Source organism: Achroia grisella, unplaced genomic scaffold (assembly GCF_030625045.1).
Source record: "Achroia grisella isolate CSIRO2021 unplaced genomic scaffold, CSIRO_AGI_Agris_v1 utg474, whole genome shotgun sequence".
Lineage (NCBI taxonomy): Eukaryota > Metazoa > Arthropoda > Insecta > Lepidoptera > Pyralidae > Achroia > Achroia grisella.
Window position 1 is genome coordinate 1,488,729 of NW_026712878.1, and position 144,179 is coordinate 1,632,907.

The window sequence follows — 144,179 nt, forward strand, 5'->3', positions numbered from 1 at the left end:
TATGAAAATATTATGTATACAAGGAAAAACTTAGATAGTTTCAAGAAACTAAAAGACTGTACAAGTTGAAACTTACGCAATAAAAATAAGTTAATTTTACCTAAATGCCGTCTACACAAAGTTAGTAATTCATTTTATGGTAATTGCGTAAGATTCTTAAACTGCCAGAATCTACGCTAAATCTAACAGAGAGGCAATTCAAACTTTATATTAAACAAATGTTATGTAAAAAAGCCTATTATAGGATAGATGAATTTATAGATGATAGCAATATATAGCAAGTATAAGTTTATTTGCGGACAACGTTATAATTTATTTTTCATACTGCTTTCTTGATATATGATAGCGTAGCGGCTTTTGTATTGATTGCCGCAAGCATCCTCATGTAAAGTGCGAATACTGTAACTACCATATAGTAATTTTTGTAGCTGTGACGTGGTCGAGTGGAATGAGTAGTCTTGCTCACTAAAATGTCCAGATGTGGCGGCGTGGTGGGCCGGGTCATTGGGCTCCCTAAAATATGGTCGAGCGCAGTGATGGCTGGCTCATCCGTCATACTCGTGAACGAGTGCTGCTTGTAGGGACTGGTCTGCTCTTATCACTACGACTGATTTAATCTTATTGTGTTTTTATATTTGAGCCTAAATAAATTAGTGCTGGTTGGTAGTTTGTATTCACACGTTTCGACTTGTAAAATGTGAACTTACAAGAATTGTTAAAATGAGCAACACACAAGTTTCTTTCTTATTCTTCTTGTGATGAGACAGCTATCCGAATAAGCGGTAGATTTAAAAACACATTGACTATTCAAAAGTGCTTAACTTAAGTTTATTTAAATATATGATTTTCTATTCTATTCTTTCTATTCGAATTGGTCATGATCAGAGTTCATTCCGATTGTATTTTGAAATAAAAAACATACAGACAACTAAAAACTTAGTATTTTTTGAGATCGGTAAATTTCTTTGCTTACCTAAGCAAAGTACGGTGCTGCATGATTATGTCCAATAATTCTTTTTCATGGTCAATTTGGTACTCATTTTCTCGTTGCACTTCATTTACCGGTTCAATCATATGTTCATTATTGATTGCTGCTTATTGAAATGAGAGTTAATATTGTAATTAATATATTAAAATAAATATACATATATAATATATATATACAAGGTGCTACTAAATTATAGCCTATACCTATTGAAGCTAAAAATACAAAACAATATAATCCCAATGTAAATAATAATATTAATAATAAACTTTGTGAATACTTAATATTTAACGTTTTCGTTTACATACTAAACTTTTTACACTATTCTTTTTTTATTTTGTCCAAAATTTTTTTTTATAACACAAACATAAAAGAGTTTCATGAATTCAATAGAGACAACAGACAACAACAACATAAATTCAACAACAACTATAGTAGTTAGTAATGGGCATTAGTGGCTACATTCCTAGAAATGTATCATGTCAGGTTGATCTCCACGCGGTCTTCTCTGGAAAAAATTGCAATTAATTATTGATGAATTCTTCATGATAGGCTGACTGATCTGACTTCATGCTCATCCTTCATTGGTGCCTAGTTAGCATATAACGTTAGTACCCGTGTGTGCCTCATTCCACCATCATCAATACAAAAAAGTAGGTACATACCATAAGAGCTAATCAGCTGATTATCCGTACTGATCGTAAAAAGTGTTTGAATTTTAAGCGACAGCAAGTCCAACTGTGTAGTGGTATGGCTTACATAAAAGAAGAATAGTAAATCTCCAGTAACAATAAACAAGATTGTCAGATAAGCTAGAAATAAATAAATAAATTTCTATACTATAATATAAATATATAATTTATATTATATTTACTTACAACTAATTACAAAATAAGGTTATGACCGAGGTAGACTACGTAAAACTTGTCGGTGTAGGTACCTAGTGCTAGGACCGCTGATATAAATACTTAAATATACATTTTTTTGTAAATACCTATATAAGATAAACACCCAGACCGATACAAATAATTACACTTATGAATACAAATGTATGTATGTACCGTGCGAGGAATCGAACCTGCTACCATTTGAAGTAAAGCTTTGTGCTAAACCACTGGACCACCGAGGCCGTCAATAGCACATTGGAGGCTTAATATCATAAGCAATTTTCTGCCAGTCAACTACGGGTGGTGCAGAAAATAATTGTTCACGGTGCAAATGTAATAAACTTAATAAGCACTTAGACCGTGTTCTAAACAAATTATAATTTTTGTTTATCTATAACCATCAACCTTCAAATACCAATGTTTTTTAATGTAGGCTGTCTTTTAACTCAAAAATAAACGGAATCACGGATAATAGTATGCAATAATATTAATATTGTAACGTTTATTATGATCCATTATATTACAGAGTATAGGTATAGTTACTCTATGACAAGCTAAAAATGAACATGCTATATTATTCTTAAATTACTAATAATAATAATTTTTTATAACTGTAACTCTATTATTGAACTACATATATGTAATAATAATAGTTCTTATAATACTTACTATGCCAACTTTGAATTAATAGCAACAATTCAAATACAACAGGTTGTAAGGGATCTATTGGGAACCAGTAAAAGAACGCTAGTCTCTTTGGCAAATTATGTCCAAGAATATTTCGTATTATTGTGATATAACATGGTACAAAGCAGCTAATGATCAAAACCCAGTTCGAATAATAATATCCTGAAATTAATATTTATTTTGTAAGAACCCTTTTCTCACCGACTGGTCTACCGTTCAATTAAAATTGGGATCGAATTATGACGAGCTGAGCCGAGATTCGAACCCCTAGTGCCATCAGACTAAAGACGTATTCGTCAGGCATGAGTTAGTCTTCGTAGAAAGCCTTCCATTTCTGCACTCGCCCCAAAAGTTCGGTAAAGCCATAAATGTCGGAAAAAAATGAAAAAGAAAATAGAAAATAGATAAGTGATGAAACTTCGTACCCGTCTAACATTCTGGTTTGTAAATCGTATGGAATAAAATAAAAAATATTTTTTTATTCATTTTGAATGAGTATGCAGTGATATAAAAAGTAATCAATAATCTTTAAATGCTGTTGTTACTAGAATAACGTACTTTTTATTTGATTTATCGAATGAAGAGTCTTAGAAGGAAGATCTCTGATTAAGCTCTGACTATTCTACTATCTCAGTTACTTAAAAATACACGAGTACACGTTGAGTTCACGTATCTAATTAATGTAATTGAAGTAATAATATAATAAAATACACATGAAATGAGTTTTAATAAATATCCAAAGTGTACGTATGTTTATTTTATTTTGTTGTATTAAAAAGAAAAGAACATAAACAAATACCTTTCGAACAAATTTCAATTGTTTAAGGGCTGTGCTAATAATGTAGTGTTCTTCTTCATTGACTGTACCCTGTGGCCACATGTTCCGTAATTCATCAATCAAATTCTCATATAGTGACATACAAGAAAGAAAAGAACAACTCTGAGGTAGACTTTGTGAAAAATTTTCTGTATTTGGGTACCTTTTTATCAACTAATTGAATCGCCAAGCAGCTTGTTTTGTAAAATGTGTTTCAGTTAAAGTGAGAGATATGGTATTGTAATTATATGATATGGAGGTAACATAACTTAGTCCTCAGTAATGGCTATGTATGAATAACATCACGCCGTCTTATAGCGTCACGTCATAACGTGCTGTTCATGTATACAGGCAACAGACCTTTGGCAATGGATCTTTACGAGTTAGTAGCAGGAGGACCATCGGTTTTTATGTTCTTTAATTTACATAAAAAAACTGAGCGAGACAGTCTGGGTACCACAGTCTCATCTATATCTGCCGCCAAGCAGTACAATTACTGAGCTTGGTGCGATAATATATATTATGGATAGAAATTAAGTACGTATAGATATTAACATACCCAACGTTGAACATCCCGCACATGGTATCATTCCGAGGCTTGCAATTTTTTCGTCAAATGTACCTTCATTACATAGTCGAATCATTTCTGCGACTTCCAGCGTGACGGCAATAGTAAGATTTAGACATTCAAACCAGAAAAATACGTTATACCAAAATCTGTAAACGTAGACTTTATACAATATCGCTTGAATTAGTAGGTCTATCTAGGAGTAGGAATCGGGCAATCTTGATAATGACTATGGTCATTGCCGGTTCGTTCATCTACGTGGTAATAATTGATGAATAAAGCAATTTAATTCCTATTGGCAAATAGCCCGACGGGGTGTACTACGCGCGTATGTCATATGATATAAGGCTGAGGTAATAACTAAAATATACAAGTTCAGTCGTTGCCACATATGTTAATTGTCTTATTCTTCTAATTGCATAAGCGGCACAACTGAGTCTACTGGCTAATTTTGAAATATGGGGATCCCATTGTAATTGTATTTGCCTCATATTAGGAAGCGTAAATTTAATAAAATTAGTTTTGTTGAGGTTTAATAATAGGTTATTACATGTGAACCAATTTAATATAGCAGAGTAAGCATGATTTACATTGTCTAATTGATTACTTTGGCGACCACTAATGAAGTATCATTCGCAAATATGGTTATCTCTGCAATTTTCTCTACCATGTAGGGAAGCTCATTTATATAAATTAAAAAGAGAAATGGGCCTAAGATTGAACCTTGAGGAACGCCCATTTTGATATTAGTTCCCCCAGACTTTATACCATCAATATCTATATTGTAAGATGTTGTGCTATTTTGGTTTTAATAATGAATATGACAGTAAAATTATAGGGTACAGAGGCATGGCACATAGACATCGCATGATGATGCTCTGTCCATGATGGTGTTAATGTATATAATCGATGACCACTTACCATCAGGTGAACCGTCAGCTAGTTTCGCCATTCCAATTACCTATATAAATAAATCAATGTGAGAATATTTAAACCTAATAATTAAACAAAGAAACCTGGCTTTAGGAGAGTCCTTCTTTGTTAGGCGCAGTCCTAATAATCGAAAAACCTTCTTCAGGGTCTCCATCGTGTCTTCGAAATCATCCAAACTATAAGTCTGTGAAAAAAAAAACATACATATAATTGATTTCTTTACCTTTGCCTGATATTGCCAAATACGCCTAAATTGATATCGGCACTTATTTAATTTTATCTTACCGTAAGTTTATAGTTTCAGTTAGGGCAGTAATATTCTATTGACCTGTCCAGTTTTAGAATAACAACTTTTGGGCACGTAACACAAACATTCCAAGAATCTGAGAGTAATATCCATCATTATTTCTACAAATGCAGGGTTCCCTCATACCGACTTTCAATTTGAATATCCAAGAGATTTGTCACCATAGTCTCACTTATTTTAGGCGCCAAGCAGCTTGCGTTGCAAACTTTATTGTAGTCATAGTGTGCGATTAAGTAGTGAAATAATAATAATATATTATTTCCAGTATTGTTAATATATAAAAGCAGCGATTAGTGCTTATTAATGAGTTAACCGTAAGCATGTATAATTTCAATGTCTTAAAATAAATCGAAATTCCTTTATAACTCATACTTTTGTCCCTACGTTTTCCTAACATTCAAGAAAACATTTAAAAAACGTTGATAGTATCCTGGTAAGATATAAAATTATAATTGATACTCTTAGTATATTATATATAAAAACGATTTTGCCGACTCCAAATGATTGTGGATAAAGACAGAAAAATAATGTCAACCTTACCGTATATTTTGTTACTGTCTACTGTTTAATAAATGTCTAATTTTTTACTTTTGCACGACTTAACGGCTGAACGGAAGTTAATAACACCTGAAGTGGTAATATATTTTGTTAGTTCGTAACATTATTTGCATGGTCTTTAGGTATATTTATTTCCCAGGCTACAATGAGCTCTACGAGTACTATATGTTTGCATTATATATATTTAAATTCAAATTCAAAAATCATTTCTTTATGTAGAACATTTTAGCCGCTCATGAAGATTAAGTTTTTTGTAATTAATACTTTTTTCCCTGCCTATAATAATATATGAAATCTCGGTTAAATGTATTTGGTGAAAAATTTATATTTTCTACATAATAATATACAAACTCGATTTTCAGTAGAATCTGCTTCCACGTCGACGGTTTCTTTTTTATTCAATATATATTTTCTTGTAGACATCATAACTTCTGTTACATTACCAACGTTCGAATGAAAAATGCTAGTAATGTACGAGTAAGTTGGATTTCACTTATATTTAAAGATGCTTCAGTGCATATAGCGCAGCAAATAATTATACATTTCTATAAATTAACAGTCTTTAAAACACAATGTAGCAGCTCGAGGTGATAATTAACAACACTATACGCATTAATAAACAGATGTAGATATTCCCTCATTATATATTTTTTGGGATTCGTAAACAAGTGTCGATGTGGGATTTCTTCTATTGTAGTAGTGTAGTAATCTATAAATTGAACGGTTTAAACAACTAGAGCTAGGATCTTGAAGTGTTGAATATTATAATTAAATACATAGAAGAAGGTTCGTAGCTAAACTGCAGCTAGGAACTTAAAAAAGTCTAATATTATATTATATTTATATAGAAGCAAGATTCCTTACCACATTTAGTAGTAAAAAATAACGTTCCAATATTTTTCTCTTCATAAGACGCAAGTATCGTAGCTATACACGTGCATACTGACTCAAATAACTTTAGTTTACTTAGTGGATTTTGTTAATGATAAACAAGCAAATATTAAACAGTACGTGTGCTTTATTATTATTTTATCATTATAAGGAAGGTAGGTACATTTCTATAAGATTTAAATATACAAATAACATATTCTTTGCTGCAATTAAATTGTAAGAAATATTGAACTACAAGTCTGCTAGCATTATGCAATTTGAATTCAACTACAAAATGAAATTACGAAATTTCGTAGACACTAATGGTACCTATGTAATATTATGTTACCTGTGCTAATAGTAAGTTTTGTCTCATTTTCTGTGTTATCGCAGATTTTTAAGCTTTGTGGCATATACCACACTTAGAGCCGGAAACCATATAAGTGCAGTGTGTTTGTGTGTGTATGTCAGTGTGAGTGTGTATTAATATATTATTATTATCCGTAAGAATCTTCTTCTAAATCTGTCGTTTGTAAGTATTCATTAGCAGAGTGAAGTACGACCACGATGTTTTGATGATCTGTAAGTATAAAAAACATTTATGATTATTATAAAGGAGGACTATATAAAATTGGTAACAAGAAGAAATTGGTAATAGGACAAGTTGGTAAAATTTATACATGTATTCTGTAAGAGCATAAAAAGAAGGTCGGTAAAAACCAATTATATAGTCTAATATATAATATTTTCGTGTCACAGAGTAAGTAGCAAAACTTCTCCGAAATGGCTGAACCAATTTTAATGAAATTTTATACGTATTCGCGATAGGTTTGGTAGGTAGATAGTTATCTATTTTTTATATATCTGGGTGGTCCAACCCATATTTTTTATAGTGATATTAGTACCTATTTATGGCAAAAAGATTAACTTTTTTTAATTAAGTATCTTTACAGGTAATAAAATATAAAAAGATGATTTAAAAACAGCTGTGCGCCCATAAACAGCTGTGCGGTACAATTTTTTTCCCTATCACCTTGAGATTAGCGAGACTATCAATTAGAATAGAACATCGAGTGCTGTTTTTCTATATTCTCTGAAATTGTTTGGATATGGTTATGGAGTTTATATTTATATATTAAAAGCATAGAGTTAAATAAAATCTCTTCATAAGACATCGATTTCAACGAGCGCAAAGGTTTCGATGTTCAAGTCTACCATTCTTCGAATTGTTACGAAATTGTGTTGGTATTCTTCACTTTATATATTATACTAGCTACTCGCTCCGGCTTCGCCCGGATGTACATATATTATATACACTAGATGAAAACCCGGCTTCGCCCGGGTAGATATTTCTGTAGTCATCGGTTCTCAAAGAATATTAAAGGTAAGCAAGGCATGGCATTCGTAAAGCTTCGTTCATTGTGTTTAATAAATACTATAGTAAATGATAAGTGCAAAAGTATTTCTACAAATAATTTTTATTTTAAATCGACATTCAAAATAAATTAACAAAACATATAACTTTTAAGGTTTATTCTCTGTTAACCTCTTTGTTTTAAGCACTCTCTACTTTGCCAGCTATTTAAAACAAATTGCTTCATCCAAACAGCTTCATCCCATTCTTGATCGTCATTTTCATTGTTTATTTTATTTAGTCCGCGCAACTCTCCGGGATTTGCCGAGTTCGTAGTCCGTCGTCGATCGTCACCCACCGTCCTTTTCCCCTTCTTCCTCTTTTTCCTATCCATTTCCTCTTCCTTTCAACCTTCCCTCTCACCCCGCGCCCCCATAAACATGCGGGGCTTGGGGCTACAGGGACACCAAGTAGCTTAGTAATTAATTTATAAGGGCCATACTTGGTTATAGTTTGTTTTTTAATCCGGGAGACTACATTGACAGGTTTAAATGTCAAATTTTCAAATAATGTTACCACCTCGGCTGTATGGGCGCAGTTCCCTTTGCCTTTCCGATTGAGGATAAACAAAACAAAAAAAAAGTTTTACCACCTGTATCGGGGTAGCCATACCGATTTGTTTAATCGGAAACTTTTATTCGAACAAATTCGTTTTAAAGTTTAATATGACGTTTCCATAACAGAATTTTATAATTTACGTAAATATATTAATGTTTCCACTATTGTCGTAGTGTTATACAGAATAAAAATATATTTTTGTCGTTTCCGTACAAATAGTAATTTTTACAGTATTAATTTACAAACCAACATTTTTTTCTTACAATCTGTTAAATAATATATGACACTATGAAAAGGTCATTTGTTTTATAAAAAAGGCAGTTGGTCTTTATTTTAGTGAAAAATAACAAAATTTATTTTGATACAACAACCATATATTTATTAATACCTACCTTTATTTCATTAATTTTGTGTTAATGCTTTTTAAATAAACACCCACACATTATTTCCGTATAACCTATAAAAATGGGTAAATAACATTAATTTCCAATAGTGCCTCAACCTTATTTAAAAAAATGCAAATACCTGGCAATATGTGTGTAATAATAAAATGTGAAGAAATTGTGAGTGTTATTAAGTTTTTTTTAATAAGTTCATCAGAAAAGAGAAACAACATTTGACATTGGACATTGACTTTAATTTTTGTAATTTATATTGTAAAACTTTAAGTTGGGCTAAAAAGAACTTGCATCCAGAGCCGTGAAACAAATTAATAAAAAATATTGTCAAATTTGTCTCGCAATTGGCCAATTTAAAGAAAAAACACATGACTGTTTTAAAGTGTTTTAAAGATTTAAGCATATTTAGTTGTTACGTACTACACATACGGTGTTTCTGTAATGCCAGAGATAAATTGACAAAAAGTTTTTTTTTGTTAGTCGGATAGAATTGAACTTATAACATACAAATCAAAAATAGTTTATTAATGTAGGATATTCTGTGATGTTCGTAGTGCTGTCTTATAGAAAATCCGGTGCGTAGTTTATATGTAAGAGGAGACACATATACCTATTCAATAAATATATATTTGTTCAATAGGTATATTTTTTCTCCACATAGGAGGAGACTCTAGGTCAAACTCAGATCAGACATTTCTCAATTTAAAAATTCTTAGCCTCTCCTCTCTATGACAGATTTTAATAGAAAAATAACCATATTCAGCTATTTAACATTTTATGCAGTTATTTTATATAAATAAATATGTCCTGTATAAAATTGTCAATAATTTCTGCAGTGTACGTTATATGGATATTTTTGGTATTTTTGGATTGGATTGCTTTATTTAAGTTTTCATAGGGATCCCTAATGTTATTGAAAATATTTTATTACCTATTTTCATCAGGAACAATGTTGAATTCAAATAGTAAAATTGTTTTTCATTCCATCAAATAACTTTATGATATTTAACATTATCGTTCTGCTTCAGTCGAAAAAATGATCTTAGTGACAAGTCCTGTATAGTATGTAATATTATGTTGTCTGTAGCAACTTTCTATAGACGTTCTGGATAATCTGGATATATCCTGAGACTTTGTATGTTACATAAATATTTAAGAACTTTATTATTGACGACCTCGGTGGTCTAGCGGTTTAACACACCGCCTTACTTCCGATGGTCGCGGGTTCGATTCCTCGCACGGGATAAACATTTGTATTTATAAGTATGATTGTATGTTTTCTATGTATAATGTGTATGTATTTACGAAAAAATGAAAATCTATGTATTTATATCGGTTGAATAGTACCCATAACACATAATTTACCTAGCTTAACTTGGGTCTAGATGGCGCTGTGTGAATTGTCCTGAGACTATTATTATTGTTATGTTTTGTTTTCACAGCTTATTATTATTATTACAAATATTATTCATTAGTAGGACCGCTTGTTTACAATTTCTAATATTTCCATATCTCTCGTCATTTTCAGATCCTGTAGGGTAAGCAGAGAGAACTAAATGCTATTGTATTAAATTCCTCAACATAACTGTGTTATAGTAGTAAATATTTACATTACCTACAAATTATGTATACGCGTAATACATAATAATATAAACATACATTACATGAATTAGAATGCTATCTTGATCCATAGACACAATCATAGACTATTTTAGAATAATAGGGTTGTCACTCTCTAGTTTAATTCAAATGTCTCAAAGCGGACGGCCACCTGGTGGTAAGTGGCATTCATTCACCTGCGTATATGAAGAGCACCACAGACCATCGTCTTCATATAACAACCATAATAACCCTCATGTTTTTATACTACAGTGGTGGCAAACAATCATACGGCCCTATGAACTATGATGGTTTGCCTCTATACCCTGTAGTTTTCCTGCCACATCTTAAACCAAAACTCTGCTTCGCCTATACAGCGAGCTATTTGGAAACTGAAATGAAACATACCTTCAGCTTACCTGGGTACCCACAAGGACGACTTTGATGATTTTTTAAAAATTATATTTAGTAATAAGTATTAGTAATACATTTTATAAAATTTTTACATATAAAAATGCGTTAATATTTTCATATAATATGAATTCTTTTATTAATTTACTATTTGAGTACAAGGATTATGTTAACCCTAGGAAATCCTCTCCATATTTATAATAGAGCAATGTAATGAAGTAATGAAGTAAATATAACAAAAGAGTATCGTATCCGATGCACTTGTAAGTTACTTCCTTTCTTACTGTTTTTATTTTCAGATCTGCCTATTTTATTTTTATAATAATCCATATTGAAACGTAAAAATTTACAATTTACAATTTGAAGAAACAATTAAACAACATTTTAAATGTTTTGTTCACTTTGTTACAGGTATATTTTAAATCAAAATACCAAAAAATCTTTAAATAAAACTCTATTTTTCATTTTATTTTAATATTTATTATATTCACCCTAATAATTTGTTAAGTACTGGTAACTGCATTCTTATGAGTTATTACATAATTAGTGTAAGTACATTTTTTAAGTAAAAGCAAAATAATCTAATTAACAACAATATTATGGTTATTTATAACATATAAGTTGATAATTATTACTTTTCATTTATTCTGATTAATTTTGTAAGCGTTAAATATTAAAGTGAAGTAGGACCAGGATGTTTTGATGATCTGAAAAGAAGTATTATATGTTGTTAAAAATAATATTCCATACTAGCTAATAGCCGCGACTTTGTCCGCGTGGTGCTGTTTATTCCTTCGATTAATATTTTTAACCTCCTTGCTGTAATGGACTCGACCGACACGATCATTAAATAAAAGAAAAAGGTTCAAACTTTGGATCTTTCTTGATACAATAATCAATGGAAGAAGAATGGTGGACGGTATCCGCAGAGTACCAGCGTCGTGGCACCCCGTCACGGCATATGCTGAGTGGAGATCTATTTGGTACCATCTAATTGGCATAATCCAATATGTAAATTAAAATTATATTTATTATTGTTATGTGTACCAAATAAAGTTATTTTCTTTCTTTCTTTTATAAATGTCTACATGATTTCGTCTTGTATATTTATATATCTAGGTCTATAACTGACTAGTTTTGCTTACACAAGCTGCTTTCCTGTAAGAATCTCAGTAATCCGGGTTTCAGATATTACCTACATAATAAAACTACTCTATATTTTTAAAATTAGTATGTTGAGTTTGGTAGCATCGAGGCCTACTGGTATACTAACGCTACTAAGACTAGACGACTGATTCTCCGGTAAAGGAAATAGCAATAACAAATCACCAAATTAATCTGGGAGAAAGCAGACGGTTCGCGTCCAACCACGTTGGATTAAAAACACTGAGTTAAATATAGGCACGTTAAGTATTACCTTTACCACAACGTTGATAGCTGACAGTGTCTCTATGTCAATATATTCATTATGTACTCCAGAACAGCAACACATGAGTAGTACCTATCACGAGCGTCACATGATGACGTGATATCCGTAGTGCTGTTCATGTTTATACCATCACACGGGCCATCAAATTTGTGGAAGATCAAAATTTGGTTTTCAGCCGCTCCATAGTCTTTTTGATGTTTGGAATGCCCTTTGTATATCCGTGCTGCTGTTTAGCCGTAGGTAACAGTTACCATTTACGATCAGATTAGCCATCAAATTTATGCACCAGGGAGGTTTGTTCTCAGGCACTAAAGTTGTAAAGGCCAAAAACATTAGTATAGGACGAAAAAATGTCGTAAATTTGTTTGTTATTCTAGTCAGACAATAGGATACTATTACCGTTGTGTAACTCTCTAAGCAGATCACTGCGAAGCCGTAGGTGGTCACACATAACTGTTGCTGCGCCCTGTAAGTGTTATTATTATATAATTCTAATTATGATTACGTACATTATGTTTTAAGATTTAAACGTGCCAAAATATTAGCTATAAGTTTGTACTGTATTCATTGAATAAAAAAATAAATCGTACATATAATAATTGCAGCCTTTGCAAAAAACGTATACCTTTATTACGTGTTATAAAAAATCCATACTAACCAACTAAAAATCTTTTGCAAGGAAACTTGCAGCTTTGTTTCAGCGATTCAAGAAAAGCAATTGGAGTATTTGTTTCAGAACTGTTTGTAATTTATTTTATTCAATTAATTCTGGTCTATATTATAGATACCTTATAGACTGATATACATATGAAATAATTTTAAAATATAAATATAAATTGTCGTCGTGGTCATGGAACTGATTACGGCAATCTGCCACGGTAGTGCAGATACACCACTCCTTTCGACCAGTGGACCTCTTCCATGAAGGTGTCAGCATTTATGTTAGTTGATTATAAGAATTGAATGATTCTCTTCTTACTATTAATACAGATCCTTCTGTATTAATAGTAAGAAGAGAATCATTAAATTTTCCGATGTTTCAGTTAAAAAGGTGTCGACTATTACAGTTATACATACCTCCGCATCATTATTTGTATATTCCTTTTGTTTTTATGAGAAGCACAATACCAGCCGCAGTTGTACAACGCAACTGATACTTTTTCACCCTGTTAATTAATTAATATTTCAATATTCATTTATAATCGAGATATAAGAATAATAATAACCTTAACAATACATAGTAATACTTAAATACATTTTTTTGTAAATACATAATATATATAGAAACAATCCCACTTATAAATACAAATGTTTACAACATGCGAGCAAATAAAAAAAATCGTAAAAGTTAAAATAATTAACTTACCGAATTAATCAACTTTTGCCCATACCAACATATAAGCCATGTTTGACATAGCGTAGTAACCACACACATCTTGTACATGAATTCGTACCATTTCTCAATCACCTAAAATTATACAAATACACTGATATAAAATATATTTTATATCATATCCGACACGAATTGAAAATAAGTTCAAAATCTTTCGACGACCTGATGATTGTATGTCTGCAGCCTTTATATGCCGGTTCGGAGGCTTAATTACCACCGTTACACACAAAATTATAAATATCTAATACAATAGAAGTTTAGAATTTTAGGTACTTACCACACAGCAGAAAGTACAAAAGCACAAGATGACGGAGCTATTCATGAAATTGAAAAGCAACGGGAAACCATACAGATTCTCAATGTTTGCAGATAATCTGTCAAAAAAATATGAAATTATTTACGAATACTATCTAAATAAAAACATTGAAATCAAATAATTCATAACGCTTATTACTTTATACATAATCCATCTCGGATTATGTATAAAGTAATATGCGTAATAACTCTGTCACACCTGTTTCTGCCAACAACTAAACTTAACACTTAACTTGCTTAATAAACTGTCTTTCAGTTTAGATAGGCAGATCTTAGAATACATTAGGGAGTAGCAATCATAATTAGAGTCCATCGGTGAAGGAGGGGATCGAAAACAATTGACCCACTAGCTTCATATTTGAATAGGAGAATATTTTGTATGTATGTTAAAAAAATTATATTAATTATACGATTGTTAAGAAATAAATATAAACAAAATTTGAATAGTATTGTTAATAATGCTGATTAGTCGCCTCATAGCAAGCAATGTAGAGCAAAGATTCAGGTCAACATCCACGCACTATACACTACGTACCGGATTTCAAGTGAATTAGAATTGTAATTTTATAGGTACACGAAGAAAAAGATTCTCATTTGATTTGACACAAAAAACATACAGACCTATTGTCAACTTTGAACTTTTTGAAGTCGGTCAAATAAGTACGCACCGCAATTATTTTTTCTTACCTAAGCAAAGTACGGTGATGTGCGATTACATCCAATAAATCTTTTTGATAGTCATCTTGGGATCCATTTTCTCGTTGCGCTTCATTCATATGTTCATTTTTATATTTTTCGTTATTGATTGCAGCTTATTGAAATGAAAGTGAATATTATAATCAATATATTAATTTAATAATAATATTAATAATAAACTCTCTGAATACTTATTATTTAACATTATCAGTATTTTTATGTTTTAAATATTTTGTATTATTTTTGTTTAGCCTAAAGAAGAAACATTTTTTTTTACATAACGAGTTTTACTAATTCAATAGAAACAACACAGGTAAAGCTACCGTAATCTGTGATAGACTTTAGTGGTCCCATGGCCCCACTGCTAATATGACCTCCACGGGAAATAATTGCAATTAATTTTGGATGAATTGTCCACGATAGGCTGACTGACTTCATTTGGTGCTTCACTGATGCCCCCGTCAGCGTACACTATTCTATCATCATCTATATAAAAAAAAGAAGGTACATACCAAAGGAATAAGAATTATTTAGCTGTTTATCCGTACTGACCGCAAAAAGTCTTTGAATTTTAAGCGACAGCAAGTCCAACTGTGTAGTGGTATGGCTTACGTAAAAGAAGAATAGTAAATCCCCGGTGACAATAAACAAGATTGTCAGATAAGCTAAAAATTAATGAATTAACTTATATAACTATATATATACATATAATTTATATTTACTTACAACTAAATATAAAAAACTATGGTCGACCTTAGTCTTAGTTCTAGGATACTAAATGGCTGATATAAAACACTTAAATATTTACTTGTAAATAAATACATAATATTCATAGAAAACACACAGACCGATACTTATTTATGAATATAAATGTTTGTATTGTGCTAGGAATCGAACCTACGACCATTGGAAGTAAAGTCGTCTGCTAAACCACTACTCTTAAATTAATTGCAACTTTTTATCATCAATAAAAATTAATTGTCCATTATATTTTTTTTAATGATGACTGTCTTTTATCTCAGAAACAAATGGAATCACGGGTAATTCGGGTAATAATTAGTATGTAATAATATTAATATCTTAACTATTATTAAGATATACAACGAGCTATTACGTTACAGAATATAATATACTCTACTACAAGCAAAAAATTAACATGGCATATTATTCTTTATTAATAAATTTTTATAACTATAACTCTATTATTAAACTACTAAACATAATAATTATAATACTTACTGTGCCATGTTTGAATTAATACTACCAATTCAAATACAATAGGTTGCAAAGGATCCATTGGGAACCAGTAAGAGAATGCTAATCTCTTTGGCAAATTTTGGCCAAAAAGATTTCGTATTATTGTAATATAACACGGCACAATGCAGCCAATGATTAAAACCCAGTTGGAAGTATAATATCCTGCAATGAATATTTATTTTATACTAGTTGAACACTTTTCCTTCTAGTCGATGTTTTGTTCAATTCAAAAGCGGATCGTATTACAACGGGCTGAGTTGAGGGTCGAATTTCAAGTGGTGTCATTAGATTAAAGTCGTATCCATCAGTTATCACGAGTTAGCTTTAAATTTTTGCACTCGCCCCATAGAGTCCGGTAAAGCCATACATGTCAGTGGTCAACATCATTAGAAAATTCCGTAAAAAAATTGATGATACCGCGATTTCTTACCAGTCTAACATTTTAGTTTGTATATCGTTTGACATAAAACAAAAACTAAATTTAAAATTTTGTTTATGAATGAGTATAGTAGTGGTAGAAAAGGTAATCATTAATCTTTAAACGCTATTATATCTAGAATAAGGAATATTATAGTAAGTTTTATTTGATTTATCGAATGAAGAGTCTGAGAACGAAGAGCTCTGACTAAGCTCTGACTATTCAGTCGAGTAGGTACACGTTGTTTCACGTATCTGATTATGACGTTAATGTAGTTCAAATAATAATAAAATACACATGGAATGAGTTTTTATATATAACCAAAGTAAAATAATATGCGTAAGTTTATTTTATTTCGTTGTATTAAAAAGAAAAAGCAAAAACAAATACCTTTCGTAACAAATTTCAGTTGTTTGAGAGCTGTGCTAATAATGTAGTGTTCGTCTTCATTGACTGTACCCTGTGGCCACAACCTCCGTAATTCATCAATCAAATTCTGATATAGTGTAAAACAAAACGGTAGATTGTAAAGCTTCATCATTGCTACAATCATAATTATTATATATAAATAGAAACCCTGACGATGCCCACGATGTGATATGGCAGTGAAAATAGTCCTCAAAAATGGCGACTCCGAGGTTGACTTTGTAATAAATCGTCTATATTTGGGTACCTTTTTCTTAAGATATGTTTCAGTTGAACGTTGAAATAAGGTTGTAAATATTTGATATGGAGGTAACATATCTAAGTCCTCAGCAATGCCAACGTATGAATAGTATTACAACGTCTTATAGCGTCACGTCATAACATGATGTCCTTGGTGCTGTTCATGTATATTATAAGCAACAGACCATTGGCAATGGATGCTTACGACTACTACGAGCCGAAGGATCGTAAGCTTCTTTGTTGTTTAAATTACAAAAAAAAATTGAGGGAAATTTTGTAGACCAATGTCGGTAAGTACTTTAGTCTCAGCTAGATCTGCCGCCAAGCTGTAAATTGGTATTACGTAATTTATGGATAGATATTAAGTATGTGTAGATATTAACATACCCAACATTGAACATCCCACACAGGGTATCATTCCAAGGCTTGCAATTTTTTCGTCAAACGTACCTCCATTACATTGTCGTATAATTTCTGCGATTTCCAGCGTGACGGCAATAATAAGATTTAAAAATTGAAACCAAAAAAATACGGTATACCAAAATCTGTAACATAGAATACCGAGGTAGACCGAGGAGTCATGCAATATCGCCAGAATAGGTAGGTCTAGAAGTAACTGACGGGCAACCTCCACGATGATTACGGACATTGCCATTTCGATTTATGATAATGGGTACGATCGCGGCGAATGACGTCAGTTCTGGAATATTCGAGGCTGGTGTATACTAGGTGATAGGTAATAATTGTTCAATAGAGCAATTATTTCCTGATGGTGAATAGCTCGATGGGGTGAACGGCGCAGGCCGGGACATGGATCCCCTTTTCTATGTGATACCCGCCTCGGCCATCAAGAGCCGCCATGGAGACTCGCTTTTGCTGTTACTCAATCTTTGTAGAGACAGGTGCGGACCGAGTGCAGCTCTGTGAATATCTGATTCAGGGGACTTTTTTCGTGTGGTGTATGTACCGGAGTATGGAATGTACCCTCTGTATTTTGATATGGAGGGTGCATTCCATATTCCTTATGCATCTCACACTGTGAGCGGAAGTGGAAGAACCAAGACTTCCTCCCCACATGATGGACGAGGACACACGCGGTCAACCGCCGATGAAATTGCGGTAGAATACTGCGGAGCTGAGGAATACTATAGGGTTTTTACCCCTGAAGCGAGCGGATCTTTCCTTTCCTCTCGTAAAGAATAAGTGTAGGATTACCTAGCTCTGTTTTACGTAATATATTGTTCTATTTTTTACTTTTAAACAGTATTGTAAGATTGCTTTTAATAATGAAATATGGCAATGAAACTTTTGGCTACAGCAGCATGGCATACAGTCGTCGAATGACGACGTACTGTCCATCATGGTGTTCATGTATACAGGCAACGGTTGCCATTTATTATCAAGTGAGCTGTCACGTAGTTAGCCATTCCCATCACCTGCATAAAAAATGTCAGGATACGTAAACCCAATAATTAATCAAAGAAACCTGGCATTAGGAGAGTCCTTCTTTGTTAGACGCAGTCCTAACAACAGAAAAATCTTCTTCAAGGTCACCAGTGTGTCATCGTAATCATCCAAACTGTAAGTCTGTGAAAAAAAAACATAAATATAGTTGATTTTTTGACCATAATCTGATATAGCCAATTATTTAATTTTATTTTACTGTAAGTTTATAGTTTCAGTAATATTTTAGTGTCCTGCCCAAAAGGAACATTCTAGAATGTTCCTTTTCATTATGTAACACATACCTTCAAAGTATCTATGAACATTCCACAACAACTAATGATGTCGGTAGTGTTGTTCATGTACCATATAAGCCATGATAACTGCTTACCTGGTGGTGACCTGACAGCTTGTTTATCATTCCAATTACATATAATATAGTATTATGTATGAAAACAAATTTTGCCGACACCAAATTATTATGAGGAAACTACAAGAAAATTATGACAATATAATTTTTTTACCATTTACTGTAGTTATAATTTCGTTACATCGTACCATAAATCCATACTAATCATCATCATTATTATTACATAATATATAACAAAGTCGCTGTTACTGTCTGTCTCTTTCTATGCTTAAATTTTTAAATTACGCAACGGATTTTGCTGGGGTTTTAAAACAGATAGAGTGATTCAAGAAGAAGTTTTATATGTATAATACATGTACACCCGTGCAAAGCCGGGGCGAGTAGCTAGTTATATATAAATGATGGTTACCTTACACGACTTAACCAGAACTTAAGTGAAGATAGATTTTGTCACTGCGGTGGACGTAACCTATATATATATAGTATAATATGTATACAAACATTTGTATATATGTGATTTATGATTTCACCATGTGAGAGTCGGGTCCATTGTGGGGTAGAGAGATAAACTTCATGAGATTTACAATACATACTTACCTTCACCGCTCGTGTTTCTCTCTCTGCCCAGTCAAATCTGGTATGCTTCTAGTGCAACTTTAAATACAGTTCTACTATAGAACTTACTGCAGTTCTAGACAGACCAAGATCTTTTAGAAAATTGTAGAGACATTTCGCTGGTAAACCTTTCGCTCTCACTTCGACTCCATATAAATTAACCACACAACTGTTTTTCATTAATTCTTTTATTAGTTCGTAATACATATTTATTTGCATAGTCTTTAAGTATATTTATTTCTCAAGGTACAGTGATCTCTACCAGTACTATATGTTTGCATTATATGTCAATAATTATATATATTCGAATTCCAATTAAAAAATTACTTATTCATGTACGACATTTTGGCCGCTTATGGACGTCAAGGTTTTTGTAATTAATATAATTTTCCCTGCTTATATATTATAAGCAGGGAAAATTATATTAATTACATAATTAATCTAGATTTCATATACTATTAGTATATGAAATCTAGATTAATTAGTATATGAAATCTAGATTAATTATGTATTTGATGTATGACGAAGGTATTATACTTAGGTGATTAGGTGGAAAATAGTTGGTGAAAAATGAATATTGTCTACATAATAATATACAAACTCGATTTTCAGTAGGCTCTGCTCCCACTTCAACAGTTTCTTTTTTATTCAATGAATATTTTTTTGTAGACATCATAAACTCTGTTACATTACATACGTTTGAATGAACAAAGGGAATAATGCTGGCATTCATTGGATTTCACTTGTATTTAAAGATGCTTAGGTGCAAGTAGTGCAGCAAATAATTATACATTCCCATAAATTAATAGTTTTTAGAACACAATGTAGCAGCTCGAAGTGATAATTAACAACTCCATACGCTATATATTTCATTCATAAACACATGCATATATTCCCTCATTATATATTTTTTGGGATTCGTAAAAAAATACAGATATGGGATAATATAAGGTATTGAATTTAAAAAATTGAATATAAATAGAAGGTATTGAAAAGTTACTTGTGCAGAATACTTCACAATATAGTATATAATAAAATCGCTGTCGCTGTATGTATTGACACCCCCCCCACGGTATGCTTGCTTGCTTAAATCTTAAAAACTACGCAACGGATTTTGAATCAGTTTTTTTAATAGATAGAGTGATTCTAGAGGAAGGTTTATATATATAATACATGTACACCCGGGCGAAGCCGAGCGAGTAGCTAGTGATCTATAAATGAATACTCAAACACCTGGAGCTAGGAACTTGAATGTTTAACATTATATTATAATTATATAGAAGGAAGATTTCTCAAGACATTTAGTATTCAAAATATAAAATTCTCTTCATAAGAGGCAAGTATCATATACATGAATATATTTACTCAAATAATTTTAGTTTCCTTGGTCGTTTTGGATAATAATAAACCAACAAATGTTAAGTATAAGTTCTTTATTGTAAGGTACATTACTCTAAGGTACAACAAGTAACATATAAATTGTATGCATGCAATGCATGCAATTTAAACTCAACTGTAAGATGAAATTATGAAATAAACATATAATATTATTATATACATAAGAATCTTGTTCTAAATCTACTGTTTGTAAGTATTCACTAGCAGAGTGAAGTACGACCAAGATGTTTTGATTATCTGTAAATATAAAAAAACATTTATGATCATTATAAAGAAGAACTGTACAAAATTGGTAAGGACAGGACGAGATAGTAAAAACATATATTCGGATAGAGCACAAGATGGAGATCGGGAAAAACAATTAATATATTATATTAACATGAACTAGTGTTCGACCCAGTGATCGAAATCGGCCATAATTAGTTATAATTATAGACAAATTATATTAAAGAATATTAATTTATTCTCAATTTGACTACAGACTTTAACAATACACTGTCTTCTGCACTTTTCATAAACTAAAAGTGTGCGAAACTTTATACTCCTCCATGCGTACAATTTTCGTATAAAGGGGCACGTTTTTGCTTCACGTAATATAGATATAATAAATATAATAATACTTATTGTTAAAAAAAAAGTTTCTTTACACATAATAAAATATTAAACAGAGTCTTTAAAAATTCTTATCCGCCCATGAACAGCTGTGCGTTGCATTTTTATTCCCTACCACCGTGAGTTTAGCGAGTACATCAATTACAATAGAACATCGACTACTATTTTTCTGTATTCTCGAAAATTGTTTGGATATGGTGATGGAGTTTAAGCATAGAATAAAAAAAATCACCATAAACCTTATTTATTTAGCAAAAAATTTGTTTAAGATACGATTAATAATGTTTTTTTTTAATGTAATGAGTATTATAAAAATAATTTGTATAAATATTTAGTTCCAAACTACTTATACTTATGAGTAATATATGTACAAGACCTCGGTAGACTAGCGGTTTAGCACACCGCGGTACTGACAAATAATTATACTTATGAATTTTGTATTCATGAGTATAATTATTGGTATCGGTCTGGGTCTGCGTATATTATATATGTATTTACAAAAAAAATATCTATATATTTATATTAGTTATTTGGTACTCATAACATAAACTCTGTTTTACTTTGGATTTGGATGTCATGAAATATTATTATTATTATAAACATTATTCCAGTTTCCGATAGTTACTTCATATAATACAATGAAAGTGTAAATGTAAATGGACATCGCCTTCAAATATTTTAGCAATATTTATAATTCTCCTACATCTTGAAGTATGTTCAGAAAAAATAACATGTGTGGTATTAATTTACAAAATTAAATTACCGCCGTGTAGCTGGCTAAACAGATTTTCGTGAATCCATACGTAGTCACACATACCTCTTTCTGTGACCTGTAATTAAAATAGTACATTGCTCATAAATAAGAGAAAGGTACCGGTTAGTATTCAAAATAATAATATAGTATTTATTTTCTCACTAATTACACTACATAGAGTATATACTTTTATTTTCCATTGCTAATACATTTGGTGAGAAATATCTTTACAAATACATAATAAAAAAAATACAAGTCATACAAGATCTCTCTCAAGATTTCTCTTTTTAGTGTTATAAACACTAAAAAGAGAAAGTATAAAAATTTGGATATTTTTTTTTAAGAAGGTCAATAGAAATAAGATAAGAGGTGGATTATACTATATTATTTTTCATTACAAATTATATTAATTGCTATATGATATATTAAATTATATTTATTAGTAATATTATAAACGCGAAAGTGTGTCTTTCTATTCATTTGATGCCGTTTCATAGTTACATATTATACGACTGTTATACCAGATTCGACAGGTGGTGAAAAATTGTCACCAATGGGCAGATGTGAATTCAATGCGGCCAAGCTCCACTTGCCAGATTTGGTCTGTAGAGACATTGGTGGTGAAAAATTATCACCACTGGATAAATTTGAATTCAATGCGGCAAGCGCCACTTACCAGATTTGGTCTGTAGAGACATTGGTGGTGAAAAATTATCACCACTGGATAAATTTGAATTCAATGCGGCAAGCGCCACTTACCAGATTTGGTCTGTAGAGACATTGGTGGTGAAAAATTATCACCACTGGATAAATTTGAATTCAATGCGGCAAGCGCCACTTACCAGATTTGGTCTGTAGAGACATTGGTGGTGAAAAATTATCACCACTAGACAAATTGGAATTCAATGCGCCCAAGCGCCACATGCCAGATTTGGTCTGTAGAGACATTGGTGGTGAAAAATTATCACCACTGGACAAATTGGAATTCAATGCGCCCAAGCGCCACATGCCAGATTTGGTCTGTAGAGACATTGGTGGTGAAAAATTATCACCACTAGACAAATTTGAATTCAATGCGGCAAGCGCCATTTACTAGATTTGGTCTGTAGAGACATTGGTGGTGAAAAATTATCACCACTGGATAAATTTGAATTCAATGCGGCAAGCGCCACTTACCAGATTTGGTCTGTAGAGACATTGGTGGTGAAAAATTATCACCACTGGATAAATTTGAATTCAATGCGGCAAGCGCCACTTACCAGATTTGGTCTGTAGAGACATTGGTGGTGAAAAATTATCACCACTGGACAAATTTGAAAACAACGTAGCAAGTGGCCAGCGTACAGCCATCTCCCAGATTAATTTACTTTGTTAATATTTTAGTTTAATTAGTGTTGCTGTAACCGGAGATTTAGTCAAAATTATAGATAGTCACAAAATTATTTCTTAGTGATTAAAGTTATGATTATAAATGTAAATGTAAGTTCGACTCTATTATCCACATTTAGTCTCTCATCTGGGCCGTTGTGCGAGACTATTAAAAACTTTATGCTCTCATAAATAAAAACAACTCAATATTTTTGAGAGCTATGAAGTCATTAATAGTTATTCTGCGGTACTATAATAATTAAATATTTACCTATGTATCATAATGTGAATAGTTCTCTTGATTTTCTGAGATGCCAAATACCAACCGCAGTTGTACAATGCTTGAGATAGTTTTTCACCCTGTTAATAAATTAACATACTATCATAATACAATTTAAACGTCTACATTGTTAGGTAGTTAAATATACAGTAAGTAATTCCAAAGAGAACTTTTGTGTGTTGTTGTGCATTTGGTGAGTATAATAGGATCTGAAACTACATATATCATCATCATTGCATTACATCCCATTACTTGGTGTCGGCGCAGGTTATTTGGTACAAAAAAAAAATTGGTAAAAAATTAAAATAACTTACCGAATCAAGCAACTTCTGTCCATACCAACATATAAGCCATGTTTGACATAGTGTAGTAATCAAGAACGATTTATACATAAATTCGTACCATTTTTCAATCACCTGAAATTAAATGTATGTTAATAGAAAATATTGTATAATAAGAATACAAAAACGTTTCGCTCGGGACGTTTTGAATCTAAGGCAAAGGGCGAGCTTACCACTGTCTTTCGGATTAATTATATGTATTGCCTTCACTGGAGATTTAGTCAGAAATATGAATAATAAAAAAAAATCGAGAAATACGAAGGTGAATTTATGTCGGTCATGTTTGAACTTACGATCTCTTGCGCATAATTCAGATATAGTAAGCCACTACACCACGACTATAAAAAATAAATTATTAGGTAATGTAAATAATTTCCTTCCTTGTTTAGTTTATTTAGGACACAACTTGAAGTTAGTTCAGGTACTATTACAGAAACATTACAACTGAAACATGTGAGCATGAATTTACAGAATTGCAGCAACTAAGCAGTTTGCTTTGTAAGTTGTGTTTCGGTTGAAGGGTCAGTTATTTCATTATTTTTTAGGGACATACCAAAAAAAATACAGTTTAAAATGGAGTTTTTAAACTCCTCTGTTTTTTTTCGTAGTCTGTTTAAAAATCTATACAAATATGTACTACTTACGACACAGCAAAAATTACTGAAGCATATAATAACGGAGCTATTCAAGAAACTGATGAGTAAAGAGAAACTGAATATACTCTCAACATCACCGCATAATCTGAAAAATATAAAAATATTAATATAAGAACTGAGCCTATGTCCAGCAGTGGACGTCGTCCGGGCTGCGATGATGATGATGAATATAAGAACACGAATAGCAAACCCGTACATATCATTACATAGCATAAAACAATGTCGCTGTCGCTGTCTGTCCGTTCCTATGTATGCTTAAATCTTTAAAACTACTCAACGGATTTTGAAGCAGTTTTTTTAATATATAGAGTGATTCAAGAGGAAGGTTTATATGTATAATACATGTACAAAGGGCGAAGTCGGGGCGAGTAGCTAGTTCATATTATAAATAAAAAAGTCTGTTACCTTTTCAAACGTTTAGTCATGCTAAACTTTTGAACGGGTCTTAATTAATTTTGATGTCAAGATAGATTATATTACAGAACATAGAACACATTTTGCCAAAAGATAATGAAATACTCGTAATAAAGTATACCTACGTAACCCTAAATAATAAATAAATAATTCAGTCCCACGGTAATCAGAGCTTGTATTATGTGTAATAGACAACTGCTATAAATATATAGATATTTTTCTTATTATATAGATATTTTTATTTAGAAGTTACTTTTAATTTGCCTAAAATTACAGGATAACTTTGGTCCTCAGTCTTTAGTCCGTATAGCAATGGATACGAGATACCATGGGTGTCAGTCATATTATGATATTATGTCTAATACTGCACAATTGCACATGTATATAGGTTTTAGACATAGACAATTTACATTAAGTGTCTATCCAGTTACGTTAAAATAATTAAAAAACTAAAATCGAATATTTCACTTTAACTTCAATTGATATTTCTTACCTTATCAAAGTGCGATGTCGTAGAATTATATTGAATATTTCTTTTTCATGAACAGCTGTGTTTATTTTCGTGTTTTGCACTTCAGCCACTTCCAGTAGAGTGTGGTCATTTTTGAATGTTTTATAATGTATTCCTAAGAGAATAAAAAATAAAGTTCGATTATTATAATGTTTACAAAACTGTGTGTCGCGAATTTTCGTTAAACAATCTAGTGACGGTAGATGAAGAAAAAACTGCTGTCACCTATCTACATTGACATCGCTGTTACTCCAGTCAGCTCGTGACCACGGCTAGTGCAACCTAGTCGAAACGTCGAGAGAGGTAAATACGTTTATTTACCATAAAATTATTCGTGTTAACATGTGTCAACTATGGCCTGGGTGACATAGGCCTATATAGGATATAGGCCAGTAGCCTCCTAATGGTGAATTTTTTTTCAAATCAGTCGGTTTCAAAAAATTTCGGAGCCTATTAATGTATCCAATTCAATACAAACAAACTTTTCCTATCTATAATATTAGTTTAGATATTAAAGTATCTGTCGTAGTACCAATATTAGGTATATAAAGTGTTACAAAAAACAGTACTTACCAAGAGGATAAGTGTTAATAAGTTGTTCATCCGTAGGAACCAATATAAATCTATTAATTCTAATCGATAACAAGTCAAACTGCGTTGTGATATGACTTATAAAAAAGAAGTATAGCAGATCTCCGCTTAATATAAACGACATTACCAAAATAGCTGAAAATAAATGAACATTTAATTCAAGTTCTTATTCATATTTAGTTATTTTTATTTATGCCAATTAAATACTTACTTACCATGCCAAGTTTGTATGAGTACAATAAGTTCAAATACAATATGTTGCAGAGGGTCGAAAGGTACCCACCAAAGGAACGGTAGAACTCCAGGCTCATTTTTACCAAAAATGTTTTTTATTATTGTGATGTAACATGGCGCAACGCAGCTGATGACTAAACCGTAGTTGCACCAGTAATATCCTGGAAAAAAAATAAAACCCTTTATATTGTTTTTAATGTAATTGGAATAGCTTACAGCCCGCCTGATAACCCTTAACTATATATATGAACAGCACTACGCATGTTATTATGTGATAATCGGGATGTTACTCATACGTTGCTATTCTAGAGGATGAAGATCACCTCTCATTCTGCCTATATATAATTTCACTGCCTAATCACTTCAGTTGTAATAATAAGTAATGACATATTGTAATTTAAATTAAATATTGTAATGGGTGAAAACTGTGATTGGTACAGTTTATGCTGTAAATAATATAAATGACGTAGTGGAGTAACTTGAAACAGTCATGCTTGCTATAAAGTTCAAACTTGTGGCGGCGTAGTCGGGTCGATATGATCCCTCTAATATGGTTGAGTGCAATGATGGCTGGCTCATCCGTCATACTTGTGAACGGGTGCTACTTGTGGGGACTGGTCTGTTCAGGTTGCGAACACTGATTAGATTTTTTGTTTTTGTTTTTTTTCAATAGCATACACTGGTGGTCACTTCCAAATTTGAATTTAAATGAATCTGTATTATTGTAAATATGTACAACATTTAAAAAAAATAAGAGCAGAGTTTCTTGTTAGTTCTTCTCATCTCGAAATCATTCCGAACTGACGATAGATTAGATATATCAAAAGAGTCTGTAATAGACCGACATGAATAGAGATATTTTGAAATTTGATATTTTTTTAATTTTGTAAGGTACAAACGAAATAAAGCTGCGACCCATGCAGATGACTTTTTACTGTTAACCTCTAGAAATAAATGCCAAAAATTATATCTTAGAAATTTGTATAATAGAATCTAATAAATCTACCATCAATTTCATTTTTAAACTAACTCGTCCTTTACTTTGCAAATCTTTTTACCTTTTAATTATGATATTAAACTCTCTAATACCTAATTATTAGATATTAGTTAAAATGGTTTTGTATGAAATTCAATTTTTGTAGCAAAATGACATCTCAATATTTCACTCTATTTAGAAAAAATATATTAGTTACAGAAAAAAATATTCATATTAATTTTAGTTGTTATTTTTCACTAAATAAAATGTAAGTGGTTTCCTTCCATATATTCAAATTCAAAATATCAAAATTCAAAATATCTTTGTTTATGTAGGTCTATTACAGACTTATGATATGTGAAACCTATCATCAGTTCGGAGTAGTTTCAAGATGAGAAACTCAGCTCGTATTCTTTTCAAATAAGGTTATAACTTACGGTACGGTACGGTATGGTATGGTTAAGGTATACACTATACATGTTTACAATAATACAAATTAATTTTTAAATTCAAATTTGAGAGAATAGAGTGACTTTCAGCATATGCTATTGCAATTTTGTCAAAAACAAATAGTCTAATCAGTGTTCGTAACTCGAACAGACCAGTTCCCATAAGCAGCACCCGTTCACAAGTATGACAAATCTAAGAAGAATAATAAATGTCTACCTTTTAAGACAATCTGCAGTTGTCTCAGCGCTTTGCGGATGACGTTGTGTTCATCTTCAGTGACTTTACCCTGCGGCCACATGCTGCGCAACTCGGCAATCAAATTCTCATACACTGATTCGTAGCACAATATTTTATATGACTTCAGTATTGCTACAACATAGAAATAAATATATGTTTTCTGTATTCATTCATCACAATACTTATTTTAAATATGTAAGTGTATTAGTCAGTTTTTACCATATCCCAAATAATATTTTAAATTTTTTTGTATTGATCTTTATATTCTTTTTCGTGTCAACTTTGTACTGTTATTTATATAAAAATAATAATTTGTATTGTTATTATTCTTCCCAAATACATACTTCTTAGTCTATAAATACTATGTGAAATGTACAGTATCAGATTAACATCGACGAGGTTTCGCCGATAAATTTATTCGACCTAACCTGACCTAACCTGAGCTCATGCTCATCTCATTCTCCACTAGAGGAGCTAGAGAAAACCAAAACTTAGACGAGTACATTATCATCCATTTAAAATTAAATATTATAGTTCAAGTCAGTTCCAAGACTACGTTTTTATTAATTATTTTATTTAACTTTTTTATTAGATCGTTCAGATAAATCAATTAAAAGTACAGTTGATCTTAGTACTAACCCAGTGGTAAAAATCCTATACAAGGTATCATTCTGAAAAGTGTAGTAGCATCTTCAAAAGTCGTCGCTCCTCTGGTATCCTCGATAGTTTCCATTGTTTGCAATGAGAAAGCCATTAACACATTCGCAGTTTCGAACCAGTAAAATAAAGAGAACCAATACCTGTTAAATAAACCTTCTGTTTAATTAGAAAAAGTAATTTATATTATATAATTTTAATATAAAGCAAATCCCAATAAACCAAATGGTTTCAAATATCGACTTATGTCATCGTCATTTCGATGCCCGTTTAATTTTTATAGGGGATCGATCAGAGGGTTATCATGACACCGATTTTCGTTTGTTGGTATAGTCACGGCAAACGACGGTGGCTCCTCAAGTGGAAATTGTAGCTTATACGATAATGTAGTGTTTCATATTTTTTTCAATATGTATGTAGACGACAGTTACTTTTCCGAATTAATATTAAACTATAAAAAATGACAATAAATGTACAGACCTGGCATTATCAGAGTCTTTTCGTGTCAGACGAAGCCCCACAATCCACAATACTTTCTTTATTATAGCTAATGTTTCATCAAAATCGTTTAAATTGTAAATCTGCAATTTTATGTGTGTATTTTTTAGGAATTATATAACCTTAATGCTAAAAACTTATTAAATAAATGTAGCTTTCCGTAATATTATGTGGAAAATTTGCAACCGTAATATAAAAAGAATTGTTGAATTTTCTGTGGATGTGGAGGGCAATATCCCAAACCATTTAATAATAAAGTTTAAGCCTATCGTTAAATAGTTTTTAGTATAATAAAAATAAAATAAAAAAATATCCGTATAGCATAATAATAAATAATTTTCAGATTTCAAGATACATTTAGAGATAAACATCAATATAAATCAATATTTATTCATTTTATATATCTTTTTCTGATTCAGATATACATTATAGAATTAAGGCAAACACTTTGATTATAAGGTTTTTAAATAAACATATTGCGACTATATTAGTATTCAAGAAAACTAATAATTATAAGTGTATGCAATAAAAAATCTCACAATAAAGTCAAAAATGATGTAAAAAAGAGAGCATCAAAATAATACAAACGTACATTATTACATTTTTTTACATTCTTATTATAATCTAAACAAGTAAGGCTCTGTTTGTTATTTATAACAGTGTTAATTTTTTGAGAATATGAGAAAAATGAGGTAATTCTTTTTATAAACAAAATAATCATGATTGATTTGTCTTACTTTTTCTACTTTCACGATTTTCCCGTAATTTGATCGAATCCTAGAATATTTCTAAATTAGTATGTTACATGTAATTACTTAATTTTAATTTTAAGTTACAAATTACAATAACATATTTATTTATTTATCATTTTCAGTTTGTATTAACTACAAAATATTTCATCGTATAAAACTTCAAATACGAGTATATTGTAATAACAAACAAAAATACAAACTTTGTCTTCAGTATTTTCTTCTTTTATTGGTTTTGATTGTCTTAATATATATTTCTTAAGAAAAGAGGCCATGATTGCAGTAAGGTAAGATAAGAAATGTGAAAACGCATTTTTTGGGTTTCATTTTATTCAATTTTTAATAATTACCTACGTAGCCGCAAATAATACGGTAAACAATAACTGGTCATTATATCTGGTGTAGCGCGATACGTAATGTGTAATTAACTCAGTTTAATCTCAGTAATCAATAAAAAAATCACGGTCTCCATAATCCAGGTAGGTGTAAAGACCACTTTGGTGTCTGTAATTATAACAGTAGTATTATTTGTTAATCCGTATATATATTAAAATCTCACGTCACGATGTTCGTCCGGGATAAACACCGTAATTATTGAAATAATGTTTTACCAAATTTCTTTAATTGTTTGGTAAATTAGTTTCAATTAAATAACAGAGTGACGAAGTAACGAGAGTTTCTTTGACTTCATACTGGCCTACTGACTTATTACCCTGATTTTCACACCAAAGTTAGTGCGAATATGAGCGCCAGGGATATTTTGTAAATTTTATGAAATTAAACTCGTATTATATAAAATTTAATGGATGCTTGTACATTGTGATAAAAGCTATATTAGCTATTGATAGAACAGCTGGTTTGCAAAAGCCTTGTATACGTAAGGGCGTTATTTAGGCGGCATTTAGGAAATGAGTTAAGAGAAGATTAACAGAATAAGAATAGTTTGCATTAATATTTAATAGTTTTTGAATTACGTTCTTTTAATTATATTCATATTTATTTATCAACGACTCTAACATTAATAAAGTCGAAATATTTTATTATAATTACTAATAAAATATGATAAGTATATGAGTACAGTTTTGATATCATGATCATGATGATCAGATGATAATATAACATAAGTAGTAACGTACTAAGGTACGACTTATGGCTGCCTTTCCATACTACTGTTTATCAGTCTGTTGGTTACATTTTTAATATTATGTGGTTGGACGGATTTTTATGAAATTTGAGCTGAAGATAAATTCTATTACGGGTACGGGACTAAGGTGAGGAAATTTTTAGTAACAGGAATAATGGTAGTGGTCATTCTTGGAAACCATCGTAGTTAATTTCTGGGCATTTCGCTACAATGAGTAAACTGACATCTTTCGCATCATCTCATCCTATCAAACTCCACTTTTGTCCTGCCAGAGTATTGCGATATGTTTTTTTATCGGATAATATGATATTCATCGCTGTAAGTATATGTATATGTTTTATTTATTCCTAAAAACGTAAGAATCTTCCCTCAATTATGTATAAATAGGGAGAAATAAAAATATGTTCATCTGTAGTTCACAATATTTTATTTGTTGAAACACATTCAGTAAATATAATACAGATTTATTGACTGAACAAACACGGCGCATTGCTGTTACGAACCCACTCAATACATTTACTTCAGCACGAAAAAAAATCTGTCAGTATTGTTACTATCACTATTGTATACTTCAATATATGTAGTACGTATAAGCGTAATTTGAATACAACTAAACTTGTAAATTTTAATAAAAAAAATTAGTGAATAAATTGAAATTGTCAGGTTGTCCTCCACGCGGTTCCCCCTGGAAACCGTCGTGATAAATTCCTCATTAATTTGTCGCGGTGGGCTAACTAACCTGACCTCATGCTCATCTTATCATCCTTCACTAGTGCCCCGCCAGCGTAAATCGTTAGCACAGGAGGGTGCACCATTCCATTATCATGCTTAGAAAAAAAAAACCTATATGATGAAGGCCAGTCATATACCTCATAGACTTCGCTACGGATTCCAAATCAATAGTTTTTTTTATAGTAGCCAGTCAGAAGAAACATACACTACCAGATGGTAAGTGGTATAATCCAAAAATGAATATTGGTCATTATCGAATACTGTGCTGAGTTTCTGGTTATAAGTTACATATATTTTCATCATTGTTTGTATATGTACTTTACGCATGGCGATAAAAACATAGCTATACAGTGCAAAAAACAAGTTTTTAACAGCAATGGGCGTGTTGATAATGTCGTTTTCATATTAGAACCGTAGATTACATTAAAAAGATATCATCATAAAATAGAATCTCAAATAAATACAACAACAATCATTTAATTTAAACAATCTCTTTAAAATGTAATAAAATATCATTGTCTTGTAGTGTCGTTTATTAATTACTACTCACTAATACATAATCACGTATGGGTGATATTTGTCAGAGTGACAATTGTCACTATTATAAAAGGAATTAATTACTCCATTAAACTTAAACAATTACTTTGATTACACTTTTGAGTCTGACTAGGGTTGTGCTACTTCCACTAAAATCACTCCAAATTATTCGACTTATTTGAAACCAAACGAAAATAGTTGATTATAAAATGTTTTAAATTATGTAGCTACTAAAGAGTACCAATAGTTTTCATCACATTATTAATTCATGCACTAGTCTGTACGAATGAATCCTAACCGTCCAGATTTACGGCCGCTTTTCTGAATATAATAGTTGTGCTTACAGTATTACTAAATCACTGTGTTTGTTTGATTATGGAAATTAATAATATTCGTAACTTGTTAGAAGCTGCTGCTTTGTATTCGAATTTCAAAATTAGTAACCAGGTACTAATGATTTGAATAATCACCTACATACATATTCGCTGACAGAAATAACGAACTGATCACATTGACAAATATCGCTAATACATGATTAGTATAATAATTAAAATAATCTTTGGAAATAATAACTTTGCCAAAACAATGACGCCACTTGATATTTGACAATTGGGTTGAATTATTAAATTAATTTCGTTGTCATACTTCAAATGGAGTCGACTGGGTACATTCTATTTAATATTGTTTAACTATTATAGCCGAAAATTTTGGTAATCATAAAAATTCTGCTTCCCTATTAAACAAAACATGAGAAAATTTATTTCGAATGACATGGAAGATACTATGTAAATACGTAAAGACTATTTTCACAACATTTTGAAAATACTAATTAGTTCCACTGTTTTTACGTTACAAAGGTGACAATTAACTAAAAAATTAATAAAATATAATTAGTTATAAATATTAAATATTTATCGTTTAGTTTAAACGATAAAATATTTAAAAAAAAAAAAACAAATAAAGTTGTTTCTATTATTTTGAAGATATTTTTATTTTAAGTTCAAAGGAAGTGATGAAACTAGATTCGAATAAGTGTTTTTTACTACGGAGGTTTCGTAGTAAAAGAAATCTTATTAAAATGTAGTTTAAATTATAAATACAAAAAATTCATACGGTACAAAAATTTATGTTTCTGTTTTTCTTTCTTAATTAAAGACAATTTTCGGGTCAGATTGTTCCGTTTGATAAAAAAAAATTTAATAAACATTATGCAATCAGTGTTTCCTTTAAGTTCACCTTTGTAACGCAAAAATATGTGTTTTTAAATCTAGGTATTTATCTAGGTTAACAATAGAAAAAATTGCACAAATTCCTCATATCTAAAATTCTATCCCAAAGGCTTTCGAAATGCGTCATACTTCAACACTTCTACAACAATTCGTTTTGAAAGTAAAAGAGAGACATGTATTTGCTAATCAAATGTTTATACTTAATGACTTATTGATACGCTACATTACATTTCGAGTTATAATTTTGTTTTATTAATGTGTATTTTGTTAGTTTCTATTTTTGTCACAATGTATTTAACATAATAATTTCGATTAATAATACTAATTCTGACTATTTAATTAATAGTAGGTATATGATATCGTTATATAAGTAGACTGTCTTATAAAAATTGTGGATAATAATATGTATGTATGTACTGTACTGTATAATTATTAATATAATTAAACGCGTTTTAACATGAATAATTTTATACTAAATAAAGGTAATAAAAAAGTAATCTATTGACATTTCGACTAGGTTGCCCTAGCCATAATCATGAGCTGACTCTAGACTGAGTATAAAACTATTCTTGTTGAAATAGTTTAGTTTAACTATATTAATAATGGGTACTAAACGTGAATGTTTAAAAATATGTACTGGCACAAGTTTTGTCGATCCTTCGCAATTATATCGTATTTGTAAAAATCTTTAATTCTTTCTTTGTAAAGGAAATACACACCTGAACATTTTTTTACGTATTGTTACAAATCGATATAAAAATATACCGAAATTATATACTTTGACGAATAGGTACATGCAATTTATACTTTTAATATTCCTACTTTTGCCTGTGACTTTATTCGATTAATTGAGATGTACCTATTGATTGATACTTCATCCTAAATATGATTGAATATGGACTAAATTTCATCGAGTTGTTAAGATGTCAACAGGTAAGAAATGAACAAAATTCCACATTTATATTAACATGGATTTTTGACAGTCAACTAAGTATTAAAACTGTATAGAGGTACATTGCGTTTGCATAATAAGTAGATAAGTATATATTTATCGCTTTATAATCTGTTACTAATACTTTAGAGAATATTGATTTTTTTAAAGACAAATACACATACAATTTACAATTGCCTACACAAAAATAATGCAGTATACAGTCATGTGCGACGAGTGATTTGGTATGATTGCGTAATTCAATATATATATTACTTATACTATTTTAATATTGCACATTATAGCTTTATAAGCAAAATGGACGTACCTAAAGAGTGACTTTTAGTTACAGGTAACGCTATAAACAAAACGAACTAATCGACTAGCATCATAATACTTCGATGATGAATAATTATTAAATAATTCAATAATAATAATAATAATAAAACGAGGTCATAACGTCGCGAATTATGAAAAATCTCTTAGTTTCATACTTATATTTACGGTTGCCCCGTAAATGTTATTTTACAGGCCAAGAGACGAATATTCTATTTTAAAAGTAATAGTACATATATTTTAAGATTTAGACCAGATAGGTTGAACGATGGCAATTTGATTTATGAAATTAATACTTAAGAAAAATAGTGCCACGGTGAATGTACCTATGCCTTTCAGCCGCCACATAGCATTACGATACATGGTTTAAGGTCTTTCCCCCTTACTCATAATATCAAACACATATTAAATATAATAGTGTTTTGTCACTTTCACATAAATTCAGAAAGTAGTTGGAAAGAAAAGGACAAACCAATTCAATAGGTAATGTAGGTTTTTTAAATAAGAGGATTGCCTTTTTATGAATAAGAGGGTTTAATTTTTCAAATATCATTAAATTTAGTCTGTTTAATTATTTGTAAAAGTATTTGTTGAATGATTGCCACAAGCGTTTCCTACTGGATTAAGTCTATAGTTTTAAAATAGAATCTCGTGAAGTAACACTAGATCACAGTCTATGTAAATAATATATTAATAGATAAACATTTACCTAAATTTGTTTACAAGAAACTATTACCGTCAATACGACGAAGAGATTAAAATACTACAATTATTTTAGTTCAACTAGAAATACGATTCATTTAATGAAATTTATTGATTCATTCACATTATTTCTCACAAGCGAAACTATTTCATAATTGACACACGATTTAAATATATTTATACAATAGAATTAATAAAATACATTTGAAAATCATATAACTGCTATTTGCGAAGTGATTAATCGTATACCTCAAAGGTTGTTCCAAACTAAATTGTTTTGAGTTTCAATGTCTTATAACTGACTTTCACCATAATCAGACCAACACATTCTCACTATATTATTATCGCACTTTATTAGACTTATACAGAATACTGTACTAAAATTTCGCTATATCAAATTGGTGGTTATTGTATGTACCTATATATATATGAAGACTGTTAAATATATATACCTAGGTGCATATCTAAGCATGAAAAAGATGAAAAGATATTTTTGTTCGTGAACAAACAACAATATTATGATCGTAACGCAAATAAATTTTCTGACATTAATGAATATTTAAAATAAATTTCATTCAATCAACCGTAACAAAAGTTATTATTCACTAACTAATACGAAGTGTCTCCTAATAGTAGAAATGTACAAGTAGTAGCTAATCACTTTACATCCAAGACGTAGTCACGAGCGGGTACTGAACTAGTCGATTGATTTGGACGGCTTCACTCTGTCCAGTTTCTCGGCTCTTTCTGTGCTGTTCTGACTGCTCCTGTTAAACGAAATATATTATTTTTGTATTTTATAATTATTAATACACCCTTCATAATGTAATTTCTGTTATTAATTGTACAATTAGAACATAGTGATTACTTGCTCAGGGAATACAATGAACACGAACAAGTGACAATAGAATTCAACATGGCAGAAAAAATTGCACTTGCACAGAGTATACACATCGCGAGTAGCACTGTGAAGTTGAAACTTTGAAGCTTTTTATAATCAGAAAATTTATAAAAATATAAAAAAGGTTGAAAATTAGTAAAGAAGGGAATTAAGAAGTTATTAATTCACTTTCAAAAATAATCCTAATAACCAATGAATGCAGCCTTCCTTAAATTTCCTAATCTGGACCGGACGCCTGGCAGTTTATGGAAACTAAACTTTTATTACGTCACTAGAATGGCGATGAATTAGTTCATTTACATAAAGTGGGTGGCGCCTATATACAGGAATAGCACTATTGCGTTGTAATATAACGAGAATAGTACCTTTCTGCATTGCTGTTATTGAAGACTTAAGTATCACCTACGTATCTTGTAATTTCACTGTCACTTTGAGAGATCACATTTATTCTTAAAAACAGAGTGTTAATACGAATGTAAGAAAAATCTTTACTCACCAGTTAAAACTTAATCGTCACAACATATGACATAGTCTTCCTTTATGCTTCGTTTTGTTCTGCTGCTCCGCGGGCACCACGGTCGTGTGGTTGTTGCTGTCCGAACTCACCACGGTCGGTTTCTTCACTATCGCCTTCTCTTTCTCGACGTCGCGTTGTGTACTTGTTGCCGCGTAGAGAGATCTGCAGCAGGCTTTGTTTTACTCGAATTTTACAACTGCTGAGGTTAAAGTTGAATGGGAATTTAAAAATATAATGTTATAATATGGACTCTCTCGTTGGTCAACCAGTGTAAAGTACGTAGCTTGTTTGACACGCGATAAAACGCTATTCTTCTATAAAACATTGTGGTCAAGTCCTGACCTGTCTTTATTCTATCAACTTCCAATGACAGTTTAATATTTTAGATTTTACAATGCCATCCCAAAAGTTGTACTACAGTGTTATTTATATAAAAGTTGCTTGTGAAATATTTACCCAGATTGTTTTTTCCTTTAGAACTTCAAAATGAATAATATATTTCATAAATCCATTTAGAGGATTGTATAACTATGTAATTTGTTTGACTTGGTTATTAAATATTTACCTAGTCAGTTTATTCCTTGCTGGCCTTGACGTGAAGTTCCCACTTTTCCCTCTCCTCAGCGACGAGAAGGAAGTTTTTATTGGTTTCACCACAGCTGTACTGCTTGACTCTTGGATTGTCTTCGCGCAGTTGAGCGTGGTAACAGTTAGTTCTACATCTTTGATCGGTTCATTAGATGCTGCAATATTACAAGTTCTAAAATAGTCAAGATTATTTGACTATGTTACTAATACATTTCAAGAGGATGATGGAAGATCGTAGGCAGTGTCATGAGCTCCATCGACAACAGCGTGGCTCTTAAATTATTATTAATTTAATGACTAAGATATCCACTGAGTCACTATGTGTGAGAAATTTTATCACTATACGTATATTTAAGTATGATATTGAATAGAATAGCTCCTTTATAATTTACTGTAGCTGTAATATTTGTACAGACTTCTACAATTCTAAAATACTAATGGTTGTTGTACAGTACAACATCTATTTTTGGAAATAGAAATGAAAATCATCATAGATTTTAATAAAAAGGATAGAGCACATCCCAGCAAATAACAGGATATAGTACTTTGATAATTATTACTAAGCACGTAACGTCAGATCAAAAAAGGCCCATAATCTAAATTGGATTTAAGTCGAAATTACGAAAATTGTGTCGACAATTTTTTTACAGTTAATAAAACGAGAAATTTCACTTTAAAGCATTGTGTAATTGAAAGGAATCTTTTTAACGGAAAACTACAATTAATAAAGAATTTCTTACCGGTAAATTCTTCAATAGGTTTATCAATGGTATCATGGTCTATCCAAGTGAGACCCATTTCAACCTTCTCCGCTAGATCTTGCCAACGCTGCCTGTTCTCCATTGTGCCTGTATATAGCGGTTGAATCCATGGAAATGTATCGGATAGCACTTTGTACAAGGGCAGACATATCATGTCAATGAAACCGACTTGCATTTGAGGCAGTTCGTCCTTCTTTTCTCTGAAACGAATATAGTCATATTGTTTTGTGCAGGACGAATTAATTGGTCATCCTAATAATTAAGATTCAATTGTATTTTGCAAATAAAATTAATAAATAATTAGTTAATAATAAATTTGTCAACATGTGTTTTGAATTGTGACGTCACGAAATTAAATTTTTATTACCTGTCCATCATAGCAATAGGTTGTTGATTAAGCTGCAGTTTCTCCAAATCACCCTGGTCGAAGAACTCATCTGCCACTAACTTGGCTACTTTATGCTGAACCTCCCAAGGCTTTGCTATCGCTGACACGTCACACGCAGTCATCATCATGCCGCATAATACTAAAAATAAAGATTTCAACACATTAATGAATGAAAAGGAAGAAAGCAAAAGAGGTATGTATGTCTAGGAGAATTCACGATAATTATGATATCTAACAGCTTGGTAGGCCAGTAGTTGGGGACTTCTCATATCTTGTCATAAGGTATGTTTATTGCACAATTTTCAATATATGTTGATATGGAAAACTATTGGAGTTATCAATAATATTAATACGATAACATATTATAGTGTTTGTGTATTTCAATGATGTGTGTTATATTAGTTTAGTTTAGATACTGCAATACATATTTCAGTATCACTTACGTTCTTTCTTCTCCGGACTCTGCCAATCAAATTCCCCGTTGTCCACAAGCTCTAGGAATTTTGATTTCTTTTTAAAGTACATGGCCAGATCGGTAGATAATATAGCTGTCTCCACAACCCGCATTACATCTCTATAATCATCTGGAGAAAGCGCCTGTGGACCAAAAATGAGATGTCACAAAATCGTAAGTTACAGAAACACCAATTACATACCAAATTAATAAAACCGATATCGAGAAATGGGGCAAATCCAACCAACGCAAGTATTGCGATGCTCACGATGACGAAAGGTGACAATAACTCTTATACATATATGGATAAGAAGCGAGAAGGTATATGATTATTTATTATTAAATATGTTTTGTTCACTTCAAATAAAATATTCGAAATAAAAGAAATAGAACTAATTTCTAATCAAATAATAATATAAGGAATTTTTACTAATTTCTACCACAAATTCGGAATACTGATTCATCACAAGAAACTTGAGCATTGCTCTTTTAATATAAATGTTATTTTAAATAAATCATATTAACAAGGACGATACATGCGACAGTCAATATAGAAATCGCTACGTCATTGTTTGTATAATAAGACAAAAAAAATGTTTCTTACCTGGAAAATATTATTGCTTTCACTATTCAAAATCATGACACACTGATCAAAATGATGGTGTTCCATTGTCGATGTTGAATATAGTATGGCTAGTGGACTTTCAGTTTTCGTTTGGAAGGCATTATTAGTTCCTCTATGGTCTAAATCGTGGCATAGACAAGCTACCAGCAGTCCAAGAATTTCTAAGTCTGACATGAATCTCTCCAATTTACCAGTTTTCAGCATAGCAAACATAGTTTGTGCTACGTTGAGTGCATGTCGCCAGTTATGGTATTTCACTGGTCTGTAATTTTTCTTCACACTTAATATCCACCTGCATAGAACCTGGAATTTTGTTGGCTTAATTTTATTGAGGTTTGATGATTGGCAGATAATGGATATTATCTTTATTTTGTGATAATACATGCTCGTAGGTGGAAAACGAACAACTTCAAATTTAAATTTATTTTGTCGTAATTATCGTGTCGTCGTTAATTAGTAAATGAAGCAGTGTTTAATATGTTTAGTAACCTATTTTTGATGCAATATTAATTCTGAAGTTAACAAATTTCATACGTACATCGTATGGTATGTGGAATTTTTCAACTAAATTGCATTGTAAGAACATTCGTAACGTCGCCTTACATGTATCCTCATCAGATAGATCGAAATCTGAAATGAAATAAAACACACATTAACAATAATTTATTATTTGGTATAGCTAAGAGAAGTCTCTCTTCCATTTTACTTATCCGGAGTCTGGTAATATTAACTCTATGTATAATAATATCAAACATCGATATCTACCTACATTTTACATAGAAAGCGGCCAAACCAAATTGAATTTAATATACTGATATTAAGAAGGGTCAGACTGACTATGGCCAATTATATTATCTGTGCTATGGCTGACTAGAAATAAAGATCAAATATTAAATTATTTTTCCTTCAAATAGACAAGCAGTATATAAATTTTGGACAATGTTATCCGAACAATTGAAAAACTTTTCGTATTTCTGTTATTAAAAGGGCGTAGTAAATATTATAAATATAATAAATAATGTATACCTATAAAATAAATATTATAGGTTAATACTGACATGGAATGCATCCATATTGCTAAGGTGTACTCTGTGCCCTGTTGAATGAACATAGAGGTTCATATACATAATTGTATTTGAGTAATAAATTCTGTCATTGTTAAAAAAATATATTGATAGATTAAAAAAGTTACGTTTAACATCATGTTCGTACTTTATTAAAAAATATCCATTAAAATCTAGATCATTTCACTCGGAATATCTCCCAAATCAACATGCCCGTTATACTTGTTGTCACTGATCTATGTATATTAAGTACACTGTACTTTATTCTTATATACCTCTGTGAATAATTATAGCTATTTGCAACTAAAAATACTATTAATATAATACAAACTCATACATATTACATAAACATACCATGAAAGTGAAAGCTGTATAGGTTGTACGTTTCAGTTGAGGGTATGACATCTTGGCACAATTTGTTGGTATCTTCCGCTGATGCTGTAGCGTGGTAGGATAAACACTCGAGCGCAACCTAAAAAACGTCGCATTATAAAATTTACAGAGTATGAATACATAACGTCTTGTCTACATAAAGTCCTACAAAATAGTAAATGTATGAGAGTTACAATGGACTCGGCATGTTGATGTTATGTCTATGATGTTGTTCTTGCCATCAAGTAGATTGTCAGCTTGTTTTCCATTCCAGTTACTTCAAAAAGAGCAATTTAATAAAATACCTACTCTCTTTCTGCTTTAGGTCACCTTCAGATAACTTTAATACCATTTATGGAATAAATAGTTAAAATATTTTTATAGAATATTTAAATATTTTCTTAATATTTCTGGCGATATACCAACAAAGTATAATATAGATACACATTAATAAATTTATTTATTTGTATAGTTTTATTTAGAAAGATATCGTAATAAGACCGATACCTAATTTTTACGAAGTTTAATATATACATGACAATAATATTGTGTTGCCTGCGGTATGACATTTTTAGAAATAAATCTGTAGCACCTGAATTAAAATAATAATAAAGGAAAGAATAAAAAATATATTAAACGTGTACTTACCTTTTGTTTTGCCATTAATTTGCATGCATTCTCATACATTTGCGTGTTATGAATACCGAGACCACAAAAGATGGCGAATGCTTCAAAAATGGAAACATCTCCGTCTGTGAATTGGGAACCATTTTCCTGAAAAAATGTTATGCATGGTATAAGTTATATATAATACTAAATGAAGTTGATAATATCTGTTGAGGATTCCTAAATAAAATTTAAAAAAATACGTAAGACCATACTAAATGGTTTTAATATTATACATTGATATTATAATATGTTCTTAAATCTATTTTAATGGCAGCTGGCCTTTATAATTTCACCGGACAATAGGAGGCGAGTCCAGACGGTATTCCAAACCCGCAGAAGGACCTGTGGAGCGGTTGAAAGCCAACTCTCGCCTGACGGATACGATTTTAGTCTGAGGGCATTAGTATAAACCCCTAGTGGGTTCGAACCTCGGCTGAGATCATCGTAATTTCGATCCCCGTTTGTATAGGACGGGTGATCTATCGGAATGAGATTACACAGTGTTGTTTTTTGTGATGTTGATTTGTGATATCTATGTTAATACTGGGTAGACTATGTTATTACTTTAAAACAGATATACGAGACAAAATTAAAAAAAAACCTACCAAAATCTGCTACTTCTAATAATAAATACAACTTACTTTATTAATTAGTTGTGCCACGCCAATAACATCCTTATTCGCATTGACAATAGGCATACACAGCATTGTTCTAACGTTGATAGCGTCGTCAATTTCTGGATCGACCGCCTCCATGTTGTTCTCTTTACGCCACTGGCTGACGTCCGAAATATTGAGAGCCTTGTGTGATTGAGCCACCTAAAAAATTTTTTTATTTTTTATTAAACACCTAAGGCCACAAATAAGTAAAGAATAGTCAAAATTTTATTTACAATATCAAACTCGATAATGTGTAACTTACTATAATATAATAAATGTACTGTTCTAACCCACCACAGTGATTTAATTTTATGTATTTTTGTAATGATATATTCTAAATTGTAAGAAGAATCTTTTTAAAGTGTGGAACCATTCTTCATGTTTAATTATTGAACATGTTTTTATGGCACTAGGTTTGCGCTTCATATATATATATATATATAACTACCTTGCGCAGCATAGTACCTACCGTACAGAACGGTAAGGAAAGTAATAAAAACAACTACAGAAATGGCAAAAATGTCTTATATGACTGAATGATCAATCAGTCAATAAAAAAATTATAAGTTGAAAAGTATACCATACCGTTAAGGCAATAGAAGCTAAAGTCGATTTGGTGTCATGTCTCGGCGTGAGGGTAGTCCTAGATTGATGGGCACCGAGTTCAAAGAGCGTGTTGAATCTAGTGGGTGCAGGTGGGGGCAGCGCTGGCACTGCTGATGGTCTACCTCCAGGACGTTGGACAATCCGTTCTAGATGGCTCTGGAATAATTAATATATAACATTGTATTAACTAAGATAGTTTTAGATAATGCATACTGTTCACAAATAGCAAAAAAGGACGCTCAGATTTGTGAAATGTCTGACTTTAAAGAATTCCTTGTTCTAAATATACCTGAAGACCACGCAGTAACAAATAAATATTAGAAACTAATTAACGAATTAACTAAAAATGACTAAGTGGTTAATACGTATGTGTGCGAAGTTGGAGCTATCTCTCTGCAATCTTATGAAATATCTTGGCCAGTTTAAACCTGCAATAAGTTCTATATTAGAATGAATATCTAATGATACATTAGCAGCTACCAGATTTGGCTGGGCAGGGAAAGAAACATGAGCGGTGAAGGTGAGGGTTAACATACGTCGGCAATGCCCCTTAAACCTACGAGTACACCCGGGTCACAAGTGTTGAGAACTGCTCCGGAGTTTCTCTCTCTGCCACACTATGTACATGACTTCCGCGCGGTGAATTCATTTAATGCTAAGAAGTTCGTCATTGTCGTTGGATAAAATATTTACAGTCTCAAAAGTATAATGAGGAAATAGATCATGACAACTAATCTCTAGATCAAAAATATTTTTATAGTAAGACTAGCTGATCCCACGACTTCGTCTGCGTGGAATTTATTTTTATACTTTTATTTCTAAAACAAAGCCTAAGTTACTCCTTATTACATCAGCTACCTGCCCAAAAAAATCAAAATCGGTCCAGTCATTTCAGAGATTAGCCGGAACAAACAGACCGACAGACAGATAGACAAAAATTATAAAAAATGTTATTTTGGTATATGTACCGTATATATATATTCATAAGCATGTAGTAAAAAATGGTTATTTCAATATTACAAACAGAGACTCTAATTTTATTTATATGTATAGATAGTTGTTATATTAAGATAGATTTTTCATAAATGTCTGAATTTATTCATAAAATGCCTGAATTAGTACAATCCGAGTTATTTGCACAAATTTTATTAGTTACCTAAATTGCATATTTATATGAATTAGGTCGTCATCCGTTTCTACACAAAGAACAAAATAAAATGGGGTACGAAGAAATCATTTGAGAAAATATTTTTTTTCTTATTGCCTAATTTCAGCGGTGTTAGTGATCAAAGCCGTCGTCAATTTATGAGACATCTTTAGATTTCCCCGAGGAATCGCATGGGTTTCATCGTTTACTGTATCAGAGCGGTTGCCACTGTAAATTCGGAACGGAAGTCACAGCAGTGGAAATGAAAGGTAAGATAATTATAAAAATCCTGGATAATTCACACAACGTCATCTAGCCACAAACCAAGCAGGGCCCGTGTTATGGGTACTAGACTACTGATATAAATAATAGGCACAACTTTTTGTAAATACATGCATAATATACATAGGAAATACAAACAATTATACTTATGCATACAAATTTTTATACTGTGTAAGGAATCTAACTAATATAATCTAATCCACGACCATCGGTAGTAAGGCCCTATGCTAAAACGTTAGACGCTTATCTCATTATTTAGGTGTACCTAACATAAGTTTTGCTGAGTTTGGTACTAGATGGCGTTGTGTGGCTTGGCCTGGGTAATTATTATTCTTATTATTAATTTTGTCAATGAAACCGAAAGCTGACGACGTATTAAGTATTATCATATTGGTAATTAGTAGCCACTAAGGCTATTATTGACTTGTTATTGTCAATTATTTCAGGTAATCGTAATATTATTTTTCATTAAATCAATCAATACTTGAATTATTTAACGCTGCAAGCAATTACGGATCATATATAGCAGCTGCGCATACACAACTGATATCTTGGTATTATAATGCGAATGTATGTTTGTTTGTCCCACTTTCACATCAAAACAGATTAATCGATCAAAGTGAATTTTCCTACAGAGATATTTATTGATCCTAAGAGTGATATAGGATAATTTGTATTGTAAATAATATACACTTCTTATAAGGAAATAAATAACGAACGAAGCCGCATCTAAAACTAGTGATTAAACAACTTACCGACTCACAATGGTCCGTGTCTAAGATAAATACAGCACATCTATCGCACTTCAACAAATCTCTCGCTTCCGTCATGATTTTAGTGACTAAACATTCCAAATTGTTCTGCTCTTCAAATATACTTCTAGCTAATGCTAGAAGAATCTGGTTCCGTTTGTATTCCAATACCGAGGTTTCGAAGAGTTGAGCGTTCTGGATGCCAATACCACAGAACGTGAGGTAACGGCGGAATACCTCAACATCGCGAGGAGAGAATTCTAGAGCTCCTGAAAAAGGTGAAATAATAAAATATAGAATAACGAAATTCTATTATAAACTCAGACAAATATGCACATCAGTATATAAGTAGGATAATAAAAAACGTAATAAATTTCACCTAATAGGCATTGCTTCGAATAAACGCCTTATAAATATAATAATGTCTATGTTTACTTTACATCCATCCAATGCTAGACTAATTAAATTGCGACAACAAGGCAGTCTTCAGAAGTAATGAGGACGTAAAAACAGACTATTAAGGATATATCTATAAAATAAAAATACTGATCAAATATTGATTAAATAGCTGTGGGAACATACGAGAAACACTATCTCTCCAATAAGGAAGAAATCATCAAAATTGCTATACATTGTTAATAATTCTGAGGTAATTCACATAAAACGATACAGTTAAATTGAGAACTTTCTTAGTTCTTATTTTAAATTTAGTAGAACAATAAAATTAACTCAGTGACTAAATCAAATCTTGCCTCGTTTATAGAATTATGATAACATAGCTATAATTAAGTATCCACTTAAGTAATTAAGTAATATTTACGCAGACATACCATCAGTTTTGTTGATAATCTGTGCGACACCAACCACGTCCCCTTCATAGTTGCATATCGGCATGCATAGTATCAACTCTGTTTTGTAACCTGTTCTGGCGTCAATTTCACTATTGAATCTGTGGAAAAAAATTTTTTTTAATTTAATAAAATACCCTTTAGTGATTGGAATTTAGCAGATTGTATTTATACGGTCATTCCATAGATATAGTTTCATGAAATAGTATGTTGACATTTTTTTTAAATTGGTATATTAGCATTAACTTGTAATTAATTTATTTTGTCCCTAATTTTAGTTTACCTACAGAAAAATAGGAATAATGGTTATCCAAATAAACTTCATTTTACGCACTTTTGGACAAATCTAACTAACTTGACTAACTTAGGTAACTTTTATACTATCGCTCAATCTGAATGTAGTTTCATATAGAAAAATTGATCGCAAAATGTTTCAAGACTTAATAAAAATACCCATACAAATGGTAGTTTAGTTTACGAAGTAAGTAAGACATAATAATAATTACTCAGGACAATTCACAAAGCTCTTAGTGCCAGCTAAGCGTAGCTTGTGTTATAAGTATTAGGCAACTCATATATATATATATGTATATATATAGATATAATACTTAAATGTCTTTTAAAATACATACATAGTATACGTAGGAAATGTCACCATCAATACCGATGAATATAAATTTTTGTGCCATACGAAGAATTGAACCCGCGATCATCGCAAGTAAAACCGATTTGCTAAACCGCTAGGTGATCTAGCGGCGCAAGGCCGTTAGAAATGAATAAATATTTCTAGTTAAACATTAATGTAAGTTTTGTAGTAACACGCTCAGTTGTCGTTATAAGTCGATTAAATAATTTAATTAATAGTTTCAAACAGAAACCTACATTTTCGTAATGCGTGCAATAATTTCACGGTAACAAAACAGTTTCGTGTTCTGCCGGATTTTTTATAAATAGTGTCAGGCACCTAATTTTATCGTGAAAACGTAATGTAAAATTAATATAATGAAAGCTTTGATACTGACAGGAGCTTGAGCATTCTATAATATATATATATATATATATATATATATATTATTACATATATATAATTAAAATGACGTTTGTTATTCTCGCTAAAACTCGGGAATTGCTGGATCGATTTGGATAATTTAGGTTTGAAATATTTGTAGAACTTGTTTTCTATATATATTATGTATGAATTTACAAATAAAAATATCTAAGTATTTTGTCAGTTGTCCAGTACCATGTAACAAGCTCGGCTTAATTTGGGACTAGATAGCGTTGTGTAAATTGTTGAAGTTACATTATTATTATTTTCACTAACCTCGGGTCTGCGTATGCATTTCTAATGTTGATTGGATGTTTGGTCTGCGCTGCCAAACCCGCAACTCCAACGCCAAAAGGAATCTTGATCTCTTGTGTCCGCGCTGTTTTGAGAGCATCGTTTAATTCTGAAAGTAAAGAATTATTACATTATTTCTATTTAATTAAAATGCTAAAAAGCTGCCCACCTCATGATAACCTCTAGGTTGAGTATTTTAGCTGCTAAGTGATTTGTTTTGTATGTATTTCGGTTGACATAAGGCAGTGAAATTGGAAGGTATATCGTAGTCCTCTGGAAGGGCTGCGCATAAGAAGTAACATGGGTATGACATGAAAACTTGACGTCCGTGGTGCTGTTTATGTATACAGGCTAGGGTTATCACTTGCCATCAGGTTTGAACTACCAATTATCTAAAAAAACTACGTTGGATTTTTATTAAAGTGTTTTTTTTTTATATTTCTTAATATATACTGTTACAATATAATAATGTGCTATGTAATTGCAAAATAAGTAATAATACCAAGTAAGATTATTCGGAGAAATAAATGATAAGTCATTTGAAGCGAAACAAAAAAGTACAATATCTTGTGAAGTCTGAATAAAACGAACCCATTACGACGCAGCACGTCTAGCACAGCTGTCGGTCTCAGCTGAGTTGCTCTCTTTTTAACTACCTCCCTACGAGAAATTACTTCAAAGAAATCCCTAATAGAAATTTATGTTGGTATAATATAACTAGATACACCCCACTGGTTCGTCTGCCGTTTAATTTTAAAGAAGGTCTCCCGATCCAAACTTTACGCTTTATTTTTACGAACTATTCTAATACTATTGCTGGGGTTTATAGTAGTAAATGACCTAATATATAGCTGATGAAATTCCAAACCACTGGATTTATATACGTGCTGAAGGCCAATTTAAATCTAATCAAAATATTTTGATTCAAAAGGCCCATTACATACTTATGATCAGTCAAGTAAACCTTAAGTTCCTATTATAGTTTTGAGACAAAAATGACATACAAGAAACTGCTCTAGCTTTTTTTTCTCAATTAGAAATCTTATAATCATAACTGATTGCTTGGAGTATAAGCAGATGTGGTGGTATATGACAGGTAGAGAGCCGCTCCCAATGGAGTAGCCTCTTTTTTTGTTAAGTAAATCTCCTGTCTGACTATCTTGATGAAATATATCACGACATTTCTTTAATCATACGTTTTCAGATATTGTAAGTTGCCCAACGAATTTATTTGGGTGCCTTTGTAGTCCCAAATTGTTTTTGTTGCTGTAGTTAGAACCTTACTCATTTAAATTAGATTGTAAAATGAATGCAAATAGACTGATGTGGTCACTACAGTCTCATACGAAATTGCAGTTAGATATGTAATATATATATGTATATATATATATATATATATATATATATAAATATCCCCTTGGGCACTTTGTGGCTCAGACGTGCCGTATAGGTAGTTTTTTGTTGATCCTTTTTCACTTGTTGATCCGGAGGCCTTTTGTTGATCTAATGCCAGCTGACCATATATAAATGTTGATCCGTTTTGAGCCACAACTGTCACGACGAGTAATAATAATAATTAAGCGATTTATACACGATTTTATACAAATCCACCTTTTTGGCATACGAGCAGTTCTTGATCCAATTCAAACGGGCCAATCAGGGTTCAGCATTTGCCAAGGGCTTCCTCATTGGCACGTTTGGGCTACTACATTATGGCTACAGTAACTTAATAATGTCTAGCTAGTATTTCAAGAATAATAGTCTATCTAATCTAAATATTTATAGAAATCAGTCTGGAGTAACGTGACTCCAGATCAAACCTCAATACTTATTATTTTTTGGACGGGAATCTTTTCTTTTGTAACAAAGTTACTGAGCGAATAAAGAGAAGACGCAACGGCGGATCCAGGGGGGAGCGTCATGGAGGTCATGGGAGTCATGGGGGCGTCATGACTCTCCCCCCTCTTAGCCCAGGACTTAGGTAGACCACTAATTGAACTAAAAAATAATGAAACAGCAAATTTTTTTGCACGATCGGAGTGTTGGTGCAGTAGTATTAATTATAATTAAACATTGTTACTTAAAACATAACAGTTAAAGTACTATAACACTAAAAGCAAAATAGGTATTTTCAAAATACTTTTTCAAAATAAATTACCCTTTGAGTTTTTGTCCAAACCTCAGATATTTTATTTATTTTAGGTATATCAATCATTACATAGTATAGTATAAAACAAAGTCGCTGTCGCATCTAACAAGTACATAAATAAAGAAACAAGACTTTTTGGCTCTGAATATATTTCAAAAATCAATTACTTGTGTTAATCAATTTATATACTCGTTCTTATTTCATAGTACTTGTTTTGATCCGAATATATACAGATACCGTAACGGTCTATTAATTATGAATTTATTATACCTAACCTAGATATTTTATTTTGACGAAACTCCGTGTAGTAGTAGTATCCGATAAGGGTATGCGAACCCTAAGTATTATTTCAAAATGACCAGTAATTTCGAAGAAATAAGCCTTTGAATTTCAAATCAACTTACCAAACGGACGCTCAAGGTTCGATTCCCGCCACCGATTTTTTTTTGTTATTTTTTTTTTTGTCTTTATTCTAATTTTAAATTAACTATTTTAATAATTAAATGAATTTAATCGGACAAAACGTTGTTAAGTATTCAATTAATTTTAATTTACATTACCTATTGTACTTTCTAAATTGTAAAGCAGCTAACAATTATAGTAAGATCTTATAAATAACTAACACAACAAGTAAAACATTTTAAATGTATTTTCTTTATTATTACAAATATTTTTATGCATAATATAATAGTTAATATCTAATAAATACATAATGATCTGATAATCAAATTATAAGTACAGTCTCAAATTGAAAGTAAGAAAAACAGAAAATATAGAGAGAACTATAGGGATATAACAGAAAGATGTGAAAAATGGAGAAGGACAGTAAAAAAGTTACAAATTTAAATAATGTTGCCGCAATTTCTGTTTAAATGAATTTATTACATTATTATATATATTAGGCATACGACTAGCCTTATGACTGTTACTTTTTTTTTAATCTATACATCTATACATGTAAATAAAATTGGAGTGTCTGTTTGTAATATTGAAATAACCGTTTTTACTACTTGCATATGAATATAAATCCGGTACATACACCAAAATAACATATTTTACAAGTTTTGTCTGTCTGTCTGTCTGTTTGTTCCGGCTAATCTCTGAAATAGCTGGACCGATTTTGACGGGACTTTTTTTGGCAAGTAGCTGATGTAATAAGGAGTAACTTACGCTACTGTTATTTTAGAAAAATAAAATAAAATTTCACGCGGACGAAGTCGCTGGGGCCAGCTAGTCTATAGATATACCGAGATTTAATATTTAAGTTGCTATTATGTTGTTGACAAAATTTTACTGTAATGTTACTATTACGTTATCCTACACAATTTGTATTATTTTGGATGAATAAATAAATAAATAAATAATAATCTATACATCTATACATACAAATAAAATTGGAGTGTCTGTTTGTAATATTGAAATAACCGTTTTTTACTACATGCATATGAATATATATAAGGTACATATACCAAAATAACAATTTTTATAATTTTAGTCTGTCTGTCTGTCGGTCTGTTTGTTCCGGCTAATCTCTGAAATGGCTGGACCGATTTTGATGGTACTTCTTTTTGGCAGGTAGCTGATTTATAAGGAGTAACTTAGGTTACTTTTATTTTAGAAAAATAAAGTTTAATTCCACGCGGACGAAGTCGCGGGAACAGCTTGTTTTTAATAAAAACATCTTTTTTGTGGTACTTGAGAATGTTGAAGCCTGTTGTTTGTAATATTGAAATAACCGTTTTTTACTACTTGCATATGAATATAAATACGGTACATAATACACCAAAATAACATATTTTACAATTTTTGTCTGTCTGTCTGTTTGTTCCGGCTAATCTCTGAAATGGCTGGACCGATTTTGACGGGACTTTTTTTGGCAGGTAGCTGATGTAATAAGGCTACTACCTAGTAACTTAGGCTACTTTTATTTTAGAAAAATAAAGTTAAAAACCACGTGGACGAAGTCGCGGGAACAGCTACTGTATAATATATTAGAGATACCTACGTGTTTTTTTATTGATGACTAGCTGTACACGGGATTTCGTCCGTGTGAAATTTAACTTTATTTTTCTAAAATATAAGAAGTTAAATTCCACGCGGACGAAGTCGCGTGTACAGCTAGTTGTCGGTAGTCTAGCGATTTAGCTAGCACACTGCTTTGATTCCTGCTTGGTGGTCGAGGGTTCGATTCCTTGCACGCTGCAAACATTTGTATTCATGAGTAGGATTGTTTGTAACGGTCTGGGTGTTTTCTATGTATAGATAATATATATGTATTTACGAAAAAAAATCTTTGTATTTATATCAGTTGTCTAGTACCCATAACATAATCTTCAGCTAGCTTAACTTGGGTCTAGATGAAGCTGTGTGAATTGTCCTGAGATTACTATTATTACTATAATAAATCTTTTCAAATCAGCCGATGTTTATTTTTGCCATAATACGTGCTGTTACCATGTGATAATATTACGTACGTACTTATTAAACTATTAACTTATTATTAAATTATTAACTATTTATACTGTTTTAAATGTGATGCGTTCATTATTTATATTTCCTTTGAATTAAAGACAAATGTATATATATATATATATACATTTATATAAACTTGCACACTTAGTTGATCCAGCCACGATCCGTAGATATTGCTGATTCCACTGTCTCTCTCTTTCTATCACTATCTTTGTATTCTAATATGCGATGTTGCCGTTCCGGCATGGTCTCGGCCGGAACGGCAACATCGCATATGTTGCGCGTTGTTGCCAAATGTATTCGTCGATAGTAGTAGATACCTATACGCGATATATATTTTTTCAACAATTTCCTGCAATAGTGAATCCGTATCGGCAATTTTTTTAAATGCACAAAGATTTTTTGGCTCTGAATATATTTAAAAATCATTTACTTGTGTGTTGATGAATTTATATACTAGTACATGAAGTACCTAATACTTGTTTTGATTTGAATAGGTAGCGATATTATGAATTTATTATACGTAATCTAAAGATTTTGACGAAATAAAAGTAATTAGTTATCTGTTAACCTTGACTTCATGCTGGCACCAGTATTATCAGATGATGAACATACTCTTCGAAAACTTACATACAGCAGAAATATCGTGTTTGGACTCATTAGATAGGTCTCGATGAATAGAGTTTAAAAAACTTAAAATAAATGGTAAATTAGAAATAATGTATAAATACCCCTTACGTAAAATTCAACCACTTTAAACTTAATAATAATAATAATTAGGAAAAGAGAAAAGCTATACATGTACTGAAAGTAATTGATGTCTTCCACACAATATTTTCACTATTAAACAACTCTGTTTGTTCAGTAAAAGTGTAAATACACTGGTAACCTTTAATCATATTTTATATGCAAACATTACATATACAAACCCTAAAGTTTTATTTCAGAATAGCCAGTAGTTTTGAAGAAATAAGTCTTTGAAATTGTACGTGTAACTTATATATATACTAGTTTTTTCACCATAACAAACAACACCAATATGGCCTAGTTAGTAGTTTACCTGTGTACCAATTAATAATAATAGTAATCTCAGGACAATTCACACAGCTTCATCTAGACCCAAGTTAAGCTAGCTGAAGATTATGTTATGGGTACTAGACAACTGATATAAATACAAAGATTTTTTTCGTAAATACATATATATTATCTATACATAGAAAACACCCAGACCGTTACAAACAATCCTACTCATGAATACAAATGTTTGCAGCGTGCGAGGAATCGAACCCTCGACCACCAAGCAGGAATCAAAGCAGTGTGCTAGCTAAATCGCTAGACTACCGACAACTAGCTGTACACGCGACTTCGTCCGCGTGGAATTTAACTTCTTATATTTTAGAAAAATAAAGTTAAATTCCACACGGACGAAATCCCGTGTACAGCTAGTCATCAATAAAAAAACACGTAGGTATCTCTAATATATTATACAGTAGCTGTTCCCGCGACTTCGTCCACGTGGTTTTTAACTTTATTTTTCTAAAATAAAAGTAGCCTAAGTTACTAGGTAGTAGCCTTATTACATCAGCTACCTGCCAAAAAAAGTCCCGTCAAAATCGGTCCAGCCATTTCAGAGATTAGCCGGAACAAACAGACAGACGGACAAAAATTGTAAAATATGTTATTTTGGTGTATTATGTACCGTATTTATATTCATATGCAAGTAGTAAAAAACGGTTATTTCAATATTACAAACAACAGGCTTCAACATTCTCAAGTACCACAAAAAAGATGTTTTTATTAAAAACAAGGTGTTCCCGCGACTTCGTCCGCGTGGAATTAAACTTTATTTTTCTAAAATAAAAGTAACCTAAGTTACTCCTTATAAATCAGCTACCTACCAAAAAGAAGTACCGTCAAAATCGGTCCAGCCATTTCAGAGATTAGCCGGAACAAACAGACCGACAGACAGACAGACTAAAATTATAAAAATTGATATTTTGGTATATGTACCTTATATATATTCATATGCATGTAGTAAAAAACGGTTATTTCAATATTACAAACAGACACTCCAATTTTATTTATATGTATAGATGTATAGATTATTATTTATTTATTTATTTATTCATCCAAAATAATACAAATTGTGTAGGATAACGTAATAGTAACATTACAGTAAAATTTTGTCAACAACATAATAGCAACTTAAATATTAAATCTCGGTATATCTATAGACTAGCTGCCCCCGCGACTTCGTCCGCGTGAAATTTTATTTTATTTTTCTAAAATAACAGTAGCGTAAGTTACTCCTTATTACATCAGCTACTTGCCAAAAAAAGTCCCGTCAAAATCGGTCCAGCTATTTCAGAGATTAGCCGGAACAAACAGACAGACAGACAGACAAAACTTGTAAAATATGTTATTTTGGTGTATGTACCGGATTTATATTCATATGCAAGTAGTAAAAATGGTTATTTCAATATAACAAACAGACACTCCAATTTTATTTACATGTATAGATGTATAGATTAAAAAAAAAGTAACAGTCATAAGGCTAGTCGTATGCCTAATATATATAATAATGTAATAAATTCATTTAAACAGAAATTGCGGCAACATTATTTAAATTTGTAACTTTTTTACTGTCCTTCTCCATTTTTCACATCTTTCTGTTATATCCCTATAGTTCTCTCTATATTTTCTGTTTTTCTTACTTTCAATTTGAGACTGTACTTATAATTTGATTATCGGGTCATTATGTATTTATTTATACATTTATGGGTTATATATTTATGTATGTATATTGTTATTTTTTTATAGAAATGTATATTTTGCTTTGTATTTATATATCTTTTTTTGACATTTCTTATTTATATTAGTGCACCGCCAATAATCTTTCGCTGCACCACTCATGGTTGCCTGGTAAATAACGCGGCAAGATATTAAGTCCGCCACATGTACAAATTTTTTTGTGCATTAAAGTTAAATAAATAAAAAAAATACAATACTGTTTAATGAAAATGCGTATTGTCTAGTGCTTTGAGATGTATCAAAATAAGGTCAACAAAAAAGTCCGTGATGGTATATGTCTATCTCTCAAGGATAACCAACAATAACCATTTTTTATCTTTTACATTTTACGGGAATTTTTTTTATCGTATGTTTCCCTTAAAATCATGTAAACTATGCTATTATGTCATAATCTAAAGAAATAATAATATTTTATAGTGAAATATCCACTATAAAATAGTAATGTAAGTAGCAATGTAATTCGTTACGCGCGAATCAGCTGTTATAAGGTCAAAGGTCGGTGCACCCCGCGTATTTGATAAATAGTGCTTCTCTGGATGTCTTTAAGAGAAAATGGCAGTATGTACGTGTATATGTACAAGTCCTTAAGTGTTAAGTTTTTCAAATGTACAATAAAGAATAAATATTTTTAAGTACAGTACTTACGTACATTAATATAATACCTACTTTTTACTTGTATCTATTGTCATCAAAATTAAATTATAAGTTCTTAACTTGACCACGACTATGTGACCCTCTCTTGGCGCCAAAACGAGTGAAAAAATGAACAGCATACGACGACGACGCATACCTATAGAGTGGAGCAACTGCTTATTCAGTTTTATTCAACTATTTAGTCCCTCCACCGTTACAATGAATGGAGGCGGATATTACAATGTATGTAGCATTGCGAATATAAAATATCTAGATTAGGTATAATAAATTCATAATTGATAGACCGTTACGGTATCAGAGCCAAAAAGTCTTCTTTCTTTATTTATGTACTGTTAGATGCGACATCGACTTTGTTTTATACTACACTATGTAATGATTGATATACCTATGTAAAATAAATAAAATATCTGAGGTTTGGACAAAAATTCAAAAGGTACTTTATTTTGAAAAAGTATTTTGAAAATACCTATTTTGCATTTAGTATTTGAAATACAAAACTATTTTTGTTTTTAGAGTGACATTTCTATGAATTCACTGTCGATAGCGAGCGGTGCGATGGAAAAAGATAACCGTTTATAAAAATATAATAAATAGCGCTGGACAATTAACACAGACTGATACTGAACTGATATAAATAGATATTTTTATCTTGTAAATACATATATAATATACATATAAAACACCCAGACCGATGAAATCAATCGATGACCGATGAGTACATATGTTTGCACCGTGCGAGAAATCGAACCCGCGACCATCGGATGTAAAGCGGTGTGACCACCGAGGCAGTCGAAATACATAATCTTATGAATTTAATTTATTCTAATTTGTTTGTGTGCACGGGGTGCGGTGTACGGTGCTCCCCCCTGCCTCCACCGTTGCTGGAGCTTGCATGTATGGAGCATTGCGAATATAAAATATCTAGATTAGTAAATTAATAAATTCATAATTGATAGACCGTTACGGTATCTATATATATTCGGATTAAAATAAGTATCGCAGTAAGGACCAGTATATAAAGTGATCAACACAATTAATTGATTTTTGAAATATATATACGGAGCCAAAAAGTCTTTGTGTATTCAAAAAATATCTAATTTGTTTGTGTGCGCGGGGTGCGGTGTACGGTGCTCCCCCTGCAACGGTGGAGTTACTATGTATGGAGCATTGCGAATATAAAATATCTACATTAGTAAATTAATAAATTCATAATTGATAGACCGTTACGGTATCTATATATATTCGGATGAAAATAAGTATCGCAGTAAGGACGAGTATATAAAGTGATCAACATAATTAATTGATTTTTGAAATATATTCAGAGCCAAAAAGTCTTTGTGTATACCAAAAATTTAGCCGTTCGGAGCCAGTCATGCACGAATTATTAGTAAAAAATGTGTCGAGTATATCGTACTATCGACGAATATATATGGCCACATCGCAAAATAGAATGCGACGTTGCCATACCGCCTGAGATATACGCGATAGGAGTCAAGTTATTCAGTGCAAAAGGTGGAATCGGCAAGTGTTTAGGTTGTGGCGTGATCAACAAAGTGCCCAAAGAGGTGTTTATATATATATATATATATATATATATATATATATATATATATAAACAGACCGGGACCGCGTTCACGAAAAAATTCATATAGGTCTATTATAGATTCTTATGATATGTTAAATCTACCGTCAGTTCAGAATGATTTTGAAATGAGAACTGACAAGAAGTATTATTTTCAAATGAATGTTGTACATGTTTAAAATTATACAGTTTCATTTTTAAATTCCCAAATTTGGGGGATAGAGCGATCACCAGCATATGCTATTTGAAAATCATACATACAGATATGTTTATGTATATGTGCCGGGTCCTAACATCAACATAATATGGGTGCTAATGAAAAAAGTTAAATCATCAAGCGTTTTAAAACGTGGCACGTGGAAAAGTTTCGTTATTTCCAAATACTTCAGGACGATAAAAAGGGGATGAGAGTAGGTACGAAATTACCAACCGTTACCGATGCTGTGTAATGCTAATTCAAGGTTATATCTTCAAGTTACACGAGGCTTCTTATATATTTTGTTATAAAATAAATAATAATTTGAATTCTCGTCAAAAATATCTTTGTTTTATTCAAATCATAATAAGGATAATAAAGAAATTTTGTTATAAAAAATATAATTTCATTTTTTCCGTTATTGCGTCTCTTAGAAATTTTCGTGTAGGCAATTGGCGACTTCGGTGACTTAGCGGTGCAATATATTTACTTATAATCATTGTAAGTTTGATTTTTCCACAGTATGAATATTTGTATTTATATAGTTACTATTTGTAAAAATTTAACTGGTCTCTGTATGTGGAAATATAATATATGAGAAATTAGGCAACTTTATAAACGTAAAATAACTCAAAACACTGTTTTTTTAGAATTTTTATCAATTATATGTTTGTTTGTGCACACTAATCTAAATAAAAAATAACTAAGAAACGGCTTAACCTGTTTATGTGCGATTTTGACTGATGTATTGTGGTAAACTTTGATTATTTAGTTTATAAGCATAATAGTTCTATTTTTGTTTCGAGTGCCTACTACGGTGGACGAATTTACGGGGTCTGCTAATATATGATCATTAGTATATGTTTTTAGCACCTAGTACTCAAAGTTCTTGCTGTGTTCAGTTTGAGACTAGATGGCGCTTATCATTCCATATATAAAAAAAATCGTATCGTAGTTTTTATTACCGAACTCACTTGAAGCGGTTAGACATATTTTTATAAAATTTTCGGTAGGAAATACGTTGTAGGATATTTTTTACATCCTTAGGTGATAAGGATGGACCCATCAAGAAATAATTTATATCGCCGGATCAGCTATTAATTTAATATAAATTATACCTCAGATAATAGACAATTAAGAAGATAATATGCCTGTCTGACGACTTGTTACACGGTTCAATTTCCTTTACTGGGATATTATGCGCTGTTTTCCTATTCACCACTTTACAATCATCCTGGGAATGAAAAGGAGCGATGACAGTCACATTATATTCTTACTCCATTGTGAGATAATAGGAACTTGAAAACGTTCAGATTGGTCGTAGAAATTTTCAAGTAATAATCAGCAACATGTTTCATCGTCGCCCACGGATTCAATTCCAAAACAGTTATTTCCGTTTTCATTATCTCCCACATCATAACTTTTACAAATTTCACAACTTTTCTGCGGATGAATTAATTTTGAATTTTATGTTTCTCCATATTTTATCCTCAATAAATACTTATGAATTATTGTTATAAGAATATCAGATCATTTTTAATGACTTTGTCTTTGTGTACTGATAAATTATTTTGACATTGTTATTTTAGATTTAGATTATAATTTTGTATTTTAAATTCGCTACAATAATTGTTATTAATATTTATAAATAAATTGACATGTTCATACTTTATATTTTCCTATTAACATGTTCCTACTCTCTACAGAGTTGATTACCAGTTGAATACCAGGTCATAAAAGGCATCACGTACTCTATTAAACGCAGTTATCATTGTGATTAGGGACAGCAATCGATTACATGTTTGCAGAGCATAGATTTATAGAGGGGTGGTGGCCTATTTTTAGTCTGTCCCATTTGTTTGTGCCATTCCGCCCCACGGAAACGGTACGGCATGCGTCCGTGTGCGTAAGTATGGATGTCTAGGAAATGGAGCCAATGAAAAATGAGTTTATACAATACAGTTAGCAATAATAAGATGGATCAGTTTACTAATTGTAAACATCAATATTTTTTATATAATTGGTATGATAAACTATTTCGAATCTAATGTATAGGTACTGACACGAATAACAATATTGATATCATGGATATGTGTTGCCATTCTAGAGGACTGTGCTGAGATGTACGCATATATGCACCCCGTAATTTCACTTTTCAAACGAAACAGTACATAGACTTTCGGATAAAGTCTAATAGACATGACATCATTAAGTGACATGTGTAAGAGTGAGCTGAGATTCTTCTATATCTTGTAATTATACTGTCATATTTCAACGATTATAGCAGACGACTTTATACAAAGTTTAGACAAGATGTTGCTTGAAGACGTAAAAGTAAAATGTCTATCTACTCGTATATATTCTTATCCACCCAAAGATAGTCTGGAAAAGATTGCTTAGCGATAAGACCGCATTTTGTACCAGTTAATGAATATTTACTATTTTAATTTTCTATTGTTCTATAATTGGCGCAATAAAGAGTATAAATAAATATAATCTAAATTCAAATAAACTTAATATAAGCATATTTGAATATTTACATTTTTTTAATTCTACCGCTCATTCGGAACGGAGACTGATAACAAAAAGAATCTGCAAGAAACTTGCGTATTGCTCATTCAAATAAATGTGAATTTTGTGTGAATACATAAAGTGACAAATAGCATAAATAAATGAATTGTTACTTGAGTAACAAAAATATAAATATAATTTCAGTATCAATGTTTTATAACAGACAGATAGATATACCTTGCATTGTATTATTAGTAAAAATATGACAAGTAATAAAATATTTGTATGCATAGTAACTTTGTAACGACTCCATTGTACACCATCAACAATATGCCATCATTTTTATGTGTTAAAACATTCCTCATAAGGAGACCACACACAATTATATGCCTAATGTTGACTAGTTAAAGTAGTTGACTTTATTATCATTGTATAAGTTTGTTTCCGCAATATTTGCATTCCCTTTTATAGGACGTCATATTGGAATAATACGCTATAATATATGCAGATTCGTGTAAGTTATGTAAAATTTCATCATAAAATGAGTTTGTATGTTTAGTACACATTTGACCGTTAAATAATAGTAATGAAATTTTGTATATATATATATATATATAGGATGTAAAAGGCAGGATTTTTATCACGCTCAGTCATAGTCAAAGGGATGAATTCGAGGGTAGAAATTTGTAAATAATTTGTCTATGAATTATAGACAATTGTTGATTACACAAATGGATATATTAAAGTTAAGTAAAATCTTTTCGGAGCTATAACATTTTTTTTGTACTAAAGTAAACACTGAATAATTTTTTTTCTTTCTTTCTTTCATTTATCAATATGTACTTAAGGATTTGAATTAGGGATTATTAAGACTTTTCTCTGCCTAACAAGAAACTTGGCATAAAAAGAGTCATAGTCACAATTATTTATTTAAATACAGCAAGAATTAAGTATGAGTGTGACTGAATGACTTCCATTACATTTTTTTTATAATTAATCATTCCTGTGCACGACATTGAATATTTAAATTACAGTAAAAATTTTATTGTCGTTCGATATATAGAGATGACAGAATAACAACCAATTTCCAATAAAACTGTGTATGATTGTTAATTGTGCTGGTTTTGTGGAATATGTAACTACTATTATTGAATACTAGATGGATATATACATACCTGTATCTCTAGTGACATCGAAGAGTTTTGCCTGTAGGTACCGGTTTGGTGGTGTACCTTTAGCTAAGAATAGGCTGCCTCTGTCTGCTGACGTCAGCAAACATACGTTCACCAGGATCTGTAGGCATACAAATATGATATAAATACATATCCTATTACACGTCGTTCCATTTTTAACAAATTGAAAAAGATTACTCAATCACTTTGTTGTATCCTCAATTCACAAAAATGCCAATCCTCTTACAAACCTATTTCGGATTGAACTGTTTAATCTTTTTCACGCGTTGTCTATATATTAATAAAACTTTGTACCCCTTTTCACGAAAATTGCGTGGATGGAAGAGTACGGAATTTCGCACACTGTAGTTTATATAGAGAAGAGGCTGAATGCTATAATTTTAAACAAATATGTTTAAATTTTTGCATAAAAAATACATTACACACACTACCATGTATTTGACACATACACGCATTATATACACATCCGTTTATTGTTACAGTCTGTTTTCAAATTGAGAATAGATTGGTATTGTTTGTCTTTAATATTATTTGTCTAAAGTATTACTGAATTTTAGATTAATTATGGTCGAAATTCGATCACTCCTATTGTTGATAGGTGATAATGGAATAGTGCTCTCGACTGTGCTAACGGTATACGCTGGCGGGGCACCAGTGGAGTATGATAGGATGAGATGAATTCAGGTAGGTTAATCAAATATGGCGAATCATCAGGATTGGCCACAATTGTTTCTAGAACCGCCTGAATGTTGACTTGACATGGTATATTGCAAACAAGAAGCCATTAGTTCCATTAGCAATAATCCTACTGAATATTACTATATAATATTATAATGTTCCTTTGCCTTTATATTTGTATAATGTTTGTGAAAGTCCGCCTCCTCAACCCACCCTAGGAACTGCAGCTGAATTTCACTAGGCTTCCTAATACAACTACTTTAACCATTATAGAAGTTATCAACCGCTAGAATATTGGCCACATCGCTGGGTCGCAGGTCATGAGGTGATATATATACGTACATTAGCTAAATTCCCTCTTATTTGATGGTAGTACACCGTGAAATTGCTTCATCCACTGAATGGGATGTAATAAAGGGTTCAATTACTGAACTTTCCATAAAAGGAATGATTTAGTAGCCAATTACGTTGGGTGAGATTATTTATATTTTCTCCCTTAATGATGATCGGATTACATGTGTACATTTTAACCAACTACTAAAGAAAAGAGGTGAAAAGTTGTCCTGGCCGTGTGTTTCTAATGTGATATGATTATGACTGTGGCCTTGGTGGTCTAGAGGTTTAGTACACCGCCTTAGAATAGAATAGAATAGAAAATCCTTTATTTAAATAAACTAATCTAAGTACTTTTCAATAGTCATCACAAATGTTTTAATCTACCACCCTTCGGAAAGCTGTTTCATCACAAGAATAATGAGCAAAAAACTTATGTGTTGCTCTTTTAAATAATCGTTGTAACTTAACATTTTTAACTCGGGAGGTGTGAATACAAACTACCGACTAGTACTAATTTATTAGGGTCAAATATAAATACACAATAAGATTAAATCAGTCGTAGTAATTAGAGCAGACCAGTCCCTACTAGCAGTACTCTTAGTTCCGATGGTTGCGGTTTCGATTCCTCGCACGATACAAATATTTGTATTTGTGATGATGGTTTGTATGTGTATTGTAGTATTTAAGACTGACTATTCAGGATTGTGTATTGCTTTAAAATTACCTTGTGACATAATACATCGATGTCGAGCTCGTTGGCGACATCTTTGATCAAGTCCATGAACAGATCCGCTTCATCCAACTGGGTTTGTTCAGCGGACCCGCTGGGTGATCGCGACCTCTGTAACAATGATTGTATAATTTAAAACATTCAGTAAGGACTCTTATCACAATTTAACGACCTCAGTGACCTAACAGTTTAGCATAATGCCTTACTTCCGATGGTTTCAAATTCCTAGTACGGTACACATATTTGTATCAATGAGTATGATTTTTTACATAGGTTTCCAATGTGAATTATGTATGTATTTACATGTATGTGGAAATCTATGTATTTATAAGTTGTCTAGTTTCCATAGCACGCTTGGGACTATATGGCCCTATGTGAATTGACCTGAAATATTATTATTATTATATTAAAAAAGAAATATTATTAATCATACCACAAATATACACTATTTTAAAAACGATTCTAATTTATTTTGCGTTAATCATAGGTAGTCTCCATGATTAGGATTTTGAAATGTAATGGTCATATAATTTTTTGCCTAATTAAGCATTCATAATTTCAAAGTTTAATTCATCGATGACTTAATTATTTTTTGTAATGTAGAAATTTTTGATTCAAATTTTTAACAGATAGACAGTCAAAATACTCGAATAAATATTCTATAATACATATAGGATAGTATAACTGCTATAACGATATGTATCATTTAATATATAAGACACACACATAAAGAGGTAGATATAAACAGTATTATTACAAGAAAATTACAAAATCAATATCACCCATACATATTCAGAGAACACCCCAAAATGTTCATAACTGTATTTGCTTGGAGAAGAAGACAAGGCTAATCCGTGATTTGGATCACGTAGCGCACTCCCAAAATTCCTGGAATAAGGAATGCAATCTGAACGCGAGCCGACTAATTTACTCGTTAATAAGTCGACAGGGTTGCAACGGGAATATTTTCAATATTTTCCCAGTCCCACCATCTGTTGGTATTGGATATGATAAGTACAAGAATCATATAGCTATACCTTTAGAAAAGGACTAGCGACCCTTTTCGGTTATGTGCGTGCATGTCGAAATAGAAATGAGTAAATTATTTGTGAAAAAATATACTGAGATTTTTTTTAATATTAACAACTTACTAATAGTAATTGTTGAGAGCGATAGAACATCCATATTATTATAATCAAGAATATATTGAATAGAATCATAACACGGCAGTAATATTATACATTAAGGCGTAAATTAAGGAACTCTTATGAAAATTTCCACCATGGGATAAGGTAAAAGAAATTCTTATTGTCTATTAAAAGAGTTTGTTAGAGTATATTGCATGTTTTAATAATAAATAATCGATAAATGTTTTGCATAAATGCAAATGTTTTTATTGGTGACGTCTTGGATTGTTCTACAAAAATGTGTGTGACTGAAGTGGGATGGGTATAGGATTATATAAAAAGGCTAGAATAATTCGCTATAAAGTTTAGATATTTCCTAAGATGGCTCGCAACAAAAGTGACATAGAATGGTATCAAAATAATATAAGAAATTGTTAAAAGAATGGTGGGCAAACTGCCAGCAAGAATGTCAAGGGATATTTTGTTAAAAAGAATTCAAAAATCGCATATATATGTTAAAAGTTCCATTTTCAAAATTATTAATTTTATTTTTAAGTAATATGTAATGGCTACTTATGATCGTAAACTAAAAGTACATTAGTTATTGTCTATTTCATAGGAAATAGTGAATAGCTACGTATAAAGTAGTCCTGATTAACGAACTGTTCTTTTTTTATTTAATTTAGAAAGGCAAATATGTTTTTAATTATATTTTAGAGTAACTGGCAACCACGCGTTTTCGTATTCCGGAGGATTGACATATCTGCAATTTCACAAGCTTATAATGCAAGCTGTTCAGCGGCGTGTAGTCTATCTCTAGTGATTTCGTATTATAGTCACTCACTAGGTATGGAAAATGATTTTCTGAAATACCAATAAGAGATAAAGGATTCGCAAGTATAAAGTCGCAGTAAGCAGCTTATATTATTATACGAGTACGTATTATATAATAGTACATAATATCGAAAACGGAATTGTATGACATAAAAAGTTATTTTTATATTAGATAGTTTTATCAGACATTTTATTGTAAAGCGATAAGACCGATTTTGAAGTGCATTTTCTAACATACTGTTTCTTTGTGTTTGTTGTACGTGAAGAATAAAAAAATATTATTATTATCTTTAATACTTGGCGGCTTCGGTGGTTCGGTTTGATCACCACTTAAATATCGATGATTGCCGGTTCGATTCTCGCATATTATAAACATATAATTCAGTGTGTCGGTCCGTATGTTATCTTAGTATATTATTTCAATAAAAATAATGTTATTCTATAATATATAGAATAACATTATTATAATATTCAAATTGTTTTATTATATTATTATTATAATATAATAAAACAATTTGAATCAGGGGTAGAGAAAGTTAGAGAAGTAGTAAGAGAGTATTTGTAGCCCTTAGAAACCGTGTTGGTTGGTGGCTTTATCTAATGCCTAATGGCATATGCCATTAGGCATGTGTACATAGTACACTGCTTTTCTTCCGATGGTCCCGGGTTCGAACGCTACAAACATTTGTATTCACGAGTATGATTTTATCGGTCTGGGTATTTTTTATGTATAGGTTATATGTATAGGTATGTATATATTATGTATTTAGAAAAAAAATGCATTTAAATATTCATACTGTTACATATTTGTTTAGTATCCACAACACAAGCTCTGCTTAGCTTAGGGTTAGATGGCGTTGTGTGAATTGTCCAGAGTTATTATTGTCATTCTTATATTTTACTACAACTTTTTGATTACACAAACACACTGCAGGTTTACACACAGTACACTACAGGGTATTTCCTGAACATTCCCTATTCGAAAACAGTCACCCAACTAGCCATTGACTGACTGTAATATTATGTGCATTATTCAACCCACAGAGGACATTACGAGAAAAAGTTCTATTCTTCCAATGGTATTTTCCAACAATAAGAATTTTCCCCGGTCCAAAAGAGCAGATACGAAAAATATATCCCGAATTACGTATTGATTCCCGCTTGAACACGCCGACAGGGAAACTCAATCGTTTCGCACTCTGAAAAGTTGTTTTATGTCCTTATCTAAGTAAAGCCATCACAACGGGCACAAGTTCGAAAGTATCGCCGTGTCGGTAAACAACGGGAGGAATTTTCTTACACTTTTTTTTTTGAGAAATTTATCTTTGACTTCATAAATGAGGGAAAATGCCGATGAAATTGCAGTAAATGTTTGCTTCAGTGAGTTTTGTAAATTTATTCATTCAGACAGTAGATATAATAATTGTAGTATTCTTTATTTGTCACCCATAGGTAAGGATCTTTAAAATATTATATATAGTTGCACTTGTAAATAACAATAGTGATTCTTTTTTCTTGTCTGGAGTCTGAATTAGATCGTATGTGTAATACTAGCTGTACCCACGGTTTAGCTCGCATGAATTTTATAGCCTATGTGTTATTCTGGTGTATAAGCTATATTAATGTAAAGTTTCATTGAATTCCAATTAGTAGTTTTTGCGTGAAAGAGTACCGAACATCGATCCATGCACACTCATAAACTTCCACGTTTACTATATTAGTAAGATCTTTCAGTCATACTAAAAATACTATTAAGTAATATTTAGCATTATTATTTTATTCATATAAATATGAATTTTTTTTTATAACTTCTAAGTGTTTAATATATTTAATCAATTGTTTTTTTTTTTACTAAAATTCTATGCATTGTGATATATTTTTACAAAAATATTGTAATTAGCATTGACTTTTATTATTCTCGCATTTGGTTTTGGATTCTATAAAGAAAGACGAAAGTTAATACGTTAAATCTCGGATGCAACTGGGCAAATGTAATTTAAAATGAGAAGTGATCACGTCTCTATTGAACGAGGAAGGAACGAGCCCGGAAAATTGAGAACAGCTCGAACTAGGTTGAATAAGACTATCGACAACTTCGTAGCTTTCTATGTCGACCCGATCCCTTAGTTTCTGAATTGTATTATTGCACACTAGTTGGTGGGAATTTGCGAAAAAATATATATAAAAAAGTTTCACATCCGCCGCTAGGGCGCGGTGGCTGATTCAGAAATATGATGTTAATTCGCGTACTTATTATTAACATTCAAGGCTTGTTATCTACAATATATTGGGCTCGTACTCCTGAAAATTATCTCTAAATGATGCCGCTAACGGATGTAGCACAATTCACCAAGATACATAGCATAAACACTCAAATATTGTCAAAGTTTGAGATTAACGTATTAGCAGCTTGCAGGGCGGTTGATTGCACAAATCAGACAGTTTTTTTTTAAAGTGATTAGATGCACATTTGCACTCGCGTTAGTGCAACACAGCGCCGCTACTTTACAAGTATATATACTCACCCGCAAATTTAATAAATATACGTAAAATTGCGACAAACATTGGCTGGAAACGTAACAGACCAGTGAAATAACAATACATATATATATCATTATTAATAAATGTTAGACACCACTAGTAATATCCCGTAGTTTTACAAGCGTTTTATATTTAATTAAAATGGCTGCCACCGTCGTCTACCAGCTCCGAGATTTCATTACAATATCCGTTCTCGCTACTAATTCTTTTTCGTTTAACGTTTTTTAGTCAGTTATGCATTTCAGTTGTAGGTGAATACCTCGGCATATATGATGTTTCAAATGTTTCTTTTTGCTCGACTCTTAAAAATTGTAGCGTGGTGCTCGTGGGCTGCGGTAGTCACTTACCACCCGGTATTCCCATGCTCTTTGTACCGGGTACCGTACGTGATAAAAACACCTCCACTATAAAAAAAATAAAAATTGGCTGCGACCCTCCCATGATTTTTGTTTACTCCGAAAACATGTGTATGTTAACGTATCAAAATATAAATAGAGCAAAAATATATCTTCATTATTTTTGTGCGGACCTTCTAGCAAAAAGAGACTACTTGACCTCTATAAATTATCTCAATTACACGTTCATTTATTAGCATGGACCCAACTGAATAGGATTAAATTTATCTACGTTTACGGCATAATTTGAACCTTATTTGGATTTAATTTATTAGTTACCCTGCTGTCTTATCCTTGTACGGTCAAAGAGTAAAACATGAAGGAACTATTTTTACTCTTTTATATTTTTACCTTATAAATTTCTTAAAAAATTACCCTAATTTTATATTTAGACCCGCCCGCCCCGGTAGATGGTACTGCCGGACTCTTACCGGCTAAACCCCAAGGTGTTCCTTCTCTTAATCTTTTGTCAGAGTTACGGGAGTGCACAAACAATCTTCCGTAACCTTGACGGCGCTGGTCCGCCTATGTAGACCTCTTCTCATTATTGTATTGCTACAATTGGGAGGTACATGGGAACACGCGCCGGTGGGACAAGGCGGTAACCACCCACGTGGGTACCACACGTGGCCCTGGTGGAGTGAGCGATCGAATAACTACTAGTCTACAAGGCTCTGCTCAAAGCTCTAGTATAGTCCTAGAGCTAGAGCTCTAGGACTATACTACAGCTGGAGTATTGGACAGAGCTTGTTCGCTTATCTATTGAATGGGAAATACTGTATATATTATAAATTTATAACTACCTTTACAAAGTATAAAAACAAAATCGCCACCGCCGTATCTACGCTTAGGTCATTTAAATTACACAACGGATTGTAATACCGATTTGTACGAGAATCAATCCCACAGAGCTATCGCAAGGTGAGTCTAAATAGCCGCTCGACTAAAGCGGTGAGTATGAAACTTAGTCATTAACGGTACGGATATGAGAAAGTTCTACGGTATACTGTCAAATTCAATTATGGACACCTTGCAGTTTGTCCGTTAGGTATAACAATGGTTCGTATAAATAAAGAATAATATTATTAATTTTAAGCGTAACATTTATTCCCATACAATCTTTTCTATAAGAGTTACCGTGGATTGGATCGCTCAACAGCTGATCGTATATAATGCAAGTATATAATGTCCGGAACGAAGCCATAAAATGTGTGTCGACCCACCTACACCCTCCCACGGCGTCAAAGTCATACAACCAATATCTTAGCAAATTGCCTACATATTGCTTGTCTTACAAACAATATTGCTTCTTGTATAAAATTTCATATACAATAACTTAAGGAGTGTTTATGAAAATAGAATTTTATTAAGATAAATACGTGGAACAAATTGCTTCCTTTATACAGATTACTTTTCAACTTTCTCATATATATTTTCTTTTTAATTTAAAAGTTAGTTCATCATCATCATTTTACATAGTATAAAATAAAGTCACTGTCGCTGTCTGTCCCTAAGTATGCTTAAATCTTTAAAACTAAGCAACGGATTTTGATGCGGTGTTTATTAAATAGTTAGAGTGATTCAAGAGGAAGATTTATATATATAATACATGTACATCCGTACAAAACCGGGGCGAGCAGTTAGTATTTTATATACTTATATTAATTTTCATAAATTTCAATATATCTTTCATGTACATATATATGTACATATATGTATATACACACACATAGAAAGACTTATTGATGATTATTACGATTACAATATTTTGAGGCGTGTTTATGAAAATAGATTCTTATTAATATATAAATATATGTATATATACTTGAAACTTATATTAATTTTCATATCAATCAATCTTTCCATGTGTATAAGTGTCATATGCACCGTCTGCCGCTTGTAAGTATGTACGTTTCAGTTTTATCGTGGTAGAGTTTGTAAAAAATCGTTTACGTGGGTCTATTCACCCGTCAGGCAGTTTGACGGATTTAATGGGATTTTCGCTAATGTATTTATTACCTAGGGGACTAGAGAGGATCTAGGGTACATAGAATTAAGCTACTTTATATCTTTATATTGTATAAAATGAATTTGCTTTCGCTATCTGCACGCTTAGATCTTTTAAACTACGCAACGGATATAAATGCAGTTTTCACAAATAGATAGAGTGCCTCAAGAAGGTTTATATGTATAATACATGTACACCCGTACTAAGCTGGGAGGGTAGTTAGTTGATGATAAAACATAGCACTTCCATATATTTACTCTATGATTACATCCTTGGTCTGCAAGTAGAGAGCACTATGGAGTAATTTGCACGAATTCCGTGAATGCATGCAAAAGCTCTCAAGCTTTTACGAGTAGCTGGTGCATGATTTTCCATATAAAGAACTCAATATACAACTTAATAAACGTACACTTGGTGGCAATAAAAGTCTATTATTATGATTTTACAATGCGAGAGTTATTTAATATCAATGTACTGTAATATGAATGAGTAGTAGGAAATATAAAATTGAAGGAATATAATAAATATAGTATTTACTAAGTCGCGTGGAGACCTGTTAGTACCCAGCAATTTTCAAATATAAAAATTAATGACATATTCTTTTATATGTCGTGCTTCAATTATATTTATGACATCAATAAGCCGCAGCCGTTCACTAAAGTATACAGTATATATTAAAATATATACGGTAAACACATAAAAATGTTTTTATAATTTTTTATTGTTTATTTGCCCTTGCTAATCTCATTAATGTCTAGATTTTGACAGCACTTTCACTCGCAACTAATGTTATAAGGAGTAACTTAGACTACTTTTTATTTTAGATTTCGCTGTATATATTTGAATCAACCGTCGTCTCACGAATGAATTTGATTTGCTATCAGTATTGCCATAACAGAAAAAAATATAAATCGACCTATGGATCTAAGTCCGGCTGTATACCACTATACAAATGCTCTCAAATATATCTTCTCATTTTTTTCTGTTAAAGTACTACGGTAATTGCTGGAAACTATTTATATACATTTTTATTGTGTATGTTTTTTATAATACTGTATTGTGACATAAGTCAATATTCTGCGACTATACCGGTGCCTTTTTCTTTGCTTGTCTCGTCTTGCTCTCCTCCTTCACAGTAGTACTATAGATATATTTTGCTAAAACATTGTCCCTTATAAAATATTAACATTACAGAATTCAATTAACATGTCTTGGAGGTTTATGAAAGCAAGGGATGAATATTAATACAGCGGTAGGGAATTCATGAGAGGATCCTCGAGTACCATATGTTGGATTATATATCTGTAGCATGTAAGATTAATCTTGGCCTTATTAGGGGATTACAGATGAATTGCTTTTACGTAAGCACTAACGGTATATAAAAAGAAAGAATTTTTGTGTAACCATTTATAAGATTACTAGTTGTAAACTGTGAGTTGGTCTGCTTTTTTTAGTTTAATCTATATTAATGACGATAATATTTATTGTTTCATTATACAATTTAGTCGTGAAAAGATAGAGTCATTGCTTTCAGAAAAGAAATCTCGAAATTATAGCTAAAACCGTATAAATTTAGGTGGTTTAGAAGAAGACAGACAAACGATTCAAAAGAAGAAAAAAGATTCCAATGTCACCTAAAATACTCTCTTTGTAAAAATCTTATCATAAAATTAATGAGATTATAAATGATAATAATGTTTTTATAGACAAATTCTAATTTAAAATTCATAGCGCTCATAAGTGCAAATAACAGTACAAAAATTGAATACGTAGCGGCTTCTTTATTGTGTATCGTATGCCTAATCCTTGATAGTTTGTATACTTAGAATAACAATTATTAAAAAGTATAACACGTATGTTTCTTTCTCCTTATTTTTGTGATAACCCTGTATTCCGAATGAGTAATAAAATTTAAAAAATGTGACTAGTCTAGTAGATTAATATAATCACTATTCTAGTAGACTAGTCACATAGTGGTATACAGCCCGATTTGGATCTATAGGTGTATCGGTTTATATTTTTTTCTGTTATGACAACACTCATAGCAAATCAATAAATATTAAATTAATAAATATAGTAATATTGTGTTCCATTTTCAGCTGATAGGTTATTTTGCATTAGTTTATAACAATATATTAAGCAATCTCTTCAAAAAGGTTTCCGAACAGCCATTAAAGTTTGCTGAAACAAATGAAATACAACTCAGACGGGACGCTCACTCAAATAAAGTGGCAAACAGTCGTATGCAATAAAGTTATCCTGTTGTTTGCGAAATGGAACGAACATTTTAGTTATAACACTGACCGAAGAAAATGCACTGAAGTGTAGTTTTAAAGTTTCTACTTTTAAAGTTATTGTATAATGTGCTGACTAAAAGAAGCGCCACTTTTAAAAGTAACATCTAAGTTATAAGTTCTTATAAGTTAAGTTTATATTATTTTTTACTTTTAGTAGTTTTTATCTCTTTTTTACTCCAAATAAGGATATGGGCTATCTGATGGTAAACGTAGCATATAGATGCTTGAAATATCAGAGGTGTCACGTGCGGGATCCTTAAAAAACTTTAACATATATCAAAGTTTTTGAAAAACCCTATGCTATACTTTACTACTTCTATGTTAGTATATATCATTTATCTATATATTATAAAGTATCTATAATATGCTAATAATTCTCTATATATATATATATATATCTCAAGATCCTAATAGTAGAGACAATATGTGAGCAGTAGTGGTGGGGGTAAAATCAGCTCGGCAGTCAGACTATGTGAAATCGGCCCCGATTTCGCTATACATAAGGGGATATATCGAGGCGATATTGTTACTATCGGATCAGTGGCGAAGCTATTTTAGTCACTAGTATGACGTTTATCCGTCAATATTTAGGTGTTTATTACTAAAATTTGGTAGTCACTATTCTTTCCTTTTTTTGTAATATAACTGGAGCACGATTACTATACAACTACTTAATAAATAAGGCAGTAATAACATATATGTACCATTATATTTCCCAAGAGGGATTAAAATAATAGAAATATTTATAAAAAGAATGGTAGACAAGCTGCCAACAATTTGCAGTATATATGCTTTAGTCAGAAATGGAATTATACTTTTATAGCTGTATGGGCATAATTCTTTATTATTTTCCTTTAAAGGATATACAAAACAAAAAAAAAAGAACTATAGCAGTAATAAAACAATAAAAATATATATCAATTGCATTAAATAAGTAATAAATTTAGATTTACAAGCTTGAATACGATAAAAGATTATCCAAACTGGCAACTAATTAATTTGTAAATCAAAGAGAAGGATATAAACAAAGGGCTCTATACACTAATTACAAAAATGATGTCACGAGATTAGAATCTTTTTACTACAGATTACGGTATTATCTAATTTAGTTTATTCTATTACATTTGTTTAAGATTTGTTGTTTTATATCTGTTCTCATTTCGTTTAACGTTAATAATATTTGGAATGAAAACAGTTTTTATGGCATTTATAAAAATGTAATTCATAAATACCCTATTCTCAAATACGCTCTCGTGATACGAGTCGATATCTACCGTGAGTCATAAGCACCAGTAGCATGATTTATAGCGCTATTGCTATAATCTGTTATTCTTAACAGTCATTTAAAGTTGCGGTTATGTAAAATTGCAGACATGACACACTACATAATGTTACTTTAAATGTGTTTTAAAATAATAAATTATTTCAGTAGTTCCACATATTGAGAAACCAGAGAGGTTTGGGAAAGTAATAAAATATAAATGAAATATAAAGTACATGCTATTAAAATATTTATTTCTTTCATTGTATAATACTAGCTGTTAGCGCCATTTTGCCTACTTTTTTATATACCTTATATTCGTTCTCATGATAAGCACCTAATCCTATATCTATTAAAATTTCATTTTTCAGTATAAACTTAATAAACTGAGAGACAGGCTCACTTTCACGTATGTTATATTAAGTACATAACACAAAAGAAAAAAGTATGAGTAGGTACATTATTGGAATTTTTAACCGGCCAATCAAGCTGCAGAGAAAAAAATATATCTGCTTACAATCATGTATTATATATATTTCTGAGAAAATGCAATTCTGTCAAAGGAATCATTTCCAAATTGGTGAAATGATGTAATGTAAACATAGAAATACAGTACAGTAAAACAGCTTCCCTTTCGGAATTAGTTAAAAACCACAACATTGGACAGGAGATTGCGATGTCGGGTCCGGATTTGCAGTAGGGTCACCCACTTGAGGTACGTCTGCCTCCCCCGAGTAAGCCAGACGCCTTAATACATAATTTCGCGGTTCTTTAACCACATAACGCAGATGTCTACAATAACATTAAATTATTCTGTTTTCTCATGAAATAAATTGAGCAGATTTCCTCACGGTTTCCTTGAAAAGAATTTCCACGGACTTCGCTCATAATTTTGCCTCGTTTGAAGTTCTAAAAACTTTAGAAGATTTTTAGTTTTCAATTTTTATGGTATAATAGAATGAAATATTTTTATTAACAACAATAAATATGTATAGAAAAAATACACTCTATTTCTCTCTTATTACGGATTCATAATACAACAATATATATGGGTAGAAGAAAGTATAGTTTAAAAAGAAATAAGTTCTATAAAATGTCCAAATATATACTGCACTACGATCTTGCCTTCAAGATATTATACATTATACATGATACGAACGGAGCAAAGATTATCATGAGCAAAGAACCAAGAAGCCAGTCCTGAAGGTAATCCTGAAAGCGAGGAAGCGACTAAATAAACTCAACGTTGAAAGGTAGTGAAAAGTAGCTCTGATAATAACATCGACATTCTCAAAGGGAATCGGAAGAAAGCAATTTTTTTTGTGATTAATCTTCCGAAAGACGGAAGTTAAGCAAATGGGCTTTCAGATGAATTGTTTCGAAATGTCGAACCGGACCATTCATCTTGCTATTCGATTTGTAGCCTTATTATAGGGTGTTGTTTTCCTCACAAAGATTTGTTATTATTTTTATAATTATATAAGATAGTTTTGTTTCTTTTGTATTAACGTATGTAACGTAGGTAACGTATGTAAGGTTAAAGATAGTTTAATTAAAATCTGCTATATATATAATAATTTTGATGAAACCGCAAATAAAAAGTCCTTTAAGATATTAAACTATTACTTATTATTTGCTGTTTCCGCTTCCAGATTAGATTATGAGATACAAAATAGCCTAACTACGTCTTCGATACTATTTATCTTTATATAAAATTTCATAAGATCTGTTCAGCCATTTACTCATGAAAATGTAACGATCAGACGTATTTATGGCATTAGTATGTAATAAATTAGGCTGTTCATAGTATTATAAATAACACAATAACTTCCATTTCAATCTTTTCAATCTGCCTTACGTAATCAAGATTGGTAACAAGGTGGACTACTAGTCCATCAGGCTGATGGAATAAATGAATGGAGTTAAAAGCAACAGCTAGTTATTAATATGCCAATAAGAGAGTAAACGAATGTTTTTTCAGAGGAGTGGTTTTACCATACCGTCCCTACTACGCTCCGTTTCGATAAACTTCAAGATTGGATTGCTCTGGTGCGCTGTTGTTGTTTTTATATTCATGAGGATCGAAAACTTACTTCAAACTTCTACAGCTTCATTTTCTAACCTCATCTATCTACCAATAGTTTAGTGTTTTTAGTGTTTTATATTAATATCTAACGAACGAACGAACGAACACTGATTATATTTTTAGCTTTTGCAATAGCATATGCTGGTGGTCACTCTATTTTCCTAAATTTGAATTTAAAAATTAATCTGTTTTATTGTAAACATGTACAACATTTATTTGAAAAGAATACGAGCTGAGTTTCTTGTCAGTTCTTTTCATATCGAATTTTTTTCGACCTGACGGTAATATAAATAAGAGTCTGTAATAGACCTACCTGAATAAAATATTTTGAATTTTGAAACGAAATTTACATCGTAAAATCAATCTTCAACAGATAGAGCGGGAAGTCATCGGCATCATGTAGATACGTATACGTACGTATATGTTATGGTGGGTATCAGAATTCAGCTGCCAGGACTATACTTAGCAAGATGTATTCGCTTTGAAGGGTGATATATGGGAGTGAATGTACATGGTATGAAAGCATAATAACCTAGTTCTCAGGCGGTTACATGCGAAGCAGAATATTTTGTTATGCTGTACAAGGTATGGTGGGTGGACCACAGAAGTTCATGGATCAAAGACAATATTTGCTAAGGCTAGATAAATAATTTCATTATTAAATAAGATCATTATTTAATTAAAAGACGACTTTTTAATAATTATAACAAGAACCTTGCGTGGTCCACCCGACTTATATAGGGGACAGTTCGTTAATTTTATTAGTTAACTGTTTTCTATTTGTATAAAATTCGTACACACTTGAAATCGGGAAATATTGCGGCTATAATTTTCTTTTAATTAATACAGATGCTCCATTACAAATGCATAAGCCCAAAAATTAAAAATAATTTAATGAACAAATAAAATAATTATGTAATGATAATGACGATTTTTAATAATTATAACAAGGATCATATTCTTCCAAAGTTCATCCGTCATTTATAGGGGACGGCTCGATAGTTTTATTTAGTCTTTTCTATTTATATAAAAATCGTATCACAGTCAAATGGTAAAATCCTAATTTACCATAAAAGCCAACACACTTGAAATCGGTAAATATTTCGGCTGTAACATGTTAATATAGATACTCCGATAAGCTATTTTTACGGACACCCTTACAGAGAAATCATCAACAACAATTAATTAATTACTAAATCTTACTAATATTATAAACGCGAAAGTTTGTGAGTATGGACGGATGTTGGTACTCTTTTACGCAATCATTACTGAACCAAATTTGATGAAACTTAACAGTAATATAGCTTATTAGCATTAGCATCAATAACACATATAGTCAGTCATCAATAACACATAGGGTATAATTTTAAAATATAATATGAAAATTGGGCGAAATATAGGTAATGATAAATGAAATGAATAATAATAATTAAAATTACTAGACGTAAGTGTGATGCAGACCAAGTTGCGCAGGTCAGCTAATGACAAAATAAAATAGATACTATACATATATATATATATATATATATATATATATATATATATATATATATATATATATATATATATATATATATATATATATATATATATATATATATATATATATATACGTATAAAAGTTTTCATAATTCATATCACGAATACGAGAGTATAACATCCAGCATATAGTTATTATGATAAAAACTTCTAGCAATACATTAAAGGAAAGTTATAATAGAAACTAACAATAAGTTCTATTATATAATAATGCATAATGGTTGGGAGTGTATCATTACTTGTCTATAAAACTAGTATTCAACTTTTATTTACGCCCGTAACGTTGATACTCAATCGTAATACACGTATGCATTGAATACTTAATAGAATTACGTAGCACTACATGATATAGAAGACTTTCTGCGCCAATATGCGGTCGTTACTCTAGGGAAGATCCTTGAAAATGATCACCGGTAATGCACCAACTCAATGAAACACAAATATCAATAATATAATATGTTTAGTACTTCGCTATAAACGAAGCCATAACTAAGATGAAATTACATTTACATTACTGGAACGCGTTCTATAAAATAATCATTAATTAATTCATCTTCTCTCTTATTCATTATGTTGTTCATTTATCTGTGGCTCTTATTTCTTTATTTATTCATTTCATCCGTCGTTCATCGATTCATTTACTAACATTATCTGTTAATACACTTTTGAATACTAATTTTATAGGCATTAATACACAAGTTTGTAGGTACCCAGCGAGAAATCGAACCAGAAAGACGGTGTGCTAAACCGCTAGATCACGGGAGCCGTCAACCAAAGTCGTCGTTAGATAAATATCGTATCATAATATATAATATAACTTTAATATTTTTACCAGAAAAAACAGATTTCGCCCAGCAACCCTAGAGGGGAAAGAAGCAAGTGGTAAAGTTACAATTTAACAAAAGAAACAAATCTTAATTATTTCAGATCATTAAGGAACAAATTGGTACACGTACTCACCTATATTATTTTAATTTGTTCAAAACAAAAACAAGTGTTTAAGTATATCTATTCAGACATAGCTTCAATAAGGGTTAATAATATCATTCAACAAAAGGGCCGCTGAAAGACTTGCTCAAATTGAATTGGCGCTCACATAAAAAGCTAACCTTTAAAAGGTAATGGCAATTTTAGCCTTCCTAATGGATATAGGCTTTCAGTTGGTATACGTGTCTACAATGTATTAAAGCAACGCGACAACTCGCCAAGGATTTTTGTGAATTATATTATATCGATATTACGTAGAATTTGCGGCTTCACTTGCGAATTGATTTGCTTACGATCTCCTGTTTCCATGGAAATTGGGAAAAATTAAGGGGGTATTTCTTTGTAAAATGTTGAAATACCTACGGAAACTGGACTCAGTTTTTAGGTGAGCATTGTCTCATAGCAATATTAAACAAAATGGTAGATACAAATTAAGAATATACAAATAATAATAATTTTAGGACAATTCACACAGCGCCATCTAGAGCCAAGTTAAACTAGCTAAAGCTTGTGTTATAGGTACTAGAGAACTGATACAAATACATAGATATATGTATATATTTTTTAATATAAACATATTATACGTAGAAAACCCATACGTACTTAGACCCATACAAACAATCACATTCATGAATACAAATCTTTGTGCCGTGTGAGGAATCGAACCCGTCGGATGTATGGCGGTATGCTTAATCGCTAGAATACCAAAGCCGTCAATATTATATTATACAGGAAATAAAATTGTATTGTATTGTATAATATTATAGAGACGATGTATATATGATAATGGATTGAACATTATAGAGACGATATGTTTAATTATTACAGCTGGAACATCTGGTTTGGATTAAAAAAGTGGAGTATTGAACTTAAAAAATATGTCACATTGCTTAGCACTGCACAGTAGTGTACAGTTTTGCGTTATTTTGTTTGTTAATATTTATTAATATTGATACGTATTTTTGCTGTCTATAAGTGACATACAAAATTGAGGTGTAACGATGAAATTAGTATTTTTGCTTCAAAGTAAATTTACCTAGTTTCATTGTATATGCAGATTAAAATATTTACTATATTAATCCACAGACAAATATACATTTAAACTTTGAATGTATATTTATTTGTTTAGAGAAATTATTATAAAGACTACGAATAACGTTTCTATTACATCTAATTGTTGAAATGTTTGCTAATGTACTTCAATTATGAGACGTTACTTAAGAACTTCGTATCTGATAAAATATGCAAACCATCAAAAGTGCCCGGATAAGTTTTTTAAAAGTAAATTCCTACAAATGTTATTCCAAAATATAAATTCTAACTAAAAAATCGAACGAACCAATTTGTGATTACGGTAAAGCAAACCGGTTATTTAAATTTCAAAAGAATCGAACTTAGGTGCTTCGTACTTCGTTTAAGAAAATAATAATATAGTCTATTTTAACAATTTAAATAACAAAGAATCTTATTTCAAAGGGCACAAAGAGGAGAATAAAATGGTTTGAAGCATTCAATATTGCTTTTGTAAAGAAAATGAGAAATAATTTGAGGCTTCCTTTTACATTGTTTCAGAGCTCCGATCATCGGTTTTTAAATTATTTTCAGCTCTAACATAAACGATTACGTACCTCCTGTGGTAAAACGCTTTTATTTAAGTATATTTACATTTTTTATAATGCTGCATTTTATCGAGGTAGATATTTTGACAAAGTTGTCGACTTCGGGATATTTCTAACTCACTCATTTCTGTAGGCAAGCAGCTTTCTTTGTAAACTGTTTGCAATTACTCTAGTTAAAAAGGCGAGATATGGCAGTGAATTTCAGGGTACGAAGGCGTGACAACCTACTAATATTATAAACGCGAAAGTTTGTGAGCATGGATGGATGTTTGTTAATCTTTCACGCAAAAACTACTGAAAAGATTTTGATGAAACTTTACAGTATTATAGATTATACATCAGAATAACATATGGGCTATAAATTCAATCTGGTTAAAACCGCGGGTACAGCAAGTAAAAAATACTTTACATATTACTCCGCACACAGATACCGATTAAAATATTTGTAGATATTGATGTTATCTTAACTTTCCGCCATCAGACCTAAATGGTTATATATAATGCTATGTCAGAAGATTATATATAATAATCTTTTCAGGAAATTAATATTTTTGTTAAAGAAAACAAACTTTTTGTTAAAGTTTGCGTTTGAATAAAACAAGTATCGAAATTACGATGATATGAGCCTAGATTTCAACCTCTAGGTTAGTATCGTAAGACTAAAGTCATATCCGTCAGGCAGGAATTGGCATTAATAAGTATTTCTGCAGGTTTAGAGTGCCATCAGCACTCGGCTTCTGCATATCGTTCGGTTAAAATAGTAAAAAATATATTTTTGTTTATATTATGCATAGAAATAGGTGATCCCTTAAAAAGGATTTCTTAAAATTTTGTGTAAAAATTTTAGGAAATTCATTTGCGTGATTGAAACTGAGGTAAACGGGTAGTAAATTAGTTAATTATACTTAATACATAACAAAAGAACAAATAACCTTCTTCCAAGCCTAAACGAGCCTAATCTAATTTTTGTTCTAGTTATCTATACTTAAATAAGAAAATAAAATATCAAAAATCATGAACAAAAAGGATAATTCTTGTTATATTACAATATAGATAATTCTTATACAAAAAAAATATAAATTTGTAATTACTTTTTCTTGCTCCTAAAGAAAGACTCGTTAAGTACTAAATATATTTAATAACATGTAAGAAAATATTATTTATGATGTCGGGTGGATAGTTCACGTATTTAGCAAGAACATGCTCTATTGTATTTTTGAAATTATATTCTATTTCTTTTAGTTCAATATAATCTATTGAGGTATCACAAAGTAATAATAACAACATTATTACTTTCATTCGTAATTAAAATTTTAGTAGGATTTTTAGTAGGTAGGTAATTTATTTTATGTACTACTAGCTTTTGCCCGCGGCTTCGCCCGCGTTTATTTATCCGCTCAGGGATGAAATTTAACAAAATCCTTCCTTAGGGGATGCCTACGTCATAGTAGCTTTATGTATGCAAAGTCTCAGCCCGATCGGTTCAATATTGACAGTTTCATACAAACTTTCATCCCCTATTTTATCCCCTTGGGGGTAGAATTAATCAAAATCCTTTCTTAGCGGATGCTTACACCATAACATCTACCTGCATGCCAAATTTCAGCCCGATCCGTCCAGTGGTTTGGGTTGTGCGTTGATAGATCACTATGTCAGTCACCTTTGAGTTATATATATTTAAACATAAACCTATTATACAAATATTAAATGTATTATACTTAAGAAGAATATACCTGTTTCGTCGCGAACTTTCTAGATTAATTTTATCGTTAGTTTTTTTTTTATATATACCCTCAATATCGATGTTTATTACTCGCAACGCATAGCAATAGCAGTCGCACAAGCTGCCATGCACCACGCCCAGTTGTATCTGTGACTACGGCGCGAGTGTATGTCTATCGTTTCGAAAATTATCTCTGCATTCAACCTCACCTCACGTCTTCAAAGACCGGATCTACCGAAGGTGGATGTTCATCGAAGGCATTAGCAGAACAAGGTACGTGTGTGCATTATATTTGCTATTGTCAACGAGTTTTTAGAACATCGATTTATTCGTATACGTAATAGTCCCTATGTAGCATAAAGCCACCGCTATTTCGGATTGGTGCGAATGCTACATCTTTCTGGTGCCGAAACCCGGGACATTCCGCCTATTCGGGTTGTTGTGGTATTTTCTGGTTAAAGTGTAGGTTTTAATCTTACAGGCATATAATCGCTATAAAAGTAAATATATATATATCGATATAAATATCCTGTGATCAATTTATACGCTCGTATATACTACCGCACAGGTTAGGTATAAACCGTGTTCTTTGTGTTTACACAAATAGATAATTAATTTGTGTTTATTTTCTAATCGATACCTATCCTATCTTCACCCTACCTTCAAAGCGGTGTGAGCACGAAAACCGGTATTTGTTCTATTGTTCATCTAACAATTTATCGTATTTAATTTCTTTTTTTTTACTTATCATTTCGTATGAGTATATCTTACAATTATTATTTATCGTTTTATATTCACGCTCATACTCTAGAGATAGACCGAGGCGCTAACTAATTATAATTAATATTATAATATCACGCTTATTTTATTTCGGAGCGGACAAATTAATTAACTGTTTTATTTGGGATATTATAACAATTTTAAATTCACGCCTAATAGATTGGGGTTGACAGAGACTACAAAAATATTTTTTTTTTTTTTTTAATTTTTTATCGTGTTTAATTAAATCGTGTTTTTTTTTATTAATTAACTCTTTTATATAATACAAATAATCATGTCACTTTTAACGAAGCACACTTCTCGTAAAGTAGGTACTTTGAAAAAATCGAAATCGAAATCTATCGATAATGATTATACTGTACAGGACTTAGCGTCATTGCGCAGAAAACGGACTATTGCTTATAAACGGTTGTCTAAGGCGTTGGAAATCGGTAAATTGGCTTTAAGTGATAATTCTCAGCTTGATTTGTTTTTATCATATCATCAGGAAGTTAAACAAATCGCATCAAACTTCGAAGACGCTCATTTTGTAATTATTCGTTTATTGGATGACGAGGAAATCGATGATAACGAAATACAAGAATCTTTTGATGATATATATTTTCAGGTGTTGTCAATACATCGTTCTTTAACTAAAAATGACTCGTCCCATATCCCAAAAGGCTCATCATCAAATATTCGTTTACCTAAACTCGTCCTCCCGAATTACTCGGGCAATATTAAATTATTTCCCGAGTATATTGATACATATAACGCATTGATACATAATTCTACTTCTCTTTCGGATACCGAAAAGTTTCATTATTTGATATCTTCTCTGAGCGGCGATGCATTGGCTGTAGTGAAGACTTTTCCTATGTCTCACGAATATTATCGGGATGCGTATGAAGCACTTGTTGCCCGTTATAAGTGTAAACGGACCTTAGCTTTCACGTGTTGGAGAGATATTCTCAGTATCCACTTTAAATATACTAACGCCTATGAATTTCAAAAATCATTAGATCAGTTTGAGGAGAATTTAAGTATTTTAAAAACACTTGACTTGCCAACTGCACATTGGGATTTCGTTCTAGTTTATCACATTTTGTCGAAATTAGATAAAGACCTACGCCGAAGTTTTGAAGAAAAATACTCTGACATTGAATTACCATCATATGATCAGCTCAAAAGGTTTTTGCGATCTAAATGCGAAGCATTACTGCGCGATACTCATTTTTTGGACTTGCATCAAACAAATAAATCTTTTCTCAAAACCGGTACGCCTATGCAGTTTCAGCCCAAACGGATGAACGTGTCACATACACTTATCGCCGCAACTGATGCCACACCCGCTGACAACAAAAGCGGTTTGTACTATGCAAAATGTTCATATTGCAATGAGACACATTCTATATCATCATGTCCCGACTTCCTTCAAAAATCACTTGAGGAACGTATGAAAATTGCCAATGACAAACATTGGTGCTTTAATTGTCTGAAGCCCTCTCATCAATTAAAAAACTGTACTTCTATTTTCTCGTGCCGCACTTGCAAACGTAAACACCACACCTTACTCCATCGCGATAAAACTATCGAATCAAATCCTATCTCATCTTTGGTTTCAAGGTCTGAATCAAATACAACTGTATTACTGGCAACTGCAATCGTTCAGGTTAGAGATGCTTCAGGTAATCTGCAATCGTTTCGAGCCTTATTCGATACGGGAAGTCAAAGCAATTTCATAACGGAATCGGCCATGAATCAGTTAAAGCTAAAACCACGTCATTCAAACGTGAGCGTTTCTGGACTGGGAGAAGCAGAAACTTCTATAACTGGAGGTATCACGTGTTCCATAGCTACTAACGATCATGTTGTATTTGATACTGACATGTACGTGATTCGAAAAATTTGCGGTGATCAACCAATCGCTCATTTAAATACATCAAATTGGTCACACATTCAATCGCTGCCGTTAGCCGATCCTGGTTTCGATATTCCAGGACCAATCGATATCTTGTTTGCTGCGAACGTATTTGTAGATTCGCTTCTAGATCAACACCTCAAGGGTGGTGTTAATCAACCTACGGCGTTTAATTCTATTTTTGGGTGGTTACTGTTAGGTAAAACTTCATTGTCATCTCATACGCTTTTGCATTCAGTTCCAAATATAGATATCGATTTAAATTCTCTCGTTCAACGCTTCTGGGAGCTGGATTCCTTACCGTCTTCTTCAAGATTGACTCCAGACGACGAGTTATGCGAAAAGAAGTTTATTAATGATCACACTCGAGACATCTCTGGACGATACATGGTTCGCATCCCTTTCAAGGAAAATACGGAACCTATTTTTGAAGGTTCTCGAAATCTCGCTTTGCGAAGATTTTATGCAATCGAACGAAGACTTTCTCGAGATTCCAACTTGCGTTCTCAATACACAGACTTTATGAGCGATTACATTGATAGTGGACACATGTCACTTGTCCCAGCAAACGAAGTAGGTTTAGGGAAATACTACATCCCTCATCATTGCGTTTTACGTCCTGATTCTACCACTACTCGTCTTCGAGTTGTTTTCGACGCTTCGGCAAAGGATTTAAATCATCGGTCCTTGAATGACACTCAACTCATCGGGCCTAAACTACAACCGAATATTGTATCAATTCTTTTGCATCTCCGGGAACATAAAATAGTTTTCATGGCTGACGCTCGACAAATGTATCGACAAATTCTTATATCCCCTGACCACCGTGACTATCAACGCATTTTTTGGAGAAATACGCCGAATGAGACACTTCAAGAGTATCGTTTGAACACAGTCACTTATGGGCTTGCTTCGTCTCCATATCTCGCATGCCGTACTTTACGACAGTTGGCTAAAGACTGGGGAAACTCATACCCGCTTGCTAAACAAATCATTTTATCGGATATTTATATTGACGATGTTGCTACTGGATTTCAATCACTAGAAGCTGCTCAAGAAGCAAAATCACAACTCATTGCTCTTTTTAGTCATGGATGTTTTCAACTTAGGAAGTGGATAAGTAATGATATGCGATTACTGTCGGATATTCCTAAAGAAGATTGTTTAATGGGTTCCGTATCGCTTGACAACACAGAAAGTGGCATTTTTAAAGTTTTAGGTCTCAAATGGGATCCCTCGTCTGACAGTTTCCTTTTTGAAATACAGTCTTTAGATCGACCATGTACCAAACGTTCGATTCTTGGCGAGCTTGCTCGTATTTTTGACCCCTTAGGCTTTCTTTCTCCTGTTACGATCCAAGCTAAATGCTTGATTCAGAAACTTTGGGTTCTCGGCGTCAGTTGGGACGAAACTCCACCTGTTGAAGTTGTTAACTCCTGGAATACCTATCGCGAGCAATTACCATTGTTAGGTGCACTCAAGATTCCACGGCGATTTACATGTACTGATGCGAGATCATGTGAACTGCACGGCTTCTGTGACAGTTCAGAGGCGGCTTATGGAGCAGTTATTTATCTACGTGTTTCTGATTCAAAAGGCAAAATCAATGTATTTCTTGTCTGTTCTAAAGCTCGTGTAGTACCTTTAAAACGTACCTCGTTACCTCGACTGGAACTCTGTGCAGCTGTACTTCTGTCGGACTTATATAAATTCGTACATGACGCGTCCATAATTAATATAAAAATTGATGCTACCTATTTTTGGTCTGACTCGACAGTCGTTCTTTCTTGGTTGCGCTCTCATTCTTCTCGTTGGGCCACGTTTGTAGCTAACCGTGTCAGTCATATTCAAGATATTACACCTGCTGAATGTTGGCACCATGTGTCCTCTGGAGATAATCCAGCGGACATATGTTCCCGTGGACAGTTTCCCAGTGAAATTGTCGGCAATGAGTTATGGTGGGCGGGACCTTCATGGTTATCGAAGGATTACACATTCTGGCCTCCTTCATCGATTACAATAACATATGAAGATAAAAGTGTTATGGAAACTGAAACACGAAAATCCATTGCTTTAACGTCAAACACTATCATTGATCCTACAAAGTCTGAAGATATAATCAATAGCTCGCTAAATCGTTTCTCATCATTGTCAAAACTTATTAACGTTTTTACCTATATTTATCGATTTATCAATAATACTCGCAACCCTAATCAGGCCAATCGTAATTGTTACCTGAATAACGTCGAAAGACATAATGCATTAATGCGTATTGTTAAACACGTACAAAATGAATCGTTTGTTAATGAAATTTTATGCCTTAAATCTCAAAAATCGTTACCTAAACCGTTTCGGAAACTCAATCCGTTTATCGATAATCAAGGTATCCTCAGGGTGGGCGGAAGAATATCGCGATCTGGTTTAGAATATGAACAAAGACACCCTGCTTTTCTACCATCCAATCATCAGTTAACGTCATTGATTATAGATTTTATCCATCGTAACTATTTACATCCAGGTATAAATACTACAAATTTTTTATTACTGCAACAGTTTTGGATCGTTTCCGCAAAACGTATCATACGTCGTCAATTAGCGAAATGTATACAATGTTACCGAACTAATCCACGACCTCTACAACCTTTTATGAGCAATCTTCCATCTTACCGTGTTAACCAAGTAAAACCCTTCTCGGTCGTCGGTGTGGATTTTGGTGGGCCTTTTAGAATAAAGCTTGGTTCTCATCGGGGTGCTAAGATAGATAAAGCATATCTCTGCTTGTTTATCTGTCTGGCCACTAAAGCGGTACACCTCGAGGTGGTGTCGACACTCTCCACTGAAGGCTTTGTAGCTGCTTTGCGTCGTTTCATAGGACGTCGTGGTAGATGTAATGTAATACATGCGGATTGTGGTACTAATTTCGTTGGTGCTAGAAACCAATTGTCAACTTTAATGGAGCAAGCGTCTAGTGCACAAAAAATTGAATTCAAATTCAATCCACCATCAGCTCCGCACTTCGGCGGGGTGTGGGAGATTCAAATTCGGGCAGCCAAATCTCATTTATATCGTGTGGTCGGTAATCAAGTTTTAACGTTCGAAGAGTTATCTACTCTTTTTATACAAATTGAATCAGTATTGAATTCACGGCCACTATGTCCCATTAGCTCTGACCCTAACGATTTATCAGTTTTAACACCTGGACATTTTCTCACTTTAGAACCTCTAACAGCTGTTCCTGATGAAGATCTATCAAATACTAAAGTTACTCGGCTTCATCGATGGCAATTGTTACAATCTTTTCATCAACATTTTTGGTTCAGATGGAAGCACGAATATCTTAATTCTTTAACGCAACGAGCCAAATGGACCAAAGATTCTAAACCGTTAAGTATCGGTTCGATGGTGATTATCAAAGACGATAATCGTACTCCATTGCATTGGCCTCTAGCTCGAGTTGTTAATCTATTGCCAGGAGCCGACGGAATCGCTCGGATTGCCATAATCCGAACCGCGAACAATCATACAATGCAACGACCACTAGTTAAGTTATGTCCTTTACCTATAGAGGATTAACCAAAATCGTTGTCTTTTAGATTTCTATTCTTTTTTTTTTTTTTATATTTTTATTTTATTTATAGTTATAGTTTCTTTCATCGTCATTTCGTTTCTAAGATGTCTGTTTAACAATGTTACATTTTTTTTTTTTAATAACCAGAAAATACCATAGGCATTTTGGTAGGCGGGATGTTTCGTCGCGAACTTTCTAGATTAATTTTATCGTTAGTTTTTTTTTTATATACCCTCAATATCGATGTTTATTACTCGCAACGCATAGCAATAGCAGTCGCACAAGCTGCCATGCACCACGCCCAGTTGTATCTGTGACTACGGCGCGAGTGTATGTCTATCGTTTCGAAAATTATCTCTGCATTCAACCTCACCTCACGTCTTCAAAGACCGGATCTACCGAAGGTGGATGTTCATCGAAGGCATTAGCAGAACAAGGTACGTGTGTGCATTATATTTGCTATTGTCAACGAGTTTTTTAGAACATCGATTTATTCGTATACGTAATAGTCCCTATGTAGCATAAAGCCACCGCTATTTCGGATTGGTGCGAATGCTACAATACCGATTACTCATATTATCAGTATTTTAATTCAACCGTTAGCCTTCGAAATATAACTTAAGTTTACCTATAGTTAAAACTGCAATTAACTTATCAACAATATATTATAGAGTTAGGGGAAAGGAAATGTTAGTAATGTGGACTGATGACCGCATTGCTACCATTGTATCATAACAGGTTCCCTCTGGTGACTATAGTGACAAATTTCTGCTGAACTTAACTGACCTGACCTCATGTTCATCCTATCATCCTCCACTGGTGCCCCGCATATTAGCGTATCATATAATTATCACTTATTAAAAAAGTATATATTATAGGGTTTAGTTATTGTAGAAAATATTCATATCGGACATTTTGTATGGAGTGCACTCCAGGGAATAACGTGTTAAGGACAATTGTTATTTTTTCTTTTTAATACCTATCTGTAAAACATTTAGTAAATAAACACCGTTATTATTATGTATATACATATATATTACGCTTGTCTCCCTTTGAAATAGGGAGACACAATAGAATGCCAAATGTTCCGGTACAAACAGACCTCTTTCGCTTCCTCCCCATTCATCAAACTATTCATACACGCTCGCCGGTTACGAGTACTTGGCTCTTTTTCAGCATGTTACCTATTCGCTCCAAGACGTGTCTAATATACATACATAGTGTCGCATAATATACTAACTGTGGTGATAGCTAATTCATTGCACTATTTTATTTTTAAAAACTAATCTTATCTAAATATATATAAGCCAAAGGTAAAGTGACATAGTGATCTATCAACACACAGCCAAAACCACTGGATGGATCGGGCTGAAATTTGGCATGCAGGTAGATGTTATGAGGTAGGCATCCGCTAAAAAAGGATTTTGAGTAATTGTACCCCCAAGAGGATAAATTAATGCGAGCGAAGCCGCGGGCAAAAGCTAGTTAATATTATAAATGCAAAAGTTTGTTACTCTTTCACGCAAAAATTACTTTATCGAAATTTAATGCGGGTGAAACCGTGAGCACGGCTGTATGTTATAATTTTTTTATTATTCGTTCATTTCCTATTTCATTCCTTTGATATGTTTTTGTTAAACAATATAACGACATAAATTATGCCCGTATAAGATATGATAAAAGCTATCTTCCAATTCAAATTCTAAATAATGGAGCTACTTTTCAGGCGTCTAAATGTGTAAGGTTACAAACAGACATATAAACACACATTCGCATTTATAATAGTTTAGAAGGATATAACATATTTTTGTCAGTAAAAATTTCGTACATTAAGATAAAAGGAAAACAAAAAAATACGATAATTTGGATACCGAAACACAGATGTAAGTATAGACGTATGTTTACATTTGTAAAGTTGTAAGCTGATTATGTAATACGTAGAAAGTAAGATGTGAAGGTTTCCTAACATACACACGTGCCGTAAATGGATTGTTATTTTATGTATTAAAATGTAACACCTAAACAAGGTGTAATATAAACAATATGCGATCTGAATATGGGATGATAAACGTATAACATATCCCAAGAAGGTCTTAAAATAGTTATCAGACTCTGTCTTATGTGATAAACTATTTTTAAATCTTTTATTCTAAATGAACTACTTCAGCATATTTAAATTAATCATATTTTTTTTATTTATCTCAATTGGTAAGATAAGAAAACAATGATATGTCACAGTGCCTATTAATGCATATCGTATAACTGCTACCTATTTAAAATTTACGGTTTAAATAATTATATGTTATATTTTAGGTAAATATTATTATTCGATTTGATTTATCAAAATACCTATAGCTTTTCCACAGTGAATCTAAATCAAAACACTTCAAATACTTTTTGCCTCAATATAGCCTTATGCATAAACATATGTCTGCTCACAGTTACCTGTTAGAGAGACAGCTGATATTTGAATATATCTTCATGTTTATTTTCACACAAATATCGAATCAAAGCCAAATATTGTGGAATATAATTCAACAGTTGTGCCCTATGTTGGATCGTCGTCTTCAGCGACAATGTTTGTTTGTCGAGCACTGTTCGTAGCATTGGTTGCTTGAGATTACAACATATACTGATTGTATACGATGGTCTACTGTATTCACCCTAAATCCTTACTTGTCTGTCTATCTCGTTTTCCCGTCAAACCTACTAAACCGATTTATACTACTCTTTAATGAGAAAAAATGGTTTAAGGGAAGATGAAAGGTTGTATTAAAGTATCGTCACTTTTAAAGATAATTTTATGCTATCTAAGGTCACTATTCTTCGCGGATGAAGCCGCGGTTAGCTAGTTTAATTATAAATGTAGGATTGTAATTAAAAACAATCTTAATTGTAAAGAGTTACAGAAGTTTCATGTCAGCTCTTTTCAGATGAGGCTACGTTGCGCATGCTGGAGTATATATAAATGTTTGTAATTAGCTTACATAAGTAAAATAAGTGATCAGTGATGAAGAAGTCTAATGTAGTAATTTGTATAAAAATATTTTGTTTTTATTTCAACCCATAACAAAAGAAAAATAAACAAACAACTCTTACTTGGTTCCTTGTTTTGTTAGATTACGTGGACATGTCATTATAATAAAAGCCTACTACATTATCTCTGTTAGTCCAAGGATTATGTCACACGTCACTTATGTACTCTATAAATGACTAGATTCAATCAATTTGCCGTGTCTATCTTATCGACAGTGAGTGGCAGGGTTTTACCAATATCTACTAGTGTCATAGCGTTAATAGATAGCTCTCGTTATGGGACTAAATATTTATAAACAATGTTATCTATTTGTATAAAAAATGGGTCACTTAGATTATTAAACTCATGTATAATTTTACCTATATCGCGAACCTAATTTGACCTCTGTCTCACCCATTTCAGTCGCCAAACAGCTTGCTTCGTTTTGGTTGAAGGGTATTTCACCCTTCAATCGAAATGGCAATTAAATTACAGAGGCATGATATAATGTAATGTAAGTTGGACTCTATTATACGTAGTTAGCTTCTCGTCTGGGCCATCAACTTCCTCCCATAAGCGTATAAACCTCCTGGAGTATTCACAGGCTTCACAGAGAGGCCTCACTGTTCCGAGAATTTGTGTATGTTGTTTTCCCACTGCTAGCGGCATGATACCTTAGTCCTTAAATGGCAAAGTATTAGGAATAACAATACGTCACATAATTACCGCGTGTAGTGGACCAAAAAGTATCACATTCACACATGGTGCTATTCATGTAATTAAGCAACGGTTGTAACCGTTTCTTACCCTAAGGTGAGCTGTCAGGCTATTTAAGTAATAAGCATGTGGAATGAAATAAGTTGATGAATATTTTTTTCGTTCCAAAAAGAATTCTAAGTACTCATATTATATAAACATTGAATGATCTTGACGCAGTTTAACTATTAGAGTATTAGTGGCCATCGATTGGGTCAATCTTTTCTATATAAAGTCTATTGGTCAACTTGAATGCCAATTAGTAGATATATAAGGGTTGACATAATTTTGTGCTTAATCGTGTTGTCTTTGTGTATAGAGATAAATTTCTTTATCCTATAATTTATCCATATATATACTTTTTATTTTTGTGTTACTTCATGGGGTTTGAACTGTTTATTCTATTATGATATAATTTGGTATACACACAATTTTGATCAGAGATTTTCATATTAACATACTATTTACTACTTAACATGATTATCTGGGAGAAGACCCGCTTTAACTAAAATAATGTTCAACAGTTTAGTCGTGAAACAATTGCATTTGTTATATTATAATATGGATTAAGATAATATTTAAACATGGAATTGTGGTCAGCGCAAAATACATAGAGTTCAAATTCCTTTAGCATAATAGTCTACACGATGGCATCTCTGCTAGGCTGTCCTATCTCCCTAAATAATGTTCTGTGTCCTCTGATAAACGAGATAACATTTATACAACGTATTTCTCCGAGTGTACCAATGGGAACGATCAACATGTCCCTATATTTTTCCTGTCTAAATTATGTGGATGTTCCCCTTGGATTAACAATTTTCCGTTCAGCTTACTCATGGGAAGCGTTAAATATTTACTAGTCATTACTCTCCTTTTAATCGTAGTAATTGCTATGCTGAATAATAGAGATGCAAGCTCTTTCCAAGACGGGTATGTTTTATTGCGAATACTTTGTAACTTGGGCACTGTTTTTTTAATTAATTGGAATGGCACACAAGATGGCGGAAAAATCACGGGATCTTACCATGTTTTATTTACTTTTATTGACTTCCCGTCAGATCATCGTTGAGTTTTATTATTTCCTAATTGTACGTTTAAATAACATTACGGATATCACGTTATCATGTCACGCCTATTATACCATTTATGCATTGGAATTTAGAAGGAATAAGATGTATTACCTCCGTACTTAGCAATTACATTGTCCGATACAATTTACAAAGCTAATTGCTTAACGGCTGAAATAATCGAGATAGATGTACTCACGCAGGCTACATTTTAGAAAGCCTACCTCGGTGTTTATTTTCTAAAAAACTGTGTACTACGCAGTATTTCCAAATTTAGTGTCTTTTGTTGAGAAAAAGTTTATTTTTCCTAAAGAAACGTGCTTACGTAACTATACAGTTTGTGGCAGGAATGTGACGGATATGTTGGGAAATACTTTGTAACACAATTACATACTGCTTTCTATACTAAAAACTGTATGTTGCGTAGTTTTTCTAAGTAGTAAATGTAGTTTTAGACAAAACAAACATTTTTTTTTATAAACAAACGTGTTTACATAATAGTGATGAAAAAAAAACTTTATATTCAGATGAAATTTAATTAGTCCTATATATGTTTTCAATACAGTACAACATATTCCTTCCTTTCCTTGTCAAATTGGAAATGGTTCTAATTCCCTAGATTTCTTGAGTAGATATAACTAACCTTTAGTATAACAAAATTTGTGAATACTTATATTTGTTGATTCTACGTTTTATTTTTGAATTGATTGAGTCAATGCTGCAATGTAAGTTGAATATTTGATTAAATGAATTTCTATTCTATTCTATCTTTGAACCAATAGTAAAATTACTAGAGACCTAAATATATGAAGATATAAAAAAGTTGAAGTTCGTTTACTTTCTACCTTTTTACAATTACTAAAAAATCTGACTGCAAACCCTACTGTACAATATTATGTGCTTCTATTATTTGAAAGATCTAGATAATAAAATTTTACCCAAAAAGGTTTCAGGTTTATCTCTAAATCGAAAGGCACCTTCGTTTTATATCGATATTCGTATGCGTTGATCACACCAATGTATGTAAAGGAGGAACTGGATATGAAAACTCATTTCTGTATTGAGAGCAGTATCTATAAAGGTAATAATCTGGATAAAATCCAATCGTAAATTACAAAGAAGAAGATACGGCCAAAGTTAGGGTACCTAACCTGTAGAGAAACTATATACAAAATGTCACTATATTTAATAGAACATTTAATTATTATGTGACCTATACGGGTCATAATTTAGAAACTTAACAGACTTTATTTGGAGATGCAACTCTAGTAGTTACTACACTCAGCCTTGAGGAATCGACTGAGAAGAAGACATGTAACAAGGGCGTAATCGCAAGCTACTCGTAAATGTGGCATAAATGTACTAACGTGTCACGTTTCGATCTCAACAAAGCTTTTAAGTTATCAACGTATCAAGTGTAAATTGAATTGATATCGTATCACGACAGAATACCAATGAACAACGGAACAATGTATTCCCCTATTTATTTTTATATGGTAGTAGTGTAAACACTACACTACACTGCAATGTAATGTGCATTGCATCTTCATTTTAAACATTTTCCGTAAAAAAGTTAATTACCGACTGTACTTTTTGTATAATTACCTCTGCATTTCTAATTTTCATTGTAAATTTTACGCTCTATATGTTTGTTTATTTTTGTATAACAATATATGATTATATAGCGCCCTGGAATAATGTACTTCAAATAAAGAAAGAATTTCTCAAATCGATGCAGTGGATCCGGAGTGTGCTTTCTTCACGACAACATTAGTAGAGGCTAATTTTAAGAATGTTTATAGACTTGTTATAGTAGATACCTAGCAAGTATTACGACACATCCTCAACGGCGATCGGATCGGACCACCAAGCATGACGCAAGAAGGTGCGCTACCGAGAAAACCACCTGCGTCGAATCAGCATTTTAGTCCCCACAGCAATAATACCCATTTCCCTGATTTTTAATTTTATATAATTGCACTTACGGATCACACATCGATCCGAAGACACCTATATAATTGTAATAATTAATTTTTAGAATTAAATTTAGTTTGCTTATAAAAATTGGTTTTTTTTGGGTCTTCCGCCAGCGACTTCAATAACTGGCGCAGTCGGTAGGATACTCGAGACGTATCGAGAATAGAAATAGGGTATATCTCACATCGATTACCGTGTCGTCTATGATCGCTATCGTCGTCGCGAGCGATTCGCGTCCACGAGTATCCAGAAAGAAGAACCTGAAGTTTCCTGGCTGGAAGAGAAATCAAGACATCGATCCTAGAACTACCAATATGCAGCGCATGTGAGTACACTATACATTTTTCCTGTAAAGTTGCTCTCAAGGTGTAAAATTTAGTGAATAGTTATATAGTTTAGTTGCAACCATTTTCCACCCTAGGAAAATCACCCCTAGAGGGCCTGCGCGCGATAGACTATCCCGTAGGCTCAATTTAGATAGAAATAGAGATTTAACTTTAGAATCAGTGTCCGAGGAGTCGGAATATAGTAATATGGGTGACGTAGATAATATTCTGAAGGCCATGCGCCTAGTACCTGAATTTGATGGTAATCCTCACGTCTTACCTAGATTTATCCGTCTTTGTGACCAATTTGTTAATGAGTATTGTATTAAGGAAAATCCTGGCAACGAGTTTGTTAATTTATGTATTGTAAATGCTATTTTAAATAAAATAACTGGACCAGCCGCGCGCATAGTAAATTCTAACGGATTATCTGAGAATTGGGATAGCATTAGAAAAGATTTAATTAATAATTTTTCGGATCAAAGAGACGAGACCGCTCTTTACAATGATCTTATGTTAGCTACACAAGGAAATAGGTCTCCACAGGAATTTTATGACCATTGCGTTAACATGTTCAGCACTATAATGACTTATGTGACTTTGCACGAAACTATTAGCACTACTGTCGAGGCGAAACGTATTTTATATAGGAAACTAACTAAAGATGCATTTGTTCGAGGCTTAAAAGAGCCATTAGGTTCTAGAATACGTTGCATGCGTCCTGATAATGTCGAGAAAGCTCTCGAGTTTGTACAAGAGGAATTGAACGTCATTTATTTGCAAGGCCGTAATGAAAATAATGATAAAAAGGCACATATGCATAATCCACTACCTAAACCGTCTTCTTTGGCCTTACCATCTAGTACTATGCCTATTTATAAGCCGATCAATTCCTTAGTACGACCACCTCTTTTGCATCAGTGGCAATCACCGCCCATGCAACAACCATGGAAAGCTAGTTATCCGCCTAACCAGCCTGTACAATACAGACCTCCAGGTATACCTTCACGCACACAGCAGATATTTAGGTCAACACCCCCAAATTATAACCCTCAATTTAATAAATTTCAATTACCTTCAAGGCAAGCTCCGCAAACTCAAGGGCCTAAACCCATGAGTGGTGTAAGCCATTATGTCGCTAGGGAAAGACCTATACAGGGTCAATTAACTGGACATGATTGGCATAGACATGGAAATCCGCCTCCATCGAACTATTTTAAGACTAGGGATATGAATATGAATGAATGTTCTGGGGCCGTATTATGAACTCTTATTCCCATTCAGTTTACGGCTTAAACTGAACTGCCTGGCGATTTCGTATTACGAACGCTATTAGCCAGCCAGTCAGCGGTCACGTGACAGCTGAACGTCTTCTGCCCGAAAACTGACCGGCTATTTCGTATTATGAGCGTTTCATTTGACAGATCTAAGCGGACACAACTGTCAAAAAGACCGTTTAAAAACAATTCAGTTTACGGTGGCTTCATATTAGCTTTTATAGAATTGTTTTCTAATTTATAGCTTCATTATTGTAATTTGGTTATTATTTCTATTTCTATGTCAGTTTTTATTATGTTTAAAACATGTTTGTGCAGTTATTTCGATTGTTTTTGTTTCGTTTTAATTTTAATTATGTGTGATGAACTCGAAGTATTGGAGTTTTTGGAAATGTGTGCACCCTACGAAAAAGAAGTAAGGAAAGTGAAAAGACGGCGATTACGCGACCAATCCAATAAAAATGAACAATTTAGAAAACGTTATAATCTAAATAAAGATTTGGTGCGTAATATGCGTGCGAACTCATATGCCGGTATCATCGAAATTTACAGACCTACCAGTGGAAACTAAGGTATAATGTATTGTAATTATTTCACTAAATCACTAGCTGACTATGTCAGGTTTTAGTAGGATTATTATTTATGCTACAGGCATATTTATCAACGGCCTATTAGTAATATTGCTGTTCATTCTTTAGCACAGCCAATGGCAAATAACCGATTTATTGCATTTACCCAACATCCAAAAGTAAATACATATATAAAATTCCAAGGACATCTGAGTAAAGGATAGATAATAAATATTCAAAGGTATCTATTTCTATACAATTAGCAACTGTTATTGTTGCAAATACATCTATGAGTACCATGTACCATACCATATGATATAGTGATAATATATATGGTAAAATGTATGCATACAAGTAAAGCCTAGAAAGCAAGTATACAAGTATGCAACAGTCTGATGATGTGCAGTCTCTCCGGCACTTTCCTCCGAGGACAATTAATTAAATTAAATTAATTATATTTTAGGTTTTATAATTGGAATTTGGAATGCTGGGTGTATTGGGCTGTATTTGACTGTACACATGCCACCCCATTGTAAATTAAGAAGAGATATTACTGTAGAAAACAATACCATTCATTAAATATATAATTGGTAAGTGAAATATAAATTAAAAGACATGTTTAATAATATAAGCACTTTTAATATCTTTTTTTAATATAATTATATAAATTAACAATAAACAAGATTTTAGACATGCAAAATATGTTAATGATTATACATCTCTAAAGCTACTTATATACTAACAATAAATTGTTTACTTAAATATTAAATGACCATAACACTTAGACATATGTTTCAAATAATCTGTATCCATGTAATTAATCTCATATGTTTCAAATAATATTTATCCATTAATTATTCTCTTATGTTTCAAATAATCTTCATCTATGTAATTAATCTGGAAAAAAAATTTAGGTTAGTAATGCTGACATGGAGATTATAAGTGTGGATGCCAACTGGAACTGGAGCTACTCATGACATTTGGGCAAACCAGAGGCATTAAGCAACATCTAGAGGACTTAAGCTGGAATAAATCCTTATGATTACTTGGTAAGCACAAAATTTTATTATGAAACTACAAACATCATTACATCTAAGCTCTAAACTTCAGTAATTTAGAAACATAGTTATTTATCAGCACCAACAGTTATTGTGCTGTGTTTTTAATGAAATAATACTTTTTGTAAATAAATATTAATATTATAGTATATAATATGTTGTTTTTTTTTTAGGAGATCCAGGATATGCTTTAGAGAAGTATACTCCCATCTCAAATGCTATACCAGGACCACAAGAAGCATATTACACTGTAAGAACATGGAATATCATTGAGAGCACAATTGGGCTTCTAGATTTAGATGCCTACATGTACTTTGAGCTCTTATAGAGAACTAAATGAAGGTCTAGCTGCTAGACAAACCCATGTTGTTTAGTTGTGGAACTAAGAAATTGAAACATTTATAAATAATAATATTGTTAATAGGTCAATGTTTTAATTATTTGTTTTTATAATAAATGATATAGGTACATTATTTATGTCTTTTATTGGTAGTTATAATTAAAGGGATATGATAATTTTATTATATACTAGTTATTACCTATGACTTTGTCCATATGGCATACCTAGTTTTTGTTAAAATAAATAAAATATCTCAAATAAAAGCAACTTGTTACTCCTTTACACAACTCATTACATATGACAGTGAAAGTATCCCTCAAATTTGGTCCAGCTGTTTCAAAGATTAGCAAGAACAAACAAACGGACAGACAAATATATATTTTTTTTTATGTCATTTATCTTACCTTATATATGTATGCATTTACTGAAAAGCTGTTGTAACTGGTGAACTTCAAAATTACAAACAGATACTTCAATTTATTTGCATGGATACATGTATTTCAGATTTTACTGAGATTCCTATTAAATGAAATAAATTAAAATTCAGATGGTTACCTTATAACACTTAAACTTGACAATCCTTTCCAGTCTTTAAAACCCCCCTTTTCCTAAGGAGTTTAATTGTTGAGCGACGTCCTCACACAAGCGATTGGTATGGTATTCTTGGGCGGACTTATTAAAGCCACTTGCCATTTCCCTATGGGATTTTAAAAATCCCATATAATTTTAAATTACCGGTACGATACACGACGTTGGCCAGGGGTTTCAGTCCGTGATCTACAATTTAGTTAGATAAATATACAAATATAAACAGTTAAATATTTGCATCATTTAAAAAAAACATTACTAAGAAAATGTTAGGAATACTTACGTTACATTAGGTATATTTTTCACAATAATTGAATTATTAAATTTAACTTGCGTATAAAGTCATGGAAAGGCTAAGTTTCAAATTGTACATTAAAATCAGAATTAAGTACTTTGCGCGGAATTTTAAGTAGATGCACAAAGTTCGTTTGGATATTACAATGAAAATATTTTTTACAAATAAATCCGAATTATTAAAAAAGACAATAAAACTGTCTGGAATATTTTTGTATATTACACAAATTCTACCATTGTATCTTAATTACTGTTTTCTATATTTAATTTACATTTATTTAATTAATATTTTGTCCAAAAAGTGACACACAAAAACTCAACTTAACGTTGCAACGAATGTATGCGTATCCGAACGCAGCGCGAGAAAATCCACTAACCAGCCAGAGACAAACTATCCAGGCAGAATACGGTTTGAATTTGGACCCTCATAATACGAAAAAGAACAATTCAGTTTAAGGCCGTAAACTGAACTGCCTGGAAACTGACTGGATTTTAAAGAGTTCATAATACGCCCCCTGACTATAATTATAATGATTATTATTACTATACCGATTTTTCTCCATACTACGATTATGATAACTATTATTTCGAACATAATTATGATTTAGAAAATAAGACGGATTACTTTAATTATAACGACCAAGATTTTAATAACTTGAATGAGGATCATACTTACCCTGCGGATCCTCAACCTTCAACAAGTTCTATTGAGGAGCAGGATTTTCCCAAGCGGGGGAAATCAGAAAAATCAAAATAGAAATTAATATGCACACTCAAAGGCAATTACCATTTATACAAATTTCAAATCCACCTATGAAATTCCTTATAGACACTGGAGCGAATCAATCATTCATATCTCCAGAAGCTGTAGACCGATTTTTCTATAATGTTCACTTAAACTATGAACCGTTTGAAGTAACGAATGCCCATACTACGTCTAGACATAATTATTCTATTACTATTCCTTACTTTAAAGAGTTTAGGGAGCCAGATGGAATGAAATTATTCATTTATAAATTTCACAAAACTTTTGATGGTTTAATTGGATATGATTTACTGGAACAACTAGAATCAAATATTGATCTTAAAAATAAATTACTTAAAACCCGTAATAGTAGTATCCCCATTAATTTATATAATTCTTGTAACGTTAATTTATACGAGGATGTTATTCCTGCTTATTCAAAGAAATTGCTAAGACTTCCAATTAATTTACAAGACGGTGAAGCTTTTATTAAGCAACAATTTTTTTCTAATTGTATCGTTAGTGACTGTGTAACTATAGTAAAAAATAGTCGCGGATTTGTTGAAATTGCAAACCCAACAAATCATGATATAATATTTTCCATGGATCGTGCTATTCAAGCTGAAACATATAACATGGAATCATTCCGTACTAAGCAGTTACCCTCGCGAGTACAAGAAGTCCTCTCACGACTACGCACAGATCATTTAAATCCGGAGGAACGCGCTAACTTAGAAACATTATGTACTAAATATGCGGATGTGTTTTATATTGACGGAGAATCATTAACTTTTACGAATAAAGTTAAACATAAAATTAGGACTACGGACGAAATACCAGTGCACGGAAAGAATTACCGGTACCCATACGTACATAGGGATGAAGTTAGAGATCAGATAGGCAAGATGTTAGATCAGGGTATTATCCAACCATCAGAATCTGCATGGAGCTCACCTATTTGGGTCGTACCCAAAAAGGCTGACGCTTCGGGTAAAACTAAATGGCGATTAGTAGTAGACTTCAGAAAATTAAACGAAAAAACATATGACGATAAGTACCCTATTCCTAATATTACAGATGTTCTAGATAAACTCGGAAACTGTCAATACTTCTCTACTTTAGATCTTGCCAGTGGGTTTTATCAGGTCGAGATGGAACCCAGTGATATTGCTAAAACAGCATTCAACGTTGAGAACGGACATTATGAATTTTTACGCATGCCCATGGGTTTAAAAAATTCCCCATCTACCTTCCAACGGGTAATGGACAATGTTCTTAAGGACCTTCAAAACGTTGTATGCTTAGTATATTTAGACGATATCATTGTATTCAGTACCTCTCTCCAGGAACACATGATCAATCTTGAGAAGGTATTTCAAAAACTACGAGAATCGAATTTTAAAATCCAGATGGATAAATCCGAATTTCTCAAGCTTGAAACCGCTGACTTAGGGCATATAATCACCAAGGATGGAATTAAACCAAACCCCGACAAAATTACAGCTATTCAGAACTATCCTCTTCCAAAAACACCGAAAGAAATCAAACAATTTCTTGGTTTGGTTGGATATTACAGAAAGTTTATTCCCGATTTCGCTACTATTACTAAACCATTAACGACATGTCTGAAAAAAGGTAGGAAGGTAACAGTTAATTCAGAATATGTTAGTTGTTTCGAGAAGTGTAAAACTCTCTTAACTAACGATCCGATTTTACAGTACCCGGATTTTGCAAGAGACTTCATTTTAACGACTGATGCATCTAATGTAGCTTTAGGCGCGATATTGTCCCAGGGTACATTAGGTTCAGACAAACCCATTTGCTTTGCATCGCGTACCCTTAATGACAGTGAAGCCAACTATAGTACGATTGAAAAGGAGCTTCTTGCTATTGTCTGGGCGACTAAATATTTTAGGCCGTATCTATTTGGTCGTAAATTCAAAATTATCACGGACCATAAACCCCTCCAATGGGTAATGAGTTTGAAGGAACCGAACTCGAGAATAATTCGTTGGAAGCTAAAATTATCCGAGTTCGATTTTTCAGTAGTTTACAAAAAGGGACGAAACAATACTAACGCCGACGCCCTTTCTCGTATTGAAATTCACAACGAGGAAGCTAATTCACTGGTTGTCAACCCATCTGAACGCCCTCTTTCAAATTCATCCACTCTATCTGCTCATACTAGTAGAGAAAACCCAATATTAGAGATTCCAATAGTTGACCAACCACTGAATAAATTTCATAGACAGCTCGTCATTACCGTAGTTAGTGACATCAGAAAGCGTGCTACCACATCGAAGCCTTTTGAAACACACACAAGGATATCTGCTCAAGTATCCGAGACAAATTTAGAAAGCGATATCGTAGAAATTATGAAAGAATATGTTAATCCTAAAATTAAAACCGCACTATTTATTAACCCACGTTTAGCAATGTATGATATAGTACCAATTATTCAAAATAAGTTTAAAAGCTCTGCGATGCAACTTGTATTGACTACGTCTGAAGTTGAGAATGTAAAAGAATATTTAAGACAACAGGATATAATTAAAAATTATCATGAAGGGAAAACTAATCACCGCGGCATTAATGAATGCTACTTAGCTCTATCAAGACGTTACTACTGGCCTAAAATGAAGGACCAAGTAACAAAAATAATTAATGATTGTGCCATTTGTGGTCAAGCCAAATACGATCGCAATCCTATACGACCACAATTCCGTATAGTTCCACCTGCTACAAAGCCCTTTGAAGTAGTACATATAGACCTATTCACCATAAATCATGAAAAATATTTAACTATCGTAGATGTGTTTTCTAAATATGCACAGGCATACCACATACGGGATAGCACAGCTATTAGTATATTACAAGCCCTTTTAAAATTCTGCACACACCATGGTCTACCGTTATCGATAGTATCTGATAACGGCACAGAATTTACAAATATGTTATTTAATGAATTTACTGTTTTGCATAAAATAAATCATCATAAGATTTTACCGCATTCCCCAAATGATAATGGAATAGTAGAGAGATTCCATAGTACTTTATTAGAACATTTACGTATCCTCAAATTAAAACATAACGACGAGGACGTAGTTAATCTAGTTCCGTATGCTATTTTAGCCTATAATAGTTCTATACATTCTTTTACAAAATGCAGACCTTATGATATTATAACAGGCCATTTAGATCCCCGAGATCCTCTCGACATGGATATAAGTAGGCACCTATTTCAACAGTATATACAAAATCATAGAGAAAGAATGCAGTTAGTTTACGACACAATAGGAGAGGCATCGCTGGAAAGCCGCACCCGTATAATGGAAAATCGTAATAAAAATAGAGAGCCAGAACTTGAATATCAACCTCAACAAACTGTATATATTAGTAACCCATTAGCTAGCCGTCAGAAAATAGCCCCTAGATATAGTCAGGATACAGTTCTTGCCGATCTTCCTATACATATATATACCTCAAAGAAAAAGGGACCCGTCGCAAAACGCAGATTAAAGAGAACCCCTAAAAGTGCCCAATTGTTACAGGGTGCTTCTGATCCTGGTTGCTCCTTTGATAACTCCTCAAGAGATCAATCAGGAGATAACACTTGAGAGTCTCGATGATGGTCCTGGACTGCTACCATTCCGACTTGGAACAACAAGGCTTATAACCCATTACCATACCTTTCTACAGCACGTACAATTAGATAATATTAGTAATACGTTAGAATTAGTACAAAACCAGCTATTAGATTATAAAATTATGTTAACCAATGATACATACATACTATACGAACTTCAAATAGAATATTTATCTAATAAATTATGTAAGGTTAAAGATCAGTTAGATACATTACAGCCAAAGCGTGTACGGAGAGGTCTCGTCGATGGTATAGGCTCTATAATAAAAAGTATCACGGGAAACCTAGATCAATCTGACGCTATTAAATATGACAATGCTATCAAAATTCTCCAAAGTAATGACATAAAAGTAAATCATGAGCTTGAAAGTCATATCAGCCTCAGTAAGGAGTGGATGGCTCAACATACGGATATAGTTAATAAATTAGTTGAAAATCAGGTAAAAATTAACGAGACTTTGCAGCTGTTATACGATAACGATGCTCACTCAGATAACGACCTAATAAAATACGCTAAATTCGCTCAATACTTAGCAATTATAACTGAAAATATAGACGACGTATTAAATGAACTATTTAGAATCGAAAATATACTAGCTTTCATTCGCGCTTCTTCTATGCATCATTCTATGATTAAAATCGATACTTTAAACAAAATGGTCCAGAAGTTAGTTAAGATTTATGGTAAGGATAGAATATTAAACTTAGAACTTAGGGTATACTACGATATAATTAAGCCAGGTTTCTATTATTCAGATAATCAGATAGTTATTAGTTTTAAAATACCCATATTTTCCTCAGATAGTTACGATTTATACAAGTTGGCTGTAGCTCCCAATAAATATAAGCAGGTCCTCATTCCTCCTTATCCATTGATTGCAACTAACAGGAAAGGTTATGTGTATATAGAGGCAGAATGCCCGAAGTATGAAAATTGGTATGTCTGCGGAGATAAGATGGATCATCAACTTCGACAGCATCCTGACTGCATACAGAATCTTATATTCAAGCAATCTACCGACCCAGTCTGCGAAGTAGCAACAGTTAACCTATCTAAAGTGGCTATGGAAGAGCTAGATGAGAGACACTATATAATATCATTCCCCAATGCTACTACAATTCATACACTATGTGGAAAAGAAACTTACAGTATTCTGAATGGAAGTTATCTCGCAACAATCCCAGTAAACTGCTTTCTTTATACCCCGGAATTCACCATAACTAACATTAATAATAGAGTGGAAGGACAACCTATGAAGATACTGCAATTCTCCCAGAATATGCAACTCCATGACCATAAAATACCTCATGTAAATCTTAAATCAATAGACCTTACAAGACTTCATGAAATTCAGCACAAGGTGATCTTGCAGCATCCTACACACGAGCAAACCTCAAAATCGTTCCTATTTCATACTACGATTCCACTTTACATCATTATATTGGGCTGTCTTATAATAATTACAGTATGGAAATATAAGACTAATCAAGGTACACCTGAAGAACTGCCCCCTGAAACTGAAACCCCTACCAGTACCGAGATGCCACAGTCCGCAATATTCTCTCAGCTGAAGCTTCAAAAATAATTGCTAATCTGAACGGGGAGGTGTTATAGTAGATACCTAGCAAGTATTACGACACATCCTCAACGGCGATCGGATCGGACCACCAAGCATGACGCAAGAAGGTGCGCTACCGAGAAAACCACCTGCGTCGAATCAGCATTTTAGTCCCCACAGCAATAATACCCATTTCCCTGATTTTTAATTTTATATAATTGCACTTACGGATCACACATCGATCCGAAGACACCTATATAATTGTAATAATTAATTTTTAGAATTAAATTTAGTTTGCTTATAAAAATTGGTTTTTTTTGGGTCTTCCGCCAGCGACTTCAATAACTGACTAATATGCAATGATTTCTTTTAATTACAATAATATTATAAAAATATAAATAGCGAAAGGTCAAGTTTCACTGAAAAATATTTTTGTTACTCTTAATAAAAGCCATCATTTTTTCTATTGAAATCGGGTTTTTCATAGAATAAAATATTAAATTGAGACTAATCAATATTAAACTGCCTAATAAATACTGTTATAAAATTAATTAATTCACATACATATTGAACTTATTAATCTAGGCGGTACTATACCTTATATCATAGATATGCTGTTTTTCCTAAGTAACATTGTAAGGTTTTGCAGCAGATAACATGTACGTCAGTGCTGATATAATAATAGACCCTCTTATAGTTTCGGTTACATAAAGAGTGTATTGTTATTTCCTTGTCAATCTATTGTTTTGTTCTTTTATCGGATATTACTTTACCGGCAACATTGTCGGCAAACAAAGTATAAAGTTACGGAATAACGTGTGTTAATATTATGATGATAACGATTTTGCAAAACATTCAAAAGGTTTGAGAGTGTTGTAATCCAAATCTAGATAACAAACGTCGAAAGTTCAAATTCTATTATTCATTAGAAATCCTTGTATATACTTTTAGATATATAAAAATATCGATAAAAACAAAGTGATCGTACCTGTCATTACACGTTCACTATAACTTCGATAGTTCATAATGTCTTTGACTATACCATCTGGGAAAACAGTCGTGAAGTTATATTCATATTGAATCAATAAAATGTAATTAATTATTCAAATATTACAATACGCGATGAGACTATTCGTTTGTTGACCACATAAAATTAACATTGTATATCAAATGAAGCCTTATTCTCACTTACCTTAACTGGGGACGACGCTAACCATAGCTGGATTAGGTCTGATGTCATAGATGTACTTCGGGCTTCGTGACGCGGTCTTGGCGATAAAGGTCCTGATGATGTTAGATTATGTAGTCTATTTACTTCATCAGAAGATGCACATTCTCTTATATACCTTTCCAGTACTTTAGGTTTACATTCTAGAATCTTTTTCAACTCGGACAATTCTTCATCCGTACAGTCATCAGGTGATGACCTATCAATAATTTCTTTATATTCATCTGCACATTGCATTATTAATTCATTAGTTGCTAACACATCGAGTACGACCTTATTTCCTAAATCTTCTGTACTATCCCCATCAGTAACTTTAAGGTAAACTTCGTTATCACATTCCCTGGCACTTTCTAATTCTGTCTCACAACCATTTTGTTCTGTGATCTCTACGATCGTAATAGGTGGGTTTTCTTTCAGCATATTGTTATTTTCATTGATTCCTGGATTCCTTATTTCCTCTGGCAGTTCATACACCAATCGCATTAATTCATGTGACCGCCTTTGTTTTTCTTCTTCGTTCTTTTTTCTGCTTTCTTGTATTTCTTCTGTGAAATTAGTGCCGTCATCTGTTTTTTTTGCATCTGCTTTTTTGTTGACAACATCTATAGGTTCTTCGGAGGTCATGGCCGGCTTAAAAGGTCTTGGTGGATTCGTAGTGAGTGGGTTGAGCGTTGCACCACATTTCTCGTTTTGCTTACTTCAACATAACACCTGTAGACAAAATCAAAAGTAAATATTATTTTCTATTTTGAATGTAATCTCTATATTTACGTCAAAAACGGTCACACCGGCAACAGCCGTCATTGAGATTCAGCATAATACCCTATAACTAGCGTATTAGTATCATATTAGTTGGTCGTAAAAAGTCTTGACAGTCGAATATACAGAAATAAAACTTTTATCAAAATTTGTTAAGATGGTTTGATGCATGACTTTCATAAGTATTCAAACCCACTATACTATTCTCGTAGTCGTTTCTTCGAGATTAAAAGAGTTCTATAAAGAAGTCTTTGTAAACGTCTTCAGACATCTTTTAAGAATCGAGGAATGGTCGGCTTTTGTATGTTCCAACGTACTGATTTACGTAGACATTCTGGCCGACATCAAAAAGAACCATTGAACGAAAATGAAAATAATCTTTTTTCCATATAAATAGTAACTATGCGAAATATGACAGTTTGTGTGTTTGTCAATTAAGGTTTCATAATGGCTAGATGACATGATATTATGCGGATTTGAAGCGAATCTAAACATTATTCCCATTCTAATTATTAATAAAAAATAATGTCTCTAGCTTAGAATAAAAGATATTTACGTATATCTATTAGTTATCTAGTATACCTAGTAGCTATTCTTATTAGATCGAGACCAGAAGGCGCCGTGAATTGTCCAGGGTTATTTATTTATACTTAGATACGAATCAATAAAAGATACACTTCAATTTCATATCAGCCGATATCTGTCATGTGTCGTAGATACCACAGTGACATATAGAAGGAAAATGTTTTTGTTGCCTTCGGATGCTTCGAGACAGCTCCTGACAAATGTTTTTACTGTGAGAAAATGGATGTGTCAAGCGAGCTGTTAATTTGTACCGTGGGTGTATTATTGGCTAAATATATTTTTCTTTTGTTTCCACGTGTATGGGATACCGGTTGACTGGTAGAGAATGCTATCAGGCATTAAGTCGGCTACGTATACAATTTTGTGTGCAAAAGAATAAAGAAATAAATCGTTGTTTATAAACAACGTAGTATAAATTACGGTACACACGGTGGCGAATTCAAACGTAGTATAAATTAACATTTATACTACGTTTGAATTCGCCACCGTGCCACGCTATAGCAGATTTAAGTAATTACAACGTCATCTAGTATCAGAATGTCATGACCACAACATATTTTTATTTAATTAATAATGTGATTTGTACCTAGAAGCATGAAGTAAATATATAAATAGTAAAGATTAAATCCAAATATAATTATGATATAAAAAGTATGTTCTAAAAGTTTGATATGATCATATTTATTTTTGAGTACAAGATATAAGTTTCGATATTGTGTGCACAGTTCAGTTCGGTTTAAACGCTTGAAGGAAAAGTAAAGAACTACATATAAATAAAAGAAGTTCATAGTATTCGTATATCGTTGCTGCTGCCGCCCCGTAACAACTATCTGCTGAATTTCTAAAAAGGGATCTGTTTGTTGTTGCGTTCAGAGTCGATAATTGGGTTTCTGTTGATGGCGTTGTTGGAAGTAATAATAATAATAATCTCAGGACTCTGTGGTAACGGTGGATGCTAGTAGTACATTGTCATATAGTAAGACAATTATAGAAACAAACTGAACTGATGAAGGATCCAAGGTCATAAATCAAATGCGTAGATATTACAATTGTATTAATATACAAATGTTTGTTTTAGGATATGTTCTCATAAGTATAATGTAATGTAAAGTGATCTCTCGAAATGGTTAAAATAATATTTGAAATAATAACGGTTTTCATTAAAGTTAAGAACAACATACAAGTATACGAGCGAACGCCATAACGCCCACACAGTTTGTAAAATTAAATATATTCACTCTTGCTTAATTTGCTACGTCTTCAACCGACTTTATAAAATGTAATATATGTATATATAGAAATATCTGTGACAAATCTGACGCCAAAAGTTTCAGTAATTCGCAAAATGAGAGCCAAAACTTTCAAATGTCCAAACATTTCAAGTATAAGAATAAGGCAGCATACTGTCAGGTTTTAGAACCATCGCAACCATGATATTAAAGTGGATAATGTCGTTAATCGTCGATGCTTGTGTCTACATTAACAACTTATTACCGGATACCACAAATCCTAAAACCTACTATAAATTGATTCATAGGAGGTAGTAAATGTGACAGGCAGGAAAAAATATAGGAATTAAACTTAAGTTTAGGAAATTTCTTTAGAAAGATCTGAGATGTATTTGCGTATCTTATGAACAAAAACATACACATTAGCCATCACAGGGTTTCATACCTCAGGGTTATACCTCATCATCAGCTGGATCTCACAATGCTCATGAGTTTTGAAGTTTAATTTATCTAATAAGAATCTTTTCCAACAGAACAACCCAAATATTACTGTCCCAACCAAAATCGCTGTAATATTAAAAGTGAATGAGAAAATTATCAGCGCCTCACTCCACAAATTAGTGGAGACAGCTTTCACTTACATAAATGGATATTTGCCGCAAAAAACCCCTAAATGATAATGTCATCGAGTTAAGAAAACATTTCGTTGATATTTTCATGATTGCGTATTTGATGTTCAGGCGGGATGATATTGCTACTAATGAATATGAAATGAGAGAGCATATACTTTTAGGTGAAATGACTGTCGTTTTATTCAAATATTGTCTTTGATGTGAATTGCGGACAATTTTGCGGGAGAAAATTGGCGCTGAAGCTGGTTTATTTGTACATGATTAAAATCAAGCTGATAAATTGTCAGAGTGTTGTTTATGTAGATATATACAGTAAGTTTACAAGATACGAGTGTATCATGTTTTTTATCAATTAAAAGAAGAGATAGTCGGGCAGGTAGAAAAGATGTTTTGTGCCAAAAAAATACTAGATACCTAATTGTCTCTTTCTTAATTGTACATGACATAGACTTTGTAATTATAGATATTTATTTAATTTTATGTTATGTACGTCTATTATGTATAAATTTATAATATATGTATATGTTTGATATATATTATTAATATTTACCAACATATATTTTTTTCATTCTATTTATGCGCCTCCTCTTTACCTCTAACCTGTTTCTCTTTCCTTTTTCCGTCTTTTCTTCTCGCTATTTTAAGCGATAAGACCGCTCATTGCACCTTCATACTCTTTAAAGTATGTTTTTTATATATTATTGTCAAATATCATAATAAAAATTACAAGAACGTATCGCAATTTTGTAATATTTTAGAAGAGATTTTAAATATATTAGACGTATTCACTACTTAAATGCTATGTAATATTTAGAGATTGAAACGGTCTAAAAAGCCATAAAAATATACCAGATGAGTTTCTTGCCAGTTCTTCTCAAATAGCTAGCCGAAATGGGTTAGTGATAAAAATATGACATTCACGAGAGGCCAAAAGGTCCTATAAGAATTTATATTTTTTATTCGATTTCTTTAGTGGAAGGCACAGTTACTATTGTACAATGTAACTAATGTAATCTGATTATAGACCTACTCGTGAAGATAATTTCTAAATTAAGTTTTGTGTACTCAATTACAAGACCCACTGTATATGGTAAACATTGCTTGCATCTATTACATGTTACACAGAATAATGTCTTGTTTAATTAGTTTTGTTGAAGTTTTCCCTCCACCACTAAGGTGGAGTTGCGGTTTTGTGAATATAGTTTGGTACCACATATGTGGGAAACGATTACAAAAAATCTATACAGGTATCAACTGTAACGTTAAGAATATTATTTTGTTTTTGCATCTAACTTCGTAGTACAAAAAACTATCAATAGCAGAATGGTCAGAATCTCATTGATTATTGCTATAATTAGTAAATTCAAATAGGAACTATTTACAAGGGTTTCTCATAACTATATTTGTGAGTTTAGAGGTTTAATACAAAAAATGGTTGGAAGATTTCGTATGATTTTTTACATATATCAATGTGTAGGCTAAAGAAAGCTGACAAAAATAAACCTCAAAGAGAATTAATTGGAGATTTTTTCAAAAAATATTGTTTCTTATAAATATAACAACATTATTTTAATTTCATTGACGACATGAATTTTCGTTAGGTTCCATTCGCGTGGAAAATACAGTTTATTTCAAGGGCAATGTAGCGAAATATTTTTTAGAAATGCTACAGTTGTTACAGACATTATTCGTACAAACAAACAAACAAAGCAATTTCACCTCAACATAATATTAGTACAGATGGGAAATGTCTATTACATAAAGTAATAGGTACCTACATTGTGACAACTTGATCTTGACCTTCAGTAGTTGTAATAAGGGCCCATTTCCTTCCACGTTGATAATAATAAAGAAAGTGGATAAACAAAGCAATAACGCTGCTTGTAACGGTTTTTATCCTTGGACGGGACTGTCTCAGCTCCAAACAGTTGTCGTTTAAATATTCACGGCTGCCATCGATCGTGCATTGTCCCATTAGACACATACGGTCGTACAGAATGACCAATTTCTTAAACATTTAACGGTTCTTTTTTATTTTATTTTATATAATGCTGGCTTCATGGCCCATCTTATAAATACCTTATAAAGTAACATACATAAAAAAAAATATAAATTCAATAGTCTCTATGGTCACGGCACTGATGACGGCAATCTCCCACGGCTGTATCAATACGCCATCTCTTCGACCAGTAGTCCGCCTTCATGAATGTGGGTAGCATGTTGCTGGAGACACGAAAGCTTTGAAGCTCGCGTTGTGACTCGATTCCAGCTGCGTCACACTCAATATCAGGTTACTTTTGGTCCGGATATTGTCGAGTTCTGTTCATTGCCGTGGTCGCTGTTGCGGCACGCAACAAGAAGTTGGGCCCAGTCAGTGCTGTATCATAATGGTTTCGATTGATCCTCTTTGTGCGCTTCTTATTTTGTACCGTGACAAAACCATTATCGTCATGGTCAGCAAACTTAGTACACAGGTTAGGTTCATGCCATTATTTGACGTTTTAATAATCACGATAAAAACCTCCTTTATCAGTAATGCTGTAGCAGTATTGAAATATCAGCTTATTAATTATATTAAGACGGTACATATCCTGATTATGGTATGTTATATATTTTTTTACTTTTATAAAATATGGCATCAGTGAACTAAGATACTAATACTAACTTGGCACGAAGGAAAGAATTAGTGCAGTATTTGTTTGCAGTTAGTTTGAAGTAACCATTACTGGAGATTATGACCCTCAGCCTTGAAGAAAAGATTTTTGACAATATCCACATAATGCACATATGCAAAACCGAGGACAACAACGAGTATAGAATAAAAGTAGCTTTGTTCTCAAATAAGTTATATTTCTTGAAACAATTTAATCGTATTAGCAGTATAACCACGAAGCAAAGTGTAAAATTTGAAACAATTTATTCCTTTTTTCATAAGAAGTGGATCACGTGACTCCGCAATTCAAGTTTCAAGATTTATTTTCAGTTTCCAACTTTGCGTCTTGGTGTAAGTTATTGGATTATATTAATATTTGTACTGTAAGATAACATAGTAGTAGTACAATAGTTTTTACGCGATACTAATATATTATATAGTTATATGCTCTGTATGCTGTATAGGTATGTAATTATTTTTAGTTTGCCAAACTTTAGTGCACGTATGTAGCATGTGTAAGCAATAGCAGGCAATAAAGCAATTGTGGGTGTCGGATCGTTACGCAATCTTGCGAGGATCAACTAATAGGGAAAGTGAGTATGCTAACCAACACTTTAACTGCCTTGTCTGCCACATACCCACTCAAATATAAGAAACACATCGCAACACAACAGATTTTTTAAAATTAAATCGTACATGATATTACAATATTGGAATAATTGGAATATATGTATTTTCTTATATTGTCACTGTCAGTATCAATATTACTTTTTGTATATTAGTATGTATGTATATTACTACTGAATTACATTGTATAATTTGGAACTCTTATTTAGTCGCATTCTTGCAGTAATTATTGGTATTGTCTTACAATATCATATTAATCATTTAAAAGCATATAAGGAGAATTCAAAATAGATGAAAATCGCATATTTTAAACTGTAGGTATACTGTAAAAAATATTATATCAGAGCAATCCACACAGCATCTAGTCCCAAACAAACTAGGGCTATTATTATACTAGAATACTGATAAAATACACAGATACATTTTTTTTGTAAATACATAAAAAAATATATAAAAATATATAATTCATATACGTAAACTCGATTTCCCCAAATAATGTATGCGCACCCCGGGCGTCCTGTCGTAATTTGTACGTTTTGCTACCCATAGACACAATATCCCGCTGAAAATACTATAAATCATAAAATACGACTCATAACTTTTGGTAGATGAGAAAAAAGAAATGGGTTATTTTGCAACCCTTTGGGAGATTGTAGTAATTAAGGATAATGGAGGTCTAATTCAAGTTAATTGCCGTGAGCGGATCGCTACTAGACGTTTTTTATATCACCACGTGCTATACCAAATTGTTGGTTACGGACCCAATAATTATTTTACTCTACTTCCGATATCATACGATATATTTGACAGATTGTCGCAAGCAACTATTTATTTTTAAGCCATTTTAGTGGTAGAAATAGTTGAGATGTAATTACTCACGAATGCAAATGTTTGTATTGTGCGAGGAATCGAACCTGCCACCATTAAAAGTAAGGTGGTGTGTTAAACCACTAAATCACCGAGGCCGTCACAATATATAAATAAATAATATCCTTGGACAATTCATACAGCGCCATCTAGCTTAAATTTTGTGAGTATGGATGAATGGATGTTTGTTACTCTTTCAAGCAACACTACTGAATGGTTTTTGAGGAAACTTATACAGAAATATATAGCTTATACATCAGAGTAACATATAGGCTATATTTCTTGCGGGTGAAACCGCGGGCCAATTGTTCGGATTTTGTCGGCGCGTGACCGACATATCCGAACAATTGTGAAACTGAAGTAGCAATGGGCAAAGCACATAGCTCGTAGGACAGCCGTTGGGGCAGTAAACTCGAGTCCTCGACTGGCAACCACTTGAGTACTCTCAATCCTCGAGTGGCAACCACGGACCGGAAGACATGATGATGATGTTGAAATGAAAGAGAAAAGGAAACAGCTAGTACTAATACTACTACGTACTAATATATGTGGGATAGGTGTTGTTTTCCAACCTATCACGACTTTCAACCATGTTCAATCAATATCACCTGTAATTACACTGAATGTTTACCCATGGGGCGGTTGTGACGCAAGTTGACAAAACTCGTGTCATTTATATCGTTTAACTTGTTAACACTATGATGGACAGCTTAATTGCAGTTAGGCACATCCGCATTGCTGAAAACCGCGCGAATTTGATTCTTATGATTTTTGACGCGTCATTTGGGTGAGTTTTAATGTACTACATACTTACCATTTTATACCTAAGTAAAGTATTAATGAAATAACAGACCGCGATTAAAATAAACCTAACAGGTACACGCAAGTTGCGGTCTCAACTAGTCTAAAGTGTAGAAAAGGTATAAAGCTGTATGTATTATTAGATATTATTATTAATTCGAAATATTGTCAGCGCTATGCTTTATCCATATTTACTTTTGCGGAAAATAATTAGCACAATTAAGATATACATACGGAATGTCGATATATATCGGAATTTCAAGTGCCAAATTCTCCAATAACCACATAAAATATAAAATATATATACATATTTGTAAACATTTCATCGTTTCTCCAAAACGGAAAATAAAATGAATGTGTATTAAATACAATACGAGCCATTAAAAGGGTTTCCGAACTCCTATGACGACCGTTTTTTCACTATATCAGGTTTATTTCTTTCATTTAACAAATGTTTCTGATATATGTATACTAAGTATGTATGTTTTTATAAAAAAAAATGTACCTATAAGTATTTATATCAGTTGTCTGTACCCATATCACAAGATCTGCTTAGCTTGGGGACTAGATGGCTGACCGGGGTTATTATAATATTATTGTATTGTTATTTTTTTTAATTTAATAGAAAAAATTGAACAGGTGAATAAATTTGCGTCCATTGATATAAATAACCATCACGACAATTATTACTTGCGACATGATTTGATTATTTAATGCATCACGCGATCGAACTCAGCCGTGTTTCCGTGTTCTTGTGAAATTTGTGATTTTTTTGTAACCATTAGCTGATAGCGATTGTTATACTAGGAGGTATCATTTACACGCGCGTCCTTGTAATGTGCAATGAATGTTAAAAGTAAAAATAAATTTTGAAATAAATGATTTAATTAGCCGTAAATTAGAAAGAAAAGAAATTTATTGTCAACTTAATTTGGTTATGTTATGCGTAATATTCACGATATAATCATAAACTCCGTAAAATGTATACATTTTATATAAATAATGAATGTGGAAGAAGCCACGGTTTGCACTATAGGGTACTTAACATTTTCATTGTGCGCATTTTAAATGCGTTTTCTCTGTAATTAACTTAGAAAAACTCTGCAATTAGCATTGTGAAGAAATATTTACGCGTAAATTATATATTAGGTAGGTAGGTAGCTACAATACACAAGTACGATCTATAATTTTGTAAACATACATACAAGCGCATTTGAAAAGGATAGGGGCTGAGTTTCTTGTCAGCTCTTAGCTCCAAAGCACTGCAAACTGAAGGAAGGTAGATTATACATATCATAATAGTCTGTAATAGATCTACATGAATATAAATATTTCTATGTTTATTTTTTGAAATTCAAATCAATTAAATGAATTAAAATCAATATTGATGTATGAAAAATCACAAGAAGAAAAAGATGAGGATATTCTACAGTGTGCCAACTGCTAAAATTCCCTTTCAATTACTTAAAAGAAAAAATAATTATTTATTCGCTACCCTTGGTGTTAGTATATATAGCTACGTATATGTTTGAAGATTTAAGTGGCTATGACAAGGCTTCCCGGCCTTAAAAAAATAAAACAGGAAACTTTGGTAACTACAAGCCAGAGTTTCTCGTGAATATCTCAACGTATATAAGGATATAAATTGCTCCGCTCATCCCTGGGAAGTTGTTTAAACTCGTTGCTTGTAGCTCATCTTCAGCACTTTTGAGATAAGAAATTGAAGGAATTTTTCACGAGAAACTTTTGACTTTTATAAAAAGTTGACACTATATACTATGTGACATGACTGAGAACTTCTGTAGTATTATGCATATTTAACAGAGTTTATGTTAGTTTTACATGTTAAAAATATATTTATATACAAAACAAAAGACATTTTTTTATGTATCTGGAACGGAAAATAGGCCGGCTGATAGAATGTAGCTTCCGTCGTCTATATATATGAACTAACTGTTACAACTGACTTCATTCGCGTGGATTTTTTTTTAACGAAATAACAGAAGCCCAATTTACTCCTTATAACATAAACTATCCTGGGAGTAAAATTCCCGTTAACATCGACCCAGCCCTTTCAGACATTATTAAGAAAAAACACAGAAACCCAAACAATATTTTTTTATTGAGCAAGTACCGTATATGTATATTTTATACATTTATGACGTTTAAATCTGTAAATAAAGAATGCATAATCAAAATCAAAAATATATATATATATGCATTAATGTAAACGACATAGGTTTGAATTCCTAGTCAGAGCTATGTTTTAGACTTTATAGTCACGCGATCTAAATACATTTATTATTTACTGTCAAGGTGTATATCGGGCGAAAAATAAAAGAATCACAATATATAGCTTTTGTGAACAGCATACGTAGTACATTCACACAGGAATACCGTAAATAACAGAGTGTAAGTTTAAGCGTTAGCTGAATCTGAAAATGAAATAATAGAAACATGAAGAATATTATTTATTGGAATGGCAAGCAACCTGAAGGCTATCTAATGGAAAGTGTTACTACTTGTCGGTCATAAATGAATGATGAATTTTGACGCCTATGATAATTTTCAAGTGTTGTCAATTCTGTGAAGTAAATTACTATTCCATATGATATAAAACGATTATAGACCATGAATAAATATTTGTTTACAACAAGAAAATGTTGGTTTAATTCAAGTGCTCATAGTTATCCTATTTCTATACTGTAGTTAGATTTATCAAGAATAAGCACTGACTGAGACTTTTACTCTGTGTATATAATAGTCTATGGTACAAAACGTTTGTTTAGTCACGTACAAAGCCAGAGAAAGACGACCGAATGCATACGAAAGCGAGCGATATTTCAAAGTAATTCACACGATCTAACAACTAAATTGTTTATTCATATCTTTCATGTACAATATTTGACTTCTTATTACGTACATACCATATTTTAATACTATTCTGATTACCTGCTTTCAACTCAGAAGCATTTATTAATATACGATAATAAAGACACTTATAAGTATTAATTATATAACGATTATAATCGATTATTTACCTGTAATATAGTATAGTACAGTTTTGTATTGTGTGCATTGAGCACATAGTACAAAAATATAGTAATGTCCTGTACATTTGGCGTATAATATATTAGAGTATAAAAATATTATACATATATACAAATAAATGATGAGATAAATAATAAACAAATAACCATGGACAAATAACACAGACCCATCTAGTCCCACGACAAGCAGAGCTTGTGTTATGAGTACTAGACAACTCATATAAATACTCATATAATTAACATAACTAACTAACACTAACGGTGATTTAAATTATTGTCATGGTTTGTGAAAATTCATTTTGAAATAAACTAAAATTGTACATATAGTATGAGAAAGAAGCAAAGCAAAACTGTGGAAAATTTTTGTCAGCCAAGTAAAGGAAAATCTGCGGATCTAGAGAAAATTGTAGGTAAGCATTGGGGGAACAGTTAACGTGTGTATAAGCATTTTTAAAGAAATTTAACAGAAATATTTATATTATACTTGTGCGGATACAACGTGGTATGGGATAAGCCTATCGTCATTTCTCGGATTAATTTAGATTTTATTTCGTTTAATCTTTTATCATAAACATGAGGATACTGGTCCTTTTCTATGCTGTTCAGGTTATCAGGTCACAAGACCGCTCCCTGTTAACCATATTTAGACAAAATTTTCATTTTGTACTTATTTAGTGAGTTACAAAGAGTTATATTATTATTATTTTCATCTATTCAAATATGTACGTTTAATTTTTATCACTGTTTTCTGCCTTAACTATAATAGTAATGTAATAATTTTTTATGACAATTATAAACAATTTGTGATTATGAGATGAGTATGAGCCTGGAAACTGAACTAGCACGAGACCTGTATCTTAGTTGTCTTATATAACATAGTAATCACTACACATATAACCTATAAATCAGGGATGTTAGGGAGCTCCGTAACCGTATCTGAAAATATCGGATATCCGATATAAAAAAATATTCGTAACCGTAACCGAATCCGAAATAAGAATTTCGGATAATATCGGATAGGGGAGGAATTGAGACACGTTATGTATATTATATTATTAGCTAATTGTATTTTCTTTTTGAATTTCCTTAAAAAATTTATATCTGTAACCGAAATTATCGGATAATCCGAAATAATTTCATATCCGCATCCGTATCCGGTATAATAATCATTATTATATCGGAAACCTATCCGTATCCGAAATTTCATATATCTTCTCTGCTGTAAATTTATTTATAAATACTCATAATAAAAAAATAAGGTCATATTTAATACAAACTTGGGCTAAGTTGACATATACGTATAATATATAGCCAACGTCTGTCTAGTATAAGGTACCCTACATATTTAATATAACAGTGAAAATTTTCCGAAGACCACTCTTAACAAACTTTGCAACAAAATTTACTCTCTCAATGCAAAATTGGTATAATATATTAAATATACATACTTACAGATTGTTAAGACCATATCGGTAAGGGAAGGATTATGAAATTACTTTTCTAAATTTAGTTTCTAATTATTATAAAGCTTCTGATTAATTCGAACGGATTTGTTTACGCCGCTTTCCGAACCCGTGGCTGCGGATTAATTTACACATAATTGCTCGTTTGAAATTTTAATACGCGAAATATTTTTTGCCCGAAATATAGTAGAGGAGAGTGTTCCGGTATTTTATTAAAAAAATATGTATTTTGCATTTTGTCTGTCGCAATGGTATAATTTATATTATACAAAAATAAAAATGAGCATTAACTTCAATGACTGTTGTTAAATTTATAACTAGTAATTTGAGACAATATTGATATTTTTATATATTTTAATAACAATCTCACGGTTCACTTGCTGGGAAGTGGGTACCGTCGCCTCTATACATACATAAATGTACAAAAACGGTCGTCAGAACGACGGTTTTAGTACCCATGATCTTAGACATGCGTTGCCATTACCTATTTATTTACAGCACTTTATTGCACAACATTGAAGAACAAAATTAAAGAATTGAAAGTAAAACTAAGTACAAATAGCGATCTTATCGCTAATGCAATCTCTTCCAAGCAACCGAAAATAATTTATAATTTGAAATATTTTACAGCACAACTGGAAAAAGCAGCATGACTGGAAAAAGTCAAGAAATTAAACAATTCTAAATAATTCTTCATTCTTAAGGACTGAGGTGTCATGCATGCGTACTATGTAGGTATATTTACTTCCACTATATTCCCATTAAAAGTTCATTTTAAACAAAAATACAAAAAAGAGCGGCAGACGGCATTATACCCAAAGTATATTTCGGCCATGTGCAAGTGGCACATGGCCGAAATATACTTTGGGTGGGTATACTGGTAAAATATTTCTAATTTGGATAAATAAATGTCCTATATATGCATAAATAAATTTCTATTAAGAAGAAATTGTACTATATAAAAGATTTCTTTACGTAAATAACCCCAGACTATTACAAACAAACATAATACCTTCTAGTATTTTGAAGTTTTTATTTTTTATGAAATCAAACTCGCTGCCAGACCAATTATGTTTTAAGTAAGGTTCATTATGTCATATATAAATATACGAATGTAATCTGAAATCGCTACTAATATGTATAGCTCGAATAGTCCTACACCGCGTCTGCCTGGTTAACCGTCTTTCCCATTAACATTTACGAACGCATAACTTAGCTCGATCAACTTGAAAAATTGATTACAAATGATGCGTAAAGACTGACGTTTATCAAGTAGAAGCAATTATATAAAAGCCTGTAGACATATACATTAAAGGCAGGCTTCTTACAACGCATTATGATATAGTATACTCATTAATACTCGCGCGTTTAATTCTGACGTACACACCAATCTCCTTGGATTAGACGCTTCACTGAATAACATGAATAAACGAATACTACCAACAAAAGCAAATCTTTCTACAGAATAATTAATCCTTGCGAATCTCGGAATTTATTTTTTATTTTATACTATAGCAGCATCCCGCGGCGTTGACAGCCAGTATTTACTGAAGGTACTGGTAGGACAACTTGCTATAAATGGAAGAATTAAACATAGAAACTAATAAATATATCTTCATAATATAACAGTCTTATCTTTTTTTCACATTAATGTCTCATTTGTTACATTTTGTCTTATCTATCTTAATATAGTATAGAGACCCGCCCCTGGTTATTAAAGTAAAAATCTGACCACAGATAATATATAATCTCGTTTTTAAAAATATAATATACAGCTTATTTAATTCGCTTATTATGTAACTATTTATATGTGAAATAAGATAATAGTTTAAGAATTATTACTTTAGTTATTGGACCAACAAGGGATCTATAATGTTTAGAATTATTAGCACTTAGAAAGATTTCAGAGGTAACGTGTTAGAGCTTATTCACTAGTAACCACAACCATTATTATTTTGCAATTATGATTTAGTCATGCATTTTTGTAGAACGAAATATACCATATAAAAATTTCTTGTATACGTAAACAATAAAAAAAATGTATTACGAAACTGTTCCTAAAGAAAATGTTAATATGAAAACTTTAATTCTAAGCTATTAAGACTTGGGGCACGTTGCCAATGAAATTAATTTATAGCTCTTCTGAAACTTTGCGCTGTCGTGTCGAAGGTCCAGGATATTTTGAGATACAGCTTTGTTTAATGTTGGAGCAATAAAATTTTGTAATTTCGGAATTAATTATATATCTTCACGGCTATTTTCCTAAATAATGTAATCAGAGACATAGTCACACTTTAATATTAAAGTAAAAAATTATATGGGAATGACTTGTTGTTGTTTTAGGTATATTTTTAGTTTCTTATTACTATTCCTGAAGTGTCTCAAATATAAATACACGAAGTGTCTTTAGTGTCAGATTAAAAAAAATAAGTAATAAGTCAGATATAATAATAATCCACTATGATGCTTTTGGAATTTATTTCATAAATCTGGATATTAATTCATGTTTACTGTAAGTAATATCACTATATATATCCTTTTTTACGTAGGACAAAGAGGTCATGGAGTTAATTCAATATTTTACTACTTAATGTTACTCTTCATCCGGAATACATGTTCTAAAGCAAGCTGTTTGGTTGCTGAAATAACTAAAGAAAAAACTAAAAAAATATCGAGGTACCAAAGTTATCTGGACTTTTTACAAAATCTACCTCGGTAAATGTCGAGATTAATAAAAAAATTATATTGTACTATTACCATTTAGTATATATATATACACGTACATTATTAGTTAAAATCATCTGTATTATAAAAACTCAACTTCAGTAAGTTTGTGTTCGCGTAACTTGAAAAGTCGATGGATAACTTTACATTTTACACACCGTTGCATTTATGCATAAATATTTCAACATTTTTATGCTAAAGTTTCCGATGAAGCGAGTAACTTATAATTGACATCAGAATGAATATAACATAGTTATCTAAGTTTATAATTTATTCTCGTAAAATGGTAAACAATCATACCAACTCTTGCGACAACCATCACTTATATACAATAACACATGGAATAGTAAACAAGGATACGGACCACTAGATGGTAAGCGACAACTGTAACCTATATACAAGAACAGCACCAAAGCGTACCAAGTAAAGCACTTGATATTCACGCGTTACCATTCCGGAAGAAAAAGCTATTTTTTTAACTATTCTATAGCTGTTGGCCTTAGCGGATCTTTAGAAACTTCATCCGCTAAATATATCAATCCTCTAAATACAATTTCTTGAAATGAAATACCAAAAACATATAAGAAAATATGTATTTGGATAATATACGACCAAATGGGGGCAAGGGGATTGTTAATAATGCGGACTAATGAACCCATTGCTAGCAATGTACCATGGTTGACCTACATGTGGTTCCCTCTGGAAACTGTCCTGATAAATTCCTCGCAAATTTTCCACGATGGGCTAACTGATCTGATCTCATGTTCATCTTATCTTCCTGTTGTCCAGCCAGCATAAACCGGTAGTGCAGGCGGGAACACCGTTACATTGTCATGAATTAAAAATACCCTAAGTTATACTATAATATACTCGTTTCAGAATTATATAGATACATGTATACATATAGGTATATGAATCTATAATCATGTTCGTGTATATATACGGAGAGAAGGCAAAATTCTCGCGGCGTCCTTCCTTCCGACGAACTTCTTAAAGTTTCTAAAGACATGTATATAAATATTTGAGTTTCTATTTTGAGTAAACTAGTATAACATTAATTTTATGTTAGTTTACATCTACCGCATGATATTATGGAATTTAATTAAGAAGATAAGCTCAAAGTCAGATGAGCTCAAGTTTTTAGTACCTCGGTCCGTATCTACAATAAATCTTAATATAATACTATACCTAAAACATAGAGTAGATTAATACGCTTTAATTGAAATACATAAATAAGAGACAAAAAGTATATTACCCGTTGTACTATATATTATGCTATACCATTTGCAAAAACTATCATATTTATTTGTGACAAACAAGCAAATTATAATAACTGTGGTCCCGCTCTTTAGCACACCGCCTTGCTTCCGATGATTTCGGGTTGGATTCTTTGCACGGTACAAATATTTGTATTTATGATTATATTATTTGTATTGGTCTGGGTATTTTCTATTTACAATAAGTCTGTATATACAAAAAAAATCTATGTATTTATATCAGTGGTCTAGAATCTACAACACAAGCTCAGCTTGGGACTAGTTCCAGGACAATTTTCACAGCCCCATCTAGATGGGACTGTGTGAATTGTCCTGAGATATTTTTATTATTGAAGTTTGCGGGCCGTTAGTTGAGATGTCATGGACTAGATTTACTAGGTCAGGCTGACGGCGTTTCAGCTGGCCAATTTGAAATAATTTTAATGCGAATGCTCTTCAGCGAAATATTACGAGGGTTTTCAATTTAAATTAATTAATGAGATAGTATTATACGGTAATTGTATTTGATGAGCGAAATAGATAAAATCAAAATTCTGCAAACAGAAACATTTATTTAATTTATAAAATTGTACCTTATCCTCATTGATATAAAGTAAATAATAAGAAATGCTTTGTATAAGTACTGCTTTCCATAATCGGATAATATAAAAGATTGATATTACGATATTGATATTGGCGACATCAAAGAAACTATGTACTTTCATCAATTTATGTAGTGTCTATATGTATCACTATCCTAAATTATCAGCTTGTGAAATAATATGGAAATGTACTCGTATATGAGAAAAACTCAATAAAATCATGAACTTTATTATTATTGTCTATTCTGTATGTTTGTGCACGCAATCGTAAACTGCATAACCGATTTTGAAAAGTTAGCATTATTTTACTTCGAATACGTAGTCTCTAGGCCTGCTAATCTATATATAACATATAAATAAAATTGGATTGGAGTGTCTGTTTGTAATATTGAAATAACCGTTTTTTACTACATGCATGTGAATATAAATTCGGTACATACACAAAAAACCCAAGTTTTTAAATTTTGTCTGTCTGTTTGTTCCGGCTAATCTCTGAAAGGCTGGACCGATTTTAATGGGCCTTTTTTTGGCAGATAGCTGATGTAATAAAGAGTAACATAAGCTACTTTTATTGTAGAAAAATAAAGTTAAATTCCAAGCTTCTTATGACTCCACTTCCAAGCTATATTTTTTATACTATGTAGGTGCCAAACAAGTCTATGGAGGACTGAAACACCACGGATGTCACGTGCGCGTAGCGTACCCTTATGAAACCATATTATGAATTATACATATTCTTAAAAAACCCCATCTACAAAAAACCTACAATACACCTGTAGTTTGATATCACTTAATGTTTTGACGTTTATTATTGTTAAAGAGTTTAATACCGTTAATGCAACAAAAATTATCACAAAAAGTATATAATATATAAGTATACATTTCATATACATATAATTAATTAATTACATATATCATTTACACACAAATGTATACTGTATAAAAACAAATCATACTTTATATTTTATTGTATCTTCATTATTGTAATGAATATGATGTATCATACAGGAATAAATATATATATATATGTATATTTGATATTTATTTTGAAATAAATATATATTTCTATACACATGTCATTTATAAACAAAAACATCACCTACAAATTGTAATACGTAAAACGAGCCATCGTGTGTATTCACAATTTTACTAGAATGCTTACTATTTGCTGACACAATGTTTGTTTTAACAACAAAAACAACTAAGAACACAACAAACCAACCACAAAAGCCAGTTATTTCGTAACAGTCCACAACTATATATAAATAAGAGCAATGAATACAAACAGAACCCTTTCAGAGCTTTATTGTGCTCACATTTTGTTATTTTTGTGTTCATACTTAACAAGGTTCATAGACGAGGTTCTATAAAAGAATTAAAATAACTGCAATCGTAGCGAGATTCCGTTATTATATTTTATTTTATGTTTAAAACTATAAATAGTTCTAATATTTTAATAACATTTAAATCACAAGTTATTCAAATCAATTTCCAATTTTCTTATTTTCCGTGTCCAATTTAGGAATGCTATATGCCACTACGGCATATGTCACCAGTTTATTTCATTTTTCAGTATACATGCTTATTCTAAATTGCTTAAGTTAAGTTTATTTCAATGTAGGATTTTCTATACTATTCTAATGTCACTGTATAGACAAGTTCTATTTTTTTACACTCGCAACACTAGTGAAATTGCAAGCGTGTTGCCGGCCTTTTATTAAGATTTGAATATCGTAACGTTTCGAAAAAAGCATTGCTAGAATATTTCATAATGTTGTGCGTGTCAAAAAGTTTCTAGAAAAACGGACGGTGGAGGATCGCCATTCATCTAGATGATCAAGATGCTAATTTAGTTTCTGGCGGGTGATACGGTCGTGAAATTAAATTCGAATAATTCTTCAGAACACTCACCGTGATGTATGCGGTAGAAACTGTACAGGGATGTAATATCTCGCCGAAAGTCAAAGTTTGTTAAGAGCTGATATCATATTATCTTCAAATATGACTCGATTCATAGAAATCGATCAACCAATAATGAAAACAATATATGGATTTATATTTATAATAAAAAAATACCACATGGATAATCCATCTGATAATATAATTACTGTATTACTGTAAATAGATGGAAAACGAGTCACATTAGAAGATAACATAAAAATTGTATACAAAAAATTAATACGAGAATTGGTATATAGAAATCATCCCTGCTGGTACATAAGAATAAAATAGAAAATCCTTTTTGATAACATATATTTTAATGATTTCTAAATAGATGAGAACTGTTATAATAAATTTATTATTAGTGTTAAAAATTGTATGAATTAGAAGTAGATTCCACGTCTTTGTTTGAGGTTGAAACGTGTTGAATTTTTCCTTGTTTTATGAATGTGTCACGTCTTATTAAGGGGAACTACGTATTATTCATATTCAATGTATTGGAAAATATTATTGAATAATTAAAATTTCTGGATTTTAATTAACTTTTCTATTAGTAAAAGGTAGCTATTGATATTGTTCACCATTAGTTGGAACGGTGCGTTGCTATAGTGATCGTTTTTTTAATATTATGTATTAAAAGGAATATATCATTAGATATATTTATATTGAAGGATACAGTTCAGACAAGCAGTAAATTTTAAAATATAGTTTCAATCTGAGGAGAGTACGATACAACAGTGAAATGTTAGTGTTAGTTAGAGTTATTAAGGAGGCATAGATGTGACCATGCAAGCCAAGTGTACTACGGACATCATACGATGTTGGGATATTCGTACTGTTTTTATGAATAGAACACGGATACGGAGCTTCTTTACCATTCTGTTTAAATAAAAAACATTTTAGTTCTCAGGTATGTCAATGCATGGTACCTATATCCATATCCGTAGTGTTGGCTCTTCATGTATGAACACCAGCGATTAAATGCTCCATCGGCTTGTTTTCTATTTACTACATGAAAAATATATGTCTAACTTGAATAAAAATATTACAAATTAACTACGCACTGCGTGACATAATCGAATTTTATCTATTCTTTGAAGCAATCGTATCGAGATTATTCCGTATTCAATTTGGTGCCGAATTCAATTATAATTCGTCTGAATATACGAATGTATATATTTGGAATTGAAAGGAAATTGCGAAGGTGAATGCTGTTATTTATTTCAATGTAGCTTAAGTTGACATATTTTGAATGTTAGAGTTTGATTAGAATGAATAGGGACTTACCTATTCATAAAAATACAAAATGGTTACCATAGATAACAATAATATAAAATACAAATAAGTAAAATTGATCTGTTTGTAATTCCAAATTATTAGCTTTTCACTAAATGCATACGAAAATATATTCGGTACTTTAAAAAAATCTGTCTGTTCTTGCTAATCTATGAAACGGCTAGACGATATTTGACTGGACTTTTACACGCAATTAGCTAACACATAATAGAAGTATTTGACTCTTAAATTTTATAAATTTCATTTATTTTTATAAAAATAAATGATAAATCCACGCGGACAATATCGCCAGTAATAACTAGTTTTTATATCTCCATAAACCATTGGCTTTACGTCATCATATGATGCCTTTTGTATCATTAATGCGTTGTTGTAATTTTATAACCTTATTTCGTTATTAAACCAAATCTTATAAAACAAGCTTCTTAACACATAAATAGGTTAGACTGTCTCACCTATTTATGAGCTAGGGTTTTCGAGTTTGTACTTCGGTAAAATTGGAGTTATCGTGTATTTAAAAATATATATATTTGGAGTTGAAAATACCGATAAATCAAAATTAGAGATTATATCGCCAATACTATCGACATGAACTACAATGTAAAAACGTATCTATACTAACAGTAAATGTAAAATACGTAAATGAAGTCATCAACCGCAATCTATGTGAAATACCATGGTATTTCCTTCAATAATCGAGTAGTGACCTTTGGATTTGTTTATGTTAGAACACTGGTGTTTTAGAATACCTATTTACAAATAAATTTGATATTGCCATTATTTACTTCTTCCATATTTTTAAAAATATTCAAATTTCGAATAATAGATATTCCAAACCATGACACGTGTATCGTGTAAACAGACAGACAAAAATAGTAAAAAATGTTATTTTGGTGTATGTACCGTATTTATATTCATATACATGTACTAAAAAGCGGTTATTTCAATATTATAAACAGACACTACAATTTTATTTATAGATGATGAAATAAATTTGGATAATTATTGATATCTAAAATTAGTCACGAAATTCTGCATTCGACAACGTAATATTTTAATCGGAGAAGAACATTACCTATTAAATTCCCGATCAGCAATAAAAAGAAAAAAAAAACAATCAACGTATCACGAACAAAATAGTGGGTATAAACAAAGTAATATACAAATTAAAGATATATCAAAGGAATTCACTACTTGATTCTGAAAAATAGTGTCGGTATTTACGCTAATTCTGTACCAAAGGAAATTATGTTATATTATATATATTACGTTAATTCTGTGCCTTAATACCCCTATAATTCGTATTTAGTGCGTCACTCAATTAATTAATAGATTTATGTTCATAGTATAATAGTCGAAATTTTACCATTTTCAGTTAATATTCAATATTATTATTACAAATTATTTAATTACGTAATACAATATAACATACCTATAATTTATATTAAATGTATTTAATTTCTTAGATACAATCGTTACTCTGTGGCTGATTGACCACAACAGTATTGTTGAAACTATGTTATATTTTGTTTAATTTAACACACTTGTTACATATGTACTCGTACATCCATATCCATACTAATATAAAGTGAGCCTCTCTGTCTGTTTCTTACCTTTTCTAATTAAACAACTAAACTAGTCTTAATAATATAAAAGTATCTTGTATGGTAAGAACGAACATGGGCTACATTTTATCTAAAAAAAAAGCGGATGACGTCACGGGAGACAACTAGTTATTCATGAGTTATCAATTTGTATTCTTCTATATGGATGTACATACGTCTATCTAAGGTAGGGTAGGGTTGACGGTATTAAATCCCGTAGACATAGCAAAAACCGCGGAGGGCGGTCCACTCCACAAGTGTACCAGAACGGCAGCCAGTAGTGACAAATAGCAAGCTGTCGTACGGCGGATGACATCAGCCTCATGCCCTACTACATAATGACCATTACAGTTCTGTCAAGAACTTATCGAATGAGAAGATCTATATCTACAATATAACCTACATATGATAGTGTAATCTCCCCCTTATACAAATTCCTTTGGGCGCAGGAGACACTTCTAACGAGTATAATGACAAGATATTTGCGAATAAACAGTCTTAAGTGTACATTTTACGGATACACAACTGTTGACAGTCACTTGCAAGTATACACAGAGTTACGACGCATATATTCGTATTATAGTGAACCGAAGTTTACAAATTTGTTAAAACAAAGTAATTACTTAGTTACAGAGAAGAAGAGGCTGTATCAATCCAAAATCCAGATATAAAACTAACGAAAATAATATATGAACTTTTTATAATAAATCGATCATATCACCGTGCAGTTTCTATGAAATTACTTTCAATCGCCCATTGTGCGTATTTGCGAAAAATTATTAGTTCTATGAATACCGGATATCTTAATTAAAGCTATTTTTACGAACTATTCAAATAATTAAATTCTTACGTTAAATATGTAAAAGAAACCACTATAACCATTTTAAAGATGGTAATATGAATCCAGTCTCCTTCATACACCAATTATTTTATTTTTTTATCGCACAGAAGGATAATGTGATATATTATCCTTCTGTGCGATAAAAAAATGCATATATTATATATGATATTGTAATAATCCTCTTATACAAATTCTCTTGGGCGCTTCTAACAAGAGATGCTTCTAACAAGTATAATGACAGTGCACAAGATATTTGCGGACAAACAGTTGCGGTGTACATTTTACGGCCATGCTATTGTTGACAGTCGTTTGCATCTAAAGATAGGGTTGTAACATATTTATTTGTATTATAAAACAATATAGGTTACAGATTTGTTACATTAAGGCACTTATTAGGTATGATCTTTGTACAAATAACAATATAATATCGCCCTTAGACAAATTCTCTTGAGTGCGAGCAACATTTCTAACAAGTTTATTGACAGTGCACAAGATATTTGCTGACAAACAGTTGTAGCGTACATTTTACGGCCACTCTATTGTTGACAGTCGCTTGCATCTAAAGTTCGGGTTGTCACACATATACTTGTATTATAAAACAATACAGGTTGCAGATTTATTACAGCAATGTACTTGTTAGATATGATCTTTGTATATATGACAGTGTAATATCGCCTTTAGACGAATTCTCTTGGGCGCGAGAAACATTTCTAACAAGTTTATTGACAGTGCACAAGTTATTTGCTGACAAATAGTTGTAGTGTACATTTTACGGTCATTCTATTGTTGACAGTCGTTTGCATCTAAAGATCGGGTTGTCACAGATTTATTTGTATCATAGAACCATACAGGTTTCAGATTTATTATAGCAGTGTACTTGTTAATTATGGTCTTTATACATATGACAGCATAATATCGCGTTTCGACAAATCCTTCTGGGCGCGAAATCATTTCTAACAAGTTTAATGACAGTGCGCAAGATATTTGCTGACAAACAGTTGTAGTGTACATTTTACGGCCACGCTATTGTTGACAGTCGCTTGCATCTATACATAGGGTTATCACATTATTTGTATTATAGTACAATGAAGTTAACAGATTTGTTACAACAATGTAATCACATAATTGTAAACAAACGATTACAATGTCCCCGAGGTAAACTACGTCAGCGTGATTCGGAAATTTAAATATAGGTGACACCAATTATAACTCGTATCAACTTATAGTATATAATACATTAGTTATAAATCATGTATGATATCGTATAGGTAAACATTAATGTTTTAACAACAGGAAAATTATATATCTGTAGATATATCTATTTATCTATTTATGTGAAAGGCATTATTCTATAATGTTATCCCTTGGCAATTCACAGAACGCAATCTAGTCCCAAGGTAACCAGAGCTAATGCAACTGATATAAATATTTAAATATTTTTTTGTTTGTAAATACATACATAATAATATAGAAATATCTCAGACCGATACAATCATACTCATGAATACAAACTATTTGTACTGTGCGATGAATCGAACCCGCGACCATCGGAAGTAAAGTGATGTGCTAAACTGTTAATTAAATGTTATAATAATAGAAAATTAGACATTAAATGCGTAACGTGACGCCATAATTATATCATTAAACAAATTAATTAAGTTAACAAAGACAACTAATTACAAATTAGTAACAATATTATTAAGATACACCGATATATTATATTTGATCTGTCCTCAAATTGGAATCATTATGTTATTACACATAACGAACATCTAAAAAACCGTAGAATTACAAGAATCAAACCTCTGACCTGGACCTCTTATATACTTGCGACTAATGACGACCTCAGTGGTCCAGTGGTCTTGCACACCGCTTTACATCCGATGGTCGCGGGTTCGATTCCTCGCACGGCAGAAACATTTGTATTCAGGAGTATGATTATTTGTATCGGTCTGGGTGTTTTCTATGTATAATATGTATGATATGTATGTATTTACGAAAAAAAAAATTATCTATGTACTTGTATCAGTTGTTTAGTAACACAAGCTTTAGCTGGCTTAACTTGGGACTAGATGGCGCTGTGTGAATTGTCCTGAGATTATTATTATTATTATTATTACTATGCCATGAAGAGAGGTAAAGGGACTATTAGAACAAAGTCTAGAACTATGTATAATTATTAGTGTCAACCCTACATTGGAGATAGTCTTGACCCAAAAAGCGGTCAAACGTGAGACCAAAACTGTCAGGATGACGTAAATATCCCTTTGAAGTTCGTTTTATTGCAGCCAACAATGCACCATGTGGGAATTTAAAAACATTTGCTGTTTGCCAGAATTTTAGCTACTATACGCCAAGCTCTACGTATGACTTACTTTACATCCGTCTGTGCTTCTAGTGAGAAAGGAACTTTTTATTTTATCTCTTTTTTTTGTTTGTTTTTCTTTATATTTTAAAAGCAATGAATAAATATTTTCCTTTCTTTCTGGGAGAAACTATAATATATTTATTTTAATTATATTACTTTTACTGTTCTTAATTACTTTTTTTTTTAATATAAAATGCAATAATTGGCATTATTTTAAATTTTTGGTTCTATCTTATGGATTTCTCAATTCCTCGTAATTCATACTTTATTAAATAACTGGATTAATGTTATTGTGTGAAAATAATTCCAAATCAATTTAAGACTATTTCGATTTAGTTTTAGCGCCGTCTTGACAACTTAACCACTTTCGCCTTTGTATATTTTGTAGAAGGCTCTTACGGTAAGAAAACGTAAGAAAATTGGAAAATTTCAGATACTGTTATTTTAACTTCCCGTATTTAACAGTTTTTATAATGTCCTAGCAATTTTATAAAGTATTTAACATCCCTGCTACAAATTTGTAATAAAAAAGGAAAATGGAAGACTGAGGATCGTGGCTTTTGAATTTATAGAAGTTTTACTTATATAAATTCAAATACTTACAAAATATTAACTGCTAACTTTCGATGGTCCCGGGATCAATTTTCGCACAGCACGTACATTTATATTCATGAGTATGATTGTTTCTATGTATATTAGGTATGTATTTACAAACAAAATATCAATGTATTTTTATGAGTAGAATCTAGTACTTATAACACAAGCTTCGTTTATATTGGAACCGCCGTGTGAATAGTCCAGGGGTATTAATTATTATTATTATTGTAACAATTTTTTTTAAATTATCATAGCTCTATCTATTATTTCTTATTGTTGAGTTTTAATTAGCTCCTCAGTTCATACAATTTAAGGAACCATAACTTTACCTATGTAAGTGAAGTTATGGTCCCTGGCCACTTTAAATTTCATAATGTAAAAAATAATGTACTTTTGATTTTTAATGTCACTCAAAATAAATTATAATTATACCTATTTTCTTTCGAAATTCTTAATCTTCGAACTCTATTTATCTTAAAATAGTAGTCATCTAGTATTACAGTTGCGAGGATGTGTCAGAATGTATACTATTATCACATCATGTGATTTTATAAAAAGATTTTTCTTTCTTTTATATAATTTAGAATAGTATTCACACTTGACCAACTTTTTACGGGTAAGTAGGTAGGTATTCGTCTGTGCCCATTCTTTATTAGATCTATGTAACAATTCCTTATATCTCCGCAATTCCCAATCCGGATCAGTAATACGTAACTATTGATTTTTAGACACAAAAGAAAGTTCTTTTGTTTGTGTCTAAAAAATGCGACGCAGAATTAGGTTTGATCTTATTTGCTACTAATACTTTACTAGTGATCGCCCAATGGTCGAAATTCAATTATAATTAATTTAAATTATAAGTTTGAACTTTGTTAAGTTTCTATTGTCAAAGATAGTCTTTGACTTCTATGTGAGTGTGTATTATTATCATTGTTACATAGTATAAAATAAAAGTTGCTGTCGCTGTCTGTTCTGTATGCTTGAATCTTTAAAACTACCTAACAGATTTTGACACGGTTTTTTAAAATATATAGAGTGATTCTAGAGGAAGGTTTATATATATAATACATGTACCCGGGCGAAGCCGGGGCGAGTAGCTAGTCAAATATATAGTAGTGTGTGTAACTTTATTTATTAATTTAATATAGGTATTTTATGCATAATTATAAAAATGTATTTCATCTTCTTTATATAAACTATAAATGTGCGATATTTCATACAACTCCATACGTGCTATTTTTGTAAAAAGTGATACAAAGTTCTTGTGATAGACTACTATATATAAGATTATAGTTATATAATTATTATATTAACACGTGAATAACTATCGACCGCACAGAATTTATATAGATATATGCAAGTGTTATGTATGTAAACAATGCGGAACAAATTCGCAAATTAATGTGAAAACCGTAGCAAATTTGTTGCATGGTTTATAACAATTAAGCGAACAAATAAACAAACAATAATTGTAATTTTACTTTATTTTATACTATTTACTCAATGTATAAAATTAAATTGAAGTTGTGAAATAACAAAAGGCAAACCACCAGAGAATTTTATTCTCTTTGTATCTAAAAAAGAGGACGCAGTTAAAATTAGTTTCCATTCTACTCCGAACTAATAAGTAATTATATTATGCGATAGTGGAGTCAGATGCTTTCAGTCGCGGTAAATGTCAAAGTGTAAAAAGGCAAACCTCTACTGTTTAATATCCTAATTAGAGTTGTTAATTATTTTTTTATATAATTTACGGCCTCGGTATCTAGTGGTTTAGCGCACCGCCATACTTCCAATAGTCTTGCGTTCGATTCCTTTCACGATGCAAGCATTTGTATTCTTGACCATGGATGTTTCTGTCGGTCTGAGTGTTTTCTATGTATATTAAGTATGTATGTAAGAAATGTTTAGTAATAATCATAATCATGAAGAGTATGATTGTTTGTCTGCGTGTATATTGATTTAACAGTTCTCTATAAAATACTAGCTGTTACTCGCGACTTCGTTTGCTTGTTTAAAGATAAGAAGCCTACAGCCGTCTTCGTGGTATAGATAGTCTATCTTGATATTAAATATTATTAAGCCCCTACTTAACTGCCCTATTACTATTTGAGGACTAAAAGTTTTACCCCTTTTAGTCCTCAAATGGTAACAGATAAGCAGACACATTTTCGCATTCATATTGTTGTGGAATATACAGCCTATCACTTGCTATACGCGTAAAAATTTATAAAATCAGTCAACATCTTTTTGAATTTGTTCATTACAAACAAACATACATCTTACTAAAATTGTAAACGCGAAAGTTTGTGAGTATCGATGGATGTTTGTGTCTTTCATGCAAAAACTACTGAACGGATTTTGATGAAAACTTTCCAGTAAAATAGCTTATACATCTGATTAACACATAGGCGTCATGCGGGTGAACCGCGGGCAGCAACTTTTTTTTTTTATTACTGGTATAGACGCATATTAACTACAACAACAAAGAAATCTTTTGAAAAGATATTTACCAACAGCCTTGTTCTCTCTACATTTATATTGTAATGCTTTTGCAAATTGAAAAGCTTGGGTACAGCGGTATCTATTATCTTATTACGTGTAATTGCGGTACGTACTGACATTTCAAAGGTGGCTTCCTACAACATTATTAGGCTTCACTAACCTTTGAAGTCTTTGTGAATGGAAATCTCAAACTACATTCTTTGGTATTATAACCTGAAAATCTATGTATAATAACTTGAAGCCTTTGAAGGATATAAACCGGTCTATACCTACATTGAAGAGAGAAAGAGTCGTGGCGAAGTGGTTTACAACCTTGTATTACTTCCAAGAGATCGTGAATTCGAATCTGGCCGACACCAAATTATAAATTTATCCACGAAGTTGTTTCTTTGACCGTTTCTGACTGACTCTCCAATCTCAAAGTGGATATCTCAATTATTACATTTATCACAATATTCACAGTTAACAATACCTCTGATTACTCCATCTGGGATAAAAGTCGTGATAGTATGTTTAAAACAACTATTTCAGTAATCCTTAACATATATTTAGCATTGCATGCTCAGAACCGTATCTTATAATACTCTATGAAGGTTGACTGAAAATGACTGAAACAGGTTGACTGAAAATGAATCTTGACAAATGCAGTATAATCAGAAAGTAGGTTAGGTTATGCATGCTGCATTTATATGAACTACGTTGATCTGCTTTCATTATCCGCTCTATGACGCAGAACGGCCCAAATGATAGTCTCAGTGCGGTAAATTGAGTTAAGTTTACATTTACCCTATGTGACGTACTGAACTGCATGTGTAAAATTACATTTAAAGTGCTATGTGTAGTAGTAGCTAGGAGCAGGTAAAATAAACTTACTAACAATTTTATGTTCATTAAATTATATGTCCTATGCGCTGGGATATAATGCAATAAGATATTAAATCCGCAACGCAAGCAATTTTATTTGCATAGAAAATTGCAAATTTTGTATAGTAAACTATAATTTCTGTTGGATATTACATTCTATTATAGAGAGGAAGATTATATAATAGAATTAGAATAACAGAACGTTAGATATTGAGTTAACATAAAAACAATATTTTAGTTAACACACAAAAATCCAAAGAACAATTATTTACAAACATTCAAATGTCAAAATATAGTGTTCTATCAGATTATATGGGACAAAGTTTATATAACCAGCATAATGACAGAAAAAGTATATTTCTATATAAATTACCGCATTTGTGTAGACAAATGAGATGGGTCAATAGAGCGTACACTGTACATATATGTATATGGGGGCTATCCATATGTTCATATATCAGGTAGTAATTATTCGTCGGCAAGATCTTCAGTTCTAATTACAGAACACCGGATGACTATCAACAAGAAATAATGACTTCTCTTTAACGTCCGTTCTTGCTACTTCTGACATCCAAGGAAAGAGAACACACTAAACTTTCTTTGTTTAAGTAGAAATGAATGGACAGCAACAATCGAACTGACGGTAAATGGTTATCGTAGTACAAAGAATATGATGCTTCCATGTCTTCTTTTCTTTACAAAATTTTAGGTAATGTTTTGGTGATTTTTTAGTGGTTTATTTGTTGCGCTATCCAGTTTAATTTTATTTGATGTGTATAATATAATTAGAGGACATAGATTATTATTATGATTACTACATTCTATGGTTTATATTTTATCAGTTGATATAACAAAAACTAAAATATTATAAATATACTGAGGTAGGCTTTGTAAAGCGTCGTGTGGGTACCTCAGTCTCGCTTATTTCAGCCGCTAATATGATGAATAGATACGAATTATCATAACCATCATATCTACCATCTTCACTGACAGGTAGAGGTACCCACTGTCACTCCACTTACGTAGACGATTTCTTACAAACCCTACCTCACCATGTCTACCAAAGATGGTGATGATAACTACTCTACTATACTAATCATATTTTTTTTTATTGAGCGCGTCCGACTATTTTCTACCCAGTCCTACTATGTATTATGAGGTTCTTTCCGAATCTGAAGCAATTAAAACAAGCCCCCATGTATGAAAGGCAAATAAAAGCCATCTATTTTAATAAATTTCAAACAGATATTTAATTATAACTCGAAACAAATATAGGTTTTAACTTTTGATTAAATAAACTTATATTTTAATTGAAACTTGTAACGAACGAGTTTGTATAAATAAAGGAACTTTGAAAATTTGTTCCAAAACAATGTCTATTAAACTTAGAATTTTAATTATCACCAAATAGGGTTATCTGCCGAGTAGCGCGAGTCATACGATTTGTTTCATTTTTAAATATTTTTTATTTGGAATGGCAGCCTTACCATATGTACAACATTTTTCAATTAATTTTAAAAGAAATTACAGCGTGGCTTGGCTATACAACAATATTTTTATGTTAATTTAAAATTATTATAGCTTTAGGACGATTATAAAAAGCAATAATATAAATGTAGCATAAGCTGATTTTTTATATGAACATTTTTGATTATTAAACAGATTTAATTTTTTGTAAATGATGATATTTTCTTTATTTGGTCAAGGTCACTATTCCACGCGGACGAAATCGCGAGCACAGCTAGTTATACAATATAGTAGTCGAGTTAGTACTTTAACTCTGCATACATCATAATATATATTATTTACTTAAAAACTTAAATATATTATATATTAAATAATGATATATTTTCATTCAAAAATAATTTGCTCTTTAATATGAAAATTATATACGCCTGGCAGCCCTCTTATGATAAATATTCACGAACATAATTTAACTGAACGAAACTTTCCTTGAATAACTCGATTTTCCATTTAAGCGACAATTTATCTGTTTAGCATAAAATCAATGACATTGTCAGTACGCATCTGTTATCACGGCACTTATGTGCTTATAATGATAAATATTATTATCTTGACGGACTTTTCCGCTTCAGTGCTAGCACCTTTGATGTACGTTGTATTTCGTCCGCTATAATGATATGGTGTTAGTGATGTGGTAGTGATAGTGGTATTGATTTGAGACCGACTCCAAAGACCAAAACGCTTTAAATTAAAGAGTGTTTTCTTAGTATGACACGCGCTGATAACGATTTAAATTATGAAGATTCTTTCTGTAATTTATAGCATATATATTAAATAATAATTTGTGAGTATTGAAGCTATGTTTGTAGAGAAAATAATACTTACCAATTCATGTTTTTAACCGCGATTTCGTTTGATATTCATTAACATGTAAAAATACTTAATAATTAATTTCGAGTCATAATTTCTAAAAAAAATTACTGTACTGTCTAACCAAGTACTTGCCTATAATATTAATTGCAAGATATCATTTGCTGTTAATAAATATCTCTATCTTTGTAGTCTAAATAAAAAAATAGGTGAAGGAACGTCAATTCACTTGATTGATCTAAATCCAACAGATCGTAGACCATTCTTAATACTACCGTATACTAATAACGAACTACAGGTTGTTTTTTATAAAGATACCTGTTTTTATATCTGTATAATCATCGAACTTTGTTACAATAACAATTTATTGCCAATATATGTTCATAACAATTAATTTCCAACTGTTTCCAACCTGTAATATCATAGTGATAAATTACTAAAAAGTTATTGCTACCTATATTTAATTACAATGTAACATGTAATATTTAGTCAATATTATACATGCTACATAGTATCTCGATATTTAAAGAAAATATATATTAAATGGAATGTATCTGCTACCAGTCTCAATTTTTCTCCAATCGATATGAAAATTAAGCTTAAAATAGCTAGAGAAAAATCTAGGTTAAACTGACTTAAAGCGAAATCAGCCCGATTTAAAATGGATAGGTACATTTAGATTGTAGTTATTTGTCAATTTATAATTACAGATTATATTATTTGGTATGTTTCTTGAGTTTACTTATTATTAAACTTCCGCATTTAATACACATCATTACATAGTATAAAATAAAGCTGCCAGACAGCGGTCCGCTATGTATGCTTAAATCTTCTTAAAACTACGCAACCGATTTTGAAGTGGTTTTTTTAATAGATAGAGTTATTTAAGAGGAAAGGTTATATATATAATACATGTACACCCGTGCGAAGCCGGGGCGAGTAACTAGTTATTAATATAGTTAAACGAGTTTTAACATGAATAATTTTTGGTAAATAAAATAGAGAGGTGACTTGACCTTTACTTTTATTTACTATAAAATTATTCGTGTTAAAACCCGTTTAAGAAAGAAAGAAAAATATTTATTGTCAACCATTATTTTTATTGGTTAACTATATTAATAATGAATATTGTGTTTAATTTTATGATGATAATAAAACTATGCTTCTTTTATGTTATTTATCAATTTAAATGGCAAACAATTTACCGGCTCACCAAGAATAATATATAGATATACAGTAATACGGATATCACGTTATCACGTGACACGAGTGATAATCAGTGTGTTGCCATTCCGGAGAATTAAGATGTCAGTCCTCTTATCCCGTTATTTCATTAGCTGCATTGGCGGCTGAAATGGGAGAGGTAATCAAGCAAATAACCCACCTGGTGGAAATTGCCAACCGTCGCTTATAAATATGAATGAAGCCACGGATATCACAGAACGTATTGCGATTTCATTTTGGTTTCATATACATACATTGCCATTTCAATGCATTAAACATAGTAGACGGTAACTGTTTACCATCAGATGTACCTTATGCTGGTTTAACACTACTGCTGTATAAAAAATGATGTAATGCAGGTACACAGTTAAAAGAGAAATGCGATAAATTAATTTTATAAACAAAGATTAATTTTTCTGTTTATTAATTTAATATTTCGGATAATTTCATACTTCGTAGTTTATTTTATAAAAAACACAGATACTTTTTTTTAATAAATACATACATAATACACATAGAAAACACCCAGAACGATACAAACAATTATACTCATGAATACAAATGTCTACACCTATCTAATGTGCGAGGTATCGAACCCGCAACCACTGGAAGCAAACCGCTAGACTACCGAGGCCGTCTACGTCCACCAATGTGCAGGGTATTTTTTATAGCTTACTATAGTTTGTTCTCCAAAGAAAATAGTAGGCGCGTTTTATTACTATGACGTGACGTAACTTGCGTGCTGTAATGGGGCCAAATAAAAATCATTCGTAATTCTAAGAGTAGGTATGAATAGGTTGATAATTGTGCGCGAGAAGTGCAAGTTTCTTTGAATGTGAGCATTTTCCCGTTCAATTCTTGCTACGGAGATTCAATAACACTATTAATTTGTTTTCCACCATTAGTGAAAACGAGAAAATGCATGTGTTTTTGTGTGTACTTTGTACTTTCGGTAGATAAGAACCGAATGTGGTATATATTTAAAAATGAAATCTCTATTATGTTTGTAAAACTCTCAACGAACAATCAATAGGATCAAAAAGAGTAGGCCCTCCTTTTTGTTGTCTTATTCATAAAAAATGTATTACAATTTTTGTTATAATCAAGACTATTTTAGTTTAATGTAAGAAATATAAATACAGAATCATTTGTTCTTGTTGGACATATTAGCCACGCATTCGCCTGCGCTATTGGTTTTCGTTGTCGGGGTACCAGCGGAGGATGATAGAGTAAGAATGAAATCTGGTCAGTCAGCTCACCCTGACAAATTCTAGAACTATAAATTAGCCAAGATGGTACCCACGAGGAGCGTGGAGGTTGACCTGACCTAGTGCATTGTCAGTAATGGGACCAATATTTCCAATAGCAATACATATCCAGTTCAGGTGGCTTTCTATCGTTGAGCTCTATTTGTAATTTAAGTTGAGAAAAACTGGCACACAGCCCAACTAACAACAAAGAACAACTTTTTTAATTCAGCCGTTCCAGCTCAGTGTCGCCTGCACTCATTAAAATGTTTACCGACTATTGACTACCTCGGTTGTCTAGAGGTTTAGTACACCGCCTTACTTCCGATGGTCGCATGTTCAATTGTTCGCACTATGCAAGTATTTGTATTCAAGGTGTGATTGTTATGCATATTATGTATGTATAAAATATGTACTTCTGTCAGTAATCTGGTAACACAAGCTCTGCTTATCTTCGGCTAAGTTGGCGTTGTATCGTTTTCTAGGGTTACTTCATATCACTAACATTATATAATAAATCCCATACATTAACAATTAATAATAAAAGTAATAATAATAATCCCAGGACAATTCACACAGCGCCATCTAGTCCAAAGTTAAGCCAGCTAAAGCTTGTGTTACGGGTACTAGATAACTGATACAAATACATAGATATTTTTTTTTTGTAAATACATACATATTATAAATAGAAAACACCCAGACCGATACAAACAATCATACTCATGAATACAAATGTTTGTGCCGTGCGAGGAATCGAACCCGGGATATTATATTAAATTATTATATATAATTAACGCCATACACTTTTGTTTAATGTCCATTTGTTTCAATTATTCTTATAAAATAGTAACCATATCGTTTCGGTCGACCTTGGCACGAGATTGCATCATTCACGATATCATTATCACATCACTAATCTCGTCCTTGCTCCACGGATTCTGTTGTGCTGTAATCTATCTAGAACTATAATGCGAGTACAGAAGAAATACAAGTACCACTTGTTTACCAAGAATCGAATATTAGTTGATATATAAGTACTTCGTAAAATAATAATAATAACCCAGAACAATTCATACAATATATACCAAGCTAAGCGGAGTTTGTATTATGCGGACTATACAACTAACAGATATACTAACTACTACCACAGATAACATAATATTACATACTACTCTACTACGAAGTGCTGCAACAATAGTCCTCCTTCGACAAAGGAATCTTTAACTGTGCAGATTAAAAAAAAAAAAGAATTACACTCCATTCACTATTACTTCCAAATTACACTGCACTCCACACTCAGTGCGCACTAATGATTGATATTTCTATAAATTGTTGATAATATGTCGTAGCTATATGTATTAGAATAGATTAGAATAGAATAGAAAATCATTTATTCAAATAAACTTACATTGAAGCACTTTTGAATAGTCATCACATTTTTTTAATCTACCGCTCATTCGGAAAGCTGTCTCATCACAAGAAGAACGAACACGAAACTTGTGTGTTGCTCTTTTAAATAATTTTATTCTTACTTTACAATTTAAGTGTGTATACTAACCACCGATTAGCACTAATTCAATTAAATAATCATCATGTATTAAATTTTTCTCACTGTTATGCGCCTAGATTTATATATGTACCTATATTATTATTCATTTATTCATATATAAATATATATATGTATAAAAGTATACCATTACGGCATATGCTGAGCATGAAAATTTTTTAATCTAATTTTTGATTTTTTTTTTATTGTATTTAAGTGTACCCAATAAACATATATTCTTTCATCTTTCTGTCTTTATATATACTTTTTTTCGTCTAAATGCATATAAAATATACATAGATAAAATACCCAGACTAACACAAACCGCAATATACATATGTAGATAAAACACCCAGACCAAAACAAACCGCTTTCCGCAGCGTTAGCTGCGTGATATATATACTACTTTACAATTTAGAATTTTGAAATATCTTAAGTATAAATCTTTCGATTTTATATTAATTTAATTTATAAATTAACTAGCGGATCTGCTTAACTTCGTCTGCGTGAATCTTACACAATTTACATTATATCTTTTTAAAATATGTGTTATTCTGATGTATAAGCTATATTACTGTAAAGTTTTATCAATATCCGATTAGTAGGTTTTGCGTGAAAGAGTAACAAACGTCCATCTATACTTGCTGTGCCTGAGGTTTCATCCGCGTTTAATCTCAATAAAAAATATCCTATGTGTTATTATGGTGCATTAGCCATATTACTGTAAACTTTCATCAAAATCCGTTCAGTAGATTTTTAGTGAAAGAGTAACAAACGTCCATCCATACTCACAAAATTTCGCGTTAATTATATTGAAGATCCTGTTAAAGCAATTAATTTTAATTTCAACTTTTTATTTTTCTGCTCCCTTAGATCATTTAATGAAAACTAATTGCCTGTAACCAGCCAGGTGCTCTTAAAATTAAGATTAATATATCCACTTTTAAACACATTTTCGTCTGAAATTCAGATTCCACTTTTACCATTTTACAGGTAATTATTTATGATGAACCATTTATGCCATCTACTCGTTAGTTATCTGTGTTATACTTTCTTTATAAATGTTAGCGGTTTGGCACAGCTCCTTAATTTAGATAGTCATAAATTGGTTTATCACAGGATAGTAACATTTATATTCATAATTATGATCGCTTGTTTTCATCTGGATCTCTATTATGTACATTCGTACGTATACTACATATATATACGTAGGTACTTGCAGTTGCTGTTAAATTTATGACTAGCCACTGTGTGAATTGTCCTAAGTATTATTAATTACTCGTCGAATAAGGAAGCTAGTGTTCATGTCCTTTTCCTGTCTATGGGTTAAACTTCACATTTCATCGCTTTAGTACACATCATCGTACGCCGCACAATAACACATTTGTGTTGTTCGGAAATTGAAGCAACAACTCTCTGAAAGTTAGGCAGAGTATTAAACTACTAGACAACTACTAGGCCCTCAGGGAAGAAAGGTATTGTTAGCAATATCAACTAATTAGCTCCATCGCTAGCTAGGTTTCAGGGGGGAAACCATCGTGATAAATTCCTGGTGAATTTGTCATCATGATGCAACTGACATGACCTCATGCTCATCGTATCATCCTCCACTGGTATCCTGCCAGCGTAAACAGATAGCACAGACGGAAACACTATTCCATAGTCATCCATTAAAATAAACAGAGGTCCTCAAATCAATAACGGAATCACTGTTCTTGACTAATAAGAACTAACGGGAATAGATCTGTACCTAACGATGGGACGCCTATGTACGACACAACTCAGGGGTAATATTGAGGCAGTTGTAGCGGGGTTAAATAGAATCAGCATAAGACAGAACACGATCCCACTCGTCACCATTGCACCGATATTGCCTCTGATTTTAGGCAAGTGTGAATTTAATTTTTTACATTTTATTGTATAAAATTATAAATAATAGTAATTATATACTTTTCACAAATGTTATACAACTATTTATAAAGTTGCTGACTTCGGAAGTAGCTATGGAAAATACTCTTGATTCAGGACTAAGTGTCTTTCATATACTATTCTATCGTCTATTTATTACTAGCGAGTGATATAATCAAGTCATTTTACCAAATGGAACATTATTATACAAATACAACATATTATTAATAATAATAACCCAGGATAATTCACACAGCGCAATGAAGTCCCAAGCTGAGCAGATCGGGTATTAGACAACTCATAGAATTACATTTATACGTAATTGCA

At 31.9% G+C, this 144,179-nt stretch overlaps 4 protein-coding genes and 2 long non-coding RNA genes across 6 annotated transcripts in view; 1 reads left to right on the forward strand and 5 right to left on the reverse strand.

The window, feature by feature from the left end:
* LOC131845504 (odorant receptor 85b-like) overlaps nucleotides 1-1,102 on the reverse strand; it is a 4,871-nt gene extending 3,769 nt beyond the window's left edge. Inside the window, exon 1 of the mRNA XM_059194572.1 lies at nucleotides 974-1,102. Within this exon, the coding sequence (XP_059050555.1) occupies nucleotides 974-1,074 (101 nt within the window). The 5' untranslated portion in view covers nucleotides 1,075-1,102. The remainder of the gene's footprint in view (nucleotides 1-973) is intronic.
* A 10,528-nt stretch (nucleotides 1,103-11,630) lies between these two features.
* LOC131845439 (odorant receptor 85b-like) lies at nucleotides 11,631-19,030 on the reverse strand. The gene is made up of 12 exons (XM_059194503.1): nucleotides 19,001-19,030; nucleotides 18,653-18,753; nucleotides 17,554-17,711; nucleotides 16,891-17,043; nucleotides 16,065-16,244; nucleotides 15,338-15,490; nucleotides 14,817-14,940; nucleotides 14,092-14,188; nucleotides 13,788-13,889; nucleotides 13,499-13,587; nucleotides 12,821-12,887; nucleotides 11,631-11,699 (listed from the first exon to the last, which is right to left on the reverse strand). The coding sequence occupies exons 1-12, from the start codon at nucleotides 19,028-19,030 to the stop codon at nucleotides 11,631-11,633; spliced, it is 1,323 nt and encodes a 440-aa protein (XP_059050486.1).
* A 2,142-nt stretch (nucleotides 19,031-21,172) lies between these two features.
* LOC131845468 (odorant receptor 4-like) lies at nucleotides 21,173-30,595 on the reverse strand. Its single transcript, XM_059194531.1, has 12 exons — nucleotides 30,524-30,595; nucleotides 29,554-29,654; nucleotides 29,056-29,216; nucleotides 28,396-28,548; nucleotides 26,735-26,914; nucleotides 26,502-26,654; nucleotides 25,911-26,043; nucleotides 24,992-25,088; nucleotides 24,321-24,422; nucleotides 23,998-24,086; nucleotides 22,368-22,434; nucleotides 21,173-21,229 (listed from the first exon to the last, which is right to left on the reverse strand). The coding sequence occupies exons 1-12, from the start codon at nucleotides 30,593-30,595 to the stop codon at nucleotides 21,173-21,175; spliced, it is 1,365 nt and encodes a 454-aa protein (XP_059050514.1).
* Nucleotides 30,596-36,561: 5,966 nt separating this feature from the next.
* On the reverse strand, nucleotides 36,562-106,953 carry LOC131845465 (cGMP-specific 3',5'-cyclic phosphodiesterase-like). Its single transcript, XM_059194530.1, has 18 exons — nucleotides 106,294-106,953; nucleotides 63,213-63,329; nucleotides 61,457-61,574; nucleotides 47,889-48,015; nucleotides 46,547-46,665; nucleotides 45,720-45,985; nucleotides 43,515-43,691; nucleotides 42,912-43,088; nucleotides 42,250-42,375; nucleotides 41,584-41,701; nucleotides 40,704-40,795; nucleotides 40,145-40,468; nucleotides 39,530-39,683; nucleotides 39,066-39,225; nucleotides 38,678-38,898; nucleotides 37,915-38,092; nucleotides 37,329-37,511; nucleotides 36,562-36,698 (listed from the first exon to the last, which is right to left on the reverse strand). The coding sequence occupies exons 1-17, from the start codon at nucleotides 106,951-106,953 to the stop codon at nucleotides 37,346-37,348; spliced, it is 3,300 nt and encodes a 1,099-aa protein (XP_059050513.1). The 3' UTR covers nucleotides 36,562-36,698; nucleotides 37,329-37,345.
* On the forward strand, nucleotides 96,275-98,402 carry LOC131845466 (uncharacterized). Its single transcript, XR_009357635.1, has 4 exons — nucleotides 96,275-96,874; nucleotides 97,335-97,461; nucleotides 97,786-97,920; nucleotides 98,103-98,402. It is a non-coding gene; the product is annotated as an uncharacterized LOC131845466 (long non-coding RNA).
* On the reverse strand, nucleotides 97,468-99,671 carry LOC131845467 (uncharacterized). Its single transcript, XR_009357636.1, has 3 exons — nucleotides 99,141-99,671; nucleotides 98,825-99,046; nucleotides 97,468-97,768 (listed from the first exon to the last, which is right to left on the reverse strand). It is a non-coding gene; the product is annotated as an uncharacterized LOC131845467 (long non-coding RNA).
* Nucleotides 106,954-144,179: the final 37,226 nt, after the last annotated feature.

Excerpts from the sequence above, each read along its gene's own strand:
- LOC131845468 (XM_059194531.1), bottom strand. The coding sequence starts at position 30,595 with ATGGCCTCTTTTCTTAAGAAATATATATTAAGACAATCAAAACCAATA. Across the intron at positions 29,655-30,523 it reads AAGAAAATACTGAAGACAAA|ATTTACAATTTAAACGATTT; the intron begins GTTTGTATTTTT and ends ATAAAATTGCAG. Across the intron at positions 26,915-28,395 it reads ACTGCAGATTGTCTTAAAAG|GATATTACTGGTGCAACTAC; the intron begins GTAGACATTTAT and ends TTTTTTTTCCAG.
- LOC131845439 (XM_059194503.1), bottom strand. The coding sequence starts at position 19,030 with ATGATAAACAAGCTGTCAGGTCACCACCAG. Across the intron at positions 18,754-19,000 it reads AGCTGTCAGGTCACCACCAG|ACTTACAGTTTGGATGATTA; the intron begins GTAAGCAGTTAT and ends TTTTTTTCACAG. Across the intron at positions 13,890-14,091 it reads TTTGTACTTTCTGCTGTGTG|GTGATTGAGAAATGGTACGA; the intron begins GTAAGTACCTAA and ends GTATAATTTTAG.
- LOC131845465 (XM_059194530.1), bottom strand. The coding sequence starts at position 106,953 with ATGACCTCCGAAGAACCTATAGATGTTGTCAACAAAAAAGCAGATGCA. Across the intron at positions 43,692-45,719 it reads ACACGGACCATTGTGAGTCG|AGCCATCTAGAACGGATTGT; the intron begins GTAAGTTGTTTA and ends TAATTATTCCAG. Across the intron at positions 39,684-40,144 it reads AAAGCAATAATATTTTCCAG|GCGCTTTCTCCAGATGATTA; the intron begins GTAAGAAACATT and ends TTTGGTCCACAG.